Below are 106,832 nucleotides of genomic sequence, written 5' to 3'. Positions count from 1 at the left end.
CCAAAAGTTCAATGTTTTGCTAAGATGCAGAGCACTTTTATGTCTTGCTACCATAATCATGAACTGTTGTGTTGCTTTGTATCTCATGATTGTGTCCCATCCAATGCCAGTGGTTTTGAAATGAAATCCTCAGCAAACATACATGGGTGTGATGTTTGATCGTTCATATACTCGTGTATGTAGAGTAACATTATATGTTTGACCAAGGAAGTGTTTTAAATGTGTGCACTTTAGCTATAGATTAACATGTATTTGCAAAGGTTTTTCAGTGTACATGTTCAAAATGATCTTTAAACAGCTTAAACTAAAAACTAGTTGAACTGAAATACTCCTCTTGTTCATTAACTGACAGGATTTCTTTCTTGTTCTTCACATGTTTCAGACTATTCTTGCGGTATGTCTTTTTAATGTCCAGTCACGAAATGAAACTGAGGCGAAGAGCTGTGTGAAATGAATCTCATCGCTGTGAGTGCGCTCTAGAGAAAAGCAATGATCTGCACTCTGACTTCTGTCAAACGCTGCAGGTTTGATTTTCTTGTATGTGAGAAAGAGGCCGAGAGAAAAGGCTTGTTTTGTGTGTTTGGGGAGAGAATATTTGCATTTGTTTTCAATTCTCTCATGTTAAGCTCCATTGCAATGCCTATAGGCAGTGCAGGGCCGGGCTGAGATGATCTGAAGGTGAGCTCCGCTTCGCTAGAATCAGCTGCCCTCAGTGGCTCGTCTCCTGAGACACTCGAGAAGTACACACACACACACACACACACACACACATCCCTCGTGATGAATTGAGAAATCCTTCTGTCAATACACTGCGGCTAACATCAGTTTTTCCTACTTATTTTGCTTTAGGCAAAGATAAAATTGCCATTGTGAATATCTTTCTCTTTAGATGTCTGCATTGCTGCATGAGAGTTTTAGAATTTTTTTCCTGTTTTTCTCTCTGTCTACGGTTTTGTTCAGAATGAAATACGCAGTATTTACTGCATTTATATACACTATTTTAAGTTTGGGGTTGGTAAGAGCAATGTTTTTGAAAGAAAGTCTCTTATGCTCACCAATGCTGCATTTTTTGGATCAATGATATAGTGAAAACAGTAATATTGTGACATTAGTACAATTTAAAATAACTGTTTTCTATTTGAATATATTTTAAAATGTAATACCTGTAATGGCAAAGCTGAAGCAATTACATAATCCTGTAGAAATCACTCATTGCAAATATTTAATTGTCACTTCTGAGCAATTTAATGCGTACTGACTGAAAAGTAAATTCAAAGTAAAATCACTGACCCCATTTTTGAAATTATGAAATGAACATTTGAACAAAAGTGTCATGGTGACTATTTCAGACTGTTGTATGCTTACACTGGACATCAAAATCAGCAAATGGCGTTCAAAAATAATAATTGTTGACTTTGTTTCTTGTTCATTCAGAAATGCATTGTCATATTGAGCATGTTGCATTGAGGGATAAAGCACTCCTTGCAGTTTGTGGTTGTATATTACGTATTTGCCTAGGTAATCTAGGAATTCTATGCATCCAGAGATTTTGCATACTGTGCACAATAGACATATTGAAAAAAATAGTACAAGTAGTATGGCAGTATGCTATTGTGAAGATGGCCTACTTTTAGTAGTGCCTCTGAATATGATGGAGGACTTCATAGCTATTTTACCACCTTTCTTCCATCCTTGGAGTGTTATCTTTACAGCGTTTGTCCTTCAACAGAACATTGCAATGAGGTTACTAGAGCTGCTTGATTCTGCAGTCCTGTACTGTGCAGTATTTTTTTTAAATACTTAGTTTAAATGTACAGTAAAGATAGAGTTAACAGCAACATTTTTATGATATAGTAATTTACTTTAAGAATGAAAAGTTCCTGATAATTTACTCACCCCCATGTCATCCAAGATGTTCATGTCTTTCTTTATTTAGTCAAAAAGAAATTAAGGTTTTTGAGGAAAACATTCCAGGATTTTTCTCCGTATAGTGGACTTCAGTGGTGGCCAGTGAGGGGAAGGTCCAAATTGCAGTTTCAATGCAGCTTCAAAAGGCTCTGCATGATCCCAGCCCAGAAAGAAAGGTCTTATCTGGTGAAACGATCAGTTATTTTTGAAGAAAAATACAAATTTATATACTTTTAAACCACTAATGCTCGTCTCGCTCGTGTGTATTCACACATGTGTGACGTAGTCAGAAGTACCGACCCAGTGAATGTGCAAAGAAAGTCAAACGCCCTTTACAAAAAAAGCAGATTGTTTCGCTAGATAAGACTCTTATTCCTCGGCTGGGATCGTGTAAAGCCCTTTGAAGCTGTATTGAAACTGTAATTTGGACCTTCAACCCATTGGCCACCATTTAAGTCCACTATATGGAGAAAAATCCAGCAATGTTTTCCTCAAAAAACCTAAATTCTCAGCAAGCTCTGATGAGATCCCAACTCTAATTCCAATTTCATATGTGGCACCATCAGAGAATCAAACGCAGCGTTCCACCATAGCAGAAATGACATCACATCAGATCTCACAGACATCTGAGAGCTTCATTACAGGAATGCCCCATCGCAATACTAATGAGACCTACTTCCTGTTTCCCAAGTGTCACTTCTTCAGAGACCTGCCTGCTAATTGGCTTGTTTAAATAACCCACGAGAGCGAGACCCCACTCAGCCTTTTAACCCAGATTTAATGACATCACAGAGGGACATGTCTGATTGCTCTGAGAGACGCAGGAGACTATTTTAGATCTGATTTCTCCTTTAGCATATGTTTGATTCTTAATAAGGGCTTTTGTGTCTAACATGGGAGTCTTGTTGTCATAATCTATTTCATTCCTCTCATTTATCGTCAAGGAAACAAGCCCTGGTCAATAGCAGAAGGTTTTATGACCACAACACAGGTTTCCAGTTAGTCTGTACAGGGTCCATGCTACTAATGAAGAAATCCAAAAGTCTCAAGGCATACAGAGTCGGTTTACTCACCATCTGATGTGTTTTTCACAAATTTTCAGTTCTCTACCTACAAACAAATTCTTGTTTACATGACTATATACAGTGCCTTGCCAAAGTCTTCATACCCCTTCATTTTTTTCACAAATTTGTTGCAGCTTTATGTTTAACTGCTTTAAATATTTTTCCCCACATCAATCTACACTCCATATACCATAAAGACAAAGCACAAAACAGATTTGTAACAACTTTGCAAATTTATTAAAAATAAAACACTGAAACAAGTACATTGCATAAGTATTCACACCCTTAACTCAATAACTATTTTGAAGCACCTTTACAGCCTCAAGTCTTTTTGGGTATGATGCAACCAAGTTTTTCAGATATGCATTTGGCAGTTATCTGCCATTCTTCTCACCTCTTCACCTCTCACACTCTGTCAGTTTGGATGGGGGCTGGCAGACATTTTCAGGTTTCTCCAGAAATGTTTGATTGGGTTCAAGCCCTAACTGAGGCTTGGCCACTCAAGGACATTCACAGAGTTGTCTGTAAGCCACTCTTGCTGTGTGCTTAGGGTCATTGTCCTCTTGGAAGGTGAACCTTCTTCCCATCTGAGGTTCTGAATACTCTGGACTGGGTTTTCATTAAGCCTATCTCTATAGTTTGCTGTGTTGAGCTGTCCTTCTGAGGAGTCCTTCAGTCCCTGCTTCTGAAAAACAGCCTCACAGCTTGAGGCTGCTATCAGCACACTTTACTGTTAAAATGCTACTGTGCAGGCGGTGAGCAGTACCTGGTTTCCTTCATACACGATGCTTAGAATTGAGTTTCATCAGACCAGAGAATCTTGCTTCTCACAATCTGTGCATAGTTGCAAATTTCAAGTTGGTTTTCATGTGTCTTCACTGAGGAGAGGTTTGAGTTTGGCTACACCACCTTAAAGACCGAACTGGTGGAGTGTTGCAGTGATGTTTGTCCTTCTGTAGGTTTCCCCCATCTGCATATATGATTGTGGAGCTCAACTAGAGTGACCATCAGCTTCTTGGTCACCAGTCTAACCAAGGCTATTCTCCATCAGTTCCTCAGTTTGGCCAGGAGGCCAGCTCTAGGAAGACCCCTAGTTGTTCCTAACTTCTTCCATTATGGATAATGGAGGCTACATGCTTCTGTGAACCTTCAATTCAGCAGAATTTTTTTCTGAACTCTTCCCCAGATCTGTGCCTTGATGCAATCCTGTCTCTGAGCTCTACAGGCAGCTCTTTTGACCTCAGGGCTTGGTTTTTGCTCTGATATGTATTTTCAGCTGTTAGACCTTTATTGAGAGGTGTGTGCCTTTGCAGATCATACTCATTCAAATGAATTTGCCACAGGTTAACTCCACGCAAAGCGTAGTAACATCTACAAGTGATATGAATGATTCTGAGCTAAATTTCAAGTGTCCAAGAGAAGGGTATGAATACTTATGCAATGGAATCATTTCAGTTTTTTATTTCTAATAAATTTGTTACAAAGCTGTTTTGTGCTTTGTCATTATGGTGTATGAAGTGTAGATTGAAGTGAAAAAAAAAAAATAATAATAATTTAAAGCATTTTAACACAAGGCTGCAACATAAAATGTAAAAAAAATGAAGGGGTATGAATACTTTCGCAAGGCACTGTATATTAGGGGTGTAACGGTACATGTATTTGCCCCTAACCATCACGGTACGGATGTCACGGTTTGGTTCATGCAGTCAGATGATGAATAGGAAGACAAATATGTGGGGGTTTATATGAATGTATCTCTGAGAGGAACCGACTGTCTTCAAAAAATGTTTTAATGGCATTTTCTTTTCTTCTTGTCTCTGTATAGTATTTAAAAGTGCAGCACTGCATTTTTTACAACGGTAACCAAGGTATAATATAAAACTCTATATAAAACTCTATATTGCTGCTGTTCCACAAGCGCCACCTGCTGTCAGAGTATACATTTTCATTCAGTCTGTCTGCTGTTTGTTTTGTGCAGATGCAAATCAGATGTAGCATAATTTCACAAATCTAAAGTCAGACCATTCTGTTTTTTGTCTGAAATTATACAATTCAAATCAAAAACAACTGCTCATTGCCATCTTGTACAAATGATTACATCTTCTCATTAAAGTGGGTCTGTCAGTAGTCAAAATGTGAGAGGCAAACTGGCATCATTCACTATATACATCCCATCTCCACATAAAATCAAGTGTAGCAGGAGTCGGAGAGGAAGATTCTCTCAGCAGAGGGAGAGAATATGTTGATTAGAGGATGAGAGAACTGGAATAGAGGTTAATGAAAGAGAAAGACCAAGCAAGAAGTCCAGAAACATTTCTTGACCTTTTCTTCTCATCTACCCACAAATGCCTAACCACTCAAGGTAAAACTGTGGGTGGAGACCTTCTCGGAGAGCTCTAGTTGTTCTTTCACCATTACATGTTCCCTCACTTTTCCTCTGATTTGCAGACTCTCTAGTGTGTGTGTTGCGTAATGCCACCTACTTCCATGAACTTAAAACACTTGAGGGCTATACTGCATGAGCTTGATTCATAACCGCATAGAAATTCATATAATACAGAAGGATGAGACGTTGTTTTTTGTTACGGTTTATGAGTTTGTATCTACTATCAATCTTTTTAAAGAATCTTATCCGTTGTTGCTTTTAAGGAGGCTGAGGTGAAGTTCTGCAATTCTTGCTATTATCTCTTCAGTGAGATGTGTATCTCTGTTGACTTCACCCACTCGTTGGTTTACTGTGCCACGATTGCAGTAGAAAGTGCAATTTCTCACTCACCAAGTTGCTCTTAAAGGTATCGTTTACACCCCCCAAAAAAGTCTTTTACCAACCCTAATGACTTTCTTTATGAAGAACATAAAAGGAGATGTTTAGCAGAATGTCCAAGCTGCTCGTTTTCCATACAGTAAAAGTGGATGGAGACCAGTTTAGACATTCTGCAATAAATAAATAAATAGCAAGAAAAAAAGAACCCCTTTTATCATGTGTTTCACAGAAAATATACATTTACGTTTGGAATGACAGGAGGGTGAGTAAATAATTTGATCTTTCTCTGCTTCTCTTACACATTTATGAAATCATTCTGTCATTATGATGCCTCTAGCTGATATCTAGATATGAAACTATAGTGCTCTAACAGTGGTACAAGGTGTCATTTGTAACGCCTGAATGATGGCTCAGTGATACTAAAAGTACACTCATGGTAATGCCTGAAGCAGGAGCTTGATGTGTAATTGTGATGTTCACATGAGATAGTTTTGCAGTGCTGCAGTCTCTGCAGTGGGGCGGTAACCTCAAAACATCAGGACTACAGAAATTCAGGGCTTCAGGACTGCAGTGATATTACTCCAAGCCTAAAACAGACAACATAAATTGGAGCGAAGAGCATTCTGCTTAAATTTTTAAGATTTTTCCTGTGTAAGACTGTTAAACTATCCAATGACTATTATTATTTGTGGAAAATCAGAGTTTTCTGTATTTACTGTGGGGTATCCATTGTGCTGAAAGTCACATGTATATCATAGTTTCAATAGTATTTCATAGTTGATGAACTTTACATATTGGACAGAACTGCAAATAATGATAAATTCTGTTTACACTAAAATAGCATTTTCTTTAGCATGTAAACAGTAGTTAGTAACGATATTGTTAGTAATAGTAGTTAGATAGTTAGATACACATCAACAGTTAGTAGTTTATATGTATATGCATATATGCACATATACATGTGTTACATTTATAACTGCTATTCCCCGCCTCCAGTTCACTCACACATTTGAAACGTCACAAGAGTGCATTGCATCCTGGGAAACAGTATCCCATGCAGTGTCTTAATCCGGGTATTCCATGCATATGGAAGATTTACATACTATTCACAGTATACACATAGTATACTGCAATATAGCAGGAGTTGTATGGTAGTATGCCATTCAGAACACTGCTTCTATACTGATTTCATTGTACTTGAGTTATATTTAGCAGATTCTGGCAAATATAGTAGGTCATCCGGGTATTCCGTGTATACAGAAAATTTGCATACTATGCACAGTATACATACTGGATACTGCAGAAGTAGTAAGAGTAGTATGATAGTATGGCATTTCGAACACTAGTAGAAGTTATTTAGAATTTGCCTACTGATTCCTTATCTGTAAGTAAGGATAATGACACGCACCCACTTGACAAATATGAATGTATCATTTGTGCCATGCACAACACATTTTACTTAAAGGGACAGTTCACCCCAAAATGAAAATCCATTATTTACTTATGCTGCTGTTGTTCGAATCTAATAGACCCTATTCATGTCAGGCGCCTTTTTTTGTTTGTTTGTTTGTTTGTTTTTTTGTTTGTTTCATCAATGTTTCATTAACTAAACATTGGTAACAGTACAATCCACGGAATACAGTGAACTTCTCTGCCTAACAAGATTATGAAGATGAATCTTTCACAATAAGACCAGTAACATACATTAAGAAAGTATATTTTGATTTCTCTTTTAATATTAAAGGGGAAATTGGATGCAAATTTAACTTTTACATCTTAGCAGTCTTAGCAGTGTGTGGACACAGTCACCCTACAATGATAAAAATCCATTCCCTTCTTTTTTTTAATCCCCTAAAAACCTAAACAGTCTAAATTATCAAGCTGTTTTGATTTTCTGAGCAGTATGATGTCATACTGCTCAGGCCCCGCCCAAGGCCGCTGATGGACTTTCCCGTATTAGCATATTTCTGCTCTCAACGAGTTGTAAGTTGTCCGTCATTTTCTGTATGCTCGAGCAGCTGTAGCGATAACGTCTCGTAAACAGTGCAGGTGTTTTGTAGTTGGATGTAAAAGTGAACTTTATTTTCTCCTGACATCAGAGCCACTGAGGACACAGTGGACACAGTTTTGTTTTTGATGGTAATGCGCCACTAAATAAACAAAAAATGGAAGAGAGGCATGGAATGAGCAATAGCTCGTTATCATTTAAAAAGACATGCACCAAAAAGGGTCGCTGTGAACAGAGTTGTTTTTGACAAGGTAAAATGGGTTTGTTTATCAAAACCATTGAGGAATTTTAACCAAAGTATGTTGCAGACATACCCTAAAGAATCATATCAACTTGTAGAAAACTGGCATCCGATGTCCCCTTTAAAGAATCATCTTCTTTGTACTCAGGTAATGTTACTGATAATACATTGTAACACATTAATGCATTTCCCCCCTGATGTTATACTTCCTCTAATTAGAACGTTACGCGGTCCTTGCTCCATCACTGAAAGCTTCAGCCGTGCAGGGAGGACAAAAAAAAAGCAGGGGAGGAGAAAGACAACTGGAGGGCTGCTGGGAGCAATGAGTCTAAACAAATGACAACAAGACTGTATATCAAGAAGAAAGCAATTGTAGGAGGGAGGAAAGGAAAGTGCACAATATAAGGGATGGAAGGGGAGGAGGAGGTAATAAGGGGAGGCAATGGAAGATTTTCAGGATGAGCTTGGTGCATTTCTATTATGGTAACTGGTTTTTACGTGGTGGCCACTGGCCATGACCTTCACTGACTCACGTTGCGGTTTTTTCATCTCACTCAAAGCAGGGAGCATACATTCTCTTGTTGGCCGTGTTGAGAGGTCACCTTCATAAGTGATGAATTCCTTTGGCAGGAGGCCTCATTTTAAGCATAATGCTCTTCAGCCTCTTTGAAACAACTTAACATCATGTCTGTTATTTAAAGGGATACTTCACCCCAAAATCAATTATTTTGTTATTTCAAACTGACCAGCTGGTCCAGCTTGAACATTCTCCTAAATATCTTCTTTTGTGTTCCAAGCAGAATACAGTGTGTAATATATACATACACCTTGCAGAATCTGCAAAATGTTAATTATTTTACCAAAATAAGAGGGATCATACAAAATGCATGTTGTTTTTTATTTAGTACTGACCTAAATAAGATATTTCACATAAAAGATGTTTACAGTCCACAAGAGAAAATAATAGTTAAATATATAAATGACCCTGTTTAAAAGTTTACATACGCTTGATTCTTAATACTGTGTTGTTACCTGAATGATCCACAGCTGTGGTTTTTTGTTTAGTGATAGTTGTTCATGAGTCCCTTGTTTGTCCTGAACAGTTAAACTGCCTGCTGTTCTTCAAAAAAATCCTTTAGGTCCCACAAATTCTTAGTTTTTTCTGCATTTTTGTGTATTTGAACCTTTTCCAGCTGTATGGTTTTGAGATCCATCTTTTCACACTGAGGACAACTGAGGGACTATTACAGAAGGTTCAAATGCTCACTGATGCTGATGGTAAATTTAACTTCTGGGGAACATGTAAATATATTCTGTAGGTTCTGAGGGGCAGTACAAAATGAAAAAATTTTTTAGGTAAAATAAGAAAACTGTACACTTCCTCATTCCGTTCAAAGGTTTACACCCCTGGCTCTTAATGCATTGTTTTTCCTTCTGAAGCATCAGCGAGTGTTTGAACCTTCTGTAGTAGTTGCATACAAGTCCCTCAGTTGTCCTCAGAATCTCAAAATCATACAGCCATTGTTGGAAAGGGTTTATATACACAAATATGCTGAAGAACCAAAGAATTTGTGGGACCTGAAGGATTTTTCTGAAGAACAGCAGGCAGATAATCTGTATAGTACAAATAAGGGACTCATGAACAACTACGACTAAACAAAAAAGCACAGCTGTGGATCATTCAGGTAACAATATAGTATTAAGAATCAAGTGTATGTAAACTTTTGAACAGGGTTATTCTTATAAATACAACTATTATTTTCTCTTGTGGACTATATGTAAACATCTTTTATGTGAAATATCTTATTCAGGTCAGTACTAAATAAAAAATAACATGCATTTTGTATGATCCGTCTTATTTTGGTAAAGTACTTAACATTTTGAAGATTCTGCAAGGTGTATGTAAACTTTTGACTTCAACTGTATATATATATATATATTCCTATATAAATATTCCTTTAATAGCACCAGCTCTTCTCAGCTCATTTCAGATGAAATAAAATTCATTTTTAGATAGGAACTGCCTTTATTTCACAGTGTCCTTTGTGTCTCGCTCCAAAGCACATTCCACTACTACTATATTGGTCTTTCTCTTAGAACTGGCTTCACCTCATGCTCAGAAGAGAGACACAGACTAATTAGCACATGGTTTGCAGCAGTGTTACGGAAGAACAGGGGGTTTGAAACTCTCACGCTGTGTGAGTAGAACCTGACACTGCACACTCCAGAGGAGACGGCTAAAAATGCTGAAACATGACGCTCTGTTGACTTCAGTCTCTATGAACTATTCTGTGGTCTTTGTCTTGCACATAAAGTGCTGACCTTGAAAAATGATGAACAGAACATGATAGTGAAAGGGCTTCATGAAAGTTTAACTCCAGCACCCTTGAATGTGCCAAGGAGCCAGTGGTGCTGTTGTTTTTTGCTTTGTGGGGAACATAAGAGCTCGTACTCAGTGGTTTGATGTGCATGTGTTTTAGGAGGAAAAGAGAACCAAGACCATCTCTATGATCTGTCATGGACAGCTGGCCTCAAAGCAGTAAAGGATCTGTCAAGAACACCTGCACGCTCACAAAGAGAGACGTGTTTAACAAGTTAAATATGCAGCCTTTGTGTCATGCACATGACTGTGACATTGTAAAGGGTAAAAAGGTGTCGCTGACTCCTGCTTTTATTGTTTAGGAGTTAAAAGAAATGTCTGGCTAAGTTAAAAACATTTTACCCTTACTTACAAACTTTGATAAGTTTGTAAAGCTCAGTTGTTACTCAAGGCCAGTGGAGCTCATCTAATGCTCATGACTTGTGAGTGATTTAGCCATTAGCTAGGTTTTTCCAGCTCGCTGCCCTACAGTGTTGGTTAAGTACAGCAGTTCCGCTAAGTGCTAATTATGAAATTGAAGTAATTAGCTGCTATACTGACCTGTTTGTTTGAAACAGTCCGCACTTTGCGTGCACGTGGGCTGTGTGAGGGCGAAATGGACCTTGCTGAAATAAGGTTTAACTGAATCAGGACGATGAGTCATTTTGTAACTTTTACATCTCTGTCCATGAACGGCTTGCTGGAGAGTTCATAATACTTTGACAAGGTATAATTATAACGTGTCTGTAATGGCTCTCTTTTGAAAAATTGCTGCTAAACGTTTGTGTCTTTATGATCCATTAAAAGAAGTGAGGTTATCCCTCATACACCCATTTTTTCCACAGAAATGGTGCTTGCTCTTAGCCAGAACAACACATTTATACATTTGCTTTTATTCAAACTTACAGTGAATTTAAGGTATACATTTTGCCATTATGTGTGTTCTTTAAAGAGACGGTTCACCCAAAAATGAAAATTCTGTCATTAATTACTCACCCTCATGTCGTTCCAAACTGGTAAGACCTTTGTTCATCTTCAGAACACAAATTAAGTTACTTTTGATGAAATCCGGGAGCGTGCTGTCATTATTTTTGTAATCAAGCAATCTGTCGATTATTCAGACGATTAATCGAGTAAACGGATAATTATACTTGTAGCAATAAAAATGGACCTAAGTGAACAATAGCCTTTAAAATGACTTAAAATACATATATAATAGCAGTGATGTAATAATAATTAGTTTAAATAAAATATCAAAAACAAGTAATTATATGGTTTTATTAACCCTTGTATGGTGTTCGTATTTTTGTTACTCAGCCAGTGTTCGTGAGTCTGGTGGACCTGCTGCATTTTGGGGTTTTTAATTCAACACAATTAAAAAATTATGTTAAAATACTCAACAGATGTTTACTTCATCCCAATTACACAATATAAACAGAATGTTTGGCTGATATTTGCCCTTTTCCTTTGTTAGATCACATTTATGAATTAAAGTGCTATAGCCTTGTGTGGGAATGGCAGGGGCAGAAACACACAACTCACACTTATACTCACACTCTCTCAGACGCTCTTTCTCTCACATATTCACACATACACACACATAAACACACATACACATACTAATAGCAGGCCCAGACAATAGGGGGACAGAGTGAAGTTACACAGGACCTAGTTTCCACTCTTTTATTGGCCCCGGGTCCAGTGGACCTGAACATCCTGTGTGTAGCGGGGGTATACAGTGAGCAGTCATTGAAAATTTGTTCTGATATATGTTCTTCAGAGAACATGAGCCAAGGCCAATGGGTATGAGCTAGAAAAAATAATTTTGCGAACTCAGAGTGAAGGTTTAGACTTTTATTTTGAAATCACGTCGAACAGTTAATGCTGTGTTCTCCCGTTTTGGCATAGGGTTATAAATGATTTACCTTACAAATATGATGAAATAGCGCACGTTGCGTTCCCAGATGAATGTTATAATAAACCCAAACTCACAACAATATGCAGAGATGAAGTTTGAGACGCTCCACACATGAAAATAATAAGAGTTTGTGGAGCAGTACTGTGAACGGAACCACTCTGAGATGCACGTATGTAACCTACACGCATGTAAATAATAAAAGCGCATATATTAAACCTGCATCGCATATATTTATTTAATTTAATCGTAGCGTTTGTGAATTCTTAATTCTTGCTTTATTATCATTTTTAAATGGGTTTAATATGTGGAATGCGCCACTTCCTGTATTTTGCAGATTACTGAACACGGGCAACATGCAATGGAGGATTTTTAAAAATCAAATACTCAAATAGAATCAAGGAATTGTTCCAGCCCTAGTTCTGACCCTGCATAGACAGCAACGCAACTGACACATTCAAGGCCCAGAAAGTAAGTAAGGACATCGCTAAAATAGTCTATGTGACATCACTGGTTCAACCGTAATGCTTTGAAGCTACTAGAATACTTTTTGTGCGCAAAGAACACACAAATAACGACTTTGTTCTTACTACCTTTCTGGGCTTTGAATGTATTAGATGCGTTGCTGTCTGTGCATGATCAGAAAGTTCTCAGAGTTCATCAAAAATATCTTAATTTCTGTTTCGAAGGTGAATTAAGGTCTAACAGGTTTGGAACGACAAGAGGGTGATTAATTAATAACAGAACTTTCATTTTTGCGTGAACTATCCCTTTAAGAATTAAACAAGCTGTACTAGTGGAGCTACAGGAGCAGGTGATTGTTTTAAAACTACATTTCCCAGCATGCTTGATAATTCTCATGTTCAAGCTTGTCTCCAACCATTGATCTGTGTGTGGCCTTCTGCTCTCTCCTACTACCAAATAAGCCTATTTGCATGTCTGAGATATTTTGCATTGCAAATTAGCATTATCTCTCTGCCTTCTTCTCAGTTCTGCATGCATCTATCCATCATTTCAAATGTGGTATTCTCTCATTTCTTCCTGGGGTGTCCACAAAAAAAGTCTATTTTGTCTCACACTTGCAACTCAAAATTAGTGGTATCAATCACCCAAACTATGTGCTTTATCTCTGGTCCAGCCTGGCAGTGCCTCATTCTCTCCATCATTCCCTTTCTCATTCTCTCTCCCTCTCTCTCATAATCAGGCCATCGTTTTATTTAAAGCCTCCAACTGCCTTTGTGTTCCACAGGGACGTTTCGGCACAGCTTATCTGATAAAAAGAAAAAGAACAAACATAGCCAGCACAGCATTTTATGCAGTGAAGGAAGGAAAGTTTAACTAAGAAATAGTATGCATCACATTTTGCCCACCAACATGCCATTTCTAAATAAAATAATTGAATATGACTAGAAAAAAAGTTGATTTTTTACATTTGTATATTTACCAGACATTTCTGCAAAAATTTTGATTTGTAGAAACAACAGATAGTCTAATTAAACGCATAACACAAAAGCAATGATGCTTTTTCATGTCTTTTCTTGAACACACAGCATGAACAGTGCAAGGTGTAAAAAGTATGTGAACTCTTGGATTTAATAACTGGCTGACCCTTGTTTGGCAGCAATAACCTCCAGCAAATGTTTCCTGTAATTGCAGATCAGACCTACACAACGGTCAGAAGGACATTTTACAAAACTCTTTGAGTTCAGCAGTATTTTTTGGATGTTTGGTGTGAATCGCTCTCTTGAGGTCACGGGCCACATCAGAAGGTGTAATTTCTTTTGCTGATGTCATTCTGTTGTTGATTACTCCTGTGATTTGGTTTGTTGTCCTGTTGCATCATCCAACTTCTGTTGAATTTCAATTGGCGAACAGATGGGCTAACATTCCTCTGCAAATGTCCTTAAAAAAAAATTGAGAATTAATTTGTCTGCAAGCTATCCAGGCCCAGAGGCACCAAAGCGGTTCCAAACCATGATGGCCACTCCATCCTAGATTACCACTGGGATGAAATTTTGATGTTGTGTTTGCCTGTTTTTCTCCTGTTTTTTTTTTTTTTTCAGTCCACACAATATGTGGCCAGTGGTATAGAACATCCAGGTGCTCTTTTGCAACTTCAGATGTGCATAAAACAGAAAATCCATGGTTTCCTCCCATGATTTCTATTTTAATTTAGTGTTTTATGTATCATAGACACATTAACAGGGATGTTTGCATGTTTCTGATTTTTTTCTACTGTAAGTCTTTAGCTGACACTCTCTGATTCTTCATAATACCACTGAGTATTTTGCATCTGTGCTCTTGCAGTCATCTTTGCAGGACGCCCACTCTTGGGATGAGTAGCAACAGTGCTGAATATTCTCCATTTATAGACAGTTTGTCTTATGGTAAACTGATCAACATTAAAGCTTTAAAGATATTGGTACCATTTTAACCTTTCCAAATGTATGCAAGTCAACATTTCTTTGGTTTAATTTTGAAAGGGATAGTTCACCAAAAAAATATTAATCAATTCTTTGTTCATCTTTGGAACACAAATTAAGATATTTCTGATGAAATCCGAGAGCTTTCTGACCCTGCATAGACAGCAATACAACTACCATGTTCAAAAAAAAAAGATCACAGACGTTGATATTTGGTTCAATTTCAGTTGTGACAAAATACAATGACAATTCAATGTCTAATGTCAATGTTAATTTGATCCAATATCGATCTCAGTTGACAGTGATATTTGTTGTTTTTAGGTTGTGTAAACAGAATACAACATTAGGTCAACGTCAAATTGTCGTCAAACCCCAACCTGATTTTCATTCTCAATGGACGACGGCATGTCCGACGCCAATCTGATGTTATATTATCGTCCTGTGGCAGCTAGAGTGGTAAGGACCTTGATAAAATAGTGACATCAGTGGTTCAACCTTAATTTTATGAAGCTACAAGAATACTTTTTGTGCGCAAAGAAAACAAACAAAAAAAGACTTCTGCAGAACGCCGGCTTCTGCATCACGTGTCATGGTACTATCGTGAAGCTTTTGACATGTCAGGATTATCCCATTTATTTAGATAGGACTTGGTCTTGGATGCCCGAAATAGTTGCCTGGAGGCATTGCAAATATGGCTGCCGAGTGAACCGACTCTCCTTGAAAGGGACTTTGACATTAATTGCAATGTCTTTCATTTTTCAAATACAGTTGAGGTCAAAAGTTTTCATACACCTTGCAGAATCTGCAAGATGTTAATTATTTTACCAAAATAAGAGGGTTAATACAAAATGCATGTTATTTTTTTATTTAGTACTGACCTGAATAAGATATTTAACATAAAAGATGTTTACATATAGTCCACAAGAGAAAGTAATAATTGAATTTATAAAAATGACCCTGTTCAAAAGTTTACATACGCTTGATTCTTAATACTGTGTTGTTACCGGAATGATCCACAGCTGTGTTTTGTTTTTGTTTAGTGATAGTTCATGAGTCCTTTGTTTGTCCTGAACAGTTAAACTGCCCTCTGTTCTTCAAAAAAATCCTTCATATCCCACAAATTCTTTGGTTTTTCTGCATTTTTGTGTATTTGAACCTTCCAACAGTGACTGTTTGATTTTGAGATCCATCTTTCAGGGTAAATGTAACTTATTTTGTCTTCTGGGAAACAAGTGTCTTCTGTAGCTTCTGAAGGGCAGTGCTAAATAAAAAAAAATATGATATTTAAGCAAAATAAGAGAAATGTACACATCTTCATTCTGTTCAAAAGTGTACACCCCTGGCTTTTAATGCATTGTGTTTTCTTTCTGGAGCATTTGAACCTTCTGTAATAGTTGCATATGACAGCCTCAGTTGTCCTCAGTGTGAAAAGATGATCTCAAAATCATACAGTCATTGTTTGAAAGGGTCCAAATACACAAAAATGCTAAAATACCAAAGAATTTGTGGGACATGAAGGATTTTTTTGAAGAACAGAGGGCATTTTAACTGTTCAGGACAAACAAAGGACTCATGAACTATCACTAAACAAAACAAAACAAAACAAAACACAGCTGTGGATCATTCCAGTAACAACACAGTATTAAGAATCAAGCGTATGTAAACTTTTGAACAGGGTTATTTTTATAAATTCAACTATTATTTTCTCTTGCGGACTATATGTAAACATCTTTTATGTGAAATATCTTATGCAGGTCAGTACTAAATAAAAAATAACATGCATTTTGTATGATCCCTCTTATTTAGATTCTGCAAGGTGTAAACTTCTGACCTCAACTGTATTCGCTTATGCAATGTGTAATGTATACTTGGCCAGACAAATGAAAACTGTATCGCGACAAAGCAATAACTCGCTATAGCTTAATTATAACTTGCACTTGTAAATGTTTTTATTGATTTGACTCCAATTATTTTTGGAAAAGCCCTCAGCCTAAAGATCCACATATCTTTTCCACCTTTCAGTGTGAGTGTTCACACTGTGTACTCAATAAAAATTCATTTAACCAGACTATTGTTCGGCTGTTGTTATGACTAAGCGTTCCCTTACTTATTATGTAGACATCTAATGTTTGGATGCTGTGTTTGTAGCAATCATATAAATGATGCAAGCCGCTTTTAGTGTATGCGTTGTACAGTAGGTGGCTCACTCGCAGGCTGACATCGTGACTACTTGTTATCCCATCAGTGGGTTTGACTAAGTGTTGCATGTTAACATTATTATGACTGTAGGCATGTAAGTAGTCAACAGCGCTAATTGTTTGGACATATCCGCTGCCCTTATTTATACATTCGAGGCATCTGAAGGGATTGAGAGGTCAGTGGCTGTGTGTGGGTTTTAATTGCGTTTGCATGTATTTGTGTGTGTGGGAGAGCAGGGTGACTGTGGGCATGTGCTTTGCATGTGTCGAGTGAGTTGTTTGTGTATGAGCTGGTTTGTTTGTGTGTGTGTGAGGTGTAAGATGGAAGAAAGCAGGCTGAGTCACTGGTGCTGCATTGGTAATGGGTGCTGCTTAAGAGAAAGAGAGGGAGGGAAGCCCACCCACTGCCTCAGCAACAAACATGACGAGAAACCAGCTGGGTATGCAAGAGAGGAGAGGGCGTTTGGATGGAGTGACCAAATGAGGCATGAAGATGACGCACTGTTTGATGGCTATTTCAGTGAACAACTGTGATGATGGAGATTGATTGCCCTTATCGCTGAGCTCTGTGTGTGTATGTGTGCATCTGAACTCATCTGAAGTGTAAAAGACCCAAAAATCTTGTCTCTCTCTCTCTTTTTCTCCCCTCCTCTTTCTAGAAAATGAAAAACAGTCAGTAGCACAGCACATTTTGTGAGAAACGCTTCACTTCCCCCTCAGTGCTGAAGGCCATTCATGAACTGTGGTAGCTCTCGGTATGAAATATCATTTTAAGAAGCTCTATTTGCATTAATGTTTGTGCAATGATAATTAACTATGTTTTATTATTAATCTAATTTGTGTTCCAAAAATGAACGAAGGTCTTACGGGTTTGGAATGACATGAGGATGAGGAATTGACGACAGAAGTTTCATTTTTGGGCGAACCATCCCTCTAAACATTTAGAGCGCACAGACAAAACGCTCTGACAAATTGTGTTAACTATCAAGCAGCAGATGACTTATCTTGAGCGACAGCATGCCAATCATTTTGATGACAGGCTTTGGCTCCTGTTTTTTAGAATGACCAGAGTAACAATTGAGATGTTATACACTCTCAGAGTGTAGTAATGGAGTGTTACCTTTTCAAAAGGTACACTTTTGTACCTTTTAGGTACTAATATGTACCTTTAAATTACCAATATGGACCCTTTAAGTACAAAGTCGGTGACAGCTTTTGCACATTATTTTTTCCTGAGAGTGCATGATATCTAATCTGATGACAATTTCTTCTGTGAGTGAATTTTTCAGTCACGACTGACACACTGAAGCTAGGTTTCAGTGGTTTTGATGTTTATCTACACTCTAAAAAATGCTCGGTTAAAAACAACCCAACTTGGGTTATTTGGCAACCCAGTGCTGGGTAAATGTTGGACAGAACACATGCTGGGTTATTTTATCCCAGCTGGTTGGGTTAAATATTTTTACCATGCAACATGCTGGGTTATTTTATTTTAGTCAACTATTGTTTAAAAATTATTATATTGCTGCTTTAAAATGGACTGGAACTTTATAAAAACACAGAATTACTAGAGGCAACAGCAATAATCAAAAGATTTATTATTAAGCAACAACACATGGACAAAATACAAGACAAATTTAATTTATTTGGGTGAATACAGCATAGTCTACAATACTACATACATTTAAACTCGTTTAACATGCATTTTAGACATGAAAATTGTAACATTTAAAAGTAGAATTTTAATTTTAGTGTATTCAAATGTTCTCTGTAATTGTTTTTTACAGAAATAGCACTAATCCTCATGCGCACCATCGCTGAAATCTGAGCTGGTGTAGGGCTGCTGTTCGCTGGGTTAACTGCGAGCTTCAGACTGCGGCCTCGCGTTTCACTCGTAGCTGAAAGATGCCATGACTGACTCCAAAAACTATAAGAACATATTTTAAGATTAAACTCAATAACAAGTAAAACAAATAAAATCCATTTCTCTAATGCAAGGCAAAATGCGTTTCCATCCTGCAAAACAACCACTGCTGATGCAGCTGACTGACTGATCTCGTCCTTATGTTGCGTTGCGTAAAATAATACAATTTACAGCACAGTAAAGACTTTATAAATGAAGTAAAATGTACACAAACCTTTATTTCGCTGAATTGCAAATCAGCGGCGCTGAGAACTACTCTGTCCTGTAGAGGACTCAAAAAGCCAAGTTTTCCCATGGAATTGGGTTACTTTAACAGTTAATAGTTGAATTGAACTTAATAATGTCATATTTAGCCCCTGAAATGCCAATTTACCAGGGGAACCACGACAAAAATACTTGTATTTTATCCCCCAGAGTACAGTTTTTAACGGGGGAACCCCCTTGAAATGCAATTGAGCTAGTTTTGAGTAGCAATTGGGCAGGTTTTGTTGTGAAAACCTGGCAACCCAGCAGCTGGGTTTTTTCTTCAGAGAGAGGCTCAAACCAGCGGTCGGGTATTAAAAAATAACCCAACGTTAAAAATGACCCAGCAATTTAGTTACAGAAAAACTACCCAGCACCTGGGTAAAAAATATTAAAAACAACCCAATAAAATGCCCCAAAAAGTTGAACCCAGCATTTGGGTTAAAAAAATAATCTAGCACCTGGGTAAAAATTAAAAAAATAACCCAATAAAATGACCCAACGGGCTGAACCCAGCATTTGGGTAAAAAAAAAATTACCCAGCATTTTTAGAGTGTAGGAATTAATGTATTTCCATTGTAATTTATATATTTATATACACATATTCTAACTGGGGTAAAAAAAAAACACTTTAAGCAAGACCTTTTTTATGTGCATTTTTAAGTTTTTAAATTTTGTGTCCATCCAACACTTTTTACGTGATACCCCAAACTCCACATAAACATATCTGGATGGAAACCCAGCGGCTACCCGGATGTCCTTTTATATCAATTATAAATTTCACTTTCCTAACAGCTATATCTCTCCACATACGGCTGAGCCTGCAAAACACATAATTAGGCCTATTTCCTTTGAATACCTCCATGTCATGCCGCACTGAGCACCTGCCACTGATGCCAAAAGCTGAACACTGAGAGCAGCACACTGTAAAACAGACAGGGAAAAGGACACCAATTACATGATTCGTAGCACAGAATGGGGGACATAACACGTACTGAAATACCTTTGTCATGTACTTGAAGTTGGTTAGGTTTGTACAGATGAATTACAGTGAATAGTTGTGAGCTGTGATTGGTGTATCAGGAGAAACTTTATCTTTTAAACCAGCCTATTGAATTCAGAGCTGAAGTAAATTGTGTTAACAGTGTTAGCTGTGGGTTTAGTGGCTTGTAAATGCATCTGTTGATGAGGTAATCCTTTGAGCCTTCTCAGATTGTAGTGAATGTTAAAATTCTTGAACTAAGAGCACTGCAGGCTCATGCCTGAATTAAAAATAAAAAGCAACACTAGGTTTCTATAACATACTATAGTTGACTCATATGAACATACTCTGGGTAAAAAAAAAAGTGTAGCTGTTATAATGACTAGAGCAGACTCCTGTCCAAATTTCACAGTAGCGTATGATGACTGAGCTATCTTACATAACTCGATTTTAAATATACAAGTAAACACATTATTGCCCTTCTGTGAGTTTTTTTTTTTTTAATGCACTGTGTTATCACTCAGTCTGTTTTATTTTATTGACTTCATAAAGTCTTATTAATGAATGCAAATCCTGTTTTATGAGACATCTGATAAATCTAGTTGGCTTTTTATGGATATTTCATCCAATTTTATACTGTATTTATATCTGTCCTTGTCTTCCAGTGACTAACTTTATACCATAATCTTAACTTCTTAGAAGTATTTTGACATACTGTAGAAAAACCATGACAATAAGAAATATTAGACAACAATATGTCATCTTCAACTTGGCATACTTTTGCATGCTAAGCTTTGTTTGATTTTCCAACTCAAATCCTATTTGCAGAGGATCACATCCTCTCTGGGAGGAGCTTTTTTCCTTGTAGCTCGAACTAATGTCTGTAGACCTAAAAGTCAGTGGTGACTAGAATTAAATTCAGTAACGCTGTTTTGTTGGTAACATACAGTACATTTATGTGCCGTCTTAGTGCCTTTGTGATAAGGTATGTGTGTATATGTATAGTTGCATCTGTTTTGATGATTCATTATTGACGATTTATTCAGTTGGCTCTATTCATAATCATGCCGCTCACAACTTCAAGAATATATGGGCGCATACCCTTTTACTTATTGAAATTCATCCTTCCTGTACAATAAGTCCCTCTTCTTTATCCACAGTTATTTCCAGTGGGGAACTCTGAGCTTCTGTCTAGTGTCATTACGGAAAGCAAGCCAAACATATCTGCCCTCTTCCATAACTCTACCATGAACCTTAGGTGAACTCATTCATAATTTTAAAATACATTTTAATATTGGCATTGACTGATTGGTGACTCATTCATTCATTCACTGACTTCTGCACAGCCTGCATAAAGATGGCACTTGATGGTGATGACAGGAGAATTGTGTGGCAGTTATAAAGGTTGCATCATCAGTCTGGATAGATCACAGCTCATATCAGCAGAGTGGAAAAATCATTCATCTGTGCCTTCTTCACAGAGAAGATATTTCTGCTGTTTGCCTGTATGTGTGTTCCTCTGAAAGAAGCGATTCAAAGGCATGGTGTGTGACAGAAAAGTTTTCTTCACTTCCTGTTGATAAGGTGCGGAGGGCTGTTTATTTGACATTTCCTCTCTGTAGCATTTATAACATATGCCGCCAGACTACAGATAAATGAAGGGAGCAGTCTGGGCCTTCTGCCTTCACATTCCTAATTCTGTTAATAATGGGAATTAGATGGAGTACAGCTAGTATTTCTTCCCTTTAAGGCATTTCGTTCTAGTTTGTGAGTTCCATCTTTGGTAAACCACTGATCTCATTTGATTTTGTTCTCATGGTCATAATGGAAACAACCAAAATAAGGCAAAATGATATTAATCTAAGATCAGTTCCAACAGTCATCTCATCCTTCCAGGAACATGTCATTTAAATTTGAAATGATGATTACTACAGTGTTATGTTAAAATTATGTAAGTCATATTTGATGCATTAATATGAAACATCTTAATATGAAATACCAGTGATATAATCAAAACTACCAGAAAATGTACTTAAGGGATTCAGTTGCTCATTTTATGAAGACACTATAGCACATCTTACATTCTGAAATTGCGTCATGTTTCGTTTTATCAATCTCTCATCCCAGTGCAGGCATCAATCAGATACCATTTTTTTTAAAGGTCAGTCGGGCAAGAAAATGACGCATCCCAGAAGACCAGATCAGCGGCTGGACAGAGTTCACTTCCGCCCAAAATGCTCCTTATCTAATGCTCTAGATCTCTAATTCTAAACCACTCTCTATTCTTAGTCTTTTGGGTCTGGAGTTTTGTTGTCATTACTCTGCATCCTGGGAAAAAAGTGACAATGTGTAGAAATTTTGGGAAGGATCAAATATCTGTGCGACTGTTCAAAAGTTTTGGGTCAGTGAAATGTATTATTTTTTAAAATCATTTTTTCATTCAGCAGTATTAATATATATATATATATATATTTTTTTTAATTCAATAAAAAAATTACACTACCGGTCAAAAGTTTTTGAACAGCAAAATTTTTAATGTTTTCAAAGAAGTCTCTTCTGCTCACCAAGCTTGCATTTATGTGATCCAAAGTTCAGCAAAAACAGTACAATTTTGAAATATTTTTACTATTTAAAATAACTTTTTTTCTATTTGAATATATTTTAAAATGTATTTTATTCCTGTGATCAAAGCTAAATTTTCAGCATCATACATTCCTTCAGAAATCATTCTAATATGCTGATTTGCTGTTCAAGAAACATTTATTATTATTATTATTATTAAGTTGGCTTGAGAAAGCCAACTTACTGATATGCTATTTAAACTTAATATTATTATTATTCTTCTTACTAAAACTGTTAACTCTAACTCCTCCTAGGGCTTTAACTCTACAAACTCCAAACTCAGCCCAGATCTTCAGACTGATCTGACTGGGTGTGCTATATCTTTTCTAACTGATCGGACTTACGGTTTTCCTAAAAATGACGTTTAAAACTCGGAAAAATCCCATAGACTTACATTGACGGAATGTTCAAATGAGCCAAGACTATTCAAACTGTTAAAACTCCCAGAATCCTTTGAGACTCAATCGAACTTCCCTTCTATGTACTGTATTTCTAATCTATCTATCTATCTATCTGTCTATATATCTATCTATCTATCTATCTATCTATCTATCTATCTATCTATCTATCTATCACTAGCCAAGACTAGCTAGTCATGCTAGAAACATGCTAGCAACATGCTAGTAACTTGTTAATCATGCTAACAATGTTAATCATTCTTGAAACATGCTAACAGCATGCTAGTCATGCTAAAAACATGCTAGCAACATGCTAATCATGTTAACAACATACTAATAACTTCCTAATCATGCTAATAACATGCTAATCATGCTAGCAACATGCTAGTAACTGGCTAATCATGCTAGTAACATGTTAACGGCATGCTAATCATGTTAAAATCATGCTAGCAACACGTTAATAACTAGCTAATCATGCTAATAACATGCTAATCATGCTTAAAATATCCTAGCAACATGCTAGTAATGTGCTAATCATGCTAGTAACGTGCTAATCATGCTAGTAACTTGCTAATGACATGCTAATCATGTTAAAATCATGCTAGCAACATGGTAGTAGCTGGCTAATCATGCTAGTAACAAGCTAATGACATGCTAATCATGTTAAAATCATGTTAGCAACATGCTAATAATTTGCTAATTATGCTAATAACATGTTAATCATGCTAGAAACATGTTAGCAACATGCTAATCATGTTAAAATCGTTCTAACAACATGCATTATCAGCTGACTTTTTCCATCCATCCATCTCTGACAGACTGTATCGCCTTCAAAACATTCAAACTCTAACCTATTAAAACTACTTTAAACTTAAAACTATTTCAGATTGAAAACCATTAAACTTGAAACGTTTTAAAACTTTTAAAACTTTTTAAACCCTTTAAACTTTTTCAAACTTTTCAAAACTTTCTGGTCCGGCTTTCTCAAGCCAACTTAAAGTTTGTCTTGACAAACTTTTTTTTATCTAGTTAATATTTAAAACAGTCAAGTATATTTTTTTCATGATTCTTTGATAAATAGAAAGATCCAAAGATCAGCATTTATCTGAAATAAAAAAGCTTTTGTAACATTATACACTATACCATTCAAAACCACTGTATTTTTTTATAATTTAATTTTCTATTTATTTCTTTTTCAGATAAATGCTCTTCTTATGGACTTATTCAGCAAAGAAATGTGAAGAATTATATGCAGCTGTTTTCAACATAATAATACATCTTTTTGTAGCAGCAAATCAGAATATTAGAATGATTTTGCAGGATCATGTGACTGGAGTAATGATGCTAAAAATTCAGCTTTGAAATCAGTTAATGTAAGTAGTAAAAATATTTTAAACTTTTACTGTTTTTGCTGTACTTTGAATAAAATAAATGCAGGCTTGATGAGCAGAAGAGACTTCTTTGAAAAATCTTACTGTTCAGAAACTTTTGACTGGTAGTGTATATAACAGTTTCTAAAAAAATATTTAGCAGAACAACTGTTTTCAGCACTAATAATAAGAAATGTTTATTTGCGCACTAAATCAGCACATTAATTTCTTGGTGAGAACTATGTGAGAAACATAAGATCTTACGGAGGGAACCACAGAGGCCTGATTCATGACACCAACCCCAGACTGTAAAATATTAGTGTATATGTGCTATGGGAAATACATACTTTTTTAAACCGAATGGACTGTTTTATTCAGTGGGATGGAAACACTCTTTACACATGACCCAATATTTAATCCTTGTCACCAAGACAGCCGCAAGACAGAGTTCATACCTCTTTAGTTGTTAGCTGGATGTTTAGTTTGGACTGTGCAGATGATTCTGCTGTACCATGAGAGTAGAGAGAGGCGAAGTTCTTTTCAGTGTGGTGTACAAGTACAGCATTACCTTAAACACAGAGAAAGACAAATTCAATTTCAGTCTGAATGGAGGAAAAAAAAGAGGAATAGAGTGAAAAATACCCAACAATGCCCTCCAAATTGACACATTGATGTATCTTATTTGCTCCTGCCCTTCGGGACATGTTGTGTCTATATCAAATGATTCTCTTCTAGTCAAAGCTGCACAGCAGATACAGCGTTTGTTATAACAAAGAATATTTATGATGCACAGTTAATGTTTTGGAGAGTTCAGCTTTTACAAAAGAACAGCTGAATGGTGGAAAACATATTTTAAACCTGCCATACAGATTTTCCACATAGAGGGAGAAAGTAAGAGATAGTAGAGATAGTAATATCATAGCTTTGTGGTTTACTTTAAAAATGAAATCCATAAACAGATCGTTTTTTATTGTGTAAAAACAACAGTTTACAACAACACTGAGAGTTTTTAATATATAGTCTCATGTTGTCGGAGAAAAGAAAGTCATGTTTGGAAATGCTGTGTGAGTAAATGATGCGTGGGTTTTTATTTTTGGCTGAACTATCCCTTGAAAGCTGAAAAACACTTTTCTCAGTCAGCTTACAGTGAATAAGTGCTGTACACAATGTGCTCCTATCTGACTGATTTATAAATAGATGAGCTGCATCATTAAAGGGGTCATATGTTGAACAACTAATATTTCCTTGATCTTGGGAGATAAAAGAGATGTTTTATGAAAACATACAGCACTGTGACTTTCAGAACTCAAAACTTCCTCCGCAATGGAAAAAGATCATTCATTTCATTTTAATAATATATGAGCACCCACATTTACAAGTCAACAATGCCTATAAAGCGTTCAGAATAGACGCATTTCCTTGACGGATTAGGCAATATTATAAAAGATCTACCTTTTGGAGAGAAACATTTCAGCTTTGGACTGTTTTTTGAACCTGTCATAATGTTTCACATTTTGTATGTAAAAAATGATTCATCTCAAATACACAGCATGGCCGGTTAAGTTAGAGAGAGATAGAGTGGAAAATGGTCATAAAATCGAAATAATAACTGGTTTTGGTCCAAAAAAAAAAACAAAAAAAAGTTGTTAACGTTGTAAGCGGACCTCAGGGAAAGAAAGTAAATGGAAAAAACTATAACATGATGCCTTTAAAGACCTGTTTCTTCTGTGGTTACAAGGGAAGAGGGAAATAAATAACAAAAAACAGCATTGTGACCTGGATGTAATAAAATCGATATAATATCGTAATGCCAGACTCCTCCCGAGTGGTTACTATGCTGATAGTAAGAGAGAAAAAAGACATTCACTGAAGCAGCTGTCGGTTCCTTATTACAAATGATATGACTGAAGAAACACGTAACCCAGAGGAAAAAAAGAGAGAGAATGTGGAAATGGAAAAAGGATAAAGGACATGAGTGACAAAAGAGTACATCAAATTTAAAACAGAAAAGGATTAGAGGCATTTAAGAGGAAACGCAGTGATCCTTGAACCGAACAAGCTGGCAACAAGTTGACAGGTGTGTATACTCTGCTCAAAAGCCAGAGTGTGATACACTAATCACTTGGACATGATCTCTCCTTTGGGTACTTCATCAAGGGGGAACTTGAAGATCAGTCACCCATGTGAGCGTGCTCTGCTCATAGGGCAGGTAATCAAAGGGAGGTAGAGTGTAATTAGAGAGTCAGATCTGTTTCCTATAAGTCCCAGTCTCTGGAGCTCTGACAGATGACTTCTGCATTGGACTATAAGGCTCAAGATTTTCAGTCACAAAAAATTAGGTCTGATTAGATACCTAAAGGGCTTAATAATATAGTCATTCATTTTACTAAGTTTGTTTTTTCAAAATTCTTGAGCTTTAAAATAAAAATAAATTCATATTTCATGAGTCAGGAAAATTATGACTGTCCATGAGCACATTGCTCTGTTTTATTTCTGTCTGCTATGTGCCGTGTTTCTTTTGGTATTCTTTTGTTTTAGTCCCACAAAAAATCCTTGGCTTCATGAGAAATGCTTTAGACATGAAAATTATTATAAGGGCATCTTTAAAAAAGTTCACTTCCAAAACAAAAATTTACAGATTGCTCAGTTTACAGTTTACTCAACCCCTTGTCATTCAAGATGTTCATGTCTTTCTTTCTTTAGTCATACAAAAATTTTTTTTTGAGGAAAACATTTAAGGATTTTTCTCCGTATAATGGACTTCTATGGTGCCCCCAAGTTTGAACTTGCAAAATGCAGTTTAAATGCAGCTTCAAAGGGCTCTAAATGATGCCGGCCAAGGAAGAAGGTTCTTATCTAGCGAAACGATCGGTTATTTTCTGAAAAAAAATTAATTTATATACTTTTTAGCCTCAAACGCTCGGCTTGTCTAGCTCTGTGTGAACTCTGTGTATTCCAGTTCATGACAGTTAGGGTATGTCGAAAAACTCCCAACTCCTACAGCGCTGTTTTACCTTTTTGTGTAAAGGGTGTTTGATCTTCTTTGCATGTTCACTTTTTAAACACTGGGTCAGTACTTCTGCAGTGATGTAGGACGATTTTGAAATTGGAGGAGAAAATGAGATGGGAGTTTTTCGACATACCCTAACTGTCTTGAACCAGAATACACAGAGTTCACACAGTGCTAGACAAGACGAGCATTTGAGGTTAAAAAGTATAGAAATTGTCTTTTTTTTTTTTAAATAACCGATCGTTTTGCTAGATAAGACCCTTCTTCTTTGGTTTAGAGGCCTTTGAAGCTGCATTTAAACTGCATTTTGGAAGTTCAAACTCAGGGGCATCATACACGTCCACTATATGGAGAGAAATCCTGAAATGTTTTCTTCAAAAAACATAATTTTTTTTAAGACTGAAGAAAGAAAGACATGAACACCTTGGATAACAAGGGGATGAGCGCATTATCTGTAAATCTTTGTTCTGGAAGTGAACAACTCCTTTAACCTTTAAATAAAGCACTTTTGTTCAACCTTATAATGCTTATTTGTTGTATTTTTACTTTTGACTAATTAGATAAATGATTTTAAAGTTTGACTTTTATATGACATTTGTTAACCTCATTAACTTGTCCACTAAGCAAGGTGATACACAGCAAGGCTTCTTGAAGGTGAGTGGTATGTTTAATAGAGATATTTATCTGTGTAGTACCAGCCAATTTAAAGGGCACTTGTTATGCAAAATCCACTTTTACATGGTGTTTGGACATAAATGTGTGTTGGCAGTGTGTGAACACAACCACCCTACATTGATAAAAATCCACCCGCTCCTTAATTTTTAATTTCCGTTAAACCAAACCAGTCTCATTAGGCTTTGCATTTTGATTCTCTAAGCAGTGTGACATCACTTTGTTTAGGCCCCGCCCACGGCCGCTGACTGGCAGTCCTGCATTGCCGTAGTTTCTACCCTCAGCCAGTTGTGTTTGGTTGTACACTGTCCTCTATTTTCTCCGTGCTCGAGCAGCTGTAACGTCAACAATATCTCGTAAGCAATCCCGGTGTTCTTTGTTCCTGAACATAAGATGTGATTTTCTCCCAACATCTGAGCCACTGATGACGTAGTGGATTACTTTTTTTTTTGAAGGTAATGTGCCTCAAACTCCACCTGAATATGTTTATGTCTGCACAAATCATTTCACTCCAGACTGCTTTGTGAATGTCATGTTTTTCCAGTGCTTAGCTAACATTTTAATCCTATTTCTGTCAGGACCACTATTGTCAAAATGATAGGCACTTAGCATACAGTTTGGTTTGGAAGTATGGTTCTGTTCTGGGCAAAAATTCCCTGCCCATCCATGCAGCATGTCATGAATGAGCATGGAGAGCAGCAATAATAACCCCCCAGGGTAAACAGAACAGAACAAAGCAGATATCATTAATGTACTTAATGATATTTAAGTGTAACACATTATTCGGATAAAAGGAGTCTAATTCGATGAAGAATATCAGAAGCCAAGTCCTGACTGTGGCGAAAGGAGGAGCTGGGGATGGAGGAGGGTGTTTTGCTCCTGAGCAAGCAAAAAGCTGCTGAATAATACTGAATAGTACTTACATAGGAATGCTGCGATAGGTGTTGTATTCCTGTAGGTAGATGTGATCAGCTGATCCCATCTTGACTCACGTGACCTGCCAGAACTAACGCTGTACGCTTAATTTGTCTGCATATGTTATCAAAGTATTTGAATTAATCAGCGCTGTGCTGTTTTACCACCTCTAAGGTTAATTTCTGTGTGAAACGGCATTGATATGTACTTACTGGTATGTATTTGTGACTAGCGAAAAAGTTCCCACATGTACATTTTCATCATGAGATCAGGTAGGTTTATTGCTGAAGTTATGCAAAGCAGAAACTTCTTCTGAAGATGGGGCAGGAATATGCACCTCATTTGCATTTAAAGTGATATGCACCAAAACAGCTCTTTGTTGAACACACCACAAAAATGACATTTTCTAGATGTTATAATAAATAAATGATCAGAGGGGTACATTCTGGGGACACCCAAGACCAATATTACATCTTGTAAAAAGTGGCTCTTTAAAAAACAATTGAGACTTACAGTTATTCAGTGCTGTATTTAAGTTTAATTCATTTTAGTTGGTCAGTTAGTGTGCTGCATTTTTTTGCTTCCTTCCTCTGCCTCTCTGCCTGTTTCTAAAAGGCCCTTCTTTCCCTTTCTTCTTGGGCAGTGCAGTGTGCCTTTGTTTACACCAAAAAAAAAAAAAAAAAACACACTGGCCAGCTTAAGCAGCTTTGGCTTTGTAAATCAAGACCAACCTGCTCTCAAAATCAATATCTACCTAAGCCTTTTCTTTACCTCTGGGCCGTTCTGTCAGTAGGAGCCGAGCTATCAATGACACCAGCTCCAATTCAATCTCTTTCTCTGCATTTCTCATTCACACATTCTCTTTGCATCCCTGATTTTGCCTGGCCTAACTCTTTTATTTTCTCTCGGCCACCCTTTTTCCACTTCATCTGTGTCTCTTTCAATTTGGTTTATTCCTTCTCACCCTCTCTTTTTTCTTTTACTGAGTCTGACTGTCTATTCCTTCTCTCCCTCTGTCTGTTCTAGTTCCCAATGCACACAACAGTGTTTTTTTTGTTTGTGTATTTACCTTTAGCATAAAAATAGACTGCAGTACAATGAATGGACAGGTTGAACTACAGCAGCTTAGCATAACAGCATTGATAAAAAAAATAAATAAATAAAGAGCAAGAGCAAGTTAAATAAGAGCAAGTTAGTTTAGACTTGTGCATACTAATTAAGACTTTAATAGAGCAGAAAACAGAGCTGTACAAGCTATGTTTTGTGTGTTGTTGCTTATTGACAACCCAAAATGCCTTGGAAAACAAACCCACCACAACCATGAAGAAATAACAAGAAATGACCAGTTGAATCAACAATTTGCTTAAAAAGATCACAGACCTTGGCTGGGAATGACTGAAGGCATTTCTAAGACAGACCTTTTTGATAAACAGGAAAGTACAAGAGTCTGGAACTGTTTAAAGTTGGCATGAAATGTAAATTGTCTTTTCTTCCTTATTGTCACAGAGTACTAAATCCAAGTGAAATGGCCAAATGCATAATTTTACACTACCAGTCAAAAGTTACGATTTTTAATGTTTTTCTTTTTTTTTTTTTTTAAATAAGTCTCTTCTGCTCATCAAGCCTGCATTTATTTGATCCAAAGTACAGCAAAAACAGTAACATTTTGAAATATTTTTACTATTTAAAATAGCTGTTTTCTATTTGAATATATTTTAATATTCCTGTGATTTCAAAGCTGAATTTGTAGCATCATTACTCCAGTCACATGACGCTTGAGAACCATTTGCATTTATTATTATTATTATTATTATTATTATTATTATGTTGAAAACAGCTGAGTAGAATTTGTTAAAGTTGTTTTTAAATATTTATGATGATGATAATAATAATAATAATAATAATAATAATAATAATAATAGGAAAAAGTAATATAATGTTTCTTGAACAGCAAATCAGCATATTAGAATGACTTCTGAAGGATCATATGACACTGAAGACTGGAGTAATGATGCTGAAAAATTAGCTTTGATCAGAAATAAATCACTTTTAAAAATATATTTTCAAATGGAAAAGTTATTTTAAATAGTAAAAGTATTTCAAAATTGTACTTTTTTTTCTGTACTTTGGATCAAATAAATGCAGGCTTGATGAGCAGAAAGACTTCTTTAACAAACATTAAAAATCTTACTGTTCAATAACTTTTGACTGGTAGTGTAGCTGCTTCTCAAACATGTAAAAATGTAGGGCGGGACTTGATTTCGTCTACCTGAAACTGATTGGATCGCTGTCATTTGATAAGTTACATTTACAGGTTGCTGGAGGGAAGAAATTATTGCCCTGAAATAGTCAGATAATCTATAAACATGACATTATTTCACACAAAAAGTACAGATGGGATCAACCAATACAAATCATCATGTTCTGGAGTACACTCACTGGTTGCTCATTGTTTTTCCTCCACGAGGATAATTACTTTGATTCAGAGTAACACTCTAGGTGCTGCATGCATGCTTCCCCCTGCACGGTGCTACATACCTCATGATGCGAGTAATTAACGTTGATTTAATTTACATCTCTAGATTTGTTTGGTGCTGAGTTTATCATGATGTTCTTCTAATGTTTAATGGAGGCCAATGGTGGCCAGTGTTTCTCATGTTTTAGTGCATTATGAAATAACAACACATTTCAGTAATGCTTACCCACACAATACATCACCCTTTCCTCTTTTGCTCTTGCTGTGTTGGAAATACCTTACATCACTCTGTGGTTTATATTTGCATTGAACATTAGTGCAGCTGACAGTCCATATTACAATGCTTCATGTCTGACAAACCCTTCATAGAGTGATTGGTTTAACTCTGTGATCACGACTGTGATATGTTACAAATGTTGGAAGTAGAAATGGAACTACTGAAAATTACAGTAAACTAAAAAATCAGCAGCCTTCTGACATTTGGACGATACACACTTTTGATACATTGAATGTTCATTCATTTTGAATGTAAATATTCATAATTTTCTCTACACATGCTAAAAAATGCTGGGTTATTTTTTTTTTAAACCCAAATCCTGGGGTTCAGCCTTTGAGTATTTTATTGGGTTATTTTTAATACTTTTACCCAAGTGCTGGGTTATTTTTTAACCCAAATGCTGAGTTCAACTTGTTGGGACATTGTATTTGGTTATTTTTAATGTTTTTTACTCAGGTGCTGGGTAGTTTTCAATGCTGGGTTATTTTTTTTCTACCCAACCACTGGGTTAAGCCTGTCTCCGACAAAACAACCCAGCTGCTGAGTTATAGTCGTCAGAGCATGGGCTTTTTGAGTCCTCTACAGGAGAGAGCAGTTCTCAGCGCCACCGATTTGGTGCACTTTTTCAGCGAAATAAAGGTTTGTTTACATTTTATTTAATTTATAAAGTCTTTACTGTGAAACATAAGGACGAGATGCATCAGCAGTGGTTGTTTCGCAGGATGGAAATGCCTTTTGCCTTGCATAAAACACATGGATTTTAATTGTTACTGTACTGAGTTTATTTAGTTTGATATTGAAATATGTTCTCTAATGTCAGTACTGTTTGTTTATGGGCAGGTTTCGGAGTCAATCATGGCATCTTTCAGCTACAAGGCCACGGTCTGAAGTTCGCAGTTACCCCGCAGTTACGATTACAGAGAATGGATGAATACACTCAAATTAAAATGCTACTTTTAAATGTTACAATTTTAAATGCTTGTTAAATGAGTTTAAATGTATTTAATATTTGTAAACGATGCTGTATGCACTCAAATAAATTCAATTTGTCTTGTATTTTGTCCATGTGTTTTTGCTTAATAATATATGTTCATCTTTTGATTATTGCTGTTGACTCTCAAAATTCTGTGTTTGTTTTTATAAGTTCCAGTCCATTTAAAACCAGCAATATAATAATTTTTAAACAATATTTGACTTAAATAAAATAGATTTAACCCAGCCAGCTGGGTCAAAATAACCCAGCATGTGTTCTGTCCAATATTTACCTAGCGCTGGGTTGCCAGATAATCCAAGTTGGGTTGTTTTTAACCCAGCATTTAGAGTGCAGGAACCACTTGCATTGGATTGAAATGAATAAGATTATAATAAGATGAGGGCACATGTTATGTTTAGTGATGTCACTTGAATAGGCCACCTGGCTGACTGGCATTATAACAGTCAACAACTTTCACTGCATAGTAATTGGTTCATTAGACCGTTTGATTCTATTAGGCGGTGACTGATAGATGAAGATTGGCAAAGCACTAAGATGTGATTCTTTTGTGCAAGTATACAATGGAGCAAGAAAAAACATTATTTCAAATTTCTTATTTGAACACAAACCACACTTGAAAATGTTTGAAAAAGTCAGGCAATGTCAAAATATATATATATTTTTTTATTCCCAGTCAAAAAGATTCTGTGGTTTTGTGATCTGACTGGCTTAAATGGATATTAGATTTGAGTGGATCACGTATAATCGTTACTCTGCAATTCAGACAAACCTCTTTTTCTTCCTCCTCCCCTTTTCCCTCTCTCATCTGTTATTCCCGTCAGGCAGACTGGCAGACGGCGCATTGGCATCCCCTGGTACCATCCTGTGAAATGACTACTGCATCACAGATGTAATGTGCTTGGAGTCTGTGTGTGTAACAGAAAGAAAGGAAGGAAGATGAAGTACATTGTATTTGATTGGGATGGAGTGTAGGGGATGCTAGCACAGGCACAGTTTCTCTCTCTCTCTCTCTCTCTCTCTCTCTCTCATTCTGTCTTTCTTTCTCTGTGTCAGGTGCAGCTGCTGCAGTCTGGGGATTAGTCTCACTCCAGATCTCCTTGAGTCAAAGTCAATGAAGGTACCGCAGTACCGTGCCTGTAGCAGATATCACAGCGCCTCGCTCCCATCACGACACAGCTGAGAATTAAAATGATGTCTGTTTTTTATTTTACAACTACATTTTGGCATTATTACAAATCTTTAGTATCGATGGCAAATTAGTGGATTCCTTTCTTTACACACGAAATGAGAAAAGAGAGAGACGAGAGCATACCTTTCGAAACAACAACATGTCTACAATGGTATACAAAAAAGAAAATTAAACCTATTTAGGAACTGATTTCCATAATGCAAAGTGATGGTGAGAGCAGCCAGGCTTGAAGGCAAATGCAGCTGGGAGGCTCAAAAACACGAGTGGAAAATTTGGTGTCTGAAACTGTAACTAGCACAGACATCCATTGTATGCCAGTGTGGTAAAAGAGTCAGGGAAAAGGGGGAAGGATTTCCTTTCCGTAAGGACTTTGGCATTCAGGGGTCTCCCTTCTATTTTTTTTCTCTCCTTTAGAGGGAGGGTGGCTTGGGTTTGATGTCCAATATAAAAAAGTCACACTGATTTTATGTGGTGAAATTGTGTGGCCAATAAATTTGCAGTCAGTGTGTATAGTGATGAGACTGGGATGTCTTTCTTCATCACAAATGTTATATATACATATGACTTCTGCAGGTTCATGCTGAGTCACCTTAGATGGGAAGCCTGAAAGAGATGCATCACACCCGATGCTAAACCTGTATTGGAAATGGGAAGTGGCAAATGATGCGAATGATGTCCTATTAACATTCCTTCCATCAAGGCAATCTGATCCATCAATTTACATTAGCGTGCTGCCTTAAGCCACTGGCTTAACCCAAGGAGACCTCTAGCTGACTCTATGTGGAGTCAGGAAGGGAGTCAATATCTAAATTGATCAGTAGTCTGAATACTGATCATCAGTGCTGCGGTGATGAAATAAAGTAGGATGTTTTCAAGTTCAGTTTATGAAGTGTAACTTCTAAGAACATCATTATTGAGCACAGGGCTGTTCACCTTTGCTTCTGAAAATAATGATGAAGGTTATGTTTTTTTCAGCGGTGAAAGCTGGTCCTAGATCAGCACACAAGACTTTGGTCTAAACAGAGCTCCTGTACTTGAGTGGAAGCTGATTATGACCTGGATAGGTGGAAAGAGACCTGGGCCATTTTTAGATAAATATAGTCCTCAAAAGCACATTGTGTTCTAGAGGCGATGGGTTTAAAGTAGGGTATCCACAGTATTCTCTGTTAAGACAGCATTACTATAACTTTAGGACGGAGCTACATGCAGATTCATATTTCTATTGTTTTTTTGATGCAAGGTGTATGTCATTTTATAGTTTAGAATTTAAGTTGAGAATTGAAAACTGTTACAAACACAAATACATGATACAACTGAGTAATAGACATATCATACAAATTATTTATATTTAAAGTTTAATGGTATTTATTTCTTTGAATTTACTAATGTTATAAAGTCTTTTATTATGACAACTCTCAGAAGATTTTAGCATGTTAATGGATATGATAATGTTAATGTAGTTGGTCTTGGCGGAATAGATCTGTTACACTGCTGTTGGTTATTGCTGTTGTAGATTATTGCTGCTCCTGCAAAGCAAGTATAGGAACTTGCTACTGCCAGTACATACTGTGAGTATTTAACACATACTGCTGCTGCACAAGTAGCATATATACTGTAATAACCCACAGCAGATCAATACAGGTGGAGCTGGGGAAGGTGGAGGGTTTTATAGGAATGATATCTATTGATAAAATGCTCTAGTAAATGCTAACCAGCCATTTAAATGTAGAGCAAATGTTAGCTCATTAACTGCGTATGCAACATGAACCAATCAGCTTGTGCCAAGTAATTTAACACTGTAAATATTATTAGTCTGCATGTACGACCCATCAGCTTGTGCCATCTAGAGTTTCATGACAGAATTTGGCATTAATAAAAAAAATAAATATTTGACCTTATTTGTGACCCTGGACCACAAAACCAGTCATAAGGGTCAGTTTTTTGAAACTGAGATTTATACATTGTCTGAAAGCTGAATAAACTTTCCATTGATGGATGGTTTGTTAGGATAGGATAATATTTGGCCAAGATACAACTCTTTGAAAATCTGGAATCTGAGTATGCAAAAAAATCCAAATATTGAGAAAATTATTTGGAGAAAGTTATCCAAATAAAGTTCTTAACACTGCATATTACTAATCAAAAGTTTTGATATATTTTACGGTGGGAAATTTACTAAATATCTTCATGGAACATGATATTTACTTAATATCCTAATAATTTTTATCATTAAAAAAATTCAATAATTTTGAACCATACAATGTATTTTTGGCTATTGCTGCAATTATACCCGTGCTACTTATGACTGATTTTGTGGTCTAGGGTCACATTTTTATTACTTATTTTTATTCATTTATTTTTTCATTTGTACCCTATCCTGTAGCTGGTCAAAAGAGTTTTTTGGTCCTGTGCCGACTGCCTACACAATTTCAAAATGACTAACCCCTAAGTCAGTGGTGCTTAACCAGGGGGCGGTGGCACAAATTTTCAAGGCGGCCTCAAAATGACATAAAATGATTTTAAAAAGATAAAACAAGCATTAAAATAAACTAAAACAACAGAAAATGTGATATTTCTTATTTAAGTTCACCCTCAAAATGTAATTATTTTAATTATATAATTAGTTACTTATTTTAATGTACGAACATTACTAATTTATGTATGTTAAAATAAAAAGAGAGCAGTTTGAGAAAGGTTTGAGAGCCACTGCCTTAACCTGAACTTTATCCTTTGTCACATTAGTATCACATGCTTGTAAATAGGACTACTCTCTGTCACAATCCATGATATTTCTGAATTCAGAACTGAATCCATGAAGTCGATTTGTGACACGGACGCACTGCGGTTCGACCCAAAAGTGCAATGTAAAAAGTGGACCAGCGAGGACAGGGGGAGGTTGGTGGAACTGAACTCGGGCTCAGACGAAGCAATCAAACCAAGTGTGAAAACAGTCTGAGAGGTGAAAAGCCAGGCCAGATGGGGATGCCAGTTTCATTTGTGATGCCAGCTTTGACCTAACCATTACCTAATTTTCCCAAAGATCTCCTATCACTTTTGCAGGCAAGGATGATGTAACCTATAAAGTTTCTTGTTTTAACACGAGTTTAGCAGTGTATATTTTCTATATATAGGCTTTGCACAGGGACAGATGAGAAACTATGAGCCAGGAAAGAACTGGAGCACCTTGTTCTAAATCCATCTCCCCCTCTGTGGAGTACACTGTTTTTCTTGTGAGGCAGCTCTCGGTGCTTTATGATGATTTACAAGTGCATTATTTGATATTAGTTGCGATTCAGACAAAAAGCATGAAAGGTTGTATAATAACTAAACTAAATGGCTAAACTGTTTATCCTACAAGATACTGATCAATGCATTCACGATGCAAAAGCAAAAGCAGTTTGTAAATGCCAAAGGCTTCTCCACTATTGTAACGGCCAGTTAATGGTTAATATCTTCCAGATATATTAATCAGATTCAGAGGCAATCTTGACACAAGTTTGAGCTGCGAGCCTGTGACGGTTTGACAAGCTCACAGATGACGCGCTCGGAGTCACTCGAGTCGACAGCTTCCTTCATCCACGACAAACTGCTCACCGCTTCATTCTCCTCCTGACGCGGAAATTAGGTTGGCGCAGTTCTCTATTACGGCGGTTTTTCGTTTTCATACACACACACTCCGCGAACGTGAGCACCCTTTCTCTCCTCTCAGGTAACGCGAGCCAATAGGCGCTCGCGTACAGTGCTCAAACACCCGAGCTCACGGAAAAAGAGGCGGGAACCTCGCGCACCTTCAGACGACGCGGAGCGCGTGCGCGCGCATTCACATCGCTCGAGCTCACTCACTCACACAGAGCAGCCAGCAGCAGCTTCACGGGCTCAAACCGGCGGCTTGCAGAAGGGGCAGGTGGACGTCTGCGCAGACTACCACCTCCGCTTGGCGGTCTGAAAGCACCTCGGTGGAAATTTGGCCACTTCTCCCAGCCCGTCCGTGATCTCGGTGTCATTTGTCACAAATACATGCCGTTCAAGTGCTCGTAGTAAACAGTTCCTCGAGATGGAAAACGCCCACACTAAATCTGCATCTGAAGTTTTAGCAAACTTCGGTGTGAACGAAAACACTGGACTCACGCTGGAACAAGTGAAAAACAATTTAGAAAGATATGGACCGAACGGTGAGTAAGCTCTCATGTATTTACCTGGCTGTTTCTAAGTGTTTACTACTAGTGCCGGTGGAGTTGAGCATAGGAAGAACATGCGCTCCCTAGAGCGGAAGAAAGTTATTCTTTATAACTGGCTGCCTTGTAGGCTTTTATCTCTAAAGCTTAAGAAATAGGAGTTTCCAGCTTGATAAGGTCCACAGTTGCTGATGAGATCTCTGAAATGATGGATTATGATGCAGCCTCTAAGTTTTGGACTTTTACTGAGCATGTACTGTATGATGCTTTGTTAAAAGCTTTGCTTTGTCTGACTATAAGAACAAATGTCTTATTTCTTCATGTCAGATAGTTTGGTAGGCTAATTTATAATCATGAAGTCATATCTCCTCAGCCTTGCTCTTATTTTATGACATGGGACATTATGACCAACGAGACCGGCATTTTCCATTCACCCTCTTTTATGACCCTTAGTTTGAATTCAGGCAAATCCAAAGTGATTTGCGCTCTGTAATGTACCTGGCCGTGAGCCTCAGAGTGGAAAACCTTCTGTCGAGGTGGCTTGCAGGACTGAGATGCCGAGTGTCCACGTCCTGCAGGATTTCAGACTCCCCTCATTATGAGCCACCGGTTCATTGAGCCGCACAAGTTTTTGGCTCAAAGGCATTTGCAGGGAATAGCCTTCCCTTTGAATGGGAAATATTGTTTGGAGAGATAAAGAGTTAGATAATGTACCGGCGACCAGCATTATAGAACTTGAGAAACCAGTTTTCTACTTCCTTAGTGAAACAAAATGTTCACGTAGAAACAGTGCGCGTCGGGTTACGCTGCCCTACTACTGTTTGTGTCAGAGAGCACTTAAAAAGAGCTATTTTTTTGATTGCGCAAAACCGTACTGTACTACAGTGTTCTGTTGTATTTTATTAAAGAATGTGAGTTGCTCTTAACAATCTATACATTTCTATGTTGTTATAAAAATATTAGAATCTGTTTTTTAAACCTTTTTATTTTTTCTGTCATTTGAAGTGACACTACATCTTCATTCGTTCGCTTCACAGCTGTGCATCGCATGATTTATTCTGGAGGGTCCAGTAATTGAGAGTGTTATATAATGACATAAACAAGCACGAAAGTGTGTTTGTCCCATATGTCACGGTTTTGATACCCAGGCTACCCAGGCACTTGGCTTCTTCCTATCAAAGTTTTCCTGATGTGTAATCTTACGCTTGAAAGCAGTGATCCTGAACACTTTCCGGTTCAGATGAAATACATTTTGTGCCAAAGTTTTTAAAAAAGCAGTTTAGCTTGTCGTTGCTTATCGTATCAATCTCCACTATTTGCACTTTGACGCATGACACATTTGCCACTCTTAACACTTTTGTTCATACAGTAACTGCATGCTTGATATTCAAATTAGCACAGTGGCACTTCCAAATTAACATAGGGAAGATATCGTATCACCTATTATTTATTACAGAATGAGCTAGTGTCAGTGTCTGACAACCCATCAGCGGCTAATGAAGAATCCCCAATGTGTCTGATCTCTCTGTAGACTCTACTGCTGCATAAGCACAACGTCCCGTGACTTTCCACTTTGGTCGCTTAAAGCGACAAACTTGTTAACTCATTACGTACGCACTCAGCAATACTCAACCTTAGCTGGGCTTTCTTTGTCATATAGGACTGTTGAAAAAGGTTTGAAAAAGGTTCCTCTTTAAGATGGACAAAGATTAGCTATAAATTGATCCCGAAGAAGCTTCCTCTAGCCATGCAATCGTGCAAGATACAGTAAACAGAAGAGTGGTTAGAGATGTTTTGTAACATGATTTGGTTAAGACATCATTGCAGCCCTGAGGCCAACGTTTACTTAATGGAAAAAGCGACATCTTGGTGTAGATGATGTCTCTCTCGCTTTGAGCTGTCAACTTCCTGTTTGATATGTAGCTAAATGCCGCAGGGAATACCCTTCCGTTTTTGACCTTATTGCATGCATTGCTGTGAATCAGTCAGTTTGTATTTTTGTGAATGTATATCTGGCTTCGAAATGCATTCAGAAATGCATTTATTAATCCAAGCTCTGTTATCTCAATTTGACGTTAAGCTTCAAAGTGACATGTTTGTCTGAACAGTGATGCCTTTTGACGTTTGTTTCACTTTAAGTAATTAACTCATTTGCCTGTGTTCTGTGATGCACTTTTTAAATTTGTCTCACCCCCTTGTTTATATGCATTTTGTGTATGTAACAGAGTGCTTTTGTCCAAAGCCTCTGTGTTTGTTTTGTGTGCGTGTGTGGGTGGGAAATGCTCCAAACCCTTTTGAGATTATTCTGACACGCTGGCACATTATTAATGCAGGCGGACAGGAGGTTTTGTTTACCATTAAGCAATTAATCATTATTGTATATTAGCACCCACATGTTTTTTTTGCTCCCCCCCAGAGATAATTCTGACATAGACTTTTGCATGTGCATCCAACATCAGAATCCTTTAGAAAACATACCCCATTCCTCTTTTTCTGTTCTTTGGGAAATCCCTTATAAAGTTACAGAATGCTTTAATAAATATAGCAGCATTCCTTGTAATGATATATGACTAGAACATCCTACAGACTTCGGTGTAACATACCAGTAACAGTATAAACAGTTTTGCAGTTGAACTTTGCACTGTACATCTTTTAACTTCCTTAAAAGGAGTGTTACGGATAGTTCACCCATAACCCACTTTTTTCTGTAAAACATAGAAGAAGATATTTTGAGAAATGATTTGTTCATACAATGGAAGTCAGTGGTAACGTTACCAGCATTCTTCAAAAAAAGCCTCTTTTATATTCTGCTAAAGAAACAAAGTCATACAAGAATGATATGAGGGTGAGTAACTGCTGACAGAATTAAAATTTTTAGGGGACTATTCCTTTAAAATAAGTTTCTAATAAATACTAAACTAGTTAGTTTTCTTCTTAAGACCTATTCACAACAATGCAACAATTTCTGTATATTTGCTTGATTCATTTGAATTAAAAATAATGTTTCCTGTACCCAATTTACACTGTTGATCAAAATTAATTTCTTGACTTTGTCCATTTTACTTATTTTTTTAAACAGGTCTTTAGAGTCATCTTTATACCGTAAAGGAATCTTTGTCATCACTCACGTTTACTCACCCTCTTGTCATTTTAACCCTGTATTAAAGGTAGGGTAGGCAGTTCAGAGAGGCTAGCAATAGCAAGCTGGCTTTGAAAGCATAAGATCCCACCCTCCCTGCAGATCAGTCTCCAAAGCCACACCTCCTCCAAAACACATGAAAGCGCATAGGCAGACCAGAAGCTAACCAGCGACAAGACTAGAGACAGCGTTGGTGTAGATTTAAATGCAACGCATGTCTCATTTACCGATGAGAAAACATCATAATGCCTTCCATTCTCACCAACCAAATCACCTGTCCTGCTTTTAACTTTTTTCTTCAGTGAAACACAAAATGAGATGTCAGGTAGAGATCGTGCAGCACTTTTTACCTACAGTGAAAGTTGTTAATTGTAATTCAGTTTAAAATCATTTTGAAGCTGCAGTCTGTAACTTTTTTTGGGTGTTCAAAATGTACAAAATTTATATAAAAATCAAGGACATCTTGAATCCACTTTCCAAACCATGTTTTTGGCATATCACTATGGTACACCTATAATATGTTTTTTATATTCTAATTATTTTCGACTGGCTCTAGTAGGTACCACTGTGGAGTAGCCCAGTACTTGCGTGACTTGTCATAGACATAAAGAGAGAGAAGTAGCTCCCTGCTACAATGTTCTTCTGCAAGACGCATGTAGTTCTGTTCATTTACTGCTAGAGTGCCAAAAGTTACAGACTGCAGCTTGAAAAATGACGTAATTTTGTAAAAAGTGTCATGAAAATAGTCAAGTAAATAAAATGTTAAATTTAAGAGTCAAGTAAAATTCCAAGTCAAGTCAAATGTGTGTGCTTTTTATGTTTCAAATCAGGTTTACAGAAAGTCAAGCTATTATGTAACATAGAGCTGTTTTAGGGCTGGGCAATATGATGATATATAACAATAGCATAAATGATCCTCTGAATTTAGAGCTAGCTATATTGTTTGCATTTTGTGTAACAGATATATCAGTGTCACGAATACATGTCTGAATGTTTGAATAGAATTCAAGATGCAATAAAACAGAAGTAGTGTCTAAAAGTCTGATTTAAAGCATTTAAAAAAAAAAGATTTTTAAATTGAAAAAAATATGTATAACATTTATTTACAAAATGGATTTAGAATAGGTTAAATATTTCACTTAGTGCTGTGCAATGCTTAATCACAATTATTAATTAATAATATATTTGTGTGTACTGTATATAAATACACTGGATATATTTAAGAAAAATATGTTATGTTTACTATTAAATGTTTAATGTTAAATATTTATATCTAATATTATTTATATCAGTGAACATTTATACATGTAAATGCATGTATATATTTAAATATACAGTAGTCAGCATTTGAAGTGGATCAAAAAAAGTTAATCAACGTTGTCCTAAGACAAGAACCGTATTCAATATATATATATATTGTATGTGTTTGTATTTATACATACCTAATAAATATATATATATATATATATATATATATATATATATATATATAATGTATATATATGTATATATATATAGTAAAAACAAAAACTTTTATTTTGTATGCGATTAATCACGATTAATCATTGCACAGCACTTTTGTTTTAGTTTTGTTTTGCATGAGAGTAAGTGGTTCTCAAAAAGTATGTAACAAATGGAGATAAATAATAGTGTTTGTTGTCAGTTACCTAAGTCACGTTGAGCACTTTTGCTTGCCATTTAAAATCACCATCCACTTTCACTGTAAGGAAAAGGGGCGTCTGAATGTTTCCTTTTGTATTTAACTGAAAAATAAAAATAACTGTGTTAAAATGAGTAAATTATGACAGGAAATGTGTAGATATGTAGGTCAAAGAACTGTGACTGCATAGTGAGCCTCTCTTCAGTATTTTTTGTGATGTCACAAATAGAGTCTCAAAATGAGGGAACCCATCTTCATTAACAAACATAAATGCCAGTCTGTTTAACACTAAGTAGAGCGCACAGTCAGCACAGAAGATACTATACTGCTCGCTTTTGGGTTGTGCTGAATTGAGGTCATCTCTAGCGTGTATTTCACCTGTGTGCTGAAAGAGGCCAATGGTTACATGCTGTTGTAACTGTGGTGGTTTGAACCCTCTGGGGTTAAAGTTGTTGTCTGTTAGATGGGTATGTACTTCCCACAGAGTTATTGTGGTAGGGAGTAAAAAGGTCCACATTTGATTTAATTTAAATTAGTGGTCATACTGTGATTGAAATGACATGTCTTTGAGGACTGTCCAGTTTTTTTCTCATTTTTGTCCATCTTTTCAAACTAAACACTGTATTACTACACACTGCTACGGATTGTGTGTGTGTGAGTATGTGCAGAAGATTCAGTTTTCTCACTTACAGCTGTGATCTAAGGACTCTGTATAAGAGGATGTTTGGTGTTTCGTTCTTTGTGGTGCAGAGTTTGCGTGCCTTGCTGAAGAGCATTTTTCGTGCGATCGTGCATATGCGTGTGTTTTTGTAAGTCATACTGGCAGTTGGCATAGGTAGATAACTGATAGTATACGCACACACATCACTGGCTGGCATGTAAACACCAGAAAGACACACACTGACCCAAGGCCATTTTTCGAGGACCCTATTTATTTCACTGTTCTTTTGTCTTCTTCAATTTGAAAAATGCCTTGTAATGGAGATGTTTTCAAATAGTTGCATTTGTTTGTTATGGCATATCATCTGTGTGAAACTGCAGACTAATGCTTGGATGGTTTTGTTTCCTCCTTGTCAGAACTCCACAGTTACACCAGACTAGAATACTAAAATACTCATTACTCATACAACAGCTCTTTAAGCCTTCTAATAGTTTTACTGTGGGGTTGATTCAAAAATGTAAGTTTTTTGTTGTTGGATGTTCTTTTAAAAATGCCACAGTCTCCCCTATAGTGTGATCAATGCTATAAGAAGTGTATTAATATCACAGTTTCTCAGTTCTCTATGTGGTCGGCCTTATGGAAACAAGCACTGAATTCTAACTTCTGTGGGCCTTCTGTAGTATACAGTACTATTCAAATGTTTGGGCTCAGTAAGATTCATCATTATTATTTTCGAAAGAAGTCTTGTATGCTCACCAAGGCTGAATTAATGTGATTAAAATAGTAATAATGTTAATGTGAATATTATTGACATTTAAATGAACTTTTCTGTTTTAATTCACTTTTTGCATTCAATTTAATTTATGCATTCAATAAAATTTGCATCTTTTTTCAGTATTGTTTGATAAATACAATGTTCAAAAGAACTGCATTTATCTAAAATTATTTTTTGTAGTAATGTAGAAGTCTTTGCTTTTACTTTTGTTCAGTAATGCATCACTGTTGAATAAAAGTATTAATTTCTGTAATAAAAAAATCAATGTTTTGTGCTTTAATGTTTAAAAAAGTCATCCTGTCACGTCAAGAAAGTCCTCATACATTGACCTCTAAGTTTTTAAAGTTCATAATGAACTGCTTCAACAAACCTAAGCACACTTAACAACTTTCTGTAGCCATACTGTAGTAGCATAACCACAAGAAAATATAAGCTAGGGTGAACCACAGAAATCGTCCTTTGCCAGCTCTACAAGTGGTGCATTTTCCACTGCTCCTTTTAGCATTACTTTTAAAGTCATCTTTAATGTTGCAAGTTCACATGATCACATCAGTTCTGCTTTTATACATGCAACATGCATTGAAATCATTAAAATACTGAGGTTTTTAAAGTGTCATGATGCATTGATGCATCATTTTACTGTAAATAAAAAACTTAACTCCTAGCACTAACATATAGAATCATCACAGTGCAGGATATGTTAGTATGTTTGTGTCAGTTGCTATTGATTTTTATTTTTAAATATTTTTTTTCTTGCTTGTTTGAGTAAAGGAAGTAAACTGAGGCTAGAGCGTTATCATTAGCACATCTTGTGTGTGCATGTCTGTGTGTTTGTGATCTGCTTCTATCTTGTCACTCAGCTCTCATTCTCACCTCCCACTTCTGCTCACAGCATCACCTTCTTGTGGCAAACCACTCATTTGACTCAGCCTGCATGAGTGTAGTGTTTTTATTAATCGTAACAATTTCTCTTTTCTTTCATACTTTGCTGACATGTAGCTAGGTTGCATGCACAGCAATAGAAAATGCTGCGTGTTCTTGTTTGTCTACTGCTGTTTGTTAATGAGTGTAATTGTGTGTTTTTTGCAGATATGGTTCTGTCTTTTCAGCTGTTGAATTTTCCCAGATCTGTAGGCCAGGTAAAGAAAGGAAAATGCATAGAGTTATAGCTCAGCTGATTTAACTCTTCAAACCTAGGAAATGTCCACCACTCTTGCTACAAACATGAACAGGGCTTCTTAAAGAGATAGGTAGTTTAGACAAAAATGAAAATTCTGCTATCGTTTACCTTAGCGCTGGGCGATTTTTCACATTTTATTGAATTTAATGTTTTGTCATGATTTTATTTTTTGGAAATCGAGGAATCATGATTTTGAATAGGAATATTACCAAACGTTAGAATTAGACACTGACAGTATACCAGTGATAACGGTTAAGAGAAATAAATAATCCAACCGCATGTCGGCGCACGTGATAAACCGCACACAGGTGACACGCTCATAACGCTAGGCGCCATTCACACAGAATGTAATTTTGTGTTGACAAAGATGCGACATGGATAGTGGAATAGGAAAAACATATAAGAAGGTGGGGGTGAACTACTTTTAGCTTGAGCGGCGCGTTTTTAGAATGCAGTTTCATGCATTAGACGCTGCAAGAGACGCGAGTGCGACAGTCATGTGTCCATGTTTTACACAGAAAAAACAATGGAAAGGCAGCGCAATCGAATTTAAAAAATGTGTGAAAAACTACTACTGTATGTCTGATGTTTCATGTTTGGATCATGATGACAGGCAGAAAGCTGCTGTTCATTGTTTTTACAGAACATTTATATTTAATAATAGTCTACTGTTGTTTTACCTTCAGTCATTTTGAATTTGAATTGCCTTGACTTTTTTTTTTAAAGCATTTTTTTCATATTATTTCTGAATATATAATATGTATGTTAAGACAAGTTTTCACAAGATGTAGTTGTAGTTCATGCATCTTTTCTGCAAAGATATTTAACATCATGTTGACAACTTCATGTGTGGTGCCCTTTGACTATAATTTTCTTTAACTAGAGGGTTAATAAAGAAGTTACTTGAATCATGTTGTAGTTACATTTTCAAGTTGACTAGTTAAAAATGGTAAAAAATCAAGAATTGGTCAAATGTTCTGAAAAAAATAGAGAATTATTTTTTTATGCCATATCGCCCAGCCCCACTCACCCTCATGTCGTTCCAAACCTATGTAATTTTATTTCTGTGTAACTTGTTTTTTTCCCTTTCATACAGTGGAAGTCAATGGTCACCAAAATGTTTGGTTACCCACAAAGTATTTTCTTCTAGGTTCTTCTGTGAAATTCATAATGGTTTGGAACAACATGAGAGTGAGTAAATGATGACAGAATGGTACATTTTTGTGTGAACTATCCCTTTAAGACCCATTAGTCAGCTAGTCGTCCAGGCAGTCCACTGACTTTTTGGCTGTTCCCTATTTTTTTTAGTGTGTGTGTGAACTTTGTATTCGCTGTTGCTGGTAACTGTGTTTGATGCTTTGTGATTTTTAAATGGAAACATCCAAAAAACATTTCTCTGAGTGAGAAATGATTTATGTTGTGTGTGTATGTGTATTGCAGATGTGAAGAATGTTCTGTTAAAACTGCGGATCACTGTGAGTGATCTATGCAGGGTTGCTGTACAGTGTCAGTGGAAACTTTGTGTGAGATTAGAGCTTCCCCTTCAGAGAGAACCAGTGTTGCTGCGTAACACCTCAGACGGCCAATAACAATGCTTTGAGCTGGCCAAGGAGTAGGCAATTAATTAACATTAAATAAGAAATGTAAAAATAGTGTGTGTGTAGTTATGCATGTATTCCAGGTATGATTAAATGACTTTGAGGTATATTTAGTGGGATAGTTTACCCAAAAATGAAAATTTTGTCATTAATTAATCACCCTCATGTCGTTCCAAACCCATAAGACCTTCAGTCATCTTCAGAACACAAATTAAAATATATGCTTTTGATGAAATCTGAGCACTTTCTGCAACTCCATAGACTTTATGGATGAACCACTGATGTCACATGGGCTATTTTACCGATGTCCTTACTACCTGTCTGGGCCTGGGAACATTTCAGTTACATTGCTGTCTATGGAGGGACAGAAGGCTTTAGGATTTCATCAGAGATATCTTAATGTGTGTTCTAAAGATGAACAAAGGTCTTACAGGATTGGAACAACATGAGGGTGAGTAATTAATGACAGAATTTTCATTTTGGGTGAACTATCCCTTTAATGAAAGTTTTACTGTAAACATCAGTGTATGTCTGTAATTGGGTATTATTAACCCACTATGTACTATAAATAGAACCTTTTTTGCTTATGTCTTATTCCACAGATTAATGATCGCCTCACATGAAATGAAGGAAACTGTGCAAATTGGCCTCACAATATGAGCGTTTCTAGCGAGCAGTGTATCACTCTTTTTTTTTTATGCAGTGTTATGAGAAAACCTCTTTGAAGTTGTGAAGAGTCAAATAGTTACATCCCTGTATTCATCACTCATAATTTATTTTCCATAAACTTGATTCTCTACATCCCAGCCTCATAAAGTGCTGAGTATTGTGCATGAACATTATTAGGATACTCACTATACTAATGATGTCGACTCGAAGGGGTGTTCATACATACAGTGGCAGAGTGACTTCTCATTTTCTGTGAGAGTTAGCAGTGTCTGTCTGGCATTGTGGGTAAAAGCAACCGTTGGTGATGCAACAAGCTGAGCAGAGTTCAGCTACACGCAAATGAGTAGCCGTACAGACCCTGGAGCTCGCATGATACGGCGCCTTTTACGGTTGGAGTAGGAACGACTACAAGAAACCGACAGACCTGGCAACCTCCTTAATCACTGTATGTGTGAAACCTTTATGCAAAGGTTTTCTGGGCATTTTGGCCATCACTGTGAAGTTTAACTTAGGCTTTTGCATGTTTAGTCCTCTGGTGTTTATGTACACCATTGTCCTGCAGTCATACAAATCACATATGAGTGGATTATAAGCGATTTATTCACAATAATCGACAGTTACACTTTCAGTGACTTTAAAGTGTCTTTTTGTTGTAGTTTCCATCATGCCTATCTTGAGCAGAAGTCAGTAACTCCAGCACGACTCCATTAGAATTCCTTCCAAGTTATTTTGAGAAGCTGAAGGAGGCTTGGAACTTCTGTTTTAATGACTGCTTTGTAAATGGCTCTTAAAGCAAGGAATTATTTTTTGCCTTTCTGATCATTAGACTCTGTTCACATGAATTCAAACAGCACCTTTATGTATTGAAAGTCACTTCTGATTTATAGTAGTGTAGTGTTGTTGTGAAAATTGAAGTGGGTATAAATCAAGAGTAAGGTTTATGTTGCATAACATTTATTTTGGGTGAATGTTGACAGAGAGATGCTGTTCCAGCCATGTCCACAAGCCAGGTGGTCATGGTAACTACTCTTAAAACATTTAAACTGATAGACAGGAAAAACATATTTTTTTAAACAAATGTAGTAGATCCTTAATCCCGAATATTAAACACTGACTGTTTTGCAGTGTTTGAGCTATGGACTTGAATGCTACTTCAATTAATTCACCAGGTTGAAAGGTTGTGTTCTTTTCTGAGCAATCTGATCTTTGTCTGGTGGACAATAAATAACACAAAAAAGCCAATAGGCTTACATTTAAAGGCGGGACTTGACTCGTATCTAGAGACCAGAATGAAGACTTTACTTTTTTTTTCTTTTTTTAACCAGTATAGTATTGGATACTTAATTGTGCATGCTAATTTTCTTTTATTTTTGCATTTAGACTCCTTTTGCCGTCATCTAATGCTTACTTAAAAGTTAATCTTCAAAGGCACTATAATGTAATACCTACGGATCCGTTTCCACTGGATAAAACATAAATATAATTGTGGCTTTTTTTCTCACAATTCTGACTTTTTTCTCACAATTGCAAGTTTACATCTCTTAATTCTGTAATTTTTTTTCTCAGAATTGTGAAAAACACACTTCTGAGAAATGAAGTCATAATTCTGAGAAATAAAGTCAGAATTGTGAGATATAAACTCACAATTCTGATTTTTTTCTCTCAGAATTGCGAGTTTGTCTCACAATTGTGACTTTTTGACAGTTATGACTTTTTTTCCTGACTCGCAATTTCTTTCTAGTTTGTATCACACAATTCTGATAAAAAAAGTCAGAATTGTGAGATGTACACTCCCAATTGTGAAAAAGTCAGAATTGTGAGATAAAAATATAAACCTGCAATTCGCAAGTTTATATTGCGTGAACATAAACTTGTAATTTTGAGGAAAAGAAGTCAGAATTGAGTTCATATCTCACAATTCTGACTATATTTCTCAGAACTGCAACTTTACTTCTCAGAATTGCGAGTTTGTCTCATAATTGTTACTTTTTTTTTCCTCACAATTGCAAGTCATAAAATCAGAATTGAAAGATATAAACTCACAAATCGGACTTTTTTTTTTTAGAAATGCACGATATAAACTCGCAATTGTGAGTTATAAAGTTAGAATTGCGAGATATAAACAAATAGAGCAATATAAACTTTTATATTTCAGTTTATATTTTTTATCTTACAATTCTGACTTTTTTCCTTAGAATTGCGTGCTACAGACTCAATTGCGAGAGATAATTTTTATAAGTTTAATAAGATAAGTTTATCTCTCGCAATTCTGGCTTTATAACTCACAATTGCGAGTTTGTATGATGATATAAACTCGAAATTGTTTGAAAATAGTTTGAAAACAACTTGAAACTGTTGTTTCAGTTTTCTTATTGATCTATTGTGAACAATTCATACATACTTGTTTATTTATGTGTTTTGACCTTATAATGTTTAAAGTATCATAGCTTTATTCATTCGTCTGCCTGTTTTTGAGTGCAGAGCCCAATCTCAAAATCCCTGCCCTACGTTTTTTTTTATTTTTTGATAAGCTTTTACAATACAGAAGGAAGGATATGTTGCTACTTTCATTTAAATGCATTTTAAATCTGTGGGAATTAAATACTACGTTGTGATATTATTGGTCAGTATTATTTTTCCCCGCCCACTGTGGGGTAAGAAATAATAACAGTTGTTTTAGAGATGGAAAAAGTTTTTGCCAAAAGACCAGATGATTTTTTTAATGTTTATTTTTAAAAAAGCATCACGTGGCACTTAGGAATCATATGCAGTTGTAAGACTGGGCTCATTTCATTTAGGAAGTAAACAGAGTCAGAGTTAGTTCAGGTTAGCTGTGAGCTCAGCTGGGCCACATTTTCACTGCATCCTGCTGTGTGCTCTCGCTTGTCCTCCTACCTCCCCGGGTACAGACGTTACAGACTCTGTGTGTTGTTGGCAACTGTTTCCAGGAAGTGTTTCCCCTCTCCCACTGACTGGTGTGTAAACAGACTGCCACTTGTTTTCATTTACTGTGTGGTTGTAGAGTGAAAGAGAGGGAGAGAAAGATAGTTGAAAAAGAGGGTGGAAAAGTAGAACAAGATGAATTTAAAGGGGAACAACAAAAGCAAGCTTGTGTGTGTTTGTTATGCATGAGGGCAGGGTGAAATCATGATGTAGGAATGTGCCTAGGCCAGACAAGCAGACACAGCCCAGATGACTCTGAGGGAATCCTTGGCACAGCCTAACAGGGAACCCCTTCCATCCCTCCTCTCTTTTTCTGTCTTTCCCACCCTCCTTCCTCCCACCAAGGTTGTGTTTATGTTCAGGCCGGCGGTCGAGCCCAGAAATGCCTACAGAGTGTTTGTTTCTCACTAAGAAATCACTCATGTTCTTTGGTTTGATATCAGATTAGCTGTTTACTCAATGTGTGGAAGGCAAAATGCACCTAGATCAGCAGAAACCCAAACCAAGAACTAGCAAAGTTAAAGCGACGGGAGGGTGGCGTGCCCTGGTAAGCGCACACACGCACATACATGACTGGAAAGAGAGGGAAACTCAGGGCCATTACTCCCCCTGTCCTGCCACCCACTTTTTCCACAGCACTGGAGGAACATGCTGCTGCTCTGTGAGGTGATTTCTTTCCATAACAGACTTCAGATGAGTTCATATTCCTCTTACATAATATCATGTTGCATTAGAGCTGAACCCGCGATGATTATCATGAGCTGCAGAATGTGCCATTGGGTTCAGGAAACAAAAAACAGTCCTGCAGTGTTTTGATGCTGTAAAGTGAAAGGTGCCTCAAGATGAATTAGGAAAGTGTTTGCACTGTTCGAAGCTGACCAGGTGTCTTAATGCAGATGCAGAATTTAAATTCTGTTCAATATAAGAGGGTGTTTCTCGTTGGTTTATTGAATGGTCACTGAATTATTGAGGTCATGGTCATGCTGAATTTACAGCAGATATTTGTTTGATATTGTTTTTAGGTGGTTGCTGTTTATATTAACATTTTGAATGAGCTGGAACATTCTTAAATATTTAATTGTGAACTAGATAATTAATCATTTTGAACTATATAATTCTGAAATACACTGCTGTTTAAAAGTTTGGGGTCAGTAAAGGAATAATGGAATAATGACTTTTAAAAATTCACAGGGATAAATGACATTTTAAAATAGAAAACAGCAATAATATTTCACTATATTACTGTTTTTACTGTATTTGTATCAAATAACTGCAGCCTTGGTTAGCATAAGTGACAAAAGAAAAAAAAAAAAAAAAAAACTTTCTAGCCCATAACTCTGGAACAGTAGTGTAGTTGATTCTGAACTACAATTCTGAAAATCGCAGAATCAGAAAATCCAAAAATACGAAATAATTTCAATAGCCATAAATAAACATTCAATAAACATTTCTGAGCTGTAATACAAAATTCTAAATGGAATAAAAATGCAATTCAAAATTCTAAACCAGAACATTCTGATATATTTTAAACTTTTTTTTTACTAGAATATGTGACCCTGGACCACAAAACCTGTCATAAGTCACATGGGTATATTTGTAGCAATAGCCAATAATACATTGTATGGATCAAAATTATCGATTTTTCTTTTATGCCAAAATCATTTGAATATTAACTAAAGGTCATGCATGTTCCATGAAGATATTTTGTATATTTCCTACTGTAAATGTATCAAAACGTACATTTTGATTAGTAATAAGCATTTCCAAGAACTTAATTTTTTTTTTTTTTTTTTTTTTTTTTGCACCCTAGGATCCCAGATTTTCAAATAGTTGTATTTTGTGGTCCAGGGTCACATATTATGAAAAGTGTGGTTTTAAAGTACAAAATTTTTATCTAGAATTCAAAGTATTGAGAAAATTCAGGCAGTGCTGTTAATTCAGAGGAGCAAGGAAAACTGAATGGGATATTCTTGCTTCTTGTAATGTATGCACAGGGCCCCTAAAGAGAAAAGAATGACTCACCGTTATCGGAGCATTTGAAGTACATCACTGCACTTATATCACATAGACGGAGCTCTCGACTTCAGATTCTCAGGCTCTCTAGTACAGACAGATCTCATAGCCTGAGGAAAGATGAAGAGAAGAATCTGCTCTGTTCTTCAAAGCAGAACACACTCTTTCATGCCTTTCTCCCTCCTTCTCATTCACTTCTACATCTGAGCCGTCTCATTCACTCCATTCATGCTTGTTTAATTACGAAAAACGTTAAAAAGCAGTACAAGACTGAACATTATTAAGTAAGCATCCGGTCACGATTGCTTGTGTTTTTCCCCCGTACATTTTTTTTCCAAGTGTTGCGGGAAATTCAGTCACTGATGGGCCAAATGTGTGTCTTAAGACTGTTTGGATGTGTGCCGCCTTTTTTGAAAGGGAAATGGGAATCTTGATGCTTTACCGCTGTGTAATTTCACTGCTGCAGGTCTTTTGCCACGAGCCAATTTCATTTTTGTTTCCACTGCATGTGCATTCAGCCTGTTCCCATCTGCAGTTGTGAACAGTGAAAACGTCATGATTTGCATTACCTGTTCCCAGCTTTTTCCTGAATGTATGATTGTGAGGCAAAAATTGTGTTAATCAAGAATGAGAGATGAAAGGAGTCAGATATTCATCTTAAGGAGGCAGGGAAGTCCCTCTCTCAAAAATTCAGAGAAAAAGGCAAGTGCTATCAAGTTTTTCTTGGTTATCAGAACTGATGTGGATGCAGGCTTTCACTCTGAGCAGAATGGCAGGGAAACTCCTGATAGTGTCCACACAACACAAGGCTAAACTTGACCTAAGTACACAAACACATGAACGTTGGAATTCAGGAACACCCTGTATTTTCTCTCGCTATCTTTTGGGTCATTTCCAAGGATTTTCCATTATGCTTACTGTAGGTCCATTCATGAACAGTCTCCCAGAAACAAACATGTTGTACTTGTACACGTTGGTGTGCCTTTTGTCAAGCGAAATCAGTTAATGAAAGCACTTCATAGTCAGACGCTCTAATAGAGTGTCGTAATTGCACCTATAGCAGCATCAGTGTGAACTGATTATTAATGAGGCCACTCTTTCCCCACGCAGACAGACACGCATGCTAAACGACTGTGAATCCTCAAGATTTCAGAGTAGAGCCTCAACAAAGAGGGCATCTGTGTTGTAATTATGATGCGTGTGTGAGAGAGAGAGGTCCGTGAAGCTCCGCCCCCTCCCACTCGCCACATGCTCTTCGGCTCCCACACGCTCTGACTCGAGAACCTTCTAGAACTGACTAAACAGCAGTGTGTAGGCCACTGAGCGCATCTTATGTCGTATGACTTCTGTAAAATGCCAGAAATGTTTGTTTCATCATGAAATTCTCCCTCTTCGAAAAAGGAAGGACATTCACTAAACAAACGGCATCACAGTTGGTGGTCCATCTGTACATTTTTCCACCCCAGATGATATTCTGTGTGTGCAATGGTTGTGGTTTACATTTAGCAAACCATTTGTGAATGTGCTTGCTATGGATTTTATTACATCACTCTATTTTGGATCTGTTTTTTTTTTTTAAATAAATATTTTGTAAATGAATTATTTTGTTATAAGTGAGGATGCACTGATAGTCAGGTCAAGTCATCTTTATTTATATACCGCTTTTAACAATACTGAATTGTGACAAAGTGGCTGTACAGTACTAGGAAATAGTACATCAACAATGCAAAAGGGCAACAGTAAACACTCAATTTTCAGTTAAATTCTATTACAATTCTGGCCCATACCTGAAAGCTGACAATTTTATCAGGCAATAGCTGATTACAGGTCGACCAATTATTAGCCTGGCCGATTATTGGTGCCAATATTAAGCAATTTTATGGTTATCGATATCGGCCACTTTCAAAACTAATTTGCTGATAAAATAACTTAAAACTTTTTGCCAGAGTCCTTGTTATTCTTAATTTGTCTCGCCAATTATTGGTGCTGATATTAAGCATTTTTATGGATATCGTTATCGGTCACTTTTAAAACTGATTTGCCGATTAAAATATTTGACGTTTTTGTCAGAGCTATTGTTATTCTTAATTTGCCTGGCCGATCATTGGTGCCAATATTAAGCATTTTTATGGTTATTGGTATCAGTCACTTTCAAAACCGATTTGCCATTAAAATAATTTAAACGTTTTTGTCAGAGCCCTTGCTATTCTTAATTTGCCTGGCCAAATATCTGTGCCGATATTAAGCATTTTTATGGTTATCAGTATCGGTCACTTTAAAAATCAATTTGTCTGTAAATTTTTTTTTTTTAATTATTGTGAGAGCCCTTGTTATTCATATCTTACCTGGCAGATTATTGGTGCTAATATTAGGCATTTTTATGGTTACTGGTATCGGTCACTTTCAAAACTGATTTGTCGTTAGAGTAATTTAAACGTTTTTGTCAGAGCCCTTGCTATTCTTAATTTGCATGGCCGATTATCTGTGCCGATATTAAGCATTTTTATGGTTATCAGTATTGGTTTCAAAACCAATTTCTCTGACATATATATCGGTTCAAAATATCGGTTATTGGTCTAGTTGATCTGTAATAATCAATATCGGCATCAGCTCTGAAAAACACATCTGTCGACCCCAACTGCTGATATTAAAATTCTATTGTATTTTGGCACAAAAAAGAATTTAACACACAAGTTGATGTGTGCAATTGTATTGATGATTCAACTGTGTTGCAGTATTGAAAAATGATATATTTTGAGATATAAAGCTAGACCCACCCCTTTTTTACAATTAATCTTTTTGTGTTTTTAAAGATTAACTTTAAGTGAGTGTTAAATGCTGGCAAAGGTATGGCAGTTTGTTTTTAGAACGTAGGATTCTTTGCAGAGAATGGCTCAGATACTGCAAAAAAAAAAACTCATGTCTATTCTGCAGAGGGAAAAAGTCCATTAATCCTAAATCAATAATTGCCTATGCTAATCTGTAATCTTCTGGTTTAGCATTGCGCCGCATGTCGCTGTGTATTTAACGTTCAGGCAGAAAATGAAGCCAACTCACACCATCACAGGCATTGCAGTGTGATGTAAAAGAAACTGTTTAAACAACGTTTTTTTACCGTATGGTCTTTCTAACAGAATACCCTCTGTTTTGTCCTCTCTTTCTCTCTCTCCCTCTCCCTCGTACCCTGCCTCTCATTCCACAACGGATTGCCTCGCCGTGTTTTGACTGACAGAGCTCCCAGCCGAAGAAGGTAAATATTGATCTTTCCATCATGTTGTTACTGCTCTCTCTTTATGGGTTGCACCGTTAGCACGGGCTCAGTCATTCTGTTTTACTAGAGAGAGGTAAACTTTAAGACTATGCACACATGCACAAACACTGTTCTATAGCTGTGTGGTTTCCCAAACTTAACCTAAGACCCACTTGTCATTGCATATTTTCTGTTTGCCGTTCTCATTATCCGTCTTTCTCACAGGTAAATCTCTGTGGGAGTTGGTGGTGGAGCAGTTTGAGGACCTCCTGGTGAGGATTCTGCTGCTGGCAGCCTGCGTGTCTTTCGTAAGTGACTTTTTATCTAGTTTAGTTGTGGTTCAGAAATTGTGTTTTTTTCCCAGCACAATGAATAGTATGACAGCCAGACCCCACCATAAGTTTTATAGCAGTTACAGTTCATTCAGTAGGTGAGGTAATGCAGAACACAAGACAGAATAAATTGCCATCACCATCTTTCACATCTAGTTTGCATTCTGGTGTGTAAAACCTCAGATTTCACTGAATGATTGTCAATAATCAGCACAGAAGAGAGGGATTTTTTTTAATCTCCCCTTTTCATTTTTAAAATCTGTCTTTGTAGTCAAATGATATATGTAAAACCTTCACCAGGACTTATTTGTGTGGTTTAAGGTCATTTACCTGGGTGTCTTGTGTTCACAGTAGAGAACACAGGTAAATGAATGAAGTGACTTCAAGTCAAAGCTCATTGGTCCATAAACTATGTCAGAGAACTCCAAAGAAACTAGATGTGCGATCAGCAGTCTTTTCAGTTAGGCCTTGGAAAGAAAGCATTAAACATCTTCAGCGCTGCATGTTTATCACTTGCAAGATGTTACGTAAGTGTTACGTCAGGTATAAGTCTTTGAATTACATATGTGTAAAACTACATTCTTTTATTATCAGCTACTCAGTTAAGGAAGCACTGTACAAATAGAATCATTTAGGCTGTGGTTTACCAAACATTTGATATGGGGCATACAGTAAGACACACTCATAAAGCACATCAAAGGGAACAGAACAATCATGATGTTGTTGAAGTTAAGTAAATAAGTAAAAGTAAAGTTATGTTTAAATTGACGTGCCGTCCTAAAAATGCAGTGATCATGGAGCAGGATGAATTTAGAGACACAAATCATCTCAGGTTTATAGTGTCGAAAGCCTAACACCCGTCCCACCCTTTTAGGCTGTTGGCTGATATTTTCTCTGAGAAGTTGTTTCTGCAAATTCATGCTAGTTAAACAACCACAGCTAATATTTAGAATAATATATCTATAATAATGATATGTATATCCACTACCTTTCAAAAGTTTGAAGTTGGTAATATTTTTTTTTTATGCTTTTGAAAGCTCACCAAGGCTAAATTTATTTGATCAAAAATACAGTGAAAAGTGTAATATTAGGGATGTAACGATATCAAAATCTCACGATACGATAATATCACAATATGAAGTCCACAATATGATATTATTGCGATATTTAAAAAAAAAAAGACAAATGAACATTTTAAAGTTAAATTATTCTATCTAATGCACTTTGAGAGTTCAAAATTAAGAGCTTTAACCCATGTTTTTAACTAAGAAAGTCACAAAAAAGTCATTGAATTGACTTGTACCTGAACTTTAAAGGGAACTCCAATCCTTTTTTTTTTTTTTTTTTTTTTTTATAAGTGGTATAGTATGCTGTCTAAATTACATTCACACTAGTGTTTTAGGAAGTAAGACAAATTAGAATATAATAATAATAGCCATATATTGTAAAACAGTTGCACTGTAAAATAAATGAAAATGAATATTTCATAGTATTTATATTATTTTTGTTTTACACTACAGTAGGGAAATTACAGTGCTTATTTCCTAATTTCTACACTTGAAAAAGATATTTTGAATCTGGATTGCAGTAACATTACTGGTTTAAACCTCTAGCTGTCAGCAATCCATACTGCACTTTTGAGCTTTTTTAATTGAGGCTTTGATAGAAAACTCCAGCTTCAGTGAAAACAGGCTTACAAAACAAATCTAAAACGGTCCCACTACAAATCTGGTGAAAGGCTGTAATCATCTGCCGCAAAAATAAAGCATAACTGGTGGCCATTGTGTTCCCAAACGTGCGCTAAACTCACAGTACATGCAATAGACGAGTTCACTGCATTCACTGTGAACTGAGCCATTCTAAAGCGTGGAAAACGCCGGATCACGAGCTGATCGCCTGAATGCAGTAAGTGCTTCGTTTTGAAACGCGCAGCGAAAACTTGACTAGACTTGATAAAGGGATTAAGCCATATTGCGGTTAAGGTTTTAGTTCGGTTGACAGATACCGTGCCAAATCATAATGGCCCATAACACAACTTTAAAGACCTTTTATGTTAGAATAAGAAGTTAAAATTTATTTTAAAACTACACTTTTTGCCCTATAAGACCTATTGTTATATATTTCCACAATAATATTGAGAGTTTTGCTATCGCGGTACAAGGATATTCATAATACCGTTACTTTCCTATGTAATATTGAATGAAATATTAGTACTTTAAATAACTGTTTTCTCTTTTAATATACTTTACATTTAAGTTCATTTTAAACATTATATCTTTGTCACTTTCATTGCATCCTTTCTGTCTCTAAACTGAAGTCAAACTAGAGTAGATAAACTATCCTTATGCTGTGATGTAATGATTGAGTTGCTGTGGTTTTGTTGAGCAGGACTCCAGACTTTCCAAAACTCTGACTTGTTAAACTGTTGAGCGTAGTCTGTTTTTCTTATTGGCTTTTATGAATTTACCTTTTTATGAACTTTCCGTCTGACTTCAAGTAGCAACAGGGGCCACGGTCGAACCACTCCAGCCCCCCGCCGTTCTGTGAGAGTAATATAACATGAGCGCGTATGCGCTCTTGCTCACCCGCAGTGGAACGGACGGTCAGACCAGACAGACAGATTTTTTTGTTTGTTTTTTTCAACAATAACACACATTAGCCGCTACAGTCTTTTTGTAGATGCTTTTTGTTTCCAGACATCTGCGTTCAGTGTCTTCTTCAAGTGCATCAGCTTTTGGAGCTCTGCTCATGTCATCCATCATTGTGTCTTTCATCCATACTTTTATTGTCTTAACCGTGGTTAAATTCTATGAGGCGAGCACCAGTCTTCCGACCACTGGAATCCTGCGGAGCATTTGAAACTGATAAAAATATTGCTTTAGACCTCCCAGAAAGCCTTGTGAGCGTGTGTGTTTGTGTGCAGGACAAGTGCTATGGTGCAATGGAAATACTCTGGGGAGATCAGCCCAGTCTTGGAACTCATTTGTGTGCCTTTTTGAATATATTAAAATCTTTAGCATTCAGCTTTCCTGACTTTTTTGCATGTTATGAGAACAAAGCCGACGGTATCTAAGCGACGGGGGAGCCACAGAGACAAAAATGTAGTGTTTTGTTTTTTATTTATTTATTTTGTGTTTTGAAGTGTTGTGTTATGAGGGTATGATAGCCTGACTCATTCTAGAACAGCATGTGCTGGGAATGAAAGCTATTGGATGGAAACAAACAGATCTACATTTGCAGCCATGCAACTGCTGGTTCCAAGACACCCGAAATGGCTGCCCATTTTCATTTCAGCTCATTTCAGATAACTAGCTGTATTGCTTCTGTCCTGATGAGTTTTTCATTCCTTTTCTGTCATCTTTCATTTTTCATTTCAGCTCTTTCTAACACCCGTCTTGCGTAGATCTTGTCCGTCTCTGACTGGTGTACGGCGTTCTCCGCGTTATCAGTCACCGCTTCAGAAGATCTCTGGCTGACTGTACATCAGTGTAATCTCATTTAGCTATTTTCTATTAGACCTCGATATAAAATAAGAATTTTTCATGCTTGAGACTCCAGCACAGCACTGCACGTCATCAGAGAAAAGGTCACTTGAACAATGGATAGACTTCCTGTATTTAAGTGGTAAAGAGTATGCCCACCGAGAGGGTCTTCCATTTGATGATTTGAGAAAAGCTTCTCAGTGGAGAAGTTTTGAAGCGTTTGGAGGAGTTTTTACATTTCCAGGAATGGAAACATGAGAATTTATTATCAGAAGCCTTTCCTAAGGTCATATTTTGGTCACTGTGAGTAACTTTTAGTTAGGATGGCATGGAAACTTTTCATTTATGTTTGTGGTGTAATATTTACTGTACTTTCTAATCTTGGACACTGTGTCCACGATTAATCCAAAGACTGCAGTTGTATCTTGAAGGGATAGTTCACCCAAAAATAAAAATTGTGTCATCATACTCACCCTCTGTATCTTTCAGAACCTGAATGACTGACTTTCTTCTGTGAAGCACATGCTTTGAAGTCTTAGAAAAATGTTCAAACTAATAGCAGTTTGTTTGCCATTGTTTGCAAGCGAAACCGATCTAGTCAGTCCATTTGTATTCTGTTTGAAGTCTGAAAACTCGAGGGAATGCAGAGAGGATCTACATTCTACTGATATTTATGAGTGAATAGGCCGCCCAGAGCCATGACTTGACAGGATTTAGCTGAGCTCTCTGAACTAAACTCTAAGCCACTCATCTGTGAGGCTTTCCTCAATATTTCAGTAATTGTCATCTTTCCACCCGTTTTGTTTTATGGACTGCTTTATGCTCTTCATCACTTTCTCATTCTGCCTCTTCAACTATTTTTGGTCTCTGCATTCACTCCCCCCTCATTCGCCTGCCCATCTTATTTCACGGTTACTCAGCGACTTAAAGAAGCCTCTGCGTGGGACACATCAGTTTGTAATGAAAGGTTAAAGACAGACTGCTCTATGACTGATCTGTGGCTAAGTTGCTTAGAGTTAGGTGGAAGGAGAGAGAGCGCTGTATGAATGCATAATACCAAAGAGGTCTGTGGAGGACACCAGGAAAACTGTTCTTAAAAAAGCACACAAAGTGCCAAAAATTCTTAGTGTAGTCATGGCCATACAACTCATCGTTTTTTCGTCATACTCTTCCACTCTTAAATATACTTCCTGACATGGATTTTTATTTTAATATGTTCCTTGAGGTTTACTTACAATGTTAATAATGTTTTTTGCACAAACAAACAAAACAGATATGTGGAAAAATGATTATTTTCAGCCCTCATTCTGAACGTCTGTCTTAAACGACCTCAATAAAAAAGGGGCGTGTCCTTTAAGGCTTCTCAGGAATCGGTCACTGTTGTGATTCACTAACATCATTGCTTAGGAAACGATATCAACACCCCCTCGTTATAGACCAATTTTGAGTAGACGTCACAGTTACGTCACTTGCAACTGCACGCGCATAGTGGTTGCAGAATAACATGGGTAACAAGTGAAGGTAAACAGGTAAAATCCATGGAATAAGAGGGGAAAAATATTTTTGTGCCTATTGATTTCAATGAATGCAAATAATTTTCATAGAATGCTGTTGTCAAAGACCCCATTTGAAGCTAAACACTGACGTTTAAACGGACATACTATGGATGAAAACGGCTATGGCTACTCTACTTTTAAATCATAAATTTGATTTAAACAATAGGTCTACATAATATGCTGTTCATATGCTGTTCATAGGGGACGTATTGTATTAGCCCTACAGTTACAGCACGAAATATTATTTAAACCTACATTTTACATAACATTTATTTATTTTATCTCACAGCTCTGGCTTTTTTTCGCAAATGCAAGTTTATATCTCCGAATTCGGACTTTATAACCCGATTTAACTCAGCTAGTGAGTTTGTTCATTCTGATGGGGAAAAAAGCCAGAAGTGTGGGAGCCGAGGGGAAAAGACAGAATGACGAGTTGTTTTTCCTTATTAGAATTGTCAGATATAATCTTGGAATTGCGAGAATTAAGTCAGAATTTTGAAATATAAAATCAAATTACCTTTTTTTTTTTTGTTCTTTTATTTCATGACTCCATAGACTGCTACTTGAACTGCCCACAAAAACGTCATCCCTCTTTCAGATCTGTAAGACTATCCCACTATCTAACGTCAATTTTGTTGAATAACAGTGCTTATTGCTGGGTGCCAAGCTCTGGTAATATCTAGTACAGCTTTATCCATCAATAAATGTTTGTTTGTGAACTCTTTATGACACTGTGTCTCGTTTACAAAACAAAACGCTCCAGACATTCCTCTTACATGATCCGGGATGCCATTAAAAATAGACTATCCACTTGTTCCTACAAAGATGCAAATGAGCTGTTTAAACCAAACGCATCAAAGCGTACATTCTTTTACTTCATTTGTCCTATTGACGACAGACTCAAGCGCATGGACTGTCAGAAAGCAAAGCATCTGTATACTGTATCCAGTGTAGACAAGAAAGCAGCAGTGATTGTAATTTATATTTGCTTTTGACGTGACACGACTCACGTTCAGCATCTTCAAGTGATGAGCCATTAAGTGGCTGAATAACAGTAGGCGGGACCTGTGGTGAGAAGAAGACTATTCGTCAATGCCTTGCTCTGGAGGCCGTGTTTATGCAAATGTTTTTACCCGTGTGACGTCACCTTGCACCTCAGATCTAAACAAGCCGTTTTTGGAGCTTGATTAAATAAATGCTTTGTTTATAGCGAGGAGGATGTTTTAAGCAATGAAACTTGTAAGATGTTTTAATGGAACAAAATCCTTTTGTATGCCAAAAGATCAATGCAAATCTAATTCTTATGACCCCATTAAGGCATCCAAAAGTCAGTATTTTGCTACCTCTAACTATCCTTTTAAAGAACTTTTTTGCCTTCTAATGCCATTGAACAAATCTTTCAGGTCAGCTCACGCCATACTTTCCCAGAGTTTCAATCTCTGATGTGAAGTTGAACAGATAAACGCTGTCAGAAAGTAAAGAACTTCAAGGCCTTCTCTGCGACCTGCAAAAATCAAGCTGTCACATTCCATTCCAGCTGGATTTACACTCTATATTTACCATATCATGCATACTGCGTTTTAGCTTCTAAGGTGACTGGGGTTTTCCTGAAAAGGCCTCCCACCCCGAACTCCCACATATCTGCCCGGGGCATGTACCTGATGGCATGATTTCACTGGAATATTTGTAATGGGTGTGGAATAATGCAATATCTTGTTTCATAACAGACAGAGCCTGATGTTTATTGTACTGTTTGTTTAACAGTGGTACCGTCGGGTCCTTGGGGTTCGACAGAAAATACTTTTTCAGTTGTTTATTAGTTTTAATACTTTGTTTTCTCTGCCAACAGATGATGTTTTTTATGTTTATGAAAGAAGTCTGCTCTCCAAGGCTCCATTTGGTTGATCAGAAATACAGTAAAAACACTAATGTTGTGAAATAGTAGTACAATTTAAAATAACCGTTTTCTATTTGAATATTTCCTATGATGGCAAAACACTTTTTCAAAAGCCATTACTCCAGTATTCAGAAATAGAAATCTTTTGTGACATTATAAATGTCTTTACTGACACTTTCAATCAATTTGATGTGTTCTTGCTAAATAAAAGTTCAAATTAGTTTCTCTTCTCCCAAACTTATGTAAGTGAACACAACGGTCAATTGTGTATAAATATAGCGTGCCTGTAATTTGATTTAATTTTAATTTTTGAATACTTAAATTCTCACTTGTGTAACCTTAACAGAACTGAGCTTTGAATGTGAGGTACAGTAGGAGTAATTTATGTTTTGTTTGTTCATTAGGTGTTGGCACTGTTTGAGGAGGGGGAGGAGTCGACCACAGCGTTCGTGGAGCCTATTGTCATCCTGCTCATTCTGGTGGCCAATGCAGTCATTGGAGTCTGGCAGGTGGGTGTGTGTGTGGGTTGAGAAACTGAAGGACCACAGAGAATTTCAACTAATGATTAAATCTATCTTCTCAAGGAGTAATGGCAGAATGTCGTCTTGATGTTCTGCTCTTTAGCATTAGATACACTACTACTACGTTCTACCACAACTACAGTCTTCTGTTCCTAAAGATGACAAATGATTATCAGGAGTTCAGATTTGTTTATTATTGTGTATATAAGGATGTGACATGTAATTTACAATTATTACATAATATCTGGATAAAGTAGCAGACTGCATTGACAGTGCTAAGAGATTTACCTAATTAATCCTAATCTTATCAATCCTATAATCCTTGGCATGCTATATTTGACTTCTGTCTGAATTTAGAAGTGACATTTCGGAATTCTGGGCAACTGAGGAAAGAGGGAAAGATGTGTATGTTCACAAATAAGCTATGCATGTTATACCTTATTAGAACTATTGATATTAATGATGCATCTGTCAAAATTTTGTCTGATACCAATGATAATTCTGTAGCTGACGCCAATATGATGGCCGGTAGTTTATTTTAATTCATTTTAAATGTTTGATTTATAATATTAATTTTAATATAATTAATTATATTTTTAATTCAGATTATTTTATATTCTAATATTCGTTTTAATATGATAAGTTATTGTTTATTTGATTACCTTTTTTGCCTTTATATTATTTTAAAGCTTAAATCAGAACATTCTGTAACAATTTACAATAAGGTTCACTGGTTAACATTAGTTAACTACATTAGTTGACATGAACTAAGAATGAACACTACTTCTACAGCATTTATTAATCTTAGTTAATGTTAATTTCAGCATTTACTAATGAATTATTAAAATCACAAGTTGTGTTTGTTAACATTTAGTTAATGCACTGTGAATTAACATGAACAAACAATTAATGGCTGCATTTTTATTAATATTAACTAACATTAAAGGAAAAGTTCACTTCCAGAACAAAAATTTTTCAAATTATAAACTTACCCTCTTTTCATCCAAGATGTTCATGTCTTTCTTTCTTCAGTCGTTTAGAAATTATGTTTTTTGAGGAAAATATTTCAGGATTTTTCTCTATATAGTGGACTTCTGTGGTGTCCCAGAGTTTGAACTTCCAAAATGCAGTTTAAATGCAGCTTCAAACGGTCCCAGTCAAGCAACGATCCCAGTCTAAGGTAAAACATAGATGTAGGACGATTTTGAAGTTGGGGAAGAAAATGAGATGGGAGTTTTTCGACCTACCCTAACTGTCATGAACCAGAATACACAGAGTTCATGCAGAGCTAGATAAGATGAGTGTTTGAGGTTAAAAAGTATATAAATTGTATTTTTATTTTTTAAAAGAAAATAATCCATCGTTTCGCTAGATAAGACCCCTCTTCCTTGGCTGGGATTTAAAGCCGTTTGAAGCTGCATTTAAACTGCATTTTGGAAGTTAAAACTCACAGGCACCATCGAAGTCCACTATATGGAGAGAAATCCTAAAATGTTTTCCTCAAAAAACATTTTATTTCAACATTTTTATGACTGAAGAAAGAAAGACATGAACATCTTGGATGACAAGGGGGTGAGTAAATTATCTGTACATTTTTGTTCTAGAAGTAAACTTTTTCAACAAAGATTAATAAACAGTGTAATCAATGTATTGTCATGTTAGTTAATACATTAACTAATGTTAACAAATGACACCTTATTGTAAAGTGTTACCGAACATTCAAATGTGCAGCTTGAGAGCTAGATAACTATTTATTACCTAACAGGTTTCAAAAGAAAGGCTACTGTTGATTTAACCTTATCACACCAATGGCATACCCTAAATGAAACAGAATGAAATATAAACTGTTATCAATGCAATGCATGTATGGTCTCAGGAGCGAAATGCAGAGAACGCCATCGAGGCTCTGAAGGAATACGAGCCAGAGATGGGCAAAGTCTACCGCATGAACCGCACGGCCGTCCAGAGGATCAAAGCTCGAGACATTGTGCCTGGAGATATTGTGGAGATTTCTGGTAAGCTTGGCCCTGTTTTTTTACTCTTTCCCATTCCCTCTCGTAATTTTTCCTGCTCTCTCTCTCTGTCCATTTCATAAAACCTCATCTGCTCTCAGTCTCTTAGTAAAGAGAGGAACTCAAATCCACAGAGAGATGATGTTTCTGGAACAATAAGGATACTCCACAGCCTCCAGCTTAAGTCCTGTGGACATTTGGAGGTTTCTTCTGAACATTTACCCACGTGGTCTGACATAATGCACAGTGGAGGTGGCCCAGGGCTTTTTTTTTTTCCTTCCAGTCATCACCACCTCTCGCTGTACCCAAAACACACAAACACAGGCTGTCGTTTTCCTCAGTCTTCCCATTGGCTTATGTGTGGCTGCCCAGAGTGTGTGTTTGTGTGCATTTCACCGCAGCTCTGCCCTGAACGGGAGCCCTTCAGGGTTTCTCTGTGTGTGTGTGTGTGGGCTCCTTGCCAAAAACTTGAAAGCAGAGCAGGAATATCCCAGACTGTCTTACGTAAGTGGCTTTCCTGTGAGTATGAGAGTGCCAAGCAGAGACATGCAGGAAAAATCAGTATGTGTGTGCGTATTCTGTTCATTGTAGAAAGCTGAAAAGTGACTGTAGTGCTCTTTCTTTTTCTCTCTTAGCTCTTTTTGAAACATGTAGCTTGTTTTCCATATAGTCAGTCCCACCGTTCTCCACCTTCATGTGACTGCAGGTTTGCCAGTGCCTCCCTCACACATCCAAACGTGCCCACTCTCTGTTCGGGATCCTGCCAGTGTATATGAGATAAAAATAGACCTGTTGTCATTCTGATAAAGCTTGACCGTAACTGTGCATCACACGCACACATATAAATGTGCTAGTCTGGGCTTCAAAGTAATCAGCGTTTGCTTCTTTAAACCCCTGCTTGCTAATGATCTCCAATTTGCGTCAGCCAAGTGTGGACTAGAAGAGACGAGGGGGAAGGAGACGACAGCGAGGATCTGTTTTTCACTATTACGGTGAAAACAAAAGAAAGATCAGACTAATAATCCCTGTGTTACGCCATAAGATTTCCCGATTCATGTTCGAGAGCAGCCGCATTCATTCAGAAACATGGATGCGGCTGCATCGTTGTGAATGGGAGTGGAAGTGAGAGAGTCAAAGATGTGGGGGGAACGTGTGTACGGAGAGATACAGAATGTGTGAGGGAGGTAGAGAAGGGAGAGCAGTGCGAAAGCGTGAAAGACAGATGAGCAGGAGGGAGCGGTAAATGCAGCAAGATGCGGAGAGAAAGAGAGACAGGTGGAATTAAAGAGATGGGGATGAAATGTCGGTAACGTTACCTGTCTTAGCACGGTGGTAACAAGCGTCTTTGTTCAGGTGCACTGTTTGGTCTTGTGCCTTGACAAGCCCGCATTCCAGTGGCCAGATTCCCTTCTCTGCGCACGTACACGCACTCCCCGCTGTCAGACTTCACCCATCTGACATCTGTGGGCCATGTCACCATGGTAACCGGCCCCAGAGTCCCTCCCATGTCAAGGTCAAACTGACAGACATGTAAAGTAACTACCAGACATCACTGTCAGTCCAGATGTTTCCAGCATCAAGTTTCTGTCTTTCCTGAAAGCAAAAATTGTGCCACAGTGTAGCAAAATCATGCCCAATATTTAAAGTTATGTGCAGCTATGTTAATATACAGCTGTGTTAAATTGGATTTCGGACCAATGAGAGTTGTGTCATGGTTTGTGCCTAGAAAACTGTTTAAAAAATTAAAAAACAAAAACAAACATAATGAAAACTGTAGTTAGTAATGTCATCAAGGTTACTTATTTTAGTTAATGTATTCTGACAACTTTTGGATTACTTTTTGTTAAATTTGTTTTAAATAAATTAAAAAAACATAAAGTTGATGTCAAAAGTTTACATCCTCCTTTTCAGAATCTGCAAAATGTTCATTATTTTACCAAAATAAGAGCGGGGGGGGGATCATTCGCCCATTCGCTTTGAATTTGAAGATCAGAGTAAACTTAATTTATTTTGTCTTCTGGAAAACATGCAGGTATCTTCTGTAGCTTCTGAATGGCAGTAATAAATGAAAAAATGTGATATTTAGGCAAAATAAGAAAAATGTACACATCTTCATTCTGTTCAAAAGTTTACACCCCTGGCTCTCAATGCATCGTTTTTCCAGTTTAACTGTCCAGGACAAAGAGACTCAGGAACAACTATCACTGAATAAAAAATAGCTATGGAACATTCAGGTAACAACACATTATTAAGTAAATGTATGTAAACTTTTGAACAGGGTCATTTTTATAAATTCAACTATTATTTTCTCTTGTGGCCTATGTGTAAATGTCTTTTATGTGAAATATCTTATTCAGGTCAGTAATAAATTAAAAAATAACATGCATTTTGTATAATCCCTTTTTTTATAGTTAAATAATTAACATTTTGCAGATTCTGCAAGGTGTATGTAAACTTCAGACCTCAACTGTAAATGTATCATATTGATATATAAAAAAGCAGAAAGAAAGAAAATATATTTAATTTCTGATATCAACATCATAAAAGGCATTAAACATTTGATAGAGTTGATAGAGAGATAATAGTGAATAGTGAGTTGATAACCTAATAGTTATTTAAATCATAAAAATGTAAAATAAAAGCAAATTAAACACTTGAATGTTAATAATATGAATATTTTATTTTTTTACCTGCATGTCAATACATCCATTAACCAACATCAGAGAACTGTAAACATGCGAATGTGTAAAATGTGTGTAAAATTATTGACAGCAACCGGATATTATGTTATATTATAAATGATGACATTACACGCCCCAAAGTCTTTCAAGTTTGAAATATTTTTGTCCAGACTTCCAGAATCAATAAATTATGCTTAATTTCCTGCCATTGTGTGAATAATAAGTAATCATGTAATCCATAAAAAGTAACTGTAATCTAATTACAAGCATTTTAAAATGTAATGTAATCTAATTACAAGTACTTAATTTTTGGAATCTGATTACGTAATCCAGATTACAAGTAATCACTTACTACACAGCACTGTACAGCATATATTTACAGCGTTTATTTAAACATAAAAAAATATATGTGACAAAAATCAGTAGCATATTAAGTAAAGATCATGTATGTTCCATAAAGATATTTTGTACATTTTCTACCGTAAATATATCCAAACTTAATTTGTGATTTAGTAATATTCATTGCTAAGGACTTCATTTGGACATCTTTAAAGGCGATTATTTTTATTTTATTTATTTATTTATTTTGCGCCTTCAGATTCCAAATTTTCAAATAGTTGTATCTCTGCCAAATACTGTCCTATCATAACAAACCATACATAAACACATACATACATCATACATTAAAGCTTTTTCATTCAGCTTTAAGGTTATATAAGATGTATAAATCTTAATTTCAAAAATGGACCTTTATGACTGGTTTGTGGTCAAGTGTCACATATATAACTGCCTTAAATTGAAGAAAGGGGTTCCTTCGCACGAGGATCATTGTATCTAGATAACATGGCATCAAAAAATTTTGAAAATCCTTCTTCTAGAACATTTTGAACAAACTCTTTTCATTTTTGTTGCAGTGTAGTGAAACATCATGGCCAGTTTGATGGATATTTTTGGATTGCGAGTGAGATTTTTGGCATTTTCCTCTTCCTGAGGCCTTGAGCACTTCCCAGCTTGCAAGCTGAACAAAAACTAGACAAGGTGAATTAGTCCGGGGGGAGAAGAAAAGAGGTGTTTCCACTCCAGAGGTCTGCGAGGGTGGAAACTGCTGGCACTCTATGTATCTTCTGTACTTTGTTATCATTGGTAGTGGGGGAAAGCGAGATGCCACTTAGAATCAAGATCCATCCGCTGGTTTATAGCCACGAGAATCCACTAACGAGGTGCGGACACATTCACACACATGCTGAGCTGCTTGTGCTGAGTTCATTGGTTAGAGTCGTAGCATTTAACAAGTCCTATTCAGTAAGTGGGAAGCACTGGCAGGACGGAGGTGTTGTCAGCTGCATCTGCTGAAATATTTCTCAATTTCTGTCTAACCCGACTATGCCGATGACATAATCTTGTTGCTAAGCTATCAAACATGTGTAAGCAAACACACAATAACCCCAACCTAAAAAACCGTGCACTTTCTCTAGAGGTTGAATGAAAATTACTCATCGGAAAAAGCACTTTGAGAACTATAAATTAGTTACTACAGAAAGAAAAAAAAATCATTCAAAACAAACGGCAACCAAAAATATCATCCACAACACTCGTTCCCTTCTCCTCGCTGCAGAGCCTTTCCTGTACCTGCCGTTCATGAGTGGCGATTCCATCGGAACTTTTGGCACGCACAGAGAGAATTGGAGGTCGGAAAACAGTGTTCAGCCATTTTTTTGCATGCATGAGTACTATAGATATTTATAGATTATTTACACTTTTCAATTTCCAGTCAGCCCTGCATTGTGCCAGCGTTAGGCCAACGTTATGGTTGCGGTAATCACAGCGTCCTAAGTGGAACTTTCCCTCGACTGTTGCGGAGGCTCATAAATAACATTCTCACTCCATTAGAATATCCAAGGAACCAGAAGGGGGTTTACAGAAAGCTTGGCGATTTGGAAAGGCCTTAGTTGTTTTTTCATGCTCTTTGGGATGAGCAACAGTGAAGTCATCGAATGTTTTTATTCAAATAAATTCACTTCAGTCCCATCATCTTTTAGTCATGCCCACAGGCTCTTTTAAACCGTTTTGATCAGCATTCGCAAACATCTTGAACTCGCCAGCCTCTGTTATTACACCGTTCCACATTTACAAGTAAGCATGCGTCACCCGTTCTAATCAAGTTTATGCCCGATGTCCGTGGAGGCCTGTTTCCTGCTATCAGATGCTTGCCATCTACTGTCATAATGTCTGTGTATATTTAGCTCACTTTGCATTGTTCTGGCTTGGTATGGCGAAAAGCGGTTCGCATTAGCATTTAGATGGGTTCAGTACCCATTCGCATTGTGACCGAGTGGGTGGGAAACACCGCTGAGGGAGAGAGAGAGAGAGAGAGCGATTAAAATCCAAGAAAGAGAAGAGAAAGGTCCGTCGTTCTGGGAGCATAAACAGGTTCCTGCCCACCGTGCCCTCTCTATCCCAACTCCCACGCAGAGCAGCCCCTGATGGGGGTGTTGTCTCCCTCGCCAGAGACCCCAAGGCTGATTCCTGACGTGGGAGGAAGAGAGAGACCGCACTGCTGAGAAATCGTGTCCGGAGGATTGGAGCAAAAAGAATAGAGAAAGCAAGATGTTTTTCTGTACACAATAGTGTTATGCAAGATCATGTGACTATGACTAATAAACAATTTATTGTGCAGAAAAACAGAAAGACTGACGATATCCAATTTTTTTTGTCTTATAAAAAAATCTGACATTCAGCCTTCTTTAGAGTTTCACTTAAGCGTGATTCTTTCTAGACTGTACGGGCCGCTCATCCACTATCTGTCTAACAGTGTGTAAAAGACTAATGGGAAGTGTGGCTGCTCTCTTGCATGCCTTGCTGCCCCCAGGCACCTCCAGCTCAGCCTAAGGGTTTAAATGGAGCATAATTACAACACTAAGGGTCTCTAATTGCTGTTAAATGTCCGTTAAGTGCCCCCGCAGTCTCTTTGTCCTGGTCCAGGAGCTATATGACATGGGGATGAGAATTTGCAAGCTCAGTGACACCAGTGCTGATTTTGTCCCGATCTATCACAAGCTTAAATGCGATTTTATACAACAGTTCAGTAAATAAGAAGTTGATATTGTGTTATATTTTAAACATTATATTACGTGTTTTTGCTCAATTTTGCAAAGAACATGTTACCTTTGAAGCAATAGCAGAATTGTTGCACGTCTCTGACAAACACAGCGGTGTTTAGTTTGTGAATGAATCCGTGTTTTGAATGAATTGTGTGAATGACTCATTAAGACTTTTACCGCCACCTGTTGGCATATTTAGTTTTTTATTTAGGGTATCATTTCATCAAAAAATTAAATAATAATAATAATAATAATAATAATAATAATAATAATAATAATAACATTAAAGGATAGATCACCCAAAAAAAAAATTTCAATTCTGCCATCATTTACTCACCCTCATGTCGTTTCAAACCTTTCTTTTGTGGAACATAAAAGAAGGTATTTTGAAGACATTTGGTAACAAAGTTGTTTCAGTTAACAGTGACTTTCACTGTATGAGCAAAAAATACTGAGATGTTTGTCAAATGATCTTCTATGTTCCATAGTTCATGTTAGGCCGTTTTCAACATTGATTATAATAAGAAAAGTTTACTGAGCACCAAATCATCAGCATATTAGAATGATTTCTGAAGAATCCTTAAAAGATTGTTGATATATGTAGAATACTTGGCATGAATTCAGAGGAAATCTCTGGAGCTTTCTGTGGAAATGTGTTTAGATTCCATGCAGATGTTGTTGTGTATATATGATGCCATAGGTCACAACAGATTGGCAAGGAGTGTGTTTAATGCAGTTTTCCGAAAAAAAAGAGGCTTATTTTTGTCTTTTGCTCATTTTCAATATGTTCGACTTGTGATTTGCTGTATCATCGTTTGTTTTAATCTGTGAATGCACAAGCAGTTTCCTGCAGCTTGTGTGATGAGTGTATATGCAGCTTTGTCTTGATGTATCGGGTAGGAAGGATCAAAGGTTTAATAAAGGGATAGTTCACCCAAAAATGAAAATTACCCCATTATTTACTCACCCTCAAGCCATTCTACAGGCATATGTATATGACTTTCTGCTTTCTATATAAGCCAAGAGGAGACTGGCTTTCCTTTGCTCCTGTAAACAAAAATTGGTTCTGAAGAGACTAGCATATTCTCACTTGAACTTATGCTATGCCTACATCCTACGTCATCCGTTGGAACGCCACTCTTGTAAACGCACATATGTTAGTTAGCAGATGTTAGAGATTACGGTTTGTAAAGTTGTAAACATGGATATTTAAATATGGATAAAAACACATTGATTCACTTCACCTCTCAGAGCCATGTGGATTACTTTTTATGATGTTTTATGCACTCTTATTGGACGTAAATTGCACCTCCCATTCACTGACATTTATAAAGCTTGAAAGAGCCAGGACATTTTTTTTTTTTTTTTTTTTTTAATTTAACTCCAATTGGATTCATCTGAAAGAAGAAAGCCATATACACCTAGGATGGCTTGAGAGTGCGTAAATCATAGAGTAATTTTCATTTTTGGCTGAACTATCCCTTTAAGCCACTAAACTCTACTGCTCAAATCCTAAATAGCTGCAAGAGCTCACAAAACCCAGTTGAAAACAACACATATTGACTGATTCTGTGTCATCTAACTGGCTGGGTTTTTCCCACCTCATTTTTTTTCTTTTGTATTAGAAACACTTTTTTTTCTTGTAAACATAGTGCATGAACCGAATATTGATCACTCCTTGTACTCTCATCAACTGGCTATCGAGCGGTGTTCCAGTGTGTCTGCAGTTAGTCTTCGATGGTGGTGTCTTTCTCGCTCTTTCTCTTCTTTTTATTTCAGTTGCTTTTTTGCTTTGCTTCAGGCTTTGTGTCCTAGTAGCTTCGATCTGTTGTAATTAAGTGTTTACCTGGAAAACAAGAGGTCAAGAACAGCCTTAAATGATGGCTGTGCAGTGGCCTGTCTTATTTCATGTTCATGATTGCAGTTTTGACCCCTCAGGCGTATGTCTTACACACCTTTTTCGACTTGTCCCGCATTCATCAGTAACACAGGAGTGTCTTTGCCTGTTTTTTGATGAAGTAACTCTTAACCCATTTTGTTTTCCAGTTGGAGACAAGGTGCCAGCAGATATCAGGATCACTTCAATCAAATCCACCACCCTAAGAGTGGACCAGTCCATTCTCACAGGTACTGTGGATGTCTGTGAGGCATCGCCTTAGCATTTCACTGCTCAGTTCTCAATCTGACTTGATTTAAAACTGCCAATGTGTTCCTTAGGCGAGTCTGTGTCTGTTATCAAGCACACTGATCCCGTGCCAGATCCACGAGCTGTCAATCAAGACAAAAAGAACATGCTGTTTTCTGTAAGCACTTCACTTCCTGTTTTGAACATATACTAAGCAGTATATTTGCATACAAGTATTACTTCATGAATATTTTCAGCTTACCTACGTCATAGCATTTTACTCTTGTCATGCATTACATAATTATCCATGTTTTTTTTTTGCTTTTTTTTCTTTGTCTCCCTACTTTGCAGTATGTCATTATACTGTAGCATATAATAAGACTTAAGTATTCTGTTCAGTCTAAACATGCACTTCTGTCTGCGTTCATTTGCGGTTATTTAGATGCTTTAAGTAGGCAGGCATTTGCCTGCTCTCAATCCACTTAGTTTACGTTAACATTATCTAGGGATAGGGAACACCCCAGGTGACGTTATTGGCCTAGTGAGTGAAAGTATAACGTCAGAGTTAATGCAGTCTGCCTGTTTTCTTCTCTAGTCATTTAAAATAAACTGTATATGGCCTGTGTGCTTTTATAGTCCAACTTTATGCATTTTCCAACACATCATGGTAATGAAAGATGTAGTTTCCTATTAGGGGAAAATATCCCTAATGACATTATAGCCAACTCCACACAAGTCAATGATTTTTCCAAACTACGTTTTATAAAATTATATGGGACTGAGGAACTTCTGATGCCGTTGTTGTTGTTTCCAAGTCTGCAGAAGTGTAAATTTAGATTTGAAATGTCTTTTGGTGGCTTTGTTCCATTTAAGTGTGTATGTGTTTATATATATTCGTGTTCTCATGTTTTCCAAAAGGGCACAAACATTGCGGCAGGTCGGGCCATCGGTATTGTCGTCTCCACCGGAGTTTCCACCGAAATCGGTAAGATCCGTAACCAGATGGCATCCACCGAACAGGAGAAGACCCCGCTGCAGCAGAAGCTGGATGAGTTTGGCCAACAGCTCTCGAAGGTCATCTCCCTCATCTGCATCGCCGTCTGGGTCATTAACATCGGCCATTTCGCCGACCCGGTCCACGGTGGCTCGTGGATCCGAGGTGCCATCTACTATTTTAAGATAGCTGTGGCTTTGGCAGTGGCAGCCATCCCGGAGGGTCTGCCAGCTGTCATCACCACCTGCCTGGCGTTGGGCACCCGTCGCATGGCCAAGAAAAACGCCATTGTCCGTTCTCTGCCCTCAGTGGAGACACTGGGATGCACCTCCGTTATCTGCTCAGATAAGACGGGGACCTTGACGACCAACCAGATGTCTGTCTGCAGGGTGAGTGATGTGGCTGTTCAAGCCAGACGCAGAGTTGGTGTCTCATTCAGCATCAAAACTGATGTCTGCGGGGAGATCTTGATTGTATGTCTGGGTTGATGACAACTTCGTTTTTCATTCTTGGTGTTCTGCTGACATATGGTCCTGTGTGAGCTATGTAACTTAAACAAAACAGATTTGAACCTCTTTTTTTCCACAAAAGGTGATTTATTGTGCACTATAACCAGAGCCAGAACGTATTTCAAACTGTCATGAAGCGAAGCAGTGAAGGTCGCCCTAAAAAATTGCATTCTGTTTATAAATTCAGGATAGATTCCCCTGAGGATTACCCCTTTTTTGGAAAAAAAAGAGACTCTTGAGGCTAGAGCGCGTCATGTGAATTCCTTTTAGACAACGTCTTGGAATTCTTTCCCACTGATTCCAGACCTGTGTGTGTGCCTTGTTACTGTGGTTTCCGGTGCACTGGCAGGTGGGTTTCACAGGCCTGGATACTACAGTGGTGTTTACCATCAGAGCAGGTCTTTGATGCCCTGCCAGAGCTGAGTGATGCACCAGCAGCAGCCTTCTCTGGCTGCCATATGGAAGACCACAGAAACATACCAGGCACAACACAAGAGGTGAGAGAGAGAGGGAGTTGGAAGTAATAAGACTTGGTCGGATGCTCAGTAGCAATCTAGAGCCAGTCCAAAGACTCAGCTGCACTTTCAGGTTAAATAATGTTTAGAGACATATCTTGAGGATTGGGCAGTAATACCTTCCCTCCAGCAAATGGTCACTCACATGTAATTGCAGCAATTACCAAATGAGAATTACCCAGTCAGTTCCCCATGAACAGAAGTCCCATCTGACTGTTTTCTCATTTGAGAAGCTGTTTTATATGGATGTACGTCTAAATGGAGAGGAAAAGACTTTGTTTCCTAATTTCTGTTTCATTTTCTGTCCTTAATGTTTTAGTTTACATCACTACTTGAAAACAGAAACGAAACTGCCTTTCAATTTCACAGTGGTCCTCATCGGTGCACTAAAATGAAACTGTTTAAATATTAAGTTATTGTAATAGGTATAGAAATGCATACAAACTACTAGTTTCTTGTGCATAATATATTCAACATGTCAAAACTGTAGGAAAACGGCATAGACAACCTTATTGAATATAATGGGGGTGTTTTGTTTTTGTAACATCACCCTGTTTGCTTTCAGTTTTATATTGTGTTCACATGGTTTAGTCTTAGTGAATTACAACATAATTCCAGGTTACAGACTCGTTTCAAGTGACAAATTTTCTTTGGATGTACAGCTAGGTGGTTTTTGGCACAATTAGAGCTACATACAATGCATGCAATTTTCACTTTGAATGATTATTTAATCATAGCGGTTTTAAATGTATTCTTAATTATTTAATAGTCATAATCAAAAGTTTGTGATCTAAGACTTTTTTGAAAAGAAGTCTTATGCTCACCAAGGCTGCATTTATTTGATAAAAATAAGTCATATTGTAAAATATTAACATTTTATATTATTATTCCTGTGATGGTAAAGCTGAAAAAAACATCACTCCAGTCTTCAGTGTCACATGATCCTTCAGAAACCTATAATATGGTGATTTGGTGCCCAAGAAACATTCATTATTAATATCAACACTGAAAACAACTGTGCTGCTTAATAGTTTTGTCAAAACCATGAAAATAATAGTTGAATTTATAAAAAATTACCCCGTTCAAAAGTTTACATCCCCTTGATTCTTAATACTGTGTTGTTACCTGAATGATCCACAGCTGTGCTTTTTTGTTTAGTGGTAGTTTTTCATGAGTCCCTTGTTTGTCCTGAACAGTTAAACTGTCCACTGTTCTTCAGAAAAATCCTTCAGGTCCCACAAATTCTTTGGTTTTTCAACATTTTTGTTTATTTTAACCCTTTCCAACAATGACTGTATAATTTTGAGATCCATCTTTTCACACTGAGGACAACTGAGGGATTCATGCACCTATTACAGAAAGTTCAAACACTCACTGATGTTCCAGAAGGAAAAAACATTCATTAAGAGCTGGGGGGTGAAAACTTTTTGACTTTGAAGATCAGGGTAAATTTAATTTTGTCTTCTGGAAAACATGTAGCTATCATCCTTTAAGGGCAGTACTAAATGAAAAAAAATATGATATTTAGGCAAAATAAGAAAAAATGTACACATCTTCATTCTGTTCAAAAGTTTATACCCCCGGCTTTTAGTGCATTGTGTTTTTCTTCTGGAGCATCAGTGAGCGTTTGAACCTTCTGCAATAGTTGCATATGAGTCCCTCGGTTGTCCTCAGTGTGAAAAGATGATCTCAAAATCATGCAGTCATTGTTGGAAAGGGTTCAAATACACAAAAATGCTGAAAAACCAAAGAATTTGGTTCCACAGCTGTGGATCATTCATGTAACAACACAGTATTAAGAATTAAGTGTATGTAAGCTTTTGAACAGGGTAATTTTTTATAAATTCAACTATTATTTTCTCTTGTGGAGTACGTGTAAATGTTTTTCATGTAAAATATCTTATTCAGGTCAGTACAAAATAAAAAATAACATACATTTTCTATGATCCCTCTTATTTTGGTAAAATGAATGTGTGTGTGTATATATATAATATTATTGATCCAAACTTTTGAACAGTAAGTTTATATTGATAGGTTGACTACTTAGAATGATGTAAGTACTGCAGCTATTTCATTGCGTATGTTGTGGTGTATGTTTAAGGCAGGACTACATATTTATCCAATGGGAGTCAGACAGAGTGTTTGAGAAACCGGTGTGAAAACAGTATTTTTCCAGTTGTGTTTGGTACCACTAATGGTGCGGAAAGTACATACTTTAACTTAAAGCTTCTTGATCCAAGTCTTGATCTAATTAACCAATCACACCCTTACTAACCACTGAAGAACTTGTTTATTTTATTCTTCCCGCTGTCATATCTTTATATTCTCCAAAGAGAGAAAATCAAGCACCCATGTTTTTACTGCCATGACTGTACCACCTGTATTGGTGCGTGTGACACAAAGTAACCTGACTCACAGCACAGCCAAGAATGCCATGCAGTTTAATTACTTCTTCTTTTGTATTTTAAGGTGCCTTGTCATCATTTCAGTGCCATCAATCTGGCCTAGAGGCTGTTCTTGTTATTATTGAGGTTTTCTACTGTCCTAAAAAAGGAGAGTTTGAACGTGCTACAAGCATTAGTCACCACCGTTTAAGGATTCGAGGTGATGGGCGTAGATTCTTTCATAGGTGTTCTCATGTAGTCTCTTTTATGCTGTTGCATAAAATGTTGAAGTCCTCCATGTGGAAGTCACTCTGGGACACTCAAGGTGTATATGCGTGTTTGTACGCAATGGAAAATCCTCAACTTGTACAGACAAGTCAGCAGGACGTGATTGCAACATCTTTTACATTATATTCTTGAACAGCTGCAGACGTGGATCCATTAAGACCGTAGGCTTTCTGTTAAAGCCCGCAGCTAAATCTGTTTACAATATCACAAGACCTGGTTCTCAGTTCAGGCCATTTGTAGTCAAAAGTCAGGCCTTCATATACGTAGCTTTTTATAGTACCGTTTTGTCACTAAATATTTCATGCCCGTGTTATTTCAAAACCGAGAGCAGGAAAGGTTTGGAAAATGAATTCTTTGTTTTCTTTCCTCCATCTGTACCTCTCCCTCCCTTTTATATTCATTTATCAGACTACTTGCATCTCCCGCTTCTAGTTTTGTGACCTTTATGATTTCAATTGGAAAATCATGATTGCAATATTGAAGTCATATCATAACCTTTTTTTTTTTTTTTTTTTTTTTTTTTTTTTCCTGTGTGGTGCTGTACATGTTCATATAAAGCAGCCACTAGTATTTCCATTGTGAGCTATTCCATTGTTTACAGAGAAGCCCTATGTATGATTGTATGTGCTTTTGTGCAAAGTTTAATCATGTCCCATGGCGTAGGGATGTTATATCCCTGGTTGCAATGCCTCACTGCACATGTGTGTGTGTGTATGCCCTGAACGTCCGTCTGCGTGTAACGCCATATCTCCTGTGTTTAACAGCAGGGTGTTCCCTCTGTTCAGAGGCTGCTTAATTCCGTGCAAGTGCCGGGAACCTTCCGGAAAGAGTCCCATTGCGCTGTGGTAAATATTTACGCACTCCGCACCCTGATCCCAGACCTGCAACGATCAGAGCTCAAACAGTAAGGGCGAGCACCGTAGTCAAACACCACAACATTCACTTTAAAGGCCCTTCACTTCAACACTAATGACGGTTTCCTGAACACAGATCAAACCTAGTATCAACCTAATACATCCTATTTAAGGGATCTGTAATTGAAACCCATTTTTCAAATTAAGAAGGTTCACCTGTATCTTGGAAACAAAACTCCTTTCAGGCTTAGTTATGTAATAGACAGCTGTTCTTTCAATTCCAACTGACCAATATATGTACCAATGTGTAAATAGACCAGATATGTATATTCAGTATGTGTCAGTGTGTGTGCGTATACATAATGTAGAGAGAAAGAGATAAGTGTGTATATATGGTAACTCATTAAAGGATTAGTTCACTTCCAAAATAAAAAGTTCCTGAAGATTTACTCACCCCCATGTCATCCAAAATGTTCATTTTTCTCTTTCCTCAGTCGAAAAGAAATTAAGGTTTTTGAGGAAAACATTCCAGGATTTTTCTCCATATAGTGGACTTCAATGGAGTTCAGCAGGGTGAAAGTCCAAATCGTAGTTTCAATGCAGATTCAAATAGCTCTACAAGATCCCAGCCGAGGAATTAAGGGTCTTATCTAGCAAAACAATCTGCCATTGAAAAAAATAAGTAAATGTATATACTTTTAACCACAAATGCTTGTCTTTTACTAGCTGTGCGCATTTTCACCAACTGCGCAATCACATCTTCATCTGTGTACTTATTTTTAAAAATTTGCTTTGTTAACACTGTACTTCTGCCTACATCACGTTTGACCTATTTGAGTTAGAGCAAATCGAGCATTTGTGGTTAAATGGTATACAATTTTTTATTATATTTATTTATTTGTTTGTTTGTTTATTTTGAAAATGCCAAATTGTTTTGTTAGATAAGACCCTTATTTCTCGACTGGAATCATGTAGAGCCCTTTGAAAACTGGATATCTGGGCGATATGGCAAAAAAATTTAAATCTCAATTTTTCTTTTTCGGAACGTTTGACCGATTGTGTGATTTATTTATTTTTTTTTTTTTTTCCAACTTGGAAATGTGATTCAACATGATTCAAATAACTTTTTCTTTATTAACCCTCTAGTTAAAGAAAATTCTAATCCATGTGCACCACGCATGGAGTTGTCAAAATGATGTAAGTGTTAAACAAATCACTTGTTAAATATCTTTGAGGAAAAGATGCATGAACTACAGCTACACCTTATACAAACGTTTCTTATATTATATGTTAAGAAATAGAACATGTGGCTTGTGACATGTGGTTGGATCATTCTTTTCTCTTCACTGTTATCATAGGCATATTGTCAAAGTGTCTAATGCTTGGTAATATTTCTTTTTTGTATTTCTAAAAAAAAAATAAAAAATTGAATGGAATTAATCGATAAAATCGGAAAAATCGCCCAGCCCTACTTCAGCCTGCTTATCACCATTGAAGTCCACTATATGGAGAAAAATCCTGTAATGTTTTTCTAAAAACCCTTATTTTGTTTCGACTGAAGAAAGAAAGACAAGAATTCTGGAGTGAACTAATTCTCTAATATTTCATATCCATTTGTATATAAATAAATGGCTTTATTGTTGAGCAGCAGTAAAGTAGGTATGGTAATATAAAATCAGCCAGTCAAACTGCTATTCCTCAATATATTGCGGAGTATTGCTATATAAACATTTTATGATTGTCCTCAAACTCAAATACCTGCTGTATGTGACACTATTTTTCCCCATTTTTTTGATTAGTGAATGGTGCAGAGATCACACGTTGTGACATATTTTGTCTTTGCTAGCTTTTAATTGTCCAGCCTAGGCTTTGTATCTGATAGCCTTTTTCATTCTCATTCTCTTCCCGTCATACGTTTGCCTTCTGCATCTCACCCAGTAAGGGAATCCCGCCTGCCATACTTCATTTTCCTCATATTTTTGTGCTCTGTCATTTCTATTCCTCTCACGCACTTCCTTGCGTCTGCTCCTGCTGCAGCATGATCCAAGAATGCCGTAGGGAGCAGAGTCACAGACACGCCTGTTTGGGAAGCCTATTGCTGACTGTTCACTGTAACGTACTGTATGTCGAACACTTTCTGATATATCTGGCTACTTTTGTGTTAAATGACTTTTTATTTTGAAAAATGTAGAGCTGTTTTGATTGCCTTTTTATATTAATATTAATGTTAAATGTAAATTAATATAAAACATTACCAAATCGAATGCACATTTTAATGCTGGGGCTGTCACGCAGGAAGGAGACTGAGACAGCAAAAGACATATAAATTGGCCCCAGTTTGTTTTGAGTTCTATGTATGTCTGTCTGTTTGTTGCTAATTTTTCATCAACTTAAATTCTTCACGGTGGGGAACAGCTAATAGTGTCAGCCTAAGCCTGAAGCAAAGTGACAATTCATCACCCTGAGAGTCCCTAAAGGAAACAAAGAAAAAACGTTTCACACGCAAGACAGAATTTTAAAATCGAGCTTGTGGAAATAAATGTGTCCCAAATGGATTCAACATTCTGTTAAATCTCCTGTGCCTCGTAATGTTAAGTACTAAAAGCGTGACGCTGAGAAGCTTATTATAGGGACAGACAAGATGCTTATCCCGGGCTTGGAATTAGTGCTGTCACTACGTTGCAGCGTTGTTCAGGCTGACCTAAGCCAATCAACTAACCGTGTGGCTTGTTGTTGAGGCCAGACATCATCCAAGTGCCACCGTCACTAATGCGGAAGTCACTGGCTAAATCAGGAGGAAATACGGGTGCCTAAAATCTTTTTCCACTACTGTGAAATGCACGCATGCACACACACGTCCTTATCAGAGGCTCGTCGTTGCATATCACTGCTTGCTGCCCTGTTCCTTGGTATCTGTTGCTATGACAACGTATAGCAACAGAGTTCCATGTCTGCCAAGTTATGGGATGGCTGTTGGTGTTTTTGGTGCAGATCTGATTTATAAATGACTGTAAACAAACAAAGCAGGCTAGCAACAGCCCTTATCATGATGTTTTTCCTTTAGATTCTTTTGTGCTACTGGTGCATAACTGCTGCTTGTTGGTACATTTCAACCCCCAGAATTCTGGGGAATGAGTTTAAATATGGTCAAATGTGTTTAACAGTGCTACATGGTTACACTAACAGTCAAAAGTTTTTGAACAGTAAGATTTTTAATGTTTTTTAAAGAAGTCTCTTCTGCTCACCAAGCCTGCATTTATTTGATCCAAAGTACAGCAAAAACAAATGAAATAATTTTACTATTTAACCTTTTAACTTCACCCGTCCCCTCAGTGGGACGCCTAAGTTTACTTCACTATATTACAAATAAATCCTAATCTAATCATGACAAACTATATGTTGTTGAAAGGGTATAAATAGATATTTTGCTGCTGCTATTACACATTTTGTAGGAACAGTAATAGATTAATTACTGAAAAAAAATCTGCATCATAACAGGAGTTCTGACTTTCGTCACAAAAAGTCTTGTTTCGTTGCCTTTTTCTCTATCACGTTTTAAAAATCATCAGAAATTATATATCAGCTGAAAGCATAAAACCTCAAAATTCATCATGTGAAAGCCATTTTAAAATTGGACATTACATTACCATGGAAATTGGACTTCAGAATCATATTACAAAATGCATTCGTTCATGTCTATGTTCAAAAATGGGGTTGACAGTTAAAGGGTTAAAATAACTGTTTTCTATTTGAATATATTTAAAAAGAAAATAATTTATTCCTGTGATTTCAAAGCTGGGGGGTGGGGGGTAATTTTTCAGATAATTTGCTGCTCTATTTCAGATAGATGCTGTTCTTCTGAACTTTCTATTCATCGAAGAAAAAATTCTACTCAACTGTTTTCAACATAATAATAGTAAATGTTTTTTGAACAGCAAATCAGAATATTAGAGTGATTTCTGAAGGATCATGTGACTCGTAATGATGCTAAAAATTCAGCTTTGAAATCACAGGAATAAATTACAAAATATTTTCAAATAGAAAAGTTATTTTAAATAGTAAGAAGAATTAGAATTTTACTGTTTTTTGTACTTATGATCAAATAAATGCAAGCTTGGTGAACTTATTTAAAAAGCATTAAAAATCTGTTCAAAAACTTTTGACTGGTAGCCAAAGCTGTTATACATGTAACATTTCATCAAAGTGTCCTGAAAAAAAATGTATCACAATTTCCACAAAAACATTAAGCAGCACAACTCACCAATGTCTATTATTTAAGAATGGACAGATAGTGTCTGGTGGCTAATTCATTGCTCATGTGAGTACAAATACCTAGTCACACAGAACCTGAACACTATTTCTCATTTTCTGTGCAGATTGTGGTGGGAAAAAAGGTATTTTGCAGAATGGGTTGAAATATTTTATGTGCTAAACTGTGGTTAGGATTCAATACTCAATAGAACGACAAAATTAGCCAAAATATTTAATAAAATGAGGAAAAAGTTGTTTGGGGGCATGTTTGTATAACACGGTGAATGATGGCAATGTGAATTCTGGTTTCTGTAGTTACTGCGGTAGCATGCAAGCTTATAAATACTAAATACCTAAAGATGACATTACAACCAAACAACATTTTTTTCACTAAACGAACATGTCAGAGCAACGCATTCCAAGGTCAAGGAGAATAGCGATAGTAAGCAGGCAACTGGATCTAATTTGGTTTCTTTCCCCACTCTTTCCCAGTTGACAATGTCTGTTTACATGGTGTTTGACTGCGGAAATCGAGCGACACAGATTCCTGTGCGGTAAAGACCAAAGAAGTAGGCACCAAAATAGTGTTTCTCAGAAAAGAGAACCTACCCCTGTTGTAGCTTATGTTTAGAATCAGTTAACCTACGGTTCAGATAATATAACGCTGTTGTAAAGTTCCTAAAGATATGCATCAAAAAATGATTAGTTCTTTTATGTTCGCTTTATGGAGTAAAAAGCACTTGTGCACGAATGCTAAGAAATGGCACTGTGTACCAGTACTTGCTATGATAATTTGGCCATTACTTTATAAAGGCCCTTTTTTTTTTTGCCTGAGAGACTGTTCTTTCCTGCAGAGCAAGCTAACTCAATAATCCATTTATTTTAAGGGCTTAGGGGCATGATCCAGCCCTCTGATTGCTGCTGCCTGCCGCTCGCTTTGTGTTTTCCACAATTAAGTTTTGTGTATGTGCGTCCCCTTCAAACAGGAAGCACTGTGGAGTACTGTGGAGCTCCGAAACTTTTACAGCTTAACTGCTTCATTAATTCTTTAATCAGACACATTTAATTGAGTCTTGCTCTGAGTGATGTAACGCCAAGAGAGAGTGTTTTTCCTCTTCGTGTTTGTGTATGTTTGAGACGACCTTTAATGTGACCTCAGTTCCTTTTGAGGAATTTTCAGTTCCTTTTGAGGAACTGCCCATACATGGCTGCTTGGCAAGCGTTGTGTGAGCAATTTCTAAGTTTAGATGCTTCATTATTGAGCCGAGTGGTGATGTTGATAAGAACCTACTTCTGGAATTTGTGTGTGTGTGTTAGCATCAATGCAACTATTGAGCTTGACCGCAGTGGCTGTTAATCATGATAAAACACATTTCACCAAGTCCACCTACTGCATAATCAACATTTACGACACCTCGTAAGATCAGGATTCATTTTTACTCCTTTCCAGCGCGCACCTCCATTTCAGACCTGTCATCTGAACAGAAAGGTGGGGTGTGCGATCAATGGCGTTCGCCAAATTGGCTTGATGAGTTCCATTCCAGCGTCCACCTGTTTCATCTGCCCCTACGCCCAGATACTGGAGGAAGGGTATAGCGTGGAAATAAGATCTCTCTCTTCTCTCCGCTGAAACTTGCCCAGGGCTGCCACTTCTCCTGCTGGCTCATTTCAGCACGATGAATGTCATAGCGAAAACTCCATGTCAAGAAAAAGCATTGCGTTATGGGTTTGGATGATATGTCTGATGTTGTCAGGCTGAACTCATCTTCACCTCGTCCAGCTCTCTTGGAGGCTTTGGTGCGGTTTATTCTAAGAATCAGACTCACTTTATTTGCTTTAGTCATGCAGTAGAGTTTGGCCTTAGTTGTAAACACAAAAGACAACACAATATAGTACAACACCTGGAGTTAATTATAATGAAACTAGACAAATGTCAGCCAAAACATGGGCAAAGTGATTGTCACTCTTTCACCTCATCTGTTTCCAGTTGGGCCGGTGAAAGCAGACATTTCAGTAGGAGGCAGTAGTTTATTGTAGTTTGTGTTGTCTGTTGGCAGTTGTGTGAGTGTGTTGGTTCAGACAGGGAAAAGCTCATGCCAGGCCACTAAACACGGGAACCTACACGCTGCCAGTGCATTATGACATCATCGCTCTGCCTCTGATTGGACGGAGGATAAGGGAAACCCCAGAGCTGATTGGGTGGAGTCATAACTGTCTGTTGGTGGTTTTTTTCTTTTTTAAATGCAGTTGGGGTTTGTAACTATTTTCAGATGACTTGGAGAACTTGTTTGCTTATTCTTCTCGAAAGCGTGTTTTCTTGGGCACAGTTGGGGAGTTCTTTGTTTTTCCAACTTTAATTACGATAACCACTTTTTAACTGGTAAACTTATGAGCATTTAGAACTTTTATGTGCTAGTATTTCCTTATGGAAAACCTGAAAATATCAGGGGATTTTAAAATGGTTAGTTCTTGGTCTGTGGTTGTTATGGATATGAGTAAAACATTAAAGTTACAGAAATTTCTACAGTGGACATAATATGTTTTAGTTTCAAGGCTTAACAATACGTTTTCTTTCTGCCATTTAACCAGTGATTTTTATATTTAACATTGTTAGATATTACAGTTGCAATATGACTCAGCTTACATTATTACGTTATTATAATGTTCAGTTGTGAAATGTTTCTTCATCTTGAAATTTTCTGAGTGCAATCTCACTTTATATATAGGTAGCCTTTGCCACTACTATGCTCTTATATTTAAATGCACTTATTGTGTACATACATGTTTTTACATTTTAAAAAAATACCTGCATGTAATTACATTTATAAATATAGCTGCAAGCAGCAATTACCAGGTTTCAAGCACTTTAGGGCATTTAATCAAAAAAGCATTTTTGCCAAAACCAGGTAATTTACCAAAGTATTATGTTTTTTAATGTTTATGATTGATACAGTACTAGCTGTGGTCCGATCCCCTTAAAACTTTGCATGCTTGTTCAGAATCACCTGTCGCATGTGCTCAGCAGGTTTTGTGAAGTTTTGAGTTTTCCTTTAGGATTTATAGGGTTTTGGGTACGTTTTGACAGGCCCTTTTTCTAAATGACCCTGTTATAGCTTCGAAAAAGGGTAAAATTCAACATATTTTGATTATTATGGGCCTAGAGAGTCCAGAGAATTGCACTGCAGTGTTTTTTTCCAGACTGAGTGAGGAAAAAGTTCCTAAAAGTAGGTTTTTGAAGACATCTCAATAATTTAACAAACTATTTGATTGACAGCAGTGGTTCTAGAGGCAAAGTTGTCTGGAATGAGGAGTTCTATTGTTTGACACAAATACTGTGCGTATGTGTGAAAAAACGTGCAAAGTTTTTGAGCCTGCAACTGCCAGGTTAGGAGTTATGAGCGATTGCTTTTGTTCGTTGTAGCAACCCCGTCAGGCCGATTGGGGCGCACATTTGTCTCGTTGCAGGCGGTGTGAGTACTACCATCCCTCCAAGTTTCAAGTCTCTACGACTTACGGTTTGGTCTGCACGATCAGTTTTACATGGAGATCGCTGATTCGTGACCATTCCAACAATTACAGTAGGGTTTCAGCGCTACACGCTTGAACCACTAATTACACTGTTGACCTATCCCTTACACCTTAAACCACCCTTAAACCTACCCATACCACCAAACCTGTCCCTAACCTTACCCGTATCCCATCTCAAAAGCAACAAAAGTTTTTTGCAATATAATATGAACACAGTAAGTACATTGTGCTTATTTTTATGTAACTACATAGTAGAGGCCACCTAATATAAACTGGGATCCAATCTTCTTAAAATTATTTAAAAACAAAACATCTTTATCCAGTATTCATAAACAAAAAAGCCATAGAAATTAATTGTCCAAAAAACGTGGGAACCCTGAAGTTCATTTTTTTTTTTCATTAATCTGCATGTGTTTCTCATGCTGCCTCTCTCCCTTCTGTCTCTCTTAGATGTTTGTGGTTAATAAGGCTGATGACACCAGCTGCTCCCTGCATGAGTTTACCATCACTGGCTCAACCTATGCTCCGGAGGGACAAGTGTAAGAGCACACAAACACATTCCAAGCCCTTGATCCTTCCCAAAACATCTTGTCATTTTTACCTTATCCAAATAATCTAATGTTCATTCTGGATACTTGTATTTACATTCTTTCATCTCGCAATAACCGTCTCTCCCTTAGGCTGAAAGCTGACAAGCCAGTGCAGTGTGGAGAATATGATGGTCTGGTGGAGCTGGCTACTATCTGCTCCCTGTGCAACGACTCCTCGCTGGACTATAATGAGGTCAGCAGTGTGTACATGGATCTTCTTCTGCATCTAATACACAGATGCCACATTTACCCTTCTGAGTTTAACAAAGAGTCTCATTCAGTGTTTTGAATTTGTCCTGCTCTCATTGCTGAAGTGTTAACCATGCACCCTCTGTCCCTCTGTTCCTAATTTGCTTGTTTTGCACATTTGGCTTGCATTTCTCACCTCTGTGCTATTGCCATGGTATCATGGTTTCTGCATTGCATAATATCACGCTTATTCTGTGGTTGTCAGGTAGGGTAAAGGACAGTGCAAGTTAGGACAAGCCGAAGAGTTTTAAAGTGTTGCTTGGTTGTTGAAGGCACCCGATCTAATTTGATAGAGTTAAAAGACGCCACACGAGTAATAGTAAAATGTTAAAGGCGGCCATATTAACAAATAGTCTTATCAGAGTCTTATCAATGTATTCTGACCATGTTTTTAATGTGATAAATAATCTCTACCTAATTAAATGTCATGTTCCAACACCACAGTAGCCTGCTTCCTGGAATAATGCAAATATTTCTGCAGAGAGTAACCAGCATCCTTAAAGTGAACTGTGAACTTAAGAGATCTAATAAACCATTATAGATGTTAACACAGGAGCCATGTGTTTGAGTAACAGTGTTAGGCTGGGTTTTTCATAGAACACTCTCATCCACTGTTTATGATCGTTAGGTCATAGCCTTTAGAGTTACATACAGGTTTCCCACGGTCATGGAAAACCAGGAAATATGGGTTTTTAAAGTTGCAGTTTACAGTTTTGAAAAGGTCATGAAAGTAAATAAAGAAATTTTGGCAACACCTTACAATAAGGTTTCATTTGTTAACTACTTTAACTAAGACAAACAATAAACAATAGTTCAACAGCATTTATTATTCTTAGTTAATATTAATTCTAACATTTACTAATGCATTATTAAAATCAAAAGTTGTTTGTTAACATTAGTTAATGCACTGTGAACTGACATGAACTAACAATGAACAACTGTATTTTTATTAACTAATGTTAACAAGTATTAATAAATACGGTAATAAATGTATTATTCATTGTTTGTTCATGCTAGTTAATACATTAACTAATGTTAACAAATGACACCTTATTGTAAAGTGTTACTGAAATTTCTATAGCAAAACATTTTTGGATAGCAAATATACATATATACTTAACAATTCTAAAATATTTCACTGGTTAGAAATTAGTCTTTAAAGCATATACACACTACCAGTCAAATGTTTTTGGACAGTAAGATTTTTAATGTTTTTTAAAGAAGTCTCTTTTGCTCACCAGGCCTGCATTTATTTGATCCAAAGTACAGTAACATTTTGAAACATTTCTACTATTTAATAGAACATATGTTTCATAACTGTTTTCCATTTGAATATATTTTAAAATGTAAATTATTCCTGTGATTTCAAAGCTGATTTTTAGCATCATTACTCCAGTCACATGATACTTCAGAAATCATTTTTATATTATGATTTGCTTAAAAAAACATTTATTATTATTATTATTATTATTATGTTGAAAACAGGCGAGTAGAATTTTTTTCTGGTTTCTTAAATGCATAGAAAGTCCAGAAGAACATTGTTTATCTGAAATAGAATTCTTTTGTAACATTATGAATGTCTTTATATTCACATTTGATCAATTTAAAGCTTACTTGGTAAATAAAAATATTAATTTCTATAATTTCTTAAAAGCTGTTTATTTCAGATAAAAGCTGATCTTTGGATTTTTCCAAAGAAAAATGTACTTAACTGTTTTAAATATTGATGGTAATAATAATAATAAAATGTTTCTTGAACAGCATATCAGCATATTAGAATGATTTCTGAAGGATCATGTGACACTGAGGACTGGAGTAATGATGCTGAAAATTCAGCTTTGATCACAGGAATAAATTACATTCGAAAATATATTCAAAGAGAAAGCAGTTATTTTAAATAGTAAAAATATTTCACACTATTACTGCTTTTGATATATATATATATATATATATAAAATACTTAATTTAATACTTTAATTTTAATACTTTTATTTTTTTTTTTTATTTGTTTTTTAAGAAACTAGAAGGGCATTACATTAAACAAAAAATTATAATAAAGATTTGTATTTCAAATAAATGCTATTCTTTGCAACGTTCTATTCATCCAAAAATTCTGAAAAAATTAATAACAATAATAAGAAGAGGAAATGTTCAAATGAGCATCTTAGAATGATTTCTGAAGACTGGAGTAATGGCTGCTGAAAATTCAGCTTTGTCATCACAGGTTAGACTATTAAAACTAGTTATATAACAAAACCCTGCCATTTTTTTTCGTTCAGTCATGAATCCTACTAAATCCTCATTTGGTAATCAAGAAGTACTGGAAAATTCAAATGAGAAACAACCAATCTAAAATGTTGGGACCCTATATAGAAATTTAAATATTATAATAGCACATTCTTTATTGCTGTACTTACTAACGTTAGATGAGGTTAGATTTCATTGTTACAGGCTCACACTCTGTTGCTTCCATGTGACATTTAAAGTGCACTGTAACAATCATTTCTGAAGTGAGTGCATTACTCCAGGCTTCTGTTTTAAATGATTATGCAAGTGCTGTATGCTTGTTGTTTGGGCTAACAGGGCACTGAATGTTTACGCACTTGTGTGCTTATGTTGTCCCGCAGGCCAAAGGAGTGTACGAGAAAGTGGGCGAGGCTACGGAAACTGCGCTCACGACTCTGGTGGAGAAGATGAACGTGTTTAAAACCGACCTCTCCGGACTCAGCAAAGTGGACCGAGCTTCAGCATGCAACTTGGTAAGAAAAGAGCCGAGGCGGGCACCAGGATATGAGAGACAGCGATAAAAGAGAACATAACGGGAAGTTATGAAAAACGATCAATAGAGGGATGGATAGACGAGGCTTCAGAAGAAATATGAGAGCCTCCAAAGGTTGGCCAGTGTTGCAAGACAGGATATTTAAAAGAAATGAGATGACACAGTGTCTTCAGTGTTCAGTGGAGCCCTAGTCAAAAACGTGTCCAGTGATATGGACTTCCATGTATACAATCCATCAGTATAAACTAAATTATTATGACTGAATACACTGGGCACACTGGGAAATGTCTCAGTTCAAGACACAAACACTGTTAAGAAGTTAATAAACTTTTTGCATCCGTGCGGATAAAACAAAAACATCTTGAAACTTAATGCATGCACCTTGTCAATAGTCAATAGTTCCTGAGAAAAAGCCTTGAGGTTTTGCACACTTGTAGATGTTTATAGAAACCAGTCACACGTCCCACACTGCTGCATGGAAGCTGGGAACAGCGGACTGGTCTTGATCCGTCTCTCCATTTTCCCTGTGGGAAACATTTTTCTCTGAAAGAGTGAATGACCAGCACTGCTGTCTTTATTCTACTGACCCCTGAATCCTTCTCCTCTCCAAAAAAGAAACTTCTATGACAGACTCCCAGAGGCAAAGCATAATATTTAGATAACCAGGCGAGTTTTTGGAGAGGTTAGTTAAACTTTCCACTCTAATCCAAAATTTCACTGGCCTGTGAAACCAAAAGAGATGTTATTCTGTCAATAGATGTTGGTGGCAGACTTTCAAAGATGACAGGTAGTTAAATGGGCACATGGATGGATGTTAGGGTTGAATGTTTTTTTATAAAGCTTTGGAAGATAGAGAACACAGGAACCCTGCTGATGAGTGACGTCATGTTGTTCTCAGGGGAGCTGGGAAGAGGAGACACTGTCTTCCTCTCACGCATGCCTGCCTTGTTTAAACATTTGTAGAACTGAGTACTGATCTCAGTATTAAAGAGAGCCATGGACAAAGGCAGCAACCAGAGACAGAGCATGATGTAGAGTACTTTAGGTTGGGCAGCATAAATGCTCTGTTCTCATGTGCTGGAGGTGGTTTCCACCTAGTGGCAAAATAATTTCGTTGCCTCACTGAATTTTTGTCATGCATATGTGGATTGTATTGGTTTTTTTTATTGAATGCACAACAGAAAATTATAGGGAATTATCAATTTTCAGTTTTAAACCATTTCTAATATTAAAACATTGTTATTCATTTATTTATTCTTTAATTCATTAATTTATTCTAGAAATATGTACACTACTGTTTGGGGTCAGTATGATTTTTTTTTTTTTTTTTTTTTTTTTGGAAAGAAATTAATCATTTTATTAAACAAAGACAGATATATACATACACACACACACACACACACACACACACTACCAGTCAAAAGTTTTTGAACAGTAAGATTTTTAATGTTTTTTTTTTTTTTTAAGAAGTCTCTTCTGCTCACCAAGACTGCTTTTATTTGATCCAAAGTACAGCAAAAACTGTATAATTTTGAAATATTTTTACTATTTAAAATAACTGTTTTCTATTTGAATATATTTTAAAATACAATTTATTCCTGTTATTTCAAAGCTGAATTTTTTGCATCATTACTCCAGTCACATGATCATTGTGAATGATCACACAAATCATTCTAATATTATACAGATTTGCTGCTCAAAAAACTAGTATTATTTATAAGTATTATTATTATTATGTGGAAAACAGCTGAGTATGAATAGAAAGTTCAGAAGAACAGCATTTATCTGAAATAGAAATCGTTTTTAACAGTATAAATGTCTTTATCATCACTTTTGATCAATTTAAAGCATCCTTGCTAAATAAAAGTATTAATTTAGCTATAATTTCTTTCCCGAACTAAAAAAATAAATAAAATAAAAATAAATAAATAAATAAAATACTGACTCCAAGCTTTTAAATAGTATTGTGTGTAATGTTACAAAACTTTTTATTTCAGATAAATGCTGATCTTTCTATTCATCAAAGAATCCTGAAAAATGTACTCAACTGTTTTAAATGTTGTTGATAATAATAATAATAATAATAATAGTAGTAGTAATACATGTTTCTTGAACAGCAAATCAGCATATTAGAGTGATTTCTGAAGAATCATGTGGAACTGAAGACTGGAGTAATGATGCTGAAAATTTAGCTTTGAACACAGGAATAACATTTTAAAATATATTCAAATAGAAAGCAGTAATTTTAAAATAGTAAAAATATTTCACAAATATTACTGATTTTGCTGTATTTAGGATGAAATATTTAGTAATATTTCACAGTATTAATGTTTTACTGTATTTTTTAATCAAATGAATGCATCAAATGAGCACCAGACATAATCTTGAACTTTTGAGCTGCTGCTCTAATTATTAGGATTAACATTTGGATGTTGATTTATTAAAGGCTAAACACTTGTTGTTGTTGTTGTTGAGAAGACTGGTGCAGTGTTACATAGAGCCTGTCAGTTACTATGTGTGAAACTCCTGTTCAACCACCTGGGTTTGACTGCTGACTACAAACAGTGCTCTCTGTAGGCAATCCTAGAAAACAGCTGAGAATGACATCTTACCCAACACACACACAATGACAGCAGTGTTTCACTTTTGTTTGATCTAACATCCCACATTCTCTCTCTCTCTTTATCTCTGCTTCTTTCCCTTAGATTATCAGAAAACTGATGCAGAAAAAATTCACACTGGAGTTTTCCAGAGACAGGAAGTCCATGTCTGTGTACTGCACTCCCAATGGCTCTTACTCTCAGAGCAAGATGTTTGTCAAGGTACTGCTAACTTAAAAACACATCGGAAAACATCTAACATTTATAAATACCTTCAGCATACTTTGCTGTGCGCATCACACTTGCTTCTCCTTTCATTCTTTTTGTATGTAGGGTGCTCCAGAGGGCGTGATTGACCGTTGCCAGTTTGTCCGTGTTGGTAAAGACCGTGTCCCGTTGACCATGGCGGTGAAGGAGGAGCTGATGAGCACTATTAGAGACTGGGGGACAGGAAGGGACACACTGCGCTGCTTGGCTTTGGCCACACGAGACGCTCCCCCTCTTGAAGACAAAATGGACCTGGAAAACTCTGCCAAGTTCGCAGAGTATGAGGTGAGAGAGTTTGGATGTGTAGAAACCTTATATACATCTGTTCTCATTGTTTACAATAGTTGTACTGGTTATCTTCGTTAAAACTCAAATATATCTGGGATAACATGCAAAATCTCATCGTCTGTTTAGTCAAGCCTGACCTTCGTTGGCTGCGTGGGGATGTTGGATCCGCCCCGAAAGGAGGTGATTGGTTCAATAAAGCTGTGCAGTAAGGCCGGTATACGTGTCATCATGATCACTGGGGACAACAAGGGCACCGCCGTGGCCATCTGCAGACGTATTGGCATTTTTAATGAGGATGAAGATGTGGAAGGACGAGCCTACACCGGCAGAGAGTTCGATGACCTGACTCCAGAGGCCCAGCGAGAAGCTGTGAAAAGGGCACGGTGCTTTGCCCGTGTTGAGCCTGCACACAAGTCAAAGATTGTCGCATATCTGCAGTCCTTTGATGAGATCACAGCGATGGTGAGATATAGTGCTTAGTGGCTGGTTTCATGAAAGGTCTCAAAAATTGAAACACCAAAAGAGGTTCTGAAATAATCACCAACCACCAAATTCTAGTAAAAATTGACTTGGAAAAAAAAGGCAGTAGAGCTGCACGATTAATCGTTAAAAGATAAGAATCATTTCTAAATGACAACGATTCCCTGTGTCTATTAAACCTTTGAAAAAGTCTTACTGGAATATTCAAATTTTTGTTCGAACTGCCACTGACACAGAAAGCAGACAGTTACCATGTATAGGTAAAAATGTCTTTTCAACTTCCCAGTATTATTTCTGTCTTACAGTCATTCACATCATCACAGAAATACTGGGATTAAAAGTCATAGTTTGGATATGAACATTGATTTCGATGGTAGCAATTAAATAAAGCAAGTCATCTTTCGAAAGTAATTGGCACTTCAAATAACGTTTGTGTCGATTGCATTGTTTCGCCACTAGGTGGCAACAAGTAACTTAAAAAATGTTTTGTCATTGAACCATTCATTCAAGAGATTCAGGAATGAAGCTTATTATTTATGAGAGCCTTTGAATCATTCATTCAAGAGATTTGTTCAAAAACGCTGATTCACTCAGTAATGAAACAAGTGAAGTATTATGAGTGAGTCATTGAATCGTTTATTCAAGAGGTTTGTTCAAAAAACGCTAATTCACTCAGTAACAAAACGAAGTATTTAAGAGAGAGTCACTGAATTGTTCATTCAAGAGATTTGTTCAAAAATGTTGATTCACTCAGTAATGAAACAATTGAAGTATTTAAGAGTCACTGAATCATTAATTCAAGAGATTTGTTCAAAAAAGCTGATTCATTCAGTAACGGAACAAGTGAAGTATTTTTGAGAGAGTCATTGAATCATTCATTCAAGAGATTTGTTCAAAAATGCTGATTCATTCAGTAACGGAACAGGTGAAGTATTTTTGAGTGAGTTACTGAATCATTCATTTAAACCACTTTTTCATATTTTTAATATTAAAAATAGGTATTAAATATATTTCCAATACACATATATTACAATGTTTAATAATTCATTCAAATTAGTTAAACACTTTTAAATAAATTGCAGCAATTAGCATTTTTACACATTATTTTGTTTAGTTCAGGATTGTGGGAGAAACTTGATCTCTATTTGAGACACAAAATCAGGATGATTTCATTGAATTTTAAGGAGGATAGTCTGACCCTTGCTGATGTAAATTCACATTTATTGCAAGGAAATTTTCTCAATTCACCCCACTATTAGCAGATGTAGAAAACTTTTGGGCTGAAAGTTAATGTTTTCTGCACCAAAACGTTTTTGAGTTGGAATTTTAAACGATTAACCTTACATTTAGCATTAATATTATTGTATAATCTAATTGCTATACTTTTGGTTTGAGTTAAAGAAAATATGCTTCATTACCACCACTGAATGACTTTAAATACAGCACGTCATCGTAGTTGTCACAGTTGGGCTGTTAATATGAATGAAGGTGGCAATTATACAATCAGAGAGCTGGGAGGATCATATGAAGGATGAAGTCTGCTCTCCAGTCTCTTAGCAATAATGTAATATTCTGCTGCACCTACATGTCTCAGAGATAGACAGTCTGGTCTTGTATGCTGATTGTCCCTGCTGGAGTTATGGGAGCATGTCAGTGCTCTTCCTGTTCACACGCTGTCGCCTCCAGCTCTGTTGTATGTATGTGTCTGTTTGTCATTTGGGGACTTTGGGGTATTTCCCAGACATCAGTGTGCATGACAGAGGCAACTTTGCTTCCTTTAGAACATGAAAACAAAGATTTCCTCACCCTCCTATTTAATCCCTAGACTATAATGAACATTTACCTAAGAGCAAATATTGTTTACCTTTGTCAGTGTTAAAAAAATTTCATATTTCTGGGGTAACCATGATACATTGTTCCACTATTATTTGATGAATAGAAAGTTCAAAAGAACAGCATTTATTTAAAATATAAATCTTTTATTATACAGTAATTATCTTTACTGTTGCTCTTGATACGTTTAATGCATGCTTGTTGAATAAAAGTATGTAATCCTAATTTCTTAAAAAAGATATAAATTGGACAGTTTTTGTTGTCCTTAGCACGCAGATTTGTTTAAAGTGTCTTTTTCGTGTAGTTTTAATTACATTTTACAAAGATGTGCATTAGAAAAGAGCAAATGCTTGTCTGATAAAATGGCACAATTCAGTTTATCAGTAGGTCTATTGCGGTTCAGAGGTGGGCTTACAAGGGCTAAACGTTAGGTGTCGTGTGAAAAGCCTATTAGTGTCTATTAACCTTTATCCTTCACTCTATTCCATCCCATCTCACTTTCAGACTGGAGATGGTGTGAACGATGCCCCTGCCTTAAAAAAGGCTGAAATTGGCATCGCCATGGGCTCAGGCACAGCTGTAGCCAAGTCAGCCTCTGAGATGGTGCTCTCTGATGATAACTTCTCCACCATTGTGGCTGCAGTGGAAGAGGGACGAGCCATCTACAACAACATGAAGCAGTTTATCCGTTACCTCATCTCCTCCAACGTGGGAGAGGTGGTGTGGTGAGTGAAAGTCTGACTGGTGTATTGCTTCAGTTTCCCATCCACATTTACACTCACATGGGTGCCTTCTTTTTCCCCATCACAGTATTTTCCTGACTGCCATCCTTGGCCTGCCTGAGGCTTTGATCCCAGTCCAGTTGTTGTGGGTGAACTTGGTGACGGATGGTCTGCCGGCCACTGCTCTGGGCTTCAACCCCCCTGATCTGGACATCATGGACAAGCCCCCCAGAAACCCAAAGGAGCCTCTCATCTCCGGCTGGCTCTTCTTCAGATACCTGGCCATTGGAGGTTAGCCCAATGTCTTGGTTATTGCATAAAATCTAATATTATTGACATTTTTGCCATATTAAGTGCACTTATAGATCTTCCCTGAAAACTGCAATTCAGCTCTGTGAAGCATTAAAAGAGAAGTCCACTTCCGGAACAAAGATTTACAGATAATGTACTCACCCCTTGTCATCCAAGATGTTTGTGTCTTTCTTTCTTCAGTCGTAAAGAAAGTGTTTTTTTTTTGAGGAAAACATTTCAGGCTTCAAACGATCACAGATGCAGTTGAAAACGATCCCAGCCGAGGGAAAAGGGTCTTATCTGGCGAAACGATCAGTTATTTTCATTAAAAAAAAATACAATTTAAACACTTTTAATCTCAAATGCTCGTCTTGTCTTGCTCTGCCTGAACTCTGTGCATTCTGTTTCAAGACAGTTAGGGTATGTTGAAAAACTCCCATCATATTTTCTCTCTCAACTTCAAAAATCATTTCAAAATCATCCTACACCGCTGCAGAAGTACCGACCCAGTCTTTGCAAAGCGAACATGCAAAGAAGATCAAACACCCTTAACAAAAAAGGTAAAACAGAGATACAGTACGATTTTGAAGTTGAGGGAGAACATGAAATGGCAGTTTTTCAACATACCCTAACTGTTATGAACCGGAAAATAACAGAGTTCAGGCAGAGTAGGACAAGACGAGTGTTTCCTTCTTCCTCGGCTGGGATCTTTACAACCGCATTTGGGATCGTTTGAAGCTGCATTTAAACTGCATTTTGGAAGTTCAAACTTGGGGTACCGTAGAAGTCCACTATATGGAGAAAAAATCCTAAAATGTTTTCCTCAAAAAACATAATTTTTTTACGACTTAAGAAAGAAATACATAAACATCTTGGATCATAAGGGGGTGAGTACATTGTCTGTAAATTCTTGTTCTGGAAGTGGACTTCTCCTTTAAACCACACTGGAGTTATTGTGCTCTTGTTTTTCTAGGATATGTGGGTCTAGGCACTGTCAGTGCTGCCACCTGGTGGTATTTGTTTGATGAGGATGGGCCACAGGTGACTTTTTATCAGCTGGTGAGTCAACAGCAAGACCTTATACATTTTGTTTAAGTTTGCTGACCGCATTTATTTTTCAATAATAATTTCTCTTATTAAGTACAATTTTTGTATTTTTTAAAAATGTTATTCATTTAAGAAGTATTTCTATAAAATGATATACCAGACTTTTAGAAATATGTTGTAAATGAGCTCAGGCACAACAAACTAAAATAATAACTTTATTAATAACACCACTGTAGGAATATTAACAAGATGCCTTACAGTAGCATAATTTGGGCGATATGACCAAAAATCCTATATCACGATATGAGTCATTTTATTTCATGGTAACCATATATATCATAATATAGTTATTTTTGCTTTAAATTAGTGTTAATTTTGTCAGCTGTTTTTAATTTTAGTGTTAGTCTTAGTCCTAGTCCTGTGTTGAATGTCCTTGTTAGTTCTTGTCATATTTAGTCAACCTAATCTTATTTTATTTTAGTCAAGTTTTAGTCAACTGAAAGTCTTCGCATTTTAGTCTAGTGTTAGACAATGAAATCTTTGTCACACTGTATAATGGTTGAACTGATAATAAATAAATGTGTAAATAAATATTAATTGTAATGAATGTATAAAGTAATCAAATGAATAAAAACACTGCATATTCTTCACTGTATAAATCAGATACATAGTTCTTCTTATTAAAGTTACAAAAGTGATTTAGTCAAGAGCAGTGAGATTTTTTTTTCTCTCTTTTTTTATTTGATTAACATGAATGACAGACAGCAGGAATATTAGACTGCTGTCACTTTAAGAGCTTCCCGGATCCAATATACTGTTAGAAGTCTTTTCTTTCTCAGTTGTTTGCTTTCACTTAATGCTTAAATTACTGTGTTTATGAGGATACTTGCAAAAACAGGCACATACAAGTGTGTGTATTTCCGTTCAGTACTCCTGCGATCATCACTACGCTCAGAAACTGTCTCTCAGATAGTTTGTGCATATAGCGAAATGAGTTCTTTCACTTGTTTTTAAACTGCAATGTTTAAAAACTTGCAAATGATACGTTTTTGTCACCACGTAGCACAGCAACGTCACGTGAGCCTGCAACTGCGATAGAGATGATAGTCTAAATTCTCTACTGGGTTAACCAAATTTCTACTGGTTAAGATGGAAATAACGTCAGCAGCTGCTCAATGAGAGATTGATTGATAGCTTACATGCTAAATAAAATGATTAGTTTCTTTAAAAAAGAAAAAGAAAGGAAAAAACTTTCTGAAAATGTGAACAAAAAAGTATTACAGATCAATACAGTATTTTAAAGTTAAAAAAATCCTACATGATGTTGTTTTCTGCAAGAGGATTGGGATTGTTTTGGAATAAACAACTTCACCAAGGATTAATGGCACAATAACAAGTTTAAACTCTTCTCTGTGAATATTTTAAAATAAAGACACAGCTGTTTAAAGTCAGGGAGTTCAGATCTCACAGGATGATCTACACAGCTGCTCTTTCTGATATCACATCGGTCACTCAAAGTTCACACATACTGTCATCAGTAGGTCAAAAGATTTCCTGTCTTCTTGCTCTTGCATCTGATATGGTGAATATATATTAGATGCACCAAAGCATAGCCTGTTTCATGAAGAATGAAGCCACTTAGAAAACAAACACTACTGAAGATGACTTGTGGTGCTCTTGATACAGTCACACATTGACTCTAAGCTGTCTGTTTCTTGTCTGTAGCGGCACTTCATGCAGTGTACAGAAGAAAACCCCATGTTTCAGGGCATTGACTGTGAGGTCTTTGAGTCACGTTACCCCACCACCATGGCTCTTTCTGTGCTTGTTACCATAGAGATGTTCAACGCTCTTAACAGGTAAGACCTGCTGCCATGGTGATAGCAATGCATCAACTGTGTTCTAAAATGTCTAAGTAATTAGTGTAAAACCCTTTTAAGATGTCTCATGAGCTCTGTGAAACTCTGCTGGGTCTGTGACAGATCTTGAGTTCATTTTCTTCAAGAATATTTTTAAAATAGTAGACCCTAATATTGATTTTTCATTTCACTGTCATTTTTAATGTGAGCATAACTTAAATGACTACTTGGTAACTGGTATAAATTAATCATTTAAGACCCTCTGATTCTTCTCTCATTCAGCCTGTCAGAGAATCAGTCTCTCCTGAGGATGCCACCCTGGGTGAATATATGGCTGCTGGGGGCAATAATCCTTTCCTTGTCTCTACACTTCCTCATCCTCTATGTGGAGCCTCTACCGGTGAGTGAAATATACAGGAACATCTGTATTTTCTGTGTCACTATACACCTTATTTTTAATGTAAGAGAATTGTAACTTGAATGTGTGAGGCTTCCATCAGGTTCCAGTTCTTTTAGCAATACAAAAACAGTCTGTTATGTTGCTTGTCAATGCAAACTGATATTTGTTATCATATTATTATAATTTATTACTGTTACCTTAAACTCACTAAATCTGTAGCATGGATAATTTGCTGCACTATATTTTTCTAGTTATTTATCTGAATTTGAATTCTCACACATTCACAGAAAATAGGTCTGTTTTGTAAAATAAAGTTTTTAAAGAGACTCAACCTAAAAAAGAAAATCTTTTACTCATTTAAACATTTACTTAACATCCATTTACTACATTTACTTACTGTACGTTCATTTTGTTCTAAATGTGACTTCTTTTTTATGTGGATCATGTACAGTTGAGGTCAAAAGTTTACATACACCTTGCAGAATTTGCAAAATGTTGATTATTTTACCATAATAGGAGGGATCATACAAAATGCATTTTATTTTTCATTTAGTACTGACCTGAATAAGATATTTCACATAAAAGATGTTTACATATAGTCCACAAAAGAATAGTTGAATTTATAAAAATGACCCCATTGAAAAGTTTACATACACTTGATTCTTAATACTGTTTTTTTTTATTTAGTGATAGTTGTTCATGAGTCCCTTGTTTGTCCTGAACAGTTAAACTGCCTGCTGTTCTTCAGAAAAATCCTTAAAGTCCCACAAATTTTTTCTTTCTTAAACATTTTTGTGTATTTGAACCCTTTCCAACAATGACTATATGATTTTGAGATCCATCTTTTCACACTGAGGACAACTGAGGGACAACTATTACAGAAGGTTCAAATGCTCATTGATGCTTCAGAAGAAAACACATTGCATTAGGAGCCAGGGGTTGAAAACTTTTTGAATGTCTTGGAAATTGAACTTATTTTGTCTTCTGGGAAACATGTAGGTATTCTACAAGGGCAGTACTAAATGACAAAAATATGATATTTAGGCAAAATAAGAAAAGTGTACACATCTTTATTCTGTTCAAAAGTTTACACCCCCGGCTCTTAATGCATTGTTTTTGCTTCTGGAGCATCAGTGAGCATTTATCCTGCATTTCTGTAAAAACGTTGCATATGAGATAGCTACATTACTTAAATATTGATTAAGTATTTTGGTAAAATAATTAACATTTTGCAGATTCTGCAAGGAGTATGTAAACTTTTGACCTCAACTGTATATGCAGTGAAATGAGAACCACCTTTTGAGTTGTCCAAAAACAGCAAAAAAAGCTCCTGACCTTAGTGCTTAAAGCACTATACTGTGTTTTTGGATGTGAGCAGCTTGTGCTCCAGCAATTTTCAGTGACTGAATGTCTCAGTTTAAAATAAATGCTGTTCCTAAGAAAACCCAATTTTCAAGCTCTTTAAACTTGGGTAACTTATAACAAGCATTTAAAGATGCAGCATGCACAAACCATTTTCACAGATTTGTAATGAGAGTCATTTATAAATTATTGTCAACAAAACATTTAAGGACTCCCTGTGGTTTTCCAAAAATAAATGTTCTATGGTTTAACGCTTGAAAGCAAACAAGTTAGCACAGCCATAACTACTGTTGTTCTGTAAAATTAATTTCATTTATTTTTTGTACAGTACAATAGTATTATTATAGAAATATATTTCTTTATTGGTTTACTGAAATACTTGAATATTATTATAATTATTATTGTTATTATCATAGTTCTTTTAAATGGATTTTATGAAAATAATACAAAGTGACAACTGCAAATCCATTTGTCTTTTGTGACACAAGTCAATCAATGATCATAATGATGTTTTTGCACCCATGCATGGTATTTACAGAAAATATGGAGTGAGAGGTACACTGTTCTCTCTCTTTTTCAAACCTCTCGTTTCTCATTTTGTGTTCCCCAGCTGATCTTCCAGGTCACTCCACTGCATTACTCCCAATGGATCGTAGTCCTCAAGATCTCAATTCCTGTCATCCTATTGGATGAGGCACTCAAATATATCTCCCGTCACCACTTAGAAGGTACACCCTGCACACAGGAACATATTTCCCTCTTCATGTGTGACTAACATGTCGTCTCTGTCCCTAATGTGACTGCTTTTAATATTCCAGTCAGTGCTTCTGTCTCTTTTATATTGACGTTTTCTGTTTGTTTCTTCTGATCTGCTTCTCCTCCGGCAGTTTAACTTTCTCCTCTCATCTTTTGAAAGGTATTTTCTTCAACTACAGCCTGTCCATTTCGAAATCACCTTCATTATTTTGGTCTTCATTTCCTGGAGGCACTATATAACTCTCTCTCTCTCTCTTTTTGGGGATCTGCAGGTGAAGAGGAGGAAAGGTACAGGAAGAGTCGGCAGCTGAAATTCTAGGACAACTTCCTCCAGACACACATGAACACACACACGCCCACCCCTGCCTTTTTCCTCCAAGCTTTTAGGACTGCGCCCCATGCACACACACTGACACACACATTCGTCATCACTCCTCCCGTGTCTTCGCTGCATGTCCAGCCACCACTAAAACAAGCAGGGCTTGTAGTTTTTGTTACTGTGTGTGTGTTTGTGTGAGAGCGAGATGAGGTGTGCACGTGTGTGTGTTGGCATGTGCATGGGCCTAATTCAATCACGTCAAGCAGTTGTGTGACCATTTGTTTTCTTTTATCTTGCTTTTTAGCTTTCATATCCTTGCTGTACATAGTAGGGCAGTTTCTGGTGCACTTGAGGGAGAAGACGGTTTGACGTTTGGGGTTAAATTCACGGAGCCACAGAGAAAAATACTTAATACACAATGAGGAGAGATTCTAATTGAAAAAGAGAGGATGGAGATGGCACAATGGGCGTCTTTTAATGTGTGAATGTTCGTGGACAGAATGGCCAGTTTCTTAAGTGGTCAACTCTCGTTCCTCTTTTCTTTACAGATGGGGTGGCCACCTTCAGTGCTGAGAGTTCATTCTCTTGTGATTAATTTCGATAACTGTTTACACAAGACTAAACTAGGCAGCATATTTATATTGCACTTGAATTTAAAACAAAAAATGTATTTTTAAGTCTAAAGTAGGCGCCACTTAAACCTGAGAATGTTGAAACATACTCTGTTCTGGATTCAGGCAAATGTAAAATAATAGGCCCGGGAATGAATTTCACCCACAAAACGATTCAAAATATTTACATCCGCCACAAAAACAAAGGGAGCAAGTGAACTGATCTATCCCAGACTACTTCTTTATTCTCTAGAGTGAACTTTAGTTGAACACTAGTAATTTTGTGCTGCAAGTAAATCCATCCAAACATGCTGCAACCTGCCACATGCTGTAAGTATTAATATCTACGGCAGGTTTCGAATATGATGAGAGGGAAGAAGGAGGAAAGAAAGGGATTTGTTCGTTGACGTGAGGCATTGATTTGTTGGGACAGCTTTGATGTTTAACATTCTGACTCGCTTCTCCACACAAACACATGCACCCTCATTACGAAGTAAAGGGGTCTCACTTGAATGTACTTTCATTCGCTTCCTCCCTGTAGCGTCTTATTCTTTGAAATTTAACCACAGTAGTCCTAAACTGCACCAATTCATTCTTTAATACTGTGTGCTGCCAAACAGCTTCATTTGCTCTTGTTTTTCTTTCTCCATATTCTTCAGTTGAGTTGAAATCATCATCATCACGGACACACAATCATGTTTAACACAATGCTTGCCGTACTTCAGAGCGAGGACTCTCTACCGCTAGTGCTTTCTTGCAGTTTTGATGAACTCGGCATTTTTTTTTGTTTGTTTTTTTTTTAAATAAAGTAATAATAATGTATTCGACTGAAAGAACCCAGGTGGTTTAGTTTGTCAGTTTTGCTGTTAAGGTGATATGCTTTCATCGATCTGTTGGGAAATGCTGGTGTGCTGTTATCAGACAAATTGTGCCTGGTGTCATTATGCTTGCCGTGGTAAAACCCGCAGTGTGAAGAGTCTGTCCGCTTGTTAGCTGTGACATCCTTTTGTCACAGCCTAGAATCATCTGTTTTGCCAGTAACAAATGTGAGTGGTGTAAATGCTGTTTAAAAGGCAAGCTCTGCATCCCATTGTGCTCTCACTCTTAATACGCAACGTATTGCCATGTAACTTTAGGGTCAGCGTAGTGACACGAGGCAATAAGGCCGCTCATGTTCATCACACTAGCATCTGCACCAATAGAAAGTGTGGGCTTTGTACAGCCTTGCTAATAACTACTGATCTCTTGAACTCTGTACAGAAAAAACTAAATACCTGATTGCATGGAACCTTGTTACTGTAATTAATAGCCTATACAGTATATTTAATTTTTTTTAATAACAACTTAAATGAAACATCACCACCCGGAAGAGAACAGTGCAAAACTTATTTTTTCTTTCTGCGTTCAAGTAAAACTAAGAATGGAGAATATTTTGTAGAATAGCGGAGGTTGTTTATTCATTGTTACAGTTTGATTTTTAAAGGTTGCAGGGGTTTTGTGTCTTTTAAATTTAGTTTAGCAATTGTAAAATAAAGTTAAGAATTGTGCTAATGATCATTTTGCAACTATAATTGGGTTTGAATGTCTGAGGATTTTTCTTTTGTTTGTCTGTCTGTTTTGTTCGATCGATTGTTCTCGAAAAGGAACATCTTGTGGTTTACACTGAGTGACGTCCAGTAGTCAATACTGGCTTATGAAGTCAAGTTCTCTTGAAGGGCTCGGTTGTGGGTACTGTGCCTCCAGAGATATAAATGTCTGTGTGTTATGCAGAAAGCTGGACGTCCACTTTGTAAATCTGTTTCAATCCGTATTTAAAAAAAGGTGTTTTATCACATTCTTGAACGTCTTTTGTTGGTGCTTCTTCCACACACCGTTTTCATCAAACAATACTGAATGTTTTCGTTCTGAAACGTACTTGCTTGTTCGCTCGGAACACTCCCGAAAGGTTGACAATCAGGAAAGCAAATAAAAGATTGTAGGAACGTTTCCCCTCATTCGTTCTCGAGCACAGTGTGGTCCTGAGACGATCCACCGTTCGTACTGGACAGCTGTCTTTCTGCCTGCGCACAAACCGGCTGGAGCTTTGCACCCACTACTGAGAAAGAATTCTCTGTAAACGCCTTGGTAATATTAATTGTGGATACATAATTTTATATATATGAAAAAGACATGTCAAATAAAGATTATTTATCTTCTAATTTATTTCGATGGTGTTGTTGCTGCTTTATTTTTGCGTCTCTACATTACTGCGGTCTGGATTTGTGAGTGCAATAGACGCTAGTTACCACTAAGTGACACTGTAATATCATATATATATTGGTCTTGGTAGTAACTGGTCCAACACCTCACATTGGCACCTGTCTGTACTTAAACTAAACACACGCAGTGAGATTCTCAGTAATTTTATACAACTTTTTAAATAACTCGTCTATGTTTTATTGTTTCTAATAGGCTACTCATCTGTGGTGTTACTGGAACTCCTCATGCCGTTTATTCTTTGACAACTTCAAGAGCCTTTTTTTAGTTAATCAGGTGCAGGTCCTTCCCGTTCCTCGTCGGTTCACCAAGTAGTTCTGCACCGCCAACATTCTCCTCAGAAGAGTGCTGGACGCAGATACTGTAAGTGGGGGTTTGACTGGAGAGAAAAACGGGTAAGTCCGCTGGTACAGGTTCTAACCAGAGAAGGCCTCCAAATAATAATGTCTGACTGTGAGAAACGGCAAAGCCGTTTATTCCTGTGATCGAAAATTAGATGAATTTTGGAACATCCGTCGAGATCTAGGTGTCACATGATCCTTTGACGCTGATTTAGCGCTCGGGAAGTGTTTCAGTGTTGAAAAAAAGTTGTGGCACTTAATATTTAACATTCTTTGATAGAAAGATCAAAAGAACAAAGTTTATTTTAAATCTATTTAGCATTATAAATGTCTTTAATTTAATTTAATGCGTCCTTGCTGAATAAAAGTAGGCTATTCATTTCTTTAAAAACACTTCTACGGACTGCAAACGTTTGAACGGTAGTGTAAATATCACAATATCTCTGGCTTATTTATGAGGATGTAACTCAGGATGGCTGTTTACTTTTGTTTTAAAAGCGTGTGGTTTTAATAAACCATTATTTAGGGTAAGTGTACCCATTAAGCCCATGTACCGTTTAAGCCCACTTTCAAATTTGAAGTCAAATTAAAAAAGGGAAAATCATATTTTAATCATTATTTTAACCAATCCAGTGATTTGTTAAATCCCTCAAAATTTTGTTTAATGTATACCAATCACATTTGACGATGAATGATGGTACCTCATGCAAAGACACCCAAAAACTTTGGTGTTTTGG

At 36.7% G+C, this 106,832-nt stretch overlaps 1 protein-coding gene and 1 long non-coding RNA gene across 2 annotated transcripts; one reads left to right on the top strand and one right to left on the bottom strand.

The window, feature by feature from the left end:
* Positions 1-37,486: 37,486 nt before the first annotated feature.
* On the top strand, positions 37,487-105,700 carry atp2a3 (ATPase sarcoplasmic/endoplasmic reticulum Ca2+ transporting 3). The gene is made up of 21 exons (XM_051109434.1): positions 37,487-38,124; positions 55,998-56,015; positions 56,241-56,323; positions 63,687-63,791; positions 65,680-65,818; positions 73,644-73,724; positions 73,815-73,900; positions 74,641-75,105; positions 87,496-87,584; positions 87,726-87,828; positions 90,512-90,643; positions 93,369-93,485; positions 93,597-93,815; positions 93,945-94,280; positions 96,636-96,856; positions 96,942-97,144; positions 98,118-98,203; positions 99,917-100,050; positions 100,333-100,450; positions 102,423-102,540; positions 102,841-105,700. Exons 1-21 carry the CDS (start codon positions 38,007-38,009, stop codon positions 102,885-102,887), a joined length of 3,018 nt encoding a protein of 1,005 aa, XP_050965391.1. The 5' UTR covers positions 37,487-38,006; the 3' UTR covers positions 102,888-105,700.
* On the bottom strand, positions 50,603-55,990 carry LOC127165118 (uncharacterized). Its single transcript, XR_007827742.1, has 3 exons — positions 55,881-55,990; positions 52,775-52,875; positions 50,603-50,817 (listed from the first exon to the last, which is right to left on the bottom strand). It is a non-coding gene; the product is annotated as an uncharacterized LOC127165118 (long non-coding RNA).
* Positions 105,701-106,832: the final 1,132 nt, after the last annotated feature.

Source organism: Labeo rohita, chromosome 5 (genome assembly GCF_022985175.1).
Source record: "Labeo rohita strain BAU-BD-2019 chromosome 5, IGBB_LRoh.1.0, whole genome shotgun sequence".
Lineage (NCBI taxonomy): Eukaryota > Metazoa > Chordata > Actinopteri > Cypriniformes > Cyprinidae > Labeo > Labeo rohita.
The sequence above is the reverse complement of the archived record's forward strand: the minus strand, read 5'-3'. Positions and strand labels throughout refer to the sequence as shown.

Excerpts from the sequence above, each read along its gene's own strand:
- atp2a3 (XM_051109434.1), top strand. The coding sequence starts at position 38,007 with ATGGAAAACGCCCACACTAAATCTGCATCTGAAGTTTTAGCAAACTTC. Across the intron at positions 75,106-87,495 it reads ACCAGATGTCTGTCTGCAGG|ATGTTTGTGGTTAATAAGGC; the intron begins GTGAGTGATGTG and ends TGTCTCTCTTAG. Across the intron at positions 93,816-93,944 it reads CCAAGTTCGCAGAGTATGAG|TCAAGCCTGACCTTCGTTGG; the intron begins GTGAGAGAGTTT and ends TCGTCTGTTTAG.